The 144,179-nt window shown below is 33.5% G+C and overlaps 1 protein-coding gene across 4 annotated transcripts; it reads left to right on the top strand.

The window, feature by feature from the left end:
- Nucleotides 1–50,746: 50,746 nt before the first annotated feature.
- ZMYM2 (zinc finger MYM-type containing 2) lies at nucleotides 50,747–133,523 on the top strand. 4 transcript variants are annotated; one of them, XM_031960834.1, is made up of 26 exons: nucleotides 50,747–50,865; nucleotides 51,906–51,973; nucleotides 77,687–78,186; nucleotides 78,448–78,541; nucleotides 84,448–84,733; nucleotides 87,662–87,827; nucleotides 88,672–88,884; nucleotides 93,034–93,105; nucleotides 103,544–103,694; nucleotides 104,820–104,935; nucleotides 106,042–106,158; nucleotides 108,205–108,355; nucleotides 109,606–109,778; nucleotides 116,391–116,556; nucleotides 118,117–118,151; nucleotides 119,226–119,355; nucleotides 120,146–120,261; nucleotides 121,981–122,155; nucleotides 124,575–124,703; nucleotides 125,530–125,624; nucleotides 127,083–127,251; nucleotides 127,456–127,607; nucleotides 128,217–128,331; nucleotides 129,339–129,590; nucleotides 129,932–130,052; nucleotides 131,179–133,523. In XM_031960834.1, exons 3-26 carry the CDS (start codon nucleotides 77,698–77,700, stop codon nucleotides 131,369–131,371), a joined length of 3,876 nt encoding a protein of 1,291 aa, XP_031816694.1. In that variant the 5' UTR covers nucleotides 50,747–50,865; nucleotides 51,906–51,973; nucleotides 77,687–77,697; the 3' UTR covers nucleotides 131,372–133,523. The 4 variants fall into 4 exon arrangements, with proteins under 4 accessions (XP_031816694.1, XP_031816691.1, XP_031816695.1 ...); XM_031960835.1 differs by lacking the exon at nucleotides 50,747–50,865 and adding an exon at nucleotides 50,872–51,221; XM_031960831.1 differs by having other exon boundaries at nucleotides 77,687–78,541.
- The last annotated feature ends 10,656 nt before the right edge of the window (nucleotides 133,524–144,179 follow it).

Raw genomic sequence — 144,179 nt, 5'->3', positions numbered from 1 at the left:
AAATCTTTGAGATTCTTCACTTGGCTATTCTAAAATCATCAAAACAGGATTGGAGGAAACAAAAAAGTCATTTAGTCCTGTTCCCTCTTTTAGAGATTAGGTAACTTGAATCCCAGAAGGATTAAATGATTTGTTCAAGGTTTCATAAACTCTGAGTAGCAGAGCCAAGATTTAGCTGACTCCTAAATGAGTTCTCCTGTCTCTCAGAATATCAGTTATACAGTTTTTTTTATTTTGAGATAAATGTTAAAAGATACATTTTTTCTTTCTCTTTGTCCTACTCTTAGTTAAGTAGAATAGCTTGCATTAAATCCTAAAATACACTATCCTTAAACTTATTTAAATAGAGACTAGATGACCACTTTTTTAGATTGTTCAAAAGTAGATTTACATTACTGGGCTTTGTAGAGGACATTCCAGATCTGGGATTTTGTAGGAGGCAACTTTTAATATTATATGGCTTCTAGAGAAAAAAGAAATGCTTCATATTTTAAAAAAGGAAAAAATTCAAATTTCTTGGGAAATGACAGTAATTAAGATAGTTTTTTGAATTCCTTCCATAGATGCATGATCTTATCAATTGTGAGTACACAAGCCAATGTTGCAGGTTGCAATTCAGGCTGCCTTCTCATCTGATGATATCCTTGCCTCTGACACTCTAAATATCTTCCAAACAAGATCTAGCCAGTACCTCATAACACACAGCAGAGGTGTGCAGGTAAATGTTTAACTACCAGTTGTTGGATTCTAGTTCCATGGAGAAAAATGTATACTGATAAAGAGGTAAAACAGGCACCAGAGTAGTAAATATGAAATAGATTTGGGAGAATAATGGGTTGTAAAAAATTTTATATAAAAATAAAAAATAGATCAGAGAAATGCAGATTAACACAACTCTGAGGTACCGTTTCACAACTCTCAGACTGGCTAAAATGACAGGAAAAGATAATGATGAATGTTGGACTGATGTGGGAAAACTGGGAAAGTAAGAGAGAATGCTTTCTCATTCTAGAGAGCAATATGGAATTGATGTGATCTATGATGTGGGGTTTGGCACCAAATGATGACAGGCACCAAAAATTGGGGTTTGGTCATGTGAAGAATTCACAATGGCCATTCTTTCTGGCAAAAGAATTGGGGAATAGGTTACAGACAAAATGAAGGAATATATACAATAGACACCGAGCATGGTAAATATGAAATAGAGGAGGAGAGCATATGAAAGACAAGGTCCTCAGTGGAACTCATAATTACCCAGTAGAAAGGGAGCACCCCATGAGGTTGGGGCATGCCCTCAGCTTACAGGTTAAATCCCAAAAGGGATTTAGTACCCTAAAAGTTAGTTACCTGTAAGGAAGAGAGGTGGGGTTGTGAAGCAGAGTGGAGAAACATATGGCGTGAAGGAAGAGAAGTAAGGAGAAAGACACTATGAGGCAGAGTATTGTGGCAGATTGATCCGAAGGAGGGTAGCAGCCATGATCAACAATTCCATGATTCAAGGCAATTTCAATAGACTTGTGATGGAGAGAGCCAACTGCATCCAGAGAGAGGACTATGGGGACTGAATATGAATCACAACGTAATATTTTCACTTTTGTTGTTGTTTGATTGCTTTTTGTTTTCTCATTTTTTTCCCTTTTTGACTTGATTTTTCTTGTGCACTTTTATAAATGTGAAAATATATAGAGAATAATTGAACATGTTTAACATATATTGGATTGCTTGCTTTCTAGGAAAGGAAGTGGGGGAAAGAGAGAAAAAATATGGAACAAAAAAGGTTTTAAAAAGGTGAATACTGAAAACTATCTGCATACATTTTGAAAATAGCTATTTCTTTTTTTTTTTTTTTTAATAGTATAATAGAGATTTAGTTACAGTTCAGTTGATCTGGAGAAATCAAGTTTCTATCACAGAATACAAAGGTTTTATTATAGAAAGCCAAGTTCTCTAGTAGAATTCACAATTAATCAGGAGGAAGAAGCCATTAAAGAGATGACACTGTGAAGTGGAAGGGAAAATCTCATGATGGGCTGTTCCTGAAAAGAAGTTAGCAAAGATCTACATCATAAGCAGATCTTTTATAAGGAAAATATAATCCTGGGGGTTTCACACAATAATTTCGAAAGTCTTAGAGAGGAAGGAAAATAAAGGCAGGAACAAGAATGTGTTTTGAAATGTTGGGACTATCTTAAAGATGCTAACAAGGCAACTTGGGCACATTATGTCTGCTTTAACTATGGTAATAAGTGAAGCTAAATTCCTATTTAAGGTTACATTAACTAGACGGTATTGGGTAACTGACCTAATCAAAATTGATAAAGGAGCAGGATGAGATTCACATAATTTCCAGTTCTTTATTTCCTAAAAAAAATTATAGAAACATGCTTTAACATGTAAATTCAGCTATCAAGAAAACTTATTTTAAAAAGGATCTAAAGGATTCTAGAGTTATTGGCCAGAAGACTCTGCCCCTCTTCAGGAAAAGGGAACACTGTGAGGACAAAAGTGAGAGAAGCTTTGTACTTGTTAACTTGGTGCAGTCCCCTCCCTTCAGAGAAGGGATTGGTCTTTTTCCTTCCCTGTTACAATCTTTCTGCCTACTATATGTTTTCCCCTAAATACATATAAGCATATCCCCCCTCCTTTATTACACATCCCATGTTCAAAAATGGTAGAAAACACCCCCTATGGTGTGTGTTGTTTACTATTCAGTTATCTTTTAAGCAAGTGCACTAGTGATTCAGTTGAATAAAGTCATTGACCCTGACCCATTTGAGCTGGATAGGCCATTATCGTGAGTTTGTAGTTTTCTCTAAACCATAATCATTTAGGCAACTAGAGAAGGTCAATAGACTTAAAGAAAGGCCTGCAAGTGGAGGCAGATAGCAGACTGGATCAAAAGCCAGAATCCTACAATATGTTGTTTACAGGAAACACATTTAAAGCAGGGTGAAACATATAGAGTAAAGGTGAAAGGCTGGAACAGAATCTACTATGCTTCAGGTGAAGTAAAAAAAAAGCAGGAGTAGCCATCCTGAGCTCAGATCAAGCAAAAACAAAAATTGATCTAATTAAAAGAGACAAGAAAGGAAACTACATCCTGCTAAAGGGTAGCATAGACAATGAAACGATATCAATACTAAACAAAAATGCACCAAGTGGTACAGCATCTAAATTCCTAAAGAATTGCAAGAAGAAATAGACAGCAAAACTATAATAGTGGGAGATCTCAACCTTGCACTCTCAGAATTAGATAAATCAAACCACAAAATAAATAAGAAAAAAGTTAAAGAGGTAAATAGAATACTAGAAAAGTTATGTATGATAGATCTTTGGAGAAAACTGAATGGAGACAGAAAGAAGTACACTTTCTTCTCAGAAGTTCATGGAACCTAAACAAAAATTGACCATATATTAGGACATAAAGACCTCAAAATTAAATGCAGAAAGGCAGAAATAGTAAATGCATTCTTTACAGATCATGATGCAATAAAAAGTATATTCAACAAAAAGCTAGGGGTAAATAGACCAAAAAGTAATTGGAAACTAAATAATCTCATCCTAAAGAATGACTGGGTGAAACAGCAAATCATAGACATAATTAATAATTTCACCCAAGAGGATGACAACAATGAGGCAACATACCAAAATTTTATATCTTTAGAGACTTACTTGAATAAAATAGAGAAAGAGAAGATCAATGAATTGGGCTTGCAACATAAAAAGCAAGAAAAAGAACAAATTAAAAACCCCCAATCAAATACTAAACTTGAAATTCTAAAATTAAAAGGAGAAATTAATGAAATTGAAAACCCCCAATCAAATACTAAACTTAAAACTGTTGAATTAATAAATAAAACTAAGAGTTGGTTTTATGAAAAAACCAACAAAATAGATAAACCTTTGGTAAATTTGATTATAAAAAGGAAAGAAGAAAATCAAATTGTTAGCCTTAAAAATGAAAAGGAAGAACTTTCCACCCATGAAAAGGAAATTAGAGCAATAATTAGGAGTTACTTTGCCCAACTTTATGCCAAAAAATTTGATAACCTAAGTGAAATGTATGACTACCTTCAAAAATATAGGCTTCCCAGATTAACAGAGGAGTAAGTAAATTGCTTAAATAGTCCCATTTTAGAAAAAGAAATAGAACAAGCTATTAATCAACTCCCTAAGAAAAAATCCCCAGGACCAGATGGATCTACATGTGAATTCTACCAATGTTGTATAAACTGTTTGAAAAAATAGGGAATGAAGGACTCTTATCAAATTCCTTTTATGACACAGACATGGTACTGATACCTAAATCAGGTAGGACAAAAACAGAGAAAGAAAATTATAGATCAATCTCCCTAATGGGCATTGATGCAAAAATCTTAAATAAAATACGAGCAAAAAGATTACAGAAAATCATCTCTAGGATAATATATCATGACCAAGTAGGGACTTATACCAAAAATGCAGGACTGGTTCAATATTAGGAAAACCATGAACATAATTGACTATATCAGTAACTAAATTAACAAAAATCATATGATCATCTCAATAGATGCAGAAAAAGCATATGATAAAATCCAACACCTATTCCTATTAAAAACATTAGAGAGTATAGGAATAAATGGACTTTTCCTTAAAATAGTCAGTAGCATCTATTTAAAACCATCAGTAAGCATCATATGTAATGGTGATAAATTACATTTAATTCATGTAATTCACATTACATAGTGAAACAAGGTTGCCCACTATCACCATTACTATTCAATATTGTATTAGAAATGCTAGCTTTGGTAATAAGAGTTGAGAAAGAGATTAAAGGAATTAGAGTAGATAATGAGGAAACCAAATTATCAGCTTTGCGGATGATGTGATGGTTAGAAAACTCCAGAGATTCTACTACAAAACTATTAGAAATAACCCACAACTTTAGCAAAGTTGCAGGATACAAAATAAACCTACAAAAATCATCAGCATTCTTATATACCACTAACAAAATCCAACAGAAAGAGATACAAAGAAAAATTCCATTTAAAGTAACTGCTGATAATATAAAATATTTAGGAATCTATCTGCCAAGGGAAATGTCAGGAACTATATGAGCAAAACTATAAAACACTCTCCATAAAAATAAAGTCAGATCTAACCAATTGAAAAAATATTAAGTACTCTTGGATCGATTGAGTGAGTATAATAAAGATGACAATACTACCTAAATTAATCTAATTATTTAGTAATTTACCACTCAGACTCCCAAAAAACTACTTTAATGACCTAGAAAAAAATAACAACAAAATTCATCTGGAAGAACAAAAGGTCAAGATTTTCAAGGGTACTGATGAAAAAAAAAATCAAATGAAGGTGGCCTAGCTGTAGCAGATCTGAAACTATATTATAAAGCAGCGGTCACCAAAACCATTTGGTATTGGCTAAAAAATAGACTAGTTGATCAGTGGAATAAGTTAGGTTCACAGGACATAATAGTCGATAACTACAGCAATTTAGTGTTTGACAAACCCAAAGACCCCAGCTTTTGGGACAAGAATTCATTATTTGACAAAAACTGCTGGGAAAATTGGAAATTAGTATGGCAGAAACTACTAGAATGTTCTCCAGAATATTTGGATCATTTCACAACTATACCCACACTTAACACCGTATATCAACATAAGATCAAAATGGGTTCATGATCTAGCCATAAAGAATGAGATTATAAATAAATTAGAAGAATATAGGATAGTTTATCTCTCAGACTTGTGAAGGAGGAAAGGATTTGTGACCAAAGAAGATCTTGTTGATCACAAAGTAGAAAATTTTGATTATATCAAGTTAAAAAGCTTCTGTACAAACAAAATTAATGCAAACAAGATTACAAGGGAAGCAATAAACTGGGAAAACATTTTTACAGTCAAAGGTTCTGATAAAGGCCTCATTTCCAAAATATATAGAGAATTGGCTCTAATTTGTAAGGAATCAAGCCATTCTCCCACTGATAAATGGTCAAAGGATATGATGCAGCCCCTCCCTGACTCCCTATCCCAGTTTCCTCTTCTGAGTTCCCTGTGTTTCTGTCTGGACTTGGTAGCCTCTCCCCCTGCTGGATAGAAACAGACATTTTCTGAAGTATCTTCTTCCAGTATCTGTTGAAAATTTGTTGTACTCCAAATATTTGTGATTTCTGTCACAACAAAACCAGTCTAGAGGCTTAATCAGAAGGAAGCGAAGCTCAGATGAGGTCACATAGACACTGTTCTCCACTGTCTTGACTTCACTCCTCAATAATATTTGTTAAGAAGGAAACAAAGCATTTAAATGCTTTGAATGTGTTAGGTGCTCTGCTAAGTGCTTTACAAATGCCTCATTTCTTTTTAGCACTACCTGATAAATTAGGTGTTTTTATTATCCTTATTTTATAGTTAAATATATTGAGGTGGACAGTTAAATATCTAGTTACAAAATATCTAAAGCTATGTTTTAGCTCTTGACTTCTTTCAGGATACTTCTTTATTTAGAGGGGCACCTCATTTCATCTTGAGATTGTGGGTATTTTACTTTACCCCTCTAAGATTGGCAAAGATGACAGGAAAAGATAATGATAAATGTTATTGAGGATGTGTCAAAACTGGGACATGAATGCATTGCTGGTATAGTTGTGAAATGATCCAAATATTCTGGAGAACATCATAGAACTATGCCCAAAGGGATATCAAACTATGCATACCCTTACATCCAGCAAAGTCTCTTCTGAACCTGTATCCCAAAAAGATCATAAAGGAGGGGAAGGAACCCACACATTCAAAAATGTTTATAACAGCCCTTTTTGTAGTGGCAAGAAACTAGAAACTGAGTGGATGCCCATCAGTTGGAGAATGACTAAATAAATTATGGCATATGAATATTATATAATATTATTGTTTTATAAGAAATAATCAGCAGTGATTTCAGAAAGACCTGGAGAGATTTACATGAACTGATGCTGAGTGAATAGAACCAAAAGAACATGGTATACAGCAACAAGATTATGTGATGATCAATTGTAATGGACTTGACTCTTTTCAGCACTGTGGTGATTCAAGATAATTCTAATAGATTGGATATGGAAAATGCCATCCATATCCAGAGAGATAACTATGGAGATTGAATGTGGATTGGAGCATAATATTTTTACCTTTTTTTGTTCATTTGTTTGCTTTTTCTTTTTCATATTTTAAAATAAAACATGACAAATATGGAAATATGTTTAAAGGTACCTTATATAAAAGGTATATATATATGTTTACCTGTATCAGATGGCTTGCTGTCTTCAGAAGAAGGGTGATAATGGAGGAAGAAGAAAATTTGAAACATAAAATCTTACAAAAATGAATGTTGAAAAGTATATGTGCATTTGAAAAAATAAAATATTATTGGAAGATAAAAAAAGAAAAGAAAGAATTGTTATAACTAGATGTCTTAATCTTAAAAAAAATTTTTTTTTTGTTGAGCTCTAAAAAAAGACAGATTGCTTGTTAATTGATTGTAAGTACCTGATGGATTTTTTAAATTTTCTTTTCGTTGCTAGAAAATTATATCATTCACTTTGAGCTTAGGAATAAACATTTCTATCTTTAAACTTATATGGTCTCTGGACTTTAATTTTCTCTGGCTTCTATAATTGTTACCAATCCTATCACTGGATCAAAGGTGTGGACTATGACCTGTATCAAAGAGTATGAACTTTTAAGTGACTTATGGGGCTGCGATAAGTTTGTTTTTGTATTATCTTGTTAGATCAATCTTCTTGTGGCTTCCATGCCATTTGCTGACCTGTCTTTAGGTCAATGCCTCTCTTTGTCCTGACTTTGGTACCATACCTCACCCCCCCTCTTCCATTATCTCTTAATTTGTTGTCTTCTCCACTAGAATTTAAGATTCTTGAGAGCAGGAACTGTCTTCTTTACTTGTATTTGTCTCACAAAGAACTGGGAAAAGATAAAATTGTAATTTATGATGAGGTAAAATAGGCACCAGGAGCAGTAAATGTGAAATGGTTTCAGGACAGCAATTGATTGTAGAAAGAATATTATATAAAAATGACATAATAGAAATTCAGTTCATAACATGGAACAACTATGACAAGACATCTGTTACAGGTACAAAGAAGTGCAATTTATTAACACAGAGCAATTAACAAGGAAATAGCTTTTAACAGTTAACAAAGAGAATAATGTTATGAGATGATTGGGTAAGAGAGGGAGGCAGGGAGGGGGTGAGAGGAGAAGACAATTTGGAGCTGGGAGCTATGTATGGCAAGCTAATCCTAAAAAAGATCTAATGAGGAGCTAGAGCATGAGCTGATCTTTTATAGAGGAAATTAGCCACTGGGGTTTGAAGTGGCTTTCTAATTGAATGCAATAAGACAGGGTTTCTAGAGATCTCCACCTGGGGTGGGACTGTATAGAAAGTCTACTTAAACAAAAAACCTACTTAAGAACAAAAGGCTCATTGAATGATCCCATCTCCTGCTTGCCCCAGAGAATATTGTAATCCTAACAGTGTCCCTAGATTTTTCTGCATAAACCCAGGACCTATCTAAGCTAGCCAGGAACATATCACTGGTATATCTTTTCTGTGTGTGTGTGTGTGTGTTTCTCTTTTCTTTCTCTCTTCCTTTCTCATGATAACAAATACTTCTATGCTTTATTTTTCAAAATAGAACAGAAAAAGTGGATTATCCATCAATTAATTGTTCTTAGGATGTTCAGTAGGATTCATTTATGTGTTTTGGACCTGGGTTTTTTTTTTCTTTATGTGAGAAATTATTCCATTGGACTTTGGAGGGGTAGAGTCAAAATTCTTATACAAGTGCAGAGGTAGGTATCCTATCAAATAGGAACCTTTGAAGTCATTATTTGTCCCTTTTTGTACCTGAAATGCAAGAATCCTCCTTTGATTCTCAATTGGTTCAGTACCAGAAGTCATAACCTATCAGGAGTGTATAACACTCCCCTTCCCCCATCTCTATTCCTCATTACTCCTCCTGTGGCATTCACTTTATTTGGAAGTAGTCCTTCCCCTGATTCCCTATTGGCTGACTACTATTCTCTGTGAAGAGTCTAATTCCCTCACAATGAGTCTGTCTCCTACTCATCTTCTTTACAATCTGCTCCCACCACCTGCAAGTCATTCTCCACCTCTAATTACATTACAACAGTGTTTCTTATTCTAAATCTTCACCTATGATTACATTCTCCTTTCCTTTTCAGCCCTTGATTACATTCTCCTTTGATTTTTTTTTTTTATTTTCTTGTTTCATGTTCTAGCTTCCATTTTTTAGGTTTCAATTTTATCTTTAGTTAAATTTCTCTATATTTCTATAATTCAATTTTCATAATTCTGTGGAAAGTAAAATCCCACCCACTTCTTACATTTATGTATTCATTTATGCCATGTTCAATTTTTTTTTCTGATTTTGAATTTAAATAACACATTACTTGTTCTGCTAATGTATTTTATATTTTTGAAAATATTCATATATTCCATTTAAGTCTTTAGTATTATTGGCATCTAATCAGAAAATAGTTTCTGATAGTTTTCTTTATTTAATCTTCAATTGTCATTAATTATCCTTTTTTGATTGGGTTTTTTCTTTAAATCAAACTAGAAGTTTTTCTTTTATTAGTTTTTCTTAAAAAAATCAAAGTTTACTTTTGTTTAAATTTTAAAAAATTTTAATCTCCTTAATAGTTATTTGTTTTAGTATTATTAGAAATTATTTTAATAAATAATTAAGTAATTATAAACGTAATCTCTTTGATTTTATCTTTTGATTTTTAGTTTCTTATTTAATTGGGCTTTTTGATTTGTTACTTAAATTTTTTTTTTAAGGTTTCATGCCTAATTCATTAATCTATTTTCTTTTCTTTTTTTGCTGAGGCAGTTGGGGTTAAGTGACTTGCCCAAGGTCACACAGCTAGGACCCTTAAGTGTCTGAAGCCAGATTTGAACTGAGGACCTCCTGATTTCAAGGCTGGTACTCTATCCACTTTGCCACCTAGATGCCCATCATTAATCTATTTTCTATCTTTTCTTGAAACAAGAGTTGACAGAGAAATTTTTTATGACATCTTTTGTTTTATATATTTAGATTTACCAAAATATTACTTCTTTCCCTTCCAGAAAACTATTATTTAAAATAATGATTTTTTTAAAAAGAAAAAAGGGAGGGGGAATTGCACAGCACTAACAAATTTAAAAAATAGACTAAAATAATATTTCTCATTCATGGTTCCTCACTTTTGCAATAAAATGGAGGAAGCTATCTTTTTATATTTCTACTGTGAAACCAGGTTTGTTTAATATAATTTCATCAAGCTAAGGGAAGTGAATAGACTAGATCATTGTACATGGCAATAGCAAGATTACATGATGATCAATTCTGAAGGACATGGCTTTTTTCAAGATAATTCAGACCAGTGCCAGTGGTTTTGTGTTGGAGAGAGCCATCTGCACCCAGAGAGAGGACTGTGGGGACTGAGTGTAGATCATAACAGTATTTTCACTCTTTTTTGTTGTTGTTTGCTTGTATTTTGTTTTCTTTCTCATTTTTTCCCATTTTGATCTGATTTTTCTTGTGCAGCATGACAATTGTAGAGATATGTATAGAAGAATTGCAGATGTTTAACATATTGGATTACTTGTTGTTTAGGGGAGGAGGTTGTACAAAGGAGGAGAAAAAATCTAGAACACAAGATTTTGCAAGGGTGAATGTTGAAAATTATCTATGCATATGTTTTGAAAATAAAAAGCTTTAATAATAAAAAAGTCAAATCCAAAAAAAAAAAAAGAGAAAAAATATATAATTTAATCAATTCAGTTTTGATTGTTTTAGTGTTCTTTGTATTTATATTGTTATACTCATTGTCTGTGTTCTATTCTGTTTTTGTTTATTCTGTTTTTCATCAATTGTTATATAAACATTCCCATGCTTCTCGTTATTCCTTAATATTAATTATTTCTTGCAGCAGAGCAATATTCTGTTACATTTATGTGTCAAAGATTGTTATCTGTTTTCATCATTTACAATTTTATTATAGTACAAAAAATGATATAAATATTTTGTTTTATATGAAACTTTTCTTTTTGTTGTTTATATATCTAGCTGTACAGTTTTGGTGTCAAAGAGAGTCAACATTTTAATCGCTCTCTTCACATCATTTAGAATTGATTTCTAGAATGCTTGGACCAATTCACAGTTCTACCAGTAATGCATCAGCATGCCTAAATTTCCATAATCCCACTAACATTGACTATTTTCATCTTTTGTCATTTCTGTCAATTTAGTAATTGTGAGTTCAATCTTGTGTTGTTTTCATTTTAATTTTTCTTATTCTTAGTGACTTAGAACATTCTTTCATATGATTGTTAATAGTTTGAAATTGAAAGAAATAATTATTAAATAACCAAATATTGAGGAGCTCCAGGATTTTTTCCATTCGTCATTTGGATATTAGGTCAAAGCTTAGTTCTTTAAAGGCCAGGGTAAGAATGAGAGGAATCTTGGAACTGTTACTCAACTGAACTAGAGAACCTTAAAAAGAATTTAAAGTGAGTTCCTGTCCATTGTGTTCCACTTATTCAGGTCTAAGCAAAAGGGAACCCCCTTTTGTCTAGATTACCTGGGTTGGTGTTAGAATCCTTACAAAGTGTTAAGTCATTGGAGTTGATAGAAACAATGCTTAAGTTAACACCTTTGAGAGTTCACACATTAGTTCACACGTTTGGGAGATTTCAGGGTTCAGTATGAGATATCCAAATTCACATTTCCCATAATCCCACTCTCAGAGGAGAAGTCAACCTTTGAGTTTACACCTCTAAAAGAGCATAAAAACAGCTGAGCTCAGTCAGGAGAGTTCAGTTGAAAAGATTGAGAAGGGAGTGTCAGTTGGAGATTGAGAAGCCACGAGTTGGAGCTGAGCTAGAGGCAGAAGCTGGAAGAACTAAAAGACAAGCTGCAAGAGCTCTTGGAACCAAGCAGGGAGAGAGGCTTCTAAGAAAGCTAACCAGGCCCAAGGAAAGAGACAAGACGTGGAAGGAGAAAATAAACGTTTGGATTTTACCAGCTGGCTGCATTTGGGGTAACTATTATGTTGAACTGAAACTAAGGCTGCCTCCAGAAAACCTCCCCAAAAAACCTGCTCCCAGAGAGAACGAGCATATATTATAAAAAAGAAGAGAACACCACAAGTGAGGGTAGTCTGGATAAGAGATAAGTCTCTTTGTCCAAGTTTTCCAAGATGATTATTATACCAAGGAGGCAACACCATCACCTGCAAGTGAATTGGAAGTGAAGGTAGGCTATGCAAAGTTATTAGCTTTACTTTCTTCTCCAATGCAGTCTTGAGTCCAGTGGCAAGATGTAGGTCAAGAATACAGGACATAGCCCTGGATGAAATGGGACACCTTTGCCTTTTTAAACTAAAATTTTTAACAGATTTGACTGAGATAGTGTCCAATCAGTGATTAAGGTTAGGTAAGAAATCGAGGCAGAGATATCTCTTTTACCTAGTAAAAAGATTTTATTTGTGTGTGTGTGTGTGTATACACACATCCATATATATATACATACACACACACACATATGTATCTCCCAATCTGAGAGGGGAAGACTCACAATTTCTGGCCAAAATAGAAACAATTGCTATTTATCTTCACAGTGACTCAATGAGGGCCTAAACTATGATCAAGTGGGGCTTGGTATGGGACCTATGGTTGGTCAGTCAATGACAGCAGAGTGATTTGGGTTTGAGGCATCATCCTGATTGGTAAACTGCAAGATTTCTTGTGAAGTTTTTATGATCAAAATTTGCATTCTTTTGGGCAGAGCACCTACAGATATGGGTATGATAGCTTATGTGGACATAGGGAAGAGAAGGGAAGGAAGAAAGAAAAGAAAAGAAAAGAAGGAGTTTGGGCCAATTCTAGTTGAGTCCCCATTGGAGCAGCTCTTATTCTGACTCACAGAGGTGGTTGGCTGTTGTTTTCAAATAGTACCATGACGTCGGGAAGGTGATGTCATGACATGGAGGTGAATTGGATTTAAGTGAGGGAGGGCTGTACAGTCACTAGTCTCACTTTCTCCTCAAGAGCCATCTGGGTCCAGTAGCTAATATACATTAGAATGACTGGAGGTAGCCCTGTTTGCAATGCACGATCTTGGCCTTTTTAAACTAAGTAAGGTCTTTAACAGATTTCAGTTTGACTGAGACAATGCCTCTCATTAGCATATACTCACCTTTCATTATAATATTCATCCTCTCATTAAATGTCAACCAATCAGCTTTGATTGCCACCCTCAGAAATACCTACTCTTTCAAGGACATATAAGCATTAAGTGGGTTCCATGAGGGGTCTTTGGCATTTGAGAGTTTCATTGACCCTTTTTATTAATTATCTGCTAACATGATTAATAATAGGATTAATTAACCAGAAATTATATCTCTTGGACTTTTTATGTCACAAAATTCTTTTGAGAATTATTTGTTCATATTCTTTGGCTAGTTCTCTATTGGGAAATGGCTTTTGTTCTAAATAAAATATATATATCTGGAATTTCATACCCTTTTCAGAAATAATAGATTTTTTTTTCCTAGTTAACATCTTACCTTTTTATCGTGGTTGCATTAGTTTTGTTCATGTTAAAGCTTTTTAATTTCATGTATCAAAATTATCTTTTTAAAAAATATTTTGTGATTTATTTGGCTAATACTTCCCCTATTTCTCCCCTCTCCCTCAAACCATGCCTGTAAAGTTATATGACCTGCTTCTTCTGTACTTTTATAATGATATGATCTTTGATAAATGGGTCACATATCCATTTTTACTATTTTGTGGTAAATGGTATAAAATTTTGTTTTAAACCTTATTTCTGCTGGACTGTTTTCTAGTTTAATTAATAATTCTGGTCAAATTGGGATTTCTTTCCTAGCTGATTTATATTTTCAGGTTTGGATTGTTTAAATTATTCCTGAGTTTTCCTTTTTGAGTCTTTTTTTAAAAAATCTACTTACGTTATTTTTTTAAACTACCAAATGGTTTGATTAATATATTCACGGTTTATAGTGTAAGAAAACACCCCTGTAAGCAATCACTAAATATAAGAGTAAAAAGCAAATATATTCCTTCTCCTCACAAGTATTTTGACAGCTAAAAAAAAAAGTTAATAATGGTGATTATCAAAGAGAAAAAAATTAAAGGCACAATGAAAGGAAAATATAAGACAAAGGCCTCCCTATTTGTTGTTATGCATCATTTATTTATTTAAAATAATATTTTATTTTTTCCTTAGTTATATGTAAAGACAAGTTTTAACATTTATTTAAAATTAATAAATTAAAATCTACTTTTTCACTCTCCTTTCTTCCCCTCTACCCTTCTAGTCAGACATGTTAAATCATGCAAAACAATTCCTTACTAGTCATGTTAGGACAAAAGACACAGGCCCAGAAGTCATGAAAATATATGGAAAGTGAAAAATAGTATGCGTTGATCTGCATTCAAATACTATAATTCTTTCTCTGGCAGGGGATAGCATTTTTTCCATCATAAGTCCTTTGGAGTTGTCTTGGATCATTATACTGCTGAGATTAACCAAGTCATTCACAGTTGATTATCATACACTTGCTGTTACTGTGTACAATATCTTCTGGTTCTGCTCACTTCATTTTGCATCAGTTCATACAGGTCTTTTCAAATTTTTCTGAAATCAGCCTGCTCTCTATTTCTTATAGCATGGTAATAGTCTTTCACAATCACATACCATAGCTTACTCAGCCATTTCCCAATTGATGGGCATCCCCTTAGTTTCTAGTTCTTTGCTACTACAAAAAGATACTACAAATATTTTCATACAAATACATTTGTCTTCCTCCCTCCCCTCCTTCCTCCTTGCCTTCCTTTCTGCTTCCCTCCCTTGTTTCTTTCCTTCCTTCCTTCTTCTCCCTTCCTCCCTTCCATTCTTCCTTCCTCCCTTCTTTCCTCCCTTCTTCTTTTCTTTCTTCCTACTTCCTCCCTCCCGCTTTGGGATATGGACTTAGTAATAGTTATTGTTGTTTGTCTTTTGTTCTCAAAGAGTACCATGATATGAGGGAGGTGATGCCATGATATGCAAGTAAACTGGATTTAAGTGAGAGAGCAAAGGGCATGCATAGGCTTTATAGCCTTTTAGATATAGGTTGGATAAGTTCACATCTCCTCCATCAGTGTCCTAATTTTCTCACAATCCTTCCAGCATTTATTAATTTCCTTTTCTGACATATAACCAATCTGATAGGTTTGAGGTGGTACTTCAGAAATATTTCATCTTACATCTCATCAGTAGTGATTCAGTCTTTTAATATAGTCTTTTTTTTTTTTAATAACCTTTTATTTACAGGTCATATGCATGGGTAACTTTACAGCATTAACAATTGCCAAACCTCTTGTTCCAATTTTTCACCTCTTACCCCCAACCCCCTCTCCCAGATGGCAGGATGACCAGTAGATGTTAAATATATTAAAATATAAATTAGATACACATATATTTAGTCTTTAATTTCTTTTTTACCAGTTTATCAATTGGCAAATGATTTGATTTCTTATTAATTTGAATCAGTTATCTTCAGATTTGAGAAATGATGCCTTTTTTTTTCAGGGACACTTGTTATAAAAATTGTCATTTTTTAAACTATCCTTCTAGGTTGCATTGGTTTTATTTGTGCAACCCTTTTTTAATTTAATATAATCAAAATCGTCCATTTTATATCTAGTAATACCCTATCTTTTGTTTGGTCTATAATAACTTATTTTATAAACTCTTAGGGAATCAGCAAAGAAACTACTTTATAGCTTTAGGAAAGTTGTAGGCCATAAAGTTAACCCACAAAAATCAACAGTATTTTCTATGTAGTAACAATAAAACCCAAGAAACAATAATAGAAATGAAATCCTATTAAAAATAATTATGAAATGAATACAATATCTGGAAATCAACCTACTAAAACATAATTGCAATTGCAAAATGAAGAACATCATATAAGTGGAGGAATATCAATTCTCATGACTATGCTCTACTAATATAATAAAAATAAAAATACTACCAAAGTTAATTTACAGATTTAGTACTATATCAGATTACCAAAGGGATACTTTATAGAAACATTTGCAACGATAAATTTTATTTAGAGAAACAAAAGATGTAGAATTTGAAGGAAATTACGAAAAGAGAAACAACAATCCAGACAGTTTATATAAAGCATCAATTTTGAAAACCATTTGGTTGGTACTACTTTAAAAATTAGTCACGTTTTAAAAAGTATTGTCTCTGGAATGTTTAAACAATTCACATCTTCACTCAGAGTGCATCACAGTTTGATAATTTTTAAGTTAAAAAATTCTTATAGAGTTATATCTTGTGAATTCAGCTTTAGTAACTTTATCTCTAGGATAGAAAGAAGGCATAAACAGTAAACTTCCTTTGGTGTTTTCTTTATCAGGATAGGTTTGGGGTTGATTTATTTATTTTCAACTAACATACACATGTAGATTGTACTCTACAGATGGAGAACAGATGCTCTCTGTACTCCAAAAAAAAAAAAACGAAAAAAAAAAAAAAAACAACATTCTCAGAAGAATAAAATTTACTGATTAAAATTATTTTAATTCCGTAAGGAAAAGGTTTACATAACTTTGTTTTTTAAAACTTTCTTTTTTAGTATGTACATAGAATGGACAGCAAACACAAACATTTTGAGATAAGAAGAATAAAAAAGAGATTTACATCCAAATCTGTGAACTTCTGTTGCATACTACTTTTAAAAGTGTATATTATATTTAACAGGATAGTAATAAAATGATCCAGTTTGGTCTTCCATGTAAATTTTTTTTTTGTTTGCTTCACTGTTTTTTTAATTTATTGATTTTTTTCTTTCATTTTATTGAATGTCATGAATACCCACTAATTTTGTTCCTCCATCCCCTTGAAATAAGTTAAGTATAATTAAGCAAAACAAGTCAACATGTTGGTCATGACTGCAAATATATCATTCTTCACTTCTATATGTTACCTGTCTCTCCAAAGGGCCTCATGTAATTCTAGGTGTTCTAGTTCATCAGTGTTCTAGGGTCATGACTGGTCACTGTATTTATCAGAGTTTTGAAGTCTTTCAAAAGTGTTTTCCTTTATTTTAATGTAGTTTTTTTTTTTTACCATTAGTTTATCTCCAAGTTGTATCCAAATCTTCTTCAAAGTGTACCAATATTGAAAGATAATTGTGTAATGATAACAAAGACCATGTTTTTAAAATTAATCCATGTGTATACACATGTTATGGAGGAGGCAAATATATCTATCTCTATGGGGAATATCCTGTTCTTTGAGAAGTACTGGACTAGAATGATATTTATCAACTTCCTTAAATATTGCTATAACAGAAGCATGATTTTTAAGTTCAAAAGCAACAATATTGCTAATATCCCTTGTTGCCATCTCTTAAAGGGGAAAGATACCTTGCATTTATACTTATAGGTTTTTTGCCTTCCTACTAAATGTTGGTGAATGACTAGTGATTAAACTCATTTATCCAAGTAGATGGCAAACAGAAAAGTTCTGCACATTAGAATATACACAAAAATGTACAAAAGCGATCAAGCTTTTTAGATGATAGTGAGCTATCATCTCAGCTAAGAAAGATGTCCTAATCTCACCAAAAGGGAAATTTCCTGAAGTCTCTCAGGAAACAAACTAAAAATCAGGAATTTGTTGAAGCATTGACTCTTCTACGTGAGTGTAGAAGTCTTTCTATTGCTTTTTTTTTAGAATTGGTCTAGAGGAGAGATGGAATGATGTATAGTTCCTTTCAACAGAAAGTTGAAATTATATATATATATATATATATATATATATATATATATATATATAGTTCAATTCAACAGAATTGAAGAATCTTTCTCTTCTTCAAAGCTTTCAAGCCCATATTTTTGAATCTTTATTTGAGATGTCTTATTTAAACTGCTTCAGGCTTGCTGATCACCTGGTTACAGAGATACAATAATTCAGTAGCCATTAACATTCTTCACCCAAAATGCACATAAATAGCATAGGTCTGACCATGTCACTTCCCTCTGGAGTAATGGTTCTTTATTTTTGTGTCATGGATCCCTTTGGCCATCAGGTGAAGACCACGGACTCTTTCTTAGAATAATGTTTCTAAATGCATAAAATAAAATACAAAGGTTGCAAAGAAAACAAATCATATTGAAATGGAGTTATCCAAATGTGTCTGTGTGGCAGTTTGTGTTAAATCACTTGCCCAGGATCACACAGATAACAATGTTATCTCACACAGTCAACAAATATTAACCGTCTGAAATCACATTTGAGCTTGGCTCCTCCTGACTTCAGGGCCAATGCTCTATGCAGTGTCCCATCTAGCTGCCTTTCTCCAAACTGAGAAGAAAAATGATCACTACTCAAACGACCAAGGTAATGGACTTCAGCTTAAGGACCCTAAACTAGAGGAACTCAGGGCTTCTGGTGCTCCGGCTATGATGCAATTATAAACCCCTCTGCCAGCAACTGAAGCTCCTTGCAGTTTAGTTCTATCTTTCTTTCCTGACTAATTTCTTTTTTTTTTTTATTTTTATTTTATTTTATTTTATTTTTTAAATTTTTTTTATTTAATAGCCTTTTATTTACAGGATATATACATAGGTAACTTTACAGCATTAACAATTGCCAAACCTCTTGTTCCAATTTTTCACCTCTTACCCCCCCACCCCCTCCCCTAAATGTCAGGATGACCAGTAGATGTTAAAATATATTAAAATATAACTTAGATACACAATAAGTATACATGACCAAAACATTATTTTGCTGTACAAAAAGAATCAGACTCTGAATTATTGTACAATTAGCTTGTGAAGGAAATCAAAAATGCAGGTGTGCATAACTATAGGGATTGGGAATTCAATGTAATGGTTTTTAGTCATCTCCCAGAGTTCTTTTTCTGGGTATAGCTAGTTCAGTTCATTACTGCTCCATTAAAAATGATTTGGTTGATCTCGTTGCTGAGGATGGCCTGGTCCATCAGAACTGGTCATCATATAGTATTGTTGTTGAAGTATATAATGATCTCCTGGTCCTGCTCATTTCACTCAGCATCAGTTCGTGTAAGTCTCTCCAGGCCTTTCTGAAATCATCCTGTTGGTCATTTCTTACAGAACAGTAATATTCCATAATTTTCATATACCACAATTTATTCAGCCATTCTCCAACTGATGGACATCCATTCAGTTTCCAGTTTCTAGCCACTACAAAAAGGGCTGCCACAAACATTCGTGCACATACAGGTCCCTTTCCCTTCTTTATAATCTCTTTGGGATATAATCCCAGTAGTAACACTGCTGGATCAAAGGGTATGCACAGTTTGATAACTTTTTGAGCATAGATCCAAACTACTCTCCAAAATGGTTGGATTCGTTCACAACTCCACCAACAATGAATCAATGTCCCAGTTTTCCCACATCCCCTCCATCATCATTATTTTTTCCTGTCATCTTAGCCAATCTGACAGGTGTGTAGTGGTATCTTAGAGTTGTCTTAATTTGCATTTCTCTGATTAATAATGACTTGGAGCATCTTTTCATATGACTAGAAATAGTTTCAATTTCTTCATCTGAGAATTGTCTGTTCATATCCTTTGACCATTTTTCAATTGGAGAATGGCTTGATTTTTTATAAATTAGAGTTAATTCTCTATATATTTTGGAAATGAGGCCTTTATCAGAACCTTTGACTGTAAAAATATTTTCCCAGTTTATTGCTTCCCTTCTAATCTTGTCTGCATTAGTTTTGTTTGTACAAAAACTTTTCAGTTTGGTATAATGACTAATTTCTTAATGCCCTGTCTCATACTGTCTAACTTCAATAAAGCTGGCTTTTCTGCTGTGCCCCATACAGATAGATCATAACTTTGCAGTGGCTGTCCCTAGTGTCTGGAATTGGACCTCACCTCTGCCTCTTGAAATCCCAAACTAGAGTCTCTGATCAGTTCATTATTCCCCTACATGAGGCCTTTCCTGTATTTTCCTAATTTCTAGCCTGTTCCTTTCTTCACTTACCTTGTATAAATATTTATTTGGGTCCATATTCTTTTCTTAAGTAAAATGTAATTATCTTGAGGACAGGAACTGTTTCCTTTATCTTTGTATCCCCAGTACCTCATAATGAGGCACTTAAATGCTTATCACATTGAATTGAAAATAAGATGACAATCACATGGAATATTTTTGAGGTAAAAGAAAAGACATGACTATGAGAGGTTATAATTAATCTCTCAACATGTGTAAATTTTATTAAGAGATTGTCTGTGTTAGAGTTAAAAATTCACCCTGGAGAATTTCTCCCTCAGAATATTAAGTATTGAGAATATAAGCAAGTTCTTCTAGATGGGGCTTATGTAGATAGTAATGAAGAAATTTTCAGGGATCATCTTCTGACCCAAATGGTCAGTCAATAATCTATCCTACATAGCAGATTTAATGAAGAAAGTACTTCTAGTTTTTGGTCTTTGGGGCAGCAACTGCTAGGACTTGAATATAACAGGAACTCTGAATTGTACCTTGTTTGGTAGGAAAAAATGAAATTATTTGGAATTATTTTGCCTTTGACTGGCTGACTTGCTCTTAACACAAGAGCAGAAAAGCAAAACAAAATATTTTAAAACTCTATTAATGTAAGCCTGGAGTTACCATAAGTAAGTTGCATTATCTATTTAGGTGTCTGTTTCCTCACATAAAATTAGAATATTAGACTAATATTAGATTTCTAAAGACCCTTTCTAAACATTCACATGTTATCTTTCTTAAAATAATCCTTTCACTATTTGAAAACTTAAGCACATCTTTTAAAGGTTATACATCCCAATTTCTTTTATGTAGGTTTTCTTTTCTGATACTTTTTAATATCTTAATATCACTCGCATGGATACTTTCCAACTTCTCCACACCCTTAGGATTTCAAAGCTCAACAACAGCTGTTCTAGAAGATATTTATCATAAAGGCACTGCTAGTTGAATCAGTCTGTTTTTTGTGATTTCCATTATGTTATTCAAATAGAGATGAACTAGAAAGTTATCTCAAGAGTCTTTGCCTCAATTATTAATTTTATCAATTTTTTACCAGTACTTCAGATGTAATTCTAATCATAGCCATGGTAAAGTCTACCCTCTAGGAGATTCCATTTTAAAATAAAGTGAAATTGTACAAACAAAACTAATGCAGACAAGATTAGAAGGGAAGCAATAAACTGGGAAAATATTTTTACAGTCAAAGGTTCTGATAAAGGCCTCATTTCCAAAATATATAGAGAATTAACTCTAATTTATAAAAAATCAAGCCATTCTCCAATTGAAAAATGGTCAAAGGATATGAACAGACAATTCTCAGATGAAGAAATTGAAACTATTTCTAGTCATATGAAAAGATGCTCCAAGTCATTATTAATCAGAGAAATGCAAATTAAGACAACTCTAAGATACCACTACACACCTGTCAGATTGGCTAAGATGACAGGGAAAAATAATGAAGATTGTTGGAGGGGATGCGGGAAAACTGGGACATTGATGCATTGTTGGTGGAGTTGTGAATGAATCCAACCATTTTGGAGAGTAGTTTGGAACTATGCTCAAAAAGTTATCAAACTGTGCATACCCTTTGATCCAGCAGTGTTACTACTGGGATTATATCCCAAAGAGATTATAAAGAAGGGAAAGGGACCTGTATGTGCACGAATGTTTGTGGCAGCCCTTTTTGTAGTGGCTAGAAACTGGAAACTGAATGGATGTCCATCAGTTGGAGAATGGCTGAATAAATTGTGGTATATGAAAATTATGGAATATTACTGTGTGTTCTGTAAGAAATGACCAACAGGATGATTTCAGAAAGGCCTGGAGAGACTTACACGAACTGATGCTGAGTGAAATGAGCAGGACCAGGAGATCATTATATACTTCAACAACAATACTAGATGATGACCAGTTCTGATGGATCAGGCCATCCTCAGCAACGAGATCAACCAAATCATTTCTAATGGAGCAGTAATGAACTGAACTAGCTATGCCCAGAAAAATAACTCTGGGAGATGACTAAAAACCATTACATTAAATTCCCAATCCCTATATTTATGCACACCTGCATTTTTGATTTCCTTCACAAGCTAATTGTACAATAATTCAGAGTCGGATTCTTTTTGTACAGCAAAATAATGTTTTGGTCATGTATACTTATTGTGTATCTAAGTTATATTTTAATATATTTAACATCTACTGGTCATCCTGCCATCTAGGGGAGGGGGTGGGGGGTGGTAAGAGGTGAAAAATTGGAACAAGAGGTTTGGCAATTGTTAATGCTGTAAAGTTACCCATGTATAAATCCTGTAAATAAAAGGCTATTAAATTAAAAAAAAATAAAGTGAAATTAATATTGTACATTCTACAAATTCATTTGAGACACAACTGTACTGTAAACATATGACAATACTCCTTTACCATTCATTTGAGAGATTTTTTATTTATGACAGAATATAGTCCCAGGAACACCTCAAAGAAGGCTGTCCCTATATGATTTGATACTGTTGGGGGAATTTTCCTTTGTTTCTACTTGAAGGATTTAAGGAAATTTTTTTTTAAAGGTTAGAGGAATCCAGGGATCATAACTTTTCCATTTTACTCTTATGTATTACCCTACTCCACATTATTTTTCCTAGTATAACACTTTCAGCTTATTTAATCTTTTATTTCATTATGGAAGAACCTGAGAGCACATAGTAGAGAGGTGGAGAGAAGGGAATTGATCAAAATACTCCTGAGCAATTTATAGCTCAACCTAATTGACCTAATTTTTTAAAAAGGCCAAGTAAAAATTGCATTGGGGGAGGGGACTTCTAACCATGGATTCCAAAGGATTGGCCCTATTGAAACTTTAAAAAAATATCAAAATAAGGGTCAGCAGCTTTGAGTAGAGTGACATTTGTTAATCAGTCTAGAAGACTAATCACCTATGGAGGAAGAACAGCTCTTGGGAAGGGTTTGCTTTTTGCTTTTTCCCTTGGATCTTTAGGTGAAGCTAAAAAAGCAAACTTTTTCTTTTCTCCTTGATCTTCTTTCAGTCATTACACTTGACATTTGAGCTACTTATCCATTAGGAGACAGACCCAGGAGAAAGATGAATCAGATGACAGTTTTGAGTAAGATTCTGGCAGTAGAGAAGAGAGAAAGCTATGGACTCAGGAAAACTTAACCCTGTCAATTGGGGCTCAAGCTGAAGAGAAAAGTAGGCCCAGAGAACCCAACACAAACACCATACCCAGCCAGGCCATAGAGTATGAAGATGCCAGAAAAAGAAACATAAAAGACTTTGAAATACTGTAGTATGAGATGTGAATTGCCTTGTATACATGTTCTCTGTAGTGTATCAATATACTCAAATTCAACTCATTTGTATGGGATGATATTATTTTTTTTAACATAAACTTTGTGCTACCTCTTCTCTATCACAGTGGCAAACACCTTCATGGAACATACATCTGCCTGTTTTATGATTCATCTGGTGCTTATTACAGGTAGTTTCATTTCTATTCAATATTTCAAGGAATCTTGAATGGAAGACATTTTATTGAAAAAGAGTTTCTAATAAATGGGCATTGTTCCCTGGATCAAGTATTTTTTTATGATCAACAAAACAACAATCTCAATGGGATTTTTTATATAATTCTCAATTTTGAAGTGGTTAAGATGTGGTCCATTGTTGAATACCATTTTTTAAAGCTGCTTCTTTCCTCCTAATATTTTAAGTGAGTATGCTTTGATTTGTATATGTGTCTCTTACAGGTTTTTTATAGGTGGAATGGGCTTATGGATTGGTAACTTTTGATTTCCTTTTGGTCACTTAAAAAAGAACCAATCTATGTCTTTTTTTTTTTTTTTTTTTTTGCTCCATTGTGCTTGAGTTCCTGCCCAGTTTCCCAGTTCTTCTGGAATGTAAAAGACTTGCCTATGTCATCCTAAGGACTAGAATCCTTTCCTGAATGCCAAGTCCTGGAACTTGATCCCAGCTACCTAGTTTTGAAATTTTCTGATGTTGACTGTTTCTCCCCAACTTTGCTCTTATTCCATTACTATTCTTTTTGACTGTTTCTGACCAAGCCCTATTCATCACAGGCTCTGACCTGTTTTTATTCCCAATTTATTTTTTGGTGAGGGAAAGTTTTGTTGCAACATTGCAGGTTTTTAATAATTTTTTGATTGAGTTGACTCATTGAATTTTAGAGTTGCGAGGTACTTTTAAGTAAAGTCCAGCACTTAATTTTAGTCATGATGGAGGATAAGCCCAAGTAGGGTAAAAACTTGTCTAGTGCCTCGTAGGTGATAAAAGATAGAACTGAGATTAGAACCCTGGCATCCCAGATGGTTCAGTATTTCATTAGTTTTTCTCATCAGGAGTAGGTATAGATTAGAAGGAGGAAGAATATATAAATTTGAGAGTGATTTAAATAGGAACATGTAAGAGGTAGTTTCTCTTTTAGAGCTTCCTATTCTGCATGAACTCTTTTATTACTGTCATTATTCAGTAGTCTCTAGGGGATAGTCTCTTCTAAGATATTGTCATTGGGAGCACACTTCTCTTCTTTCTTCCACCCCTGCTTTCCTATCAGTGCATATCAATTAGTTTCACAGTTAAATTACATTTTTTTTGTTATTTTTATTTTAAAATTTTCAACAATATTTTATTTTTTCAAATATGTAAAGATAGTGTTCAACATTCATTTTTGTAAGAATTTGTATTCCAAATTTTTCTCCTCTCACCCCAAGACAACAAATAATATCATATAGCTTAAATATGTACTAAAGTTATAGTATATATTGTTGAGGGGTTTCAGATATAAGAATTTAAAATTAACATCAATTCCCCTTCTTAGATTTTCAAACACCATACATGATGTCTGATTGTAATTCAAGGTAAATTGATAATGTTTTGAAGTTCAAGTGAGAAAGATAAGATTGGTGCTATCTGGAGTGACCAAAAATATTTCTTTTAGGATGTAGACTTTGAATTATACCCTAAAGTATAGATAGCATCTTTTAATAAAGAAAAGACATTAAAAATACAAGAATTGAAGATACAATTATTTGTCTTTTGGGAATATCTGAGAAGCTTTTATGGGCAGCTAGGTGATATAGTGGATAAAGCTCCATCCAAGCCTGAATCAAGGAAGAACTGATTTTAAATATGGCCTCAGACACTTACTAGATATGTGATCTTAGTACTTAGTACTGTTTGTCTCAGTTTCCTCATTTATAAAATGAGTTGGAGAAGGAGATGGCAAACCATTTCATTATCTTCACCAAGAAAACTAAATATAGTTCCGAAGAGTCTGCCATTATTGAGTAGTGACAAAGAGAAACTTTTATAGGGTTCCACTCTTGTTTCCTGGGACCATTGTGTTTTAGGCCACTATTTTAGAGAAGCAGTATAGTATAGTAATGGAAAGAACTTTTAGATTTGGATTCAGGAAAAATGTAGGTTTAATTCCCACCTCCAAGGATGATTAGCTTTATGACTAGGGAATAAGTTCCAACCTCTGACTGACCCTTCATTTCCTCAATTCTAAAATAAAGATAATAACATAATACCATCCTTAGAGAATTGTTGAAAGAATCCATTGAGATAATGTATTTAAGGTGTCATAAGCTTTTTAAAATCTGTCTGCTATTATTATTCTCTTACTTGCTGGGCCTTGCTGCCTTCTGCCCCCGAGGTTTTGCTTCCCTTCTGGAGAACCATTCTGCTCCTTAGAGCTTTCTTTGCCCTACATTTGTTTCTCTTTCAATTGACAAAGTCCTCTGGAGGTTTATTACACCTGGGATCTTAGAGAAACATCATACCTTTTTTCTCAACATGCAATTTTTCATCCTCTCAGGTGCAATTCATCTTCACCCTTTGTTGCCCATTAGCTTCTGCAACTTAAAGCAATTCTTGTTATATTTAGAAGCATAGAATCACAGAATCTTAGAGCTTGAAGGGTTCTTATATCACCCCCTATTGGAAGCCAAAATTCCTGCAATCATATCCCAAGCAAGCTATTATATTGTTGCAGTGTAAAGATTTCTAGTGATAGACTTGTCTTCCCATTATGTTTTGTGGCAATTCTAATTAAGAAGTTTTTCTTTTTTTTATTAAGCCTATCTCATTGTAACTTCCATTTATTGTTCTAAGATCTTAGATATGTGGACTACATTTTGTCCTTGCCTCCTAGTCCTGCCTTTGGCTGTTGGACTAGAGATGTGGAGATGCCAGGAATCTTGTAATATACTAGAAAGAGTTCTTGGCATTATGTTGTCTTGTAATCCATAAGGGATAGTAAGGGAACTTGTCATGGCAATAAGATTGAATTTCTAGAGATGTTTAGCATGGAGAAGAAGAGATTTGGAGACAACTGTTAAACACTTAAAGAATTGCCTATCTCCTGTAAGGACTTAACTCCTTACTTTTTCTCCAAGAATGCATGATCTGGTCTCTAGATAAGGAAGGGGGACATTTTTTGATGCCATCTTACTTTGCTTAAATTTTTTTTTTTTTTGCAATAAAAAACAACATAAAATGACTACTGAATACCAAGTAGAATAGAAAGAGGATTGTACACAAATTGTACAAAATCTTGCAATTAAGTATGTATTAAATACAACATGTTATTTTCTTTTTTTTATTATAGCTTTTTAATTACAAGATATATGCATGGGTAATTTTTCAGCATTGATCCTTGCAAAACCTTCTATTCCAACTTTTCCCCTCCTTCCCCTTACCTGCTTCCCCCATTTGGCAGGTAGACCAATACATGTTAAATATTCAACATGTTATTTTCAAAGTCTTCTTGAATGCTAGTTTGTTATTGACTTTCTTTCTGTTCTATTTTCCACATTAAGAAATGTGTCAATAATCTTTTTTCCTTTTTTTTGTCTTCTATTTTTGGTAACCATGTTCTTGACCTTCTTCCCTTTTTAATCCCTTTAAAATGGAAAGAAAAACAAAACACTTAAATCAAATATACTTATTCAAGTAAAATAAATCTGTACATTAGCCATGTCCAAAAATGTATATTTCATTCTGAGTGTAGAATTCATCACCAATCTGTGGAGAGGAAAGGAGCTTGTATAATTCATCATTGACACTCCAAAGCATAGCTGGTCATTGTATGGATCAGAGTTCTAAAGTCTTAGTTAATTTGTTTTTACCAATGTTGTTGTCATTGTATATATTTCCTTCCATTTCTATTCATTTTACTTTGCATCAGTTAATATAAACATTCCCAAATTTGTCTAAAGCCATTCAAAATTTCACTAGAAATTTCTACTTTCACTAGAATGTATACTCTTTGAGTCAAGTAATATTTCTTCTCTTTCTTTCCATTCCTTCCTTCCTTCCTCCCTTCCTCCCTTCCTCCCTTTCTCTTTCATATATCAAAATTCACTAATATCATGAAGTCAAAGTTATCTTTGATCCAAAAGGAATTTTTTTTTTTAATGATAGCTCTTGGTTTAGAAATATGTAGCACAGCATAATAGATAGAGGGCCTGACTTAGAGCCCCCAAATCCTGTCTCTGACACATGGTTGCTGTTCTTCATTCTCGAAGTTGAGTTACATTATGTCCAGCTGTGGCTGATCGGACCAATACAGGCTTGGAATGCCCTGTCACAGGTTATACACAAATAGTCCATATGAACATTTGGGATGGCTTCTTTAACTCTACAAATCTCATGTTTCTTCTGAGCTAATTCAATTCTGCTTTGCTTATAGAGTACAGCATCTTCTCTGATGAGGGTATGTCATATTGAGGGTCCTGTGCTAGTGTCTTCCATGTCATACAATTAATTCTCAAGTTCTTAAGAAAGACCTTGAGGGTGTCCTTGTCTCACTTTTTCCTGACTACCTTGTGAGTGCTTGCCCTGCGTGAGTTCTCCATAAAATAGTCTTTTTGGCAAGCGTATATTTGGCATTTGAACAATGTGGCCAGCCCAATGGAGTTGTACATTCTGCAATAGAATTGGAGTACTTAATAGTTTAACGCAAAAAATGACCTCAGTGTTGTATCTTATTCTTCCGGGTGGTCTTCAGAATCTTCCTAAGACAAACTAAATGGAAGCAATTCAGTTTTATGCCATGGGACTGGTATACTGTCTAGGTTTCACATTCATACAACAATGAGATTAGCACAATAGTTCTGTAAACCTTCAGTTTGATAGTCCGTCTAATACCTCTTCACTCCCACACTTTCCTTTGGAGCCTCCCAATCACTGAGCTACCTCTCACAATGCATGTAGCAGTCTCATTATCCATGTGTACATCCCTGGAAAGTATGCTCCCAAGGTAAGAGAACTTAATCCACAGCTTTCAGAACTTCACCATTTATTGTAACTGCTGGTTCCACTTACGGATGTTGTGATATTGGCTGATGGAGGACCTGTTTTCTTGATGTTAATTGGTAGGCCAAAATTAGCATGAGCAGCAGAGAATTGATCCATACTTTGTTGCATCTCAGTCATGGAAGTTGCATTGAGTTTACAATCATTTACAAACAAAAAAAAACATGCACCAACACTCCCTCCACTTTAGTTTTGGCTTATAGCCTTTTCAAGTTGAAGATTTTATTATTGATGTGATAGTTTGACTTTGATGTCATGTTTGTTCTCATTGAAGGTATTTAACATCATGGCTGAAAATATCATGCTTAAAAGCATAGGAGCAAGCACATAACCTTGTTTTACTCCATCGGTGATTGGGAAAGCTTGAGAGTATTGTCCATTGTCCAGAACCAAGCAAGCATGCCATCATGAAATTGACGTACTATAGATGAACTTGTCTGGGTAACCGAATTTTAACATAATTTTCCCTAAGCATCTCATGGCTGACAGTATCAAAGGCCATGGTCAGATTTACAAATGTTGTTATATAGACCTCTGTTCTGCTCTTGGTATTTTTCCTAGAGTTGTTGGGCAATAAGCACCCATACTGACTGTTCCTCAGTCCATTTTGACTTCACGTTGGCTTTCACATAGATGACTGTTTTTCCCAAGGGTACAGTCAGCTGATCAAGGAGGATTCCAGCAAGAATCTTACCAGCAGAGACTAAGAGAGAACTCCCCCCCACCCCCTCCAGCCAAGTGATTGTTAAAGGACAATCTATTCCCTTTACCTTTATAAAGATGGACATTGCATTCCTGGATATGCCTCTTGCCATATAATCGAAATTTTCAGTCTGCTTTTGTATGAGCAAGGGACCCCTCTCCCTTGTAGTCCTCACTGGTATAGAATTAGTACCCGGTGCTTTACTACATGAAAGTAGTCTAATGACATACAAAATCTCTTCTTCAGTTGGAATTTCAGCTCTATAGATTTCATCTTGAGGTAAGTGGTCAGTAACTTCAGCTCTGATTGATGGTGATCTGTTGAGAATACTATGGAAGCCCATCTTTCTAAAATCATGTCCTTATCTCTAATCAGTGTGGCACTATCAGCACTAAATACTTGAAATGCACTATAAGTCTTTGGGCCATAAATAGCCTTCAGTGCATCATAAAATACTTTGGATTGTTACTATCAGCATAAAATTGAATTTCCTCTGCCTTCTTACTGAGCCAAGAATATCTCATCTCTCTGTTTCTATTGTACTTTACTTTTCATGGAATTGAATGTTACCTTTTTAGAGATGGATGAATTATCCTGCTAGTATACCCGTGGAGTTCTTGTTTTTTATTTAATAGCTTCTGAATTTCCCCATCATTTTCATTAAACCAGTGTTGATATTTGCAAGTATTCTGACCCAGATAGGTAAATGCAGTGCTGAATATCAAGTCTCTGAAAGCTGTCCACTCCTTTTCTGTTCCATTGTTGCCAACTGTGTTGGCTCAATTTACCCTCCAAGACAGCAATAAATTGTTGCCTCTTAGAGAAGCACTCTAATCTGTTGACATTAATTCTTCTAATTGTCTTTTTGCCCTGAGGCCACTACTTTTGTTGAATATGAATATTCAGCTTAGAGAGGATAAGGCTAAAATCAGTCCAGCACTCTGCCATTGTCACTCTCACATTTGTTTTTTTTCCTTTCACTTAGTCTGTTAAATGCCAATATTTGCTGCAAGGGTACCTCCATGAAATTTTATTGCATTTAGGTAAACTGAATATAGAGTTAGTGATGAGAAGGTCATGAGATGCACAACTCTTCAATAGTAAATGATCATTGCTATTGCTGTTTGCAACTCCATTCCTCCCAAGGGCTCACTGCCATGTTTCATAGTCTGAATCTCCTCTAGTATTACAGTTACCCAGAATTTGTTTTCTTTTGGCCCGCTGATGATCAGGCTCTCCAGGTCTTCATAAAATTTTTCTTTGACCTCATCAGGGTTTGTCATGGTGAGAACATAGGCACTGATGATGGTGGCATGGCATTTCCCACAAGTGGCAAACACATGGCCATGAACCTGTTATTCATTCCATTTGGAAGGTATTTGAACTTGTTTACTAGATTAGCTTTGATTGCAAAATCTACACCAGTTTCACAGCCTTCCCTTTCACTGTGTATCCAGAAAAACACGTATCCAACTCCTACCTCAGTAAGCTGGCCTTTATTTGCCAGCCTTCTTTCACTCAGAGCTGCTATTTGAATGTAATACCTGTGGAGTTTTCTCACAACAAGAGCTGTTCTTCTTTCAGGACTTTGTGTTGTCTGTAAGTGTGTGTATATTTCATGTATTGATGGTGAGCAGAATCAACTTTTTCAGAAGTTGTTGCACATTATTATTTAGTATCTCAATCGCAGAGAGGGATCCCTGCCTGCCACGGTAATCAGGGCAGGGTTGGGTAAGTAGATAATTTTTAGGACATTTTTCTTAGACTCTTTCTTATACTTGGAGGTGAGCAGTATGATCATTAACAGGCTGCTGAGATACCTGGGGGCTGCTGAATCCCACTGCTGCTTCCTGTGAGAAGATGTGGCCCCCACCATCTGTGGACAGGGTTGTGACCACAGCTCCCAGTGTATCTGCACCTACTGCTTAGTTACTTGCCCTTCCCCACAGGGTTTTGGGGATAGAAATGGTAAAATGGTGTGGTGATGGCTTTTGATTAGTGCCTAAATTGGATTTAACTGAGGCAAAGCTGCTCAAAATTGATGGCTTTATTCTCTCTTCCAGAGCCACCATTGCCCTGTCAACACAACTGGTGAAAACCTGAGATGCAGTGGATGAGCTTGGTGTCTTCCAGGTCTGACCAAGCTCCAAGCGCTCCACACACCTGCTTCACATGCCTTCAGGACCCTTGGAACAAATTGTTCTCATCCACTCATTCCACCGGGGAAGTCTTTACATGCTTGAGGTGGACAACCTACCCCACTCCCCAACTCACCATACGGTTTGAGACCCTTGGAAAAGTAAATTTTTTCACTGTCCAAAATCAGCAAGAGATGTGTCCAAGGCTGAAGGTGAGAAGGTGAGACCTCTCTTTCCCACTGCTCCCTCCCATAATGACTCTTTCTTAGGGATCTGTTAGAAAGCAACATTTGTTTCTAAAGTGATTCCCTTCTCAATTAATTTAATAATTTTTAGATAATCCCAAGGGAATTTTATAGAATCTCTTTTATAGGTAATACCAAGTTTCTTTGATCAGTTAGAACTGACTTCTAAATGATTTCATCAAATGGTTTTCAGAGACTCATCACATTTAGTCTAAAGCCTGTGATTGATTGACTGAGATATGTAGAAAAAGAACAATTCAGAAGACTTGATTTCCATCTCAGGGTTTGGTACTTAATGGCTGTATTACCATGGTCAAGTTACATGATTTCTGTGAACTTCCATTTCTTTATTTGTAAAGTGTTCTGCTGTCTCCTTTACTTCTGTACTTTATGAACCATCAGTCCTTTCCATATGACTTGCAGCTTAAACCTTCATGTTTAAGGCATGGCCTTAGAACATGAACTCCTTGAGAACCTGTTTTGCTTACCATTTGCGTCCCCAGTACTTTGCAGCAAAAAAATAAACTAGATTCGTTCCTTCCCTCCCTTTTTCCTTTCCTTCCTCTCTTCCTCCCTTCCTTCCTCTCTCCCTTTCCTTGCTTCTTTCCTTTTCTTATTTATTTCCTTCCTACCCATCTACCTTATATGGTTATGGGAAAGAAGTGCTTTATTAACTCTACATTTCTATAGAAGGTGATGTGCTATAAGGAGAATGAAATTACAAAGTATTTTGCTGTATGAGATAAAATAGGACAACAAGATTTTTTGAATAAGCCTACAAAGAAACCCATTGTATTAATACATTTTGCTTCCACAAAATAAGAAATGCAGAAAAACTCATTTAAAAAACATTTCTTTCTAGAATAAACAGAATTTTCTTCTATTTTAAGATAAGTTATCATTGATCTTTTCATTGTATTAGCCTCAACATGAGCCAGTTGCATTAATCCAATAAATTTGACTGATTGTTTAAAACAAATAGGAAACTGATATTTTCCTGATGTTTCATATGCTTTTACTGACTATGAGATTTGGAGACAATGTATCTGTATTGAATCTTAGTTCTGTTATTTGATGTGGCTGTGAGCAGCTATGTGAACTGTTGGCTCATCTATTAAATGGACATAGCAATTGTAGGATCTCACCTTCAGCAAATTGTCCCATCCAGCTCATTTTAAAAATGAGGAAACTGAAGCAGATAGGATTAAATAAACTACCCAGGGTCACACATCTCTAATATGTATCTGAGATAAGATTTGAACTGAGGAAGATGACAGATTCATTACTTTATCTATTGAGCCACCTACCTGCCACTTAATTGACCCTTAATTATAATGCTTTTCTTTTGAATAGAATTTATTATGCTCAGAGTCTCTTCCACTCTACGTATAAAACCAAAAGACCTTATGGTAAGCTAATTTTTACCTTCAGGATGGCCTCATGGCAGGAGTCTCCAGAATAGCACAAAATGAAAAATCCTATCTTTTGTTATTTACTTTGCTATGAAATTTATGCTCTTCAAAAAAGCTTTCAAAAAAATTTATAAACTTTGATTTTTATAGAGGTGAAATTTCTTTTTGATGAAATAGATAACTACTCAGCCTTTTAGAAAGAAGATAAAAATAATGAAAAAGATGAGACAGAAAGAAAAGATATTTTCCTTCAGATCTTTTTCTTGTTTCCAACAATTCCTACCATTTTTGTTAGCTTCCTAAAATATTTTTTTTTTCTATTAGTAAGTCTTAAAGGTTTTCTTACCTCATAAATGAAGATCCTAGATTTTATCTTTTGAAGAATAACGGGTAATAAAGATAGTGACTTAAAGTTTGATCTTCACCCAGAGGTTAGCATGAAAAATGTTTATTGTTCATATTGTTTGATAAGATTTTTTAATTGAATTCATTTTCATCTCAGTCTATAAATTTAATTTAGTATATATTTTAAACAGTATGTAGGCTTTCTGATTCATAACATATATTTCCAGATATGTTAATATCTTAGAAAATTGATTAATTTATAGAACTGAATTCATTATATACTTTTTTCAAACAAATTTTATTTTCCAGTGCTCAGTTTTCTCTTTTTCCTCTACCCCCTCCTCCACTCATTTATACATATGAAATCATACAAATTAATTTTCCATATTAGACATGTTGCAAAAGGAAAAAAAGGAAGAAAAATGAAATGAAAGAAAAGTATGCAGTTGGATATGAGTTATACATATGCAATCAGGAAAAACAGATTTCTATATTAGTCATGTTGTGAAAGGAGGCAGAGATCAAAAATTAAAAAAAAAAAACAAAGAAAGGGAAAAATAGTGTGATTTGATCTGCATTCATACTCCCATCAAATTTTTTTTTCTGAAGGTCAGTAGCATTTTTCATTACAAGTACTTTGGAATTGTTTTGGATCATTGTATTGCTAAAAAGAGCTAAACCTTTCCTAATAGAGCATCACGCTATATTGCCATTATTGTGCATATTATTTTCTTGTTTCTGCTCACCTCATTTTATATCAGTTCATCTACATCTATGTTTTGTTGAAATCATTTTGCTTGTCATTGATTTTCTGAAATCAGTCTGCTCATTATTTCTTATAGAACAATAGTATTCCATTACATTCCTATACCACAACCTATCCAGCTATTCCCCAATTGATGGGCATCCACTCCACTTTCTTACCACTATAAAAAAAAAGCTGCTACAAACATATTTGCACATAAGTCCTTTTCCCTTTTTTGTGATCTCTTTGGGATATAGACCTAGTAGTAGCACTGCTGGATCAAAGGATATGTACAGTTTTAGAGTCCTTTGAGGATAGTTTCAACTTGATCTCTGGATTGATTGAATCAATTCACAACTTTACCAACATTTTATTAGTACCTCAGTTTTCCCAATCCCCTACGACATTTATTATTTTCTTTTCCTGTCACCTTAGTCAATCTCATAGGTATGAAATAGCACCTCAGTTGTTTTAATTAGCATTTCTTTAATCAAAAGTGATTTAGTGAATTTTTTTCCCCACAGGGACCATATAGATGGCTTTAATTTCCTCTTCTGAAAACTGCCTGTTCCTTTACTTTGACCACTTATCAATTGAAGAATGACTTGTATTCTTATAATTTGACTCAGTTCTCTTTGTATGTTAGAAATGGGGCTTTTTTCAGAAACATTGACTATAAAATTTGTTTCTGCTTCTCTTCTAATCTTGGCTGCATTGATTTTGTTTGCGCAACACCTTTTTAAGTTAATGTATTAAAAATTATCCATTTTTAAATTTCATAATGTTCTCTTGTTCTTCTTTGGCCACAAAAAATTTTTAAATGTTAAATGTTCTTTTAAAAACAAATAAAATAGTTTTTTTGTTAGTTTCTTGGTATGCACTGAATAAATAGGTTAATTTAGGTAGAATTTTCATTTTTATTATATTAGTTCAACCTATCCATGTTGCTTATCATTTCTTACAGAAGAATAGAATTCCATCACAGTCATATACCAGGACTTGTTCAGTCACTCCCAATTGTTGGCCTTCTCCACATTTTCCAATTATTGGCCATCACAAAAAAGAACTGCTATAAATATTTTTGTAGAAATAGGTCCTCTCCTTTTTTAAAAAATCTTTTTGGGATATAGACCTAGTAGCAGTAGTGCTGGATCAAAGGGGATGCATAGTTTTTTATAGCCCTTTGGATATAGCTTTGAATTGTTCTCCAAAATGTTTGGATCCATTGACAACTGTATTACTTAGTGTCCCAGTTTTTCCACATCTCTAAAATTTATTGTTTTTCCTTTCTGTCATGTTACCCAATCTGATAAGTGTAAAGTGGTACCCTCAAGCTTATTTAAATTTATATTTCTCTCTTAGTGATTTTAGGGCATTTTTTTCATATGACTATAGGTAGATTTGACTTCTTCATCTCAAAATTGTATATTCATATCCTTTGAACATTTATCAATTGAAATATAATTTATATTCTTACAAATTTGACTTAGAAATGTTCTAAAATTTCTTGCTTAGCCTTAATCAGACTAAGACCTGTTAAAGACCTTAACCTAAAAAGGCCAAGTTCTCCCATTGCATCTGGGACCATCTCTGCTTATCCTCATGTATATCTGGCCACTGGATTTAGATGAGTCTGGAGGACAAAGTGAGGCAGGTTACCTTGTAGAGCCCTCCTTCAGTAAATCCAACCCACTTGCATGTCATGACATCCCCTCCCTGAAATCTTAGTCCTCTGAGAATGAAGGACAAACAACAACCTCTATGAATAGTAGTAAGTAGGAGCTACACCATCGAGGATTCAACTGAGACTGAACAATTGGGCAACATAGCTTCTTCCTTTTCTCCCTTTCCTCCCTTCCCCTTCCTTCCTTTCCCCTTTCCCTCTCTTCTTCTTCCTTTTCCTCTCCTTCTGTCCCTTCCTCTCCCTTTCCTTCCCCTCCCTTTTCTTTTCTTTTCGTTCTTTCTCTTCCCTCTATTCATATAGGCTACCATGCCCTTACCTATGGGTGCTTTGCCCAAAGGAATATCAATTTTGTGGGTAGCACATAAAGAGCAAGAAGAGTGGGAGGCACTAAAAATCTGAAGATAGTAGAAAATGGATGTCTTGATGACGTAGTGGTTAGGGTGCTGGGTCTGGTGTCAAGAAGACTCATTTTCTAAGTTCAAATCTGGTCTGACACTTATTAGCTGTGTGACCCTTGGCAAATCACTAAACCCTCATTGTCTCAGTTTCTACATTTCTAAAATGATCTGGGAAAAGAAATGGCGAACTACTATAGTATCTTTGCCAAGAAAACTTAAAAAAATGAGATTATGGGAAAGACTTACATGAACTGATGCTGAGTGAAATGAGCAGAACCAGGAAATCATTATACATTTCAACAACAATACTGTATGAGGATGTATTCTGATGGAAGTGGATTTCTTTGACAAAGAGAAGATCTAATTCGGTTCCAATTGCTCAATGATGGACAGAATCAGCTACACCCAGAAAAGGAACACTGGGAAATGAGTATGAACTGTTTGCATTTTTGTTTTTCTTCCCAGATTATTTTTACCTTTTGAATCCAATTCTTCCTGTGCAACAAGAGAACTGTTCGGTTCTGCACACATATATTGTATCTAAGATATACTATAACATATTTAACATGTATAATAAGATTGCCTGCCATCTAGGGGAGGGGATGGAAGGAGAGAAAGGAAAAGTCAGAACAGAAGTAAGTGCAAGGGATAATGTTGTAAAAAAAATTACCCATGCATATGTACTGTCAATAGAAAAGTTATAATAAAAAAAAGAAGGAAAAAAAAGAAAGAAGGAAGCGGCTATAGAATTGGGGAGGAAAATGCCTTATGTAAAATAAAACATAATTAATAAAAAATTAGATTATGAAGGATTGGACATGATGGAAATGATTGAACAAAAACAATGAAAAGTATAAATAATTGATGAAATAAAGGAGATTTAATCATAGAAATTAGGAATTTTAAGTATATTCTGGCTCACTATCTTGAGCCAGACCATTATATCTACTCTTTAGGTAAAGAGATATTTATTTCAAATATATAGCAAGAACAAAGTATAAACATTTTCCCCAATACCCAGGGACATACTCTTCCCTTGGAATGGGCTCTAGTAGGGCCTCTGTAGTTAAGGTCAGGGGCCAGAAAAACAAGTTGTTGCCCACCAGGACAGGTACAGAGGGCTTGGGTCCTGATAAACAGGATGTGGGGAAGTGTGTATCCTGCTACATATTTTTATTTTTTGTTTTTCACAAAATCTGACCAAGAAGATCTAACCAATGGGCAAAGATTAACATCCTCCCCAGCCCTGCCTTTTCTTATAAATATCCATCTTGAATTTCCCTCTCAGAACAACCAATCCCCTGATGCTGTCCAGTCTTATACAACAATAAAGGTTTTTTCTTTGAGAAATCAGTCAGATCTCCAGGTAATTTTTAGCTATTGAAACTGCTCTCCCACTTCATAGCTCAGTTTAGCTCCCTTGGTATATAGAGTGATCTCAAAAGGTTCATATCCAAATCAGTCTTCCCTGCATGATGAGACCTTGTTTTGGGATAGGGTCATCAGTCTGTTGGATGCTGGACTGATTGTAACCCTGAATCCTTGAAGGCCAGGATGCTGAGGGAGGCGCCATTCCTTTCATGTCTTGGCAGCCTTGGTTGTACCGTCTGCAGATCCAGGCCAGAATGTTGGAATGCTGGGAAGCCTTCAGAGCTTTTGAATTCATGGGGTGATAAGGTCAGCTCCCTTCACTGCTTACTGTGAGCTCTTCAAGAACTTTGAGGAAAAGAACAGAAATTCAGAAAGGCAGGGCTGAGGCTGGGAGGCTATTTTGAATGCTTTCCCTGCCGATCAGAGAGCCCCATCTTCAGGAATGGTCAGTCTGGCAGAACTAGTTACAGAATGTCTGCATGCTCTCTGAGCCAGCAGGGGTCCTCAAACTTTTTAAATAGGGGGCCAGTTCACTGTCCCTCAGACTGTTGGAGGGCGGGACTATAGTAAAAACAAAAACTTTGTTTTGTCGGCCTTTAAATAAAGAAACTTCAAAGCCCTAGGTGAGGGGATTAAATATCCTCAACTGCCGCATCTGGCCCGCGGGCTGTAGTTTGAGGGCCCCTGCAATTTCCATTTAATCTCATCCTGATTTTCAGAGAAGCTAAATCTCCAGCTTTCTCCATATTGAAAGACAGTATCTGAGGTTCTCTGCTCATATGCTGTATCCTCGTTGTAACATAAATATGGTATTTAGTCTTGGCAGATCATCTTCTGAGACTAGAGCTAAGGACTAGAGAGAGAGAAGGTTTGGAGGAGTGGAGAAAGGAGCTCTTGGTTTTTATAGCCTCAGTCTGAGCACTGTCATCATTACAGCGAAAAGATGATTGGCTGTGGAGTCAAGAGGACCTGGGTTTAAATTCTGATGTATGGCATTAGGCATCCCTTATTCTTTCCAGGCCTTAAAGTCTTTATTTGCAAAACTGGGGACTGTGCTGGATGACATTTGAAGTTTCTTCTAGGTTTGTCTGTGATCCTTCTGATTCTTTTTGTTTTGTTTTGTTTTTTTGATCCTTCTCATTCTTGAAGTTTGCTATTTTGTACCTTCTCTCTTCCATGCTAAACCTTCCCAGTTCTAATCCTCTGATGTGATTTCAAATCTTTAAGCCAGTTAGTGTGACATTGGGCAAGTCTTCTTACTTCTCTGTGCCTCTCTGTGGCTTAGTTACCTCATCTGAAAAATAGAAGATCTAAAGTCAAGGGTCTTTAAGGTTCTTTTTACTTTTGAATCTGTTATTTTAGGATTATCAACAAAATATGAGTTAAAGTCACTTACTGAGTATTGTGGTGATTGTTGTGTAACTGAGGACTTGAGCAGAAAGGAGGTTGGAGGGGCAGCTAGGCAATGTAGTGGATATGGCAGGGGCCCTGGAGTCAGGAGTTCAAATTCAGCGTCAAATACTTGATACTTACTAGTTATGTGATCTAGACAAGCCACTTAACCCCCGTTGTTGTTACACACACACACACACACACACACACACACACACACACACACACACACACAAAGAAAAGAGAAGAAAAGAAAAGAAAAAAAGAAAGAAAGAAAAAAAACAAGAATTGAGCTTAGAATAACTGCTTGGGGAGTCAATCACAGATAACTGTTGTAGAATTATAAGTCCAAATCACACTCATACTGTTGGTATAAGTCATGATCCCAGAGTGAACTGGTTTTTGTGTCTCCCTTTGGGGTCGGAGAGATTTGACATTGGTAATGTATTTTCTAGTACATACATCAACTGAGTCCCTACTGGTGTACTTCTTGCCATGATTCTAGATTATCAATTAACCAGATCTAATTATCTTTTAGAAAGGGGTATTTTACTATGGTAGTATATTTGATACAACACATCCTCCCCCCCTCCTTCCCCCTGCCAAGAGTCTGTGATATAGTGTTACACGAGTACATATTAGAGTCAGAAGAAAATGGGCTTAAATTTAGCACATCTGGCAAGGGGTAACAGTTCCTGGAAATCTTTTTGCTGTAGTCTTCAAGAGGCTTCCTTTAAATATGGGGCAACCTCTTTCTCAGACTCTTGATAGAACCTTAAATCTATATCTAGTCTGTCTTTATTTTACAATTCAAAAATTGTTGGAAATTGATCCAAAAACTCAGAAGATGTGGAAATTCATGAGGTCCCCTTCTTATCAAGGTAGAGTAAGACTTAGAAAATGAGCCCGAAGCCTGCGACTCTATCCTTCCTTCTCCCCACAATAGTTTTTCTCTAGAGTTCTGCCAGAATGCTCCCCTCAGTTTGTTCCCGTTTTTCCTGGACTCTGAATTAGTTCTTGATTTTAGTCAGGTCCCATACAGCATTATTGAGTTTCCTCATCAATTAGAAACATTTTACACTTAATCTAGAGCTAATAGTTGATGCTCACCTGGCAAAGATAGGCCAGCACAGCATTTTATCGTTTTCTTTGGCTGGGCTGTGAGTAATTTAAATTTTTTATTTATTTGACCCACAGTCTTATATTAAGATTTGGAAAGCACTTTAAAGCTGACTAGTCCCATTTTCCCATTGTGCCTCAGCTTCTGTCTTGTCCTGAAACATCTCCTGTCAAGCCCCAATGGGGCTTCTTCTCCCAGTGGGGAATTTCTCCTGAAGTTTCAATTTGGGGGTGGGCCCAAGCCAGACAATCTTAATTCTCCTTCTCTCTGTTTCTGATTTTCTAGAACTTTAACACTGTGCTTCATTGGCCCTTTCATGCTTTCCCTCCTCCTCCCCTCCCATTCTGCCTTTCTGCACTGCCTTTCCCCATAAGAATGTAAGTTCTCTGAGGGAGACTTGTGTTTTTGCATTCCTATTTAGCATTTTGTTCTGTTTGACATAGTAAGCACTTCATAAATTTAAGTGCTTTCAACTAATATCTGACCAACAATTCAGTACACATCGTTGCTGGAAAGTAAGTAGCAATTCATTGTTTGTTTTCAGATCTCCTGTAAGGAGAAACTACTACCCCTAGAGCAGAAATTCTCAACTTTTTATCAATTCGTGGATAGATTTCAGAGAAATCCGGGAATTTTGATGAAGGAAAATTTTATCTTTATTTTAATTGTCCACTGAAATCTAGCATTTCTTTCAATAATTTTAATAACATTTTTCTGATAATGGGTTCATAGGTTTCTTCATACTACCCAAAGGGTGGATGATTACATGTTAAGAACTTCTGCTGTAGAGGATTCCTGTTCACTTTTGGGTAATCTCTTAGGAAATTTTTCTTCACCTCACCTCCCTTTCTCCCCCTGCAACTTCTACCCATTTCTTCTAGTCATTTTGTTTTGAGTCAGGGAGGATATTTATTTACATATTATTTAAGAATATTTAAAGCCCCCTATTATGTATCTTCTGTACTTTTCTGTAACTCCATATTACATCTTCCATGTTTTTCTATTAATTCTCATATATGATTTTTAGTCCTGTCCTCATTCTGTTTCCTCTTTTCCTGTAATTCCCAGAACCCAAAACAATATTCCAGATGTGATCTGACAATTTCTTAGCCTAGTATTCTCCCTCCTTTTCATTTAGAAATCTATAATAAAATACCCTGGTTTTCCATTTGTCTATTCTGTCCAAGATGTTTCTGCTTAGTGGATCCCTGGACAGTGTTCTCTTCACTGTAGCATCTGCTATTATAATTTTTATATCTTTAATGTATGGAATATGTGGAAAACACTCTAAGGAAAACTTTTGTTCTGTTGTATCAGTTAATGAAAATAGTTACAGATGGATCTTCTATAAAGTCTTTCAAAACTTTTAGTGTTAGTTTAAGTGTTAAAGCTTGGGCACAGTTTGTATTCTATCTGAAAATACCTATCTATGAAGATATCCTTGGCTGTAGAAAATTGTTCACAAAAGCCTTCTTGCTTTAATGTTTTTGTCAAGAATACTTTTAGTATACATAGACCTCATAATATCTTTATTAAGATGAGAAAGAAGATAAATGGATTGTTAGAGTTTTTTCTGTACTGTTTTTCATATATGAAAATAAAACATCAAGTAGAATTTGAAGAATTGGAAGAGATCTTAATTTGATTTCATCCCATTTGTCTCTCTATATTTCTATAGGCACTCCATAGACACATATGTCTTGGGCCTTTTGTTTTTCTATAGTAATAATGAATGAAAGTGTGGTGGAGAGAGGGCAAAACTCAAGCCATAGAAGTCCTGGTGTTTAGGACCCTGTGGATATATACTGCTTGTATTACCTAGGGCAAATCACTTGTTCTCTGAATTCTGTAGGGCTTTTAAGTTTTGTAATTGGTCCACATCTGCATGGTTTAGATGGGAGTTTGAATGAGTTTTTCAAAATGACGATACTTTTTGATTACTATTTCCTAAAGCGTTGTCATTGTAAATTCATTCAATTTGACTATTCTGGTCAGACCTTTATTTAATTCCTTAAACCCTAACCCTAACCCTCCAAAATATGTGAAAGCTAGGTTCTAGGATACTATAGTGAGAAAGGGAGAAAATAAATTTGTGCTTTCTCTCTTTTGACTCCCCTTTAACTTACAAATATAATTAAGCAAAATAAATCCACACATAGTCCAAACCTGAAAAGGAGTGCTTTATTTATCTATCTAGCCCCTCCCCCCAATCCTCTTTGAGAGATAGTGATGCTTCATCATCATTTTGCTGAAGTCATTATTGATTGGATTTCTGAAGTTTAAAAAAAACATTTTTTTCATTTCAATTAAGCATTTATTTTCTCTCCCACCTTTGTATCCTCTCCTTTCTTTTCCCTTCCCCCAAGTCTTTTGATACTTGTTTTTCCTTGCATTGTCGCCATCATGAAAATTGTTTTCTTGGTTTTATATATTTCTTTCTTAATTGGGTCATACAAATTCTTCTCATTTCTTTGAATTGTTCATATTTGTCATTTTTTTTACTATGTAAGGGATTTCACATGCAATAATTTATGCATTCATTTTGCAAATTGATGAGCATTTGCTTTATTTCTAGTTATTTGTTATATCAACATACTGCTATTAATAATTCTACATATATAATAACATTTGTCTTTGACCTCTTTGGGTACATGTATTGCTGTCTCTGGGTCAAGAGCTATGTACAATTTAGTGATATTTTTTGGTATAATTCAGTTTCTGAAATAGGTCAATTCACAGTTCAATCAACAGAACATTAATGTGCCTATCTTTTGACAGCTTTTTAAACATTTACTATTTTTGTCTTTTGTCATCATTACTAATCTAAAGAGAATGAAGTAAAATTTCAGATTTGTTTTATTTCGCATTTTTTTATATTAGTGACCTGAAACATTCTTACACATATTTGGTACCTTGGTCATAATACAAAATTTTAAAAATGAATGTTAAATTTTTTTACATATGTTTGGAACATATTTAACAAAATATAAATCTTTAAAAAAAAACTATTCATATGCTTTGACCTCTTATAAATTGAGAATGACTTAGTCATACATATTATTTCAATTCCCCATATGCCTTAGATATTGAACCTTTATTAAATGTATATGTTGTAAAGTTTTTTTCCTCAACTAATTGTTTCTCTTTTAATTTTAGCTTTTCAATTTCATGTAATGAGTACTGCCCATTTTGATTTCTGTGATCACTTCTCTCCATTTAGTTAACTTCCTATAGTCTTAATGGAACCAAAGTACTTTACTTCCAGTTTTCTCTAAATTTTTTGTAATGTATCTTTTCTTACTTAGATCATCTATTCATTTGAAGTTAATTGTGGAATGTAGATTAAGATGTTGGTGTACCATCAGTTGGAGAATGGCTGAATAAATTGTGGTATATGAAAATTATGGAATATTACTGTTCTGTAAGAAATGACCAACAGGATGATTTCAGAAAGGCCTGGAGAGACTTACACGAACTGATGCTGAGTGAAATGAGCAGGACCAGGGGATCATTATATACGTCAACAACAATACTAGATGATGACCAGTTCTGATGGATCAGGCCATCCTCAGCAACGAGATCAACCAAATCATTTCTAATGGAGCAGTAATGAACTGAGCTAGCTATGCCCAGAAAAATAACTCTGGGAGATGACTAAAAACCATTACATTAAATCCCCAGTCCCTATATTTATGCACACATGCATTTTTGATTTCCTTCACAAGCTAATTGTACAATAATTCAGAGTCTGATTCTTTTTGTACAGCAAAATAATGTTTTGGTCATGTATACTTATTGTGTATCTAAGTTATATTTTAATATATTTAACATCTACTGGTCATCCTGCCATAGGGGAGGGGGTGGGGGGGTGGGGTAAGAGGTGAAAAATTGGAACAAGAGGTTTGGCAATTGTTAATGCTGTAAAGTTACCCATGTATAAATCCTGTAAATAAAAGGCTATTAAATTAAAAAAAAAAAAAAAAAAAAAAAAAAAAAAAGATGTTGGTCTAAACCTAATTGCTGCAACGGTGCTTTTTCTAGTAGTTTTTGAGAAGGTTTGTTTAAAATGAAATGTGCCAGAGAAATAATTAAGATTTTCTACCTATTTTGTGGTAGTTGTGTCTTTTTTTTTTAACCAGATATATGGAAATATGGCTCTATCTCTATTCCCCTTTAATTAATCTTTCATCTGCCAGGAATTCTTTATGCATGGATCTAATCATGTTTGTCTGGGAGGAAATAAGGATACATTGGAAAGCTTTTTAGCAATGGCCACATTGTTCCAATGCCAATTTTACGCTTGCCAAAAAGATTATTTTATGGAGAACTTACACAGTGCAAGCATTCACAGGGTGGTCAGAAAAAGTGATAGAAGGACACTCTCAATGTCTCAAGAACTTTAAAATTCAATTGTAGGACATGGGAGACACTGGTACAGGCCCTTCCATCACAGCATGTCCTCGTCAGAGAAGATGCCATGCTCTATGAGCAAAACAGAATTAAATTAGCTAAGAAGAAAGTCAAGATGTGCAAAGTTAGAGAATCCACCCCAAATGTTCATAGGGACTATTTGTGTCCGACCTGTGGCAGAGCATTCTGAGCTTGTATTGGTTGGAGCACAGTTGGACACACTGTAACTGACTTTAACATAGTGATGATATTTTGGTCTTTGAAAACAATAGACACAATCAGCAATTTTAAGATCAGACCAGGCTGTACAATTTGATGCATGGAGTTCTCTAGATTGACTCGATACTTAAAGTTTTTCACATCTGTTGTTTTTCATTTCAAGAAGTTTTACATTTAGTATTGCTAATGTCAACTCTCATTTCCACTTTACCTGTAGTGTCTGCAAAGTTCATGATCACAAGTGCAGGCTATGATTCATGCACCTAGGAGGTACTTAATAAATAAATGTTTGTTGATTCAGTCTTTTATGTTTGAGGCCTTGATGCTCTCTGAAACTGTTTCCCCCTTTTCCTCTTCACTTTTGGATAGTTAGAACTTTTATATTGTCCAGGATATCTTTTCTCCTCTCTTTGGATGGTCCAGGAACTCTCACCATTCCATTGCTGCTTTTGGGTACTTCTATCTCTCAGGCCACATGGCTCCTCATAGGTCCAGGGACTCCTTGGCTATTTTTTCCAGTGTTCTCCATGAACACTCTCTTTGGAGTAGAGGAGTTCTCTGGGGAGCTTCAAAGTTTAGGAACAGCACACACTATGTGGATGTTACTGTATACGTTCCTCCTTTCTTTGGTTCCTTGATCTCTGGCAAACTTGTTGGCTTCCTTTCATAGATCCAAGTCCAAGGGTTCCCTTCACGTCTTCTGTATCTGAAATTCAATCATGTATCATAACTCAGTCAATGACAGAAGAAATTAGGGGATTTCTTCAAAGGCAGAAGAATAAAAACACTACCCTTCATCTTTGTCAAATGGATCAAATTTCTTCATCAAGATGCCCTCAGTCACATTGCCTCTCTATACCTCATATTGTGAATTATGAGATGTCTTAGGACTTATTCCTAATTATACTACACACACACACATATATATCATAGTTATTAGTATATATGCTTTTCTCCTATTAGATTGCATATTGTTTCATAGTAGAGTGTTAGTCAATCAATAAATCTTTATTAAATATCTACTATGTACCAGGTATTGTGCTAAATACTGTGTATACAAGTTCAAAAAATGAAATCACTCTTTAGAGCTATCTAGAACTAGATGCAATAGATAGAGTGAGAGATCTAGAGTCAGGAAGATCTGAATTCAAATCCTGCTTTGGATGGTTATTGTATGAATTTGATCAAGTTAGCTTCTATCTTATTTAGTTTCCTCATCTCTAAATTGGGAATCATAACAGAGTTGTTGTGAGGATAAAATGAGATAATATTTGTAAAGTGCTTTGCACGCATTAACATGCTATGTAAATGCTAGTAGCTATCAGGTATTACTTTAATAAGTTTACATTCTAATGGAGGAGATAAGTACATATTTTACATACATATGTATATGCTTGGATGGATGTATCAGATAAAATTTATAAATATATATACACACAAAGTCAAAACAAAATATAGTGGGAGAAAAGACACTAGTCATTGGGAGTGATTTGGGCACTTCATGCATAAAAAAGGGCCTGAATTGCAAATTAAAAGAAGTGAGAGACTCTGGGGATAAAATAAACGGAGAGTACACTCCAGTTATAGAAGACAACCAGGGTAGAGATGGAGAGATAGGAGAAAGGGTGTTGTGAAAGAGGAACAGAGGAAAAAAAACAACAACCCAATTTTACTACATTTTAGAGCAGGGGAAAGAGAAGCAATCATTACTGAGGTTAGAAAGATATAATAAGATAGGTAGGATTTTAAATGCTAAACAGAAAAGTTTACATATTTGATCCTAGAGAAATAGGAAGCCAATTGAACTTGTTTGAAGAGCACATGGTTAAATCTGGATTTAAGGAAAATTACTTTTTGTATCTATTTTTACATTCCTAATCCATAACCCAGTGCTTTGCTTACTGTTTGGTAAATGCTTAATGTTTTTTGGCAGAATGTGATTAATTTTAATGCTTGAAAAATTTTATGTGGTTTCTTCTTTTCATCCTAGATATGGTGAATTTTCTAGTTTCTTTTTTATTGGGTCCAGATCTCTATATTGGTTTTCTAGTGATACATTCTAAGGGAATTAGGAGGAATATTATTTTCAATTATGAATCACAGTATATTCACTTATGAATTAAAAGTGTGATGTATGCTGCTGCAGAGCCCACTTCTACCTTTTCAAAGTTTTAATTTTGACTTTGAAAGTTAAATATGGTTTAGGTTTTATCTGTAACATTTTAGAAACTGTTTCTTTCAAACATACCATCAAAGAAATTATGAAAAGCAAGTGAGCTCTTGGTTTCCAAAAAATTAAGTGTTTGAATATTATTAGTATAGTTGGAAGACAGTTCCTTTAATCACATGTTTTAAGGATATACCTTTGGTGCATGATGCAAAATTTCCTTGTGGTATTGAGTATTTCATTTTTCTTTTCATGTAAATAGTATTTTATTTTTTCCAATTACAAGTAAAAAAAATTTTCAACATTTATTTTCATAAGAATTTGAATTCTAAATTGTTTTCCTTCCCCCTTTCCAAGATGGGAAGCAATAGATTATACATGTGCAATCACGTTAAATATACTCCCACATTACTTATGTTGTGAAGGAAACAGAATAAAAGGAGAAAAAAAATCTAAGAAAGTGAAAATAGTATATTTCTATCTGCATTCAGACAACATCAGTTCTTTCTTGATGTGTATAGCATTTCCTGTCATAAGTCTTTTGGAATTCTTTTATCATTTTATTGCTGAGAATAATTAGGTCATTTATAGGTGATCATCATCTAATATTACTGTACAATCTTTTTGTTCTGCTCACTTCACTTAGAATCAGTTCATGTAAGTCCATTTTTTTCCCTGAAATCTGCAGCATTTCATTTTCAGATGATATATATTATACATATGAACATATGTACATGTAAGGTATACACAGGTTTATTTTAATTTTAATGGGAAAATATGGAATAAAGATTTTTGAAAATACATAAGCATTACTAACTTCATGTTTTCTATATTATAGGTATAGTACTATAGTACTTAGTATGTTTTTGTAAATATTCCTTCAGTGACAGGCTCATAAAAAATTAAAGTAATTAAATTACATTATGCATTATATGAAAATATTCCTCTTTCATATATTTTTTAGGCTTCCTGATGTCATGTCTCTTTTTAGAATGATAATAAAAGGTATTCATAAACAAATAGAACTGGACCTTAAGTTCTTTATCCTTTTTAGGTTAAATACTACATTATTTCCTTTTACTATTCCTGTCTTAGATTGTAGTAAGGAAGCCTTTGAGGGAAAGAAGTAGAAGAGAACTTTAAATTACATGCTCAAAACCCAGTAATATGTAGTAGCTGACTCTAAGATAACCTATTCAGATCTTTGAAAAATTCAATTCCACTCTAGCTATTACCAACTGAGGATGGTGTCATTTTCTTACACATCATGATCTTAGTTCAACTTTTGCTTATTTTATTTATTTACTTCAACTAAGTAAGCTTGGGAATGGGAAAGGAAACTTTGGTTACTTGGTGATACCAGACTTAAAACAGAAGTATAGCAATATGTATCAGTTTCAATATCAAGATGCTGAAGGAATTTTGGGCTTGAATGCTACTATGGAATAAAAACAACTTTAAAAAGAATCCTACTGAGAATATTGCCATGAACTATTAGTAAGGTCTATTTTGACCATTCAGTTAAATTCAACGAACATTTCTTAAGCGCTTACTATATGCCAGGTGCGCTGGGGATGAACAAAGAGGCAAAAGACATCCTTGCCTTCAGTTTACAATCTAAAGGTAGGTAGGTGGTGATGGAGAAACAGGCTAACCAATATATGCAAAGCAAGCTGTTTACGAGATAAATAAAAAAATGATTAAACCAGGACTGGAGAAGACTTTACCGTGGGGAAAGGCATTTTAGTTGGCTCTTAAAGGAAGCTAAGGTGGTCAGTAGTTAAAGCAGAGGAGGAAAAGCATTCCAGACTTGGGGGGAGGGGTAAGAGGGAGTAGGGACAGCCAGAGAGATGCCCATAGCCAAGAGATGGAATCTTGTTGGTGGAACAGCCAGGAGGTCAGCGTCCCTGGATGGAAGAGGGAAGTAAGGTGTAATAAGACTGGAAAGGGAGGAGGAGACTAGGTTATGAAGGTCTCAGATAATAACTAATAATATTTGCTAAAATTTATATAGACCTTGGTTTTGCAAAGTTCTTTTACAGGTAGCTCATTCGATCCTTGTAAGGTGGGTGCAGGCATTATGCACCTAATTTTACCGGTGGGGAAATGGAGCTTGGGAGAAATGACTTTCCCAGGATCACACACCTGCTGTGTATTTTATATATAAAAAAAATTCACACCCAAGACCTTAAATCCCAGGTAAAAGGACACGCCCAGTTGTTTCTGTTTTCTCCCCAAACATGACTAACCAATGCAATACAATTTGATTCAAATCTTCAACTTCTACCAAACTACTCTTTTCTAAATTGGATCTACTGGGAAGGCTTGTGCATCATTCTTGCAGCGCCCTTCATGGATGATTAACTTCATTAAAAACTTCGTGCTCGCCCGGCCTCGAGTCCGGGCGTGCAGCTGCTGGGGAGCTCCGGCACCCGGAATTAGACAGACAATGCGGAGCTTGCCGGCGGACTGGCGGGAGGCCCTTTCTTTGCCCGCCCAGCTCACTTCCAGCCCCCGGACTTCTGCTCTAGTGTGGCTGCAGCGCCCTCGCGGGCGCTCCTCCCTCCGGGCACGCTGGAGCTTCGGAAATGGAGCGCCACCTTTCCGCCGGCCTCAGACGGATACGGAGATCAGAGATACCGGGCCTCCGACTCTCAGAGGCCCGCGGGCAGGGTGGGAGGGACTGAGAGGACCCCCAGCTTCGGGAAGCGCTCCGGTGGCCTGGTGGCCGCCCCGCCCCCCGGCCATGGAGGAGGCTGGAGGCTGGAGCTTAGCCAACCTTGGACGACCAGACATGGTGCAAGGCTGTTGAGATGGCCGCCTAAGGATGGGGGAGGAGGCGAAGGCGAGGAGAGGCAGGGACGGAGGGATGGCACCGTCTTGTGACGGAGCGAGGGAAAAACTCCAGTCCCTCCAACAAGCGGGAGTCCAGGCTCCAGGGGAGTCCGCAGTTTCCTCCATTTTGGTTGATGGAGGCGGGGAGGAGCGCCTTGATCTCTCACCTCTCTCTCCAGCTCCTATTGCCTCTCTTTGCCCCTCACCTCTACATGCACGAGGCAGCGGATGTTCCCACTGCCAAACGACAGATCCAGGCTGGGGCTTAGCAGGGGGAAAGGGGCTTTAGCCCCACTGGGTTTGGTTTTGAATTGGTCCCAAGTTCCCACAGCAGCTTCCGACAAAATGGAGGACGGCGTCTCCTCCTCCTGCAGCCATGACATGGGGGGAGGGAGGGGAGTATTTCCCCTTGGAGGAGGGGAAGACAGTTAGAAAGGCTGAAGCTCCCCTTCCCTCAAGAGGCTTTAAGAGTTTTTCCCCATCCTTGGCCCTTAGCCTGGTACCTCGCTGTCAGCTCCTGTCCACTTCTTGTCCCTTCTTCGGGGGGCTGTGAGGGACACTGGAATGGGGGAGGGGAAGGTTTGGGGGCATCTGGGCTATTGGTGTCTTTCCCCAGTTATTCCTGCAGGGAGAGTTCTTTAGCTGCAGCAGTTGCTGTACAAGACTGAGTGCCCAGGCCTGGGTGAAGAGGGAATGGCCCCTTATCCTCATTCCCATTTGCTATAGCTTCTGTTTTCACCCGCCTGTTCTCCCAGGTAGCAACCATTGGCTGGTGGTAGTGGGCTACCAAATTCACATTTGCCAAAACCAGAAAGATCCAGCGAGGGTTGAGGTGGGGAGGGAAAGAGGAAGGGGGAGGGAACTTGGGGGAGGGGGGGGAAAGTGGTAGGGGGGAGATTGTGGGTGTGGCCAAGATTTGACGGACAACATTTTAGACTACCCTGCGAAGGCGGGACAGTGAAAGATAATCCTGCTAGCCAATCGACGCGTTCTAAACACCCCCGCCCGTGTCTCCCGGCAGCCAGTCCGCATCCGGGTAGGCGGAGCCTCGTGGGGCTCGGTTGGGCCGCCTCCTCCTCCTCCTCGCCTGCGCTTAGCCCGGGACTGGACCGAGTGGAGTTGTGCGTGTTACCGAAGGGGGGGTGGGGCGGGGGAGGGGAGGTTCGTTCTGTGGAGCCGCAGCCAGAACCGGGTGAGGATTATCCCCCGTCTTTCCCCAGTTCGGTCCGCTGATGCTGGGGGTGGCTGGGGGCAGCACTGCCTCCGGAGGAGGCGACTGGGGAGGCGGAGACGGGTGAACCACCGAAGGAGCCTCCCACCTCCTCGGGCTTGTTACCCCGTAGTGCGGCGCAGCGGCCGCGCAGGGCCTCGGGGGTTGCCCCGGGCTCTCTCCCTCCCCTCGGGTCCGAGGCCCTTTTCGGCGCATTACCGCCCGGCTCGGCGGGCCGTGAAACGCAGCGAGGGACCGGGCCGGGGCACCGGCGAAGAGACGAGGCCGCGAAGGGGGCAGCCCCGCGGGCTTGGCAGTCGGGGCGTTCGGAGGCCGGGGTATTTTTCCTTTCCGTCTCTGTTTCTGAGAGGGGAGTAGCCGCTGAGGGAGCTGGAGGGGGGCGGCGGCGGCGAGGACCGGAGCACCCCCCCCCCTCCCGCCTCGGATAGGCTACCGCCACCGCTGTTTTTTTCCGAGTTGTTGGGGAACTGCCCTCTCTCCCCGGAGAGCTCGCTCGTCGGCCCCCCGTCGTCCCAGGAGCTGCCCTGCGACGCTCCTGCGTCTCCCGTATTGTTTGCCTGGGTCTCTAATGGCGGACGGGGAGGCAGTGCTGCCGGCCGCCGACTGCAGGGGGGGCCAACCCCGGGCCTGGGGCAACTGCTGGGGGCAGATGGAGAGATCGCGGCCCGGCGGTGACGTGATCTGTACGGGAGTGTGGTGCGGACGTCGGGATTTGTGGTAGAGGAGGCGGGCTGGACCTCTTCTGGCGTCGAGGCTCTCGCCTTCCCCTCCCAGAGGAGAGGGCGCGGATGCGTGCTGGCCGATGTCGCCTCTCGCCCTTTTCTGCTTTGGTTCTAGACTCAGTTCGACTCGGTTCGAGTGCAGGGATGGAGGGCGGCCCTCGGGGCTGTGTGGGGAGGAAATAAGGCCCGACCTCCTCCACTCCCTCTCCTGGGGTTGGGGGGACGCGGCCTTCTTGGGTCCCCTAGATTATGGTTCAAATCTCTTCTCTATTTTCTTAGGACCAAGAATTGTTTCCAGCCCCATCTGGTGCAGCTTTGGCCGAAACTACGGTGTAGAGCCCCCCATTGTAAGTCCTTTTCTCTTTATTTGTCTCCTTTTGCGGGCCTAGCCCCGGGGTGAGGGGGATGTTAAACCTCTGGGATTCGCCGCGGGCCTCTGTTGTGTTGAGGAGGAGGAGCCATTGCTCGGGTGCAGCTGCCCCCGGGGCGAAGACCCAGGACTGGCTGAGAAGCGACGGGGGTGGGCGCTGTGCTGCTCCCGCGGCCGCGATCCCAGCTCGAGCTCCCCGACGACGGGCTGCAGCTGCAGCTGCTCACGTTCCCGGGGCGGGGGCACCGGGAGGGCATTTTTCTAGTGCCCCCTAGAGTCTGCGGGCGGGAGCCCGCCGACCAAAGATACGGTGCTGGTCGGTCCGGAGGCATCTCTCCCATCCTCTCCTGATGGAGAATACACAGAAGGGATTGGAAAAATGCAAATTAATCTTTTCTTCGGTGTTTATTTTAGAAAGGATGTCTTTTCGTGGGATGGGTACTGAGATGCTTCTGAAAGCATTCTTAAAGCATGGGTACCTCGAGTTTGTGGTGTTTCAGTCCTATTGAATTTAATTGCTGAGCAGACCAATGACCCTTGTTTGCCTTGATTTCCAAAGTTTGAGGAATTTGATGTTAGACATATTTTTATATATTGATTACTAGTTAAATGAAAATTGGAACTTAATGATTGTAATTTGTTGCATCTGAAACTTTTTTGTCTTTAATATTTTTGGATTATAAGGTAATTTAGTGACACATGTTAGCGCTGTACCTCTTGACAATGTATTTTTGGGAACCCGTGGAATTTGGTTTAATCTGGATTTTTAGGACTTTCGCTAGGGGCGCTGCATCAAATTTCACAGGTTATTGTACAAATGTGCAGTAAACACCAAATGCTCAAGAAAAGTTAATCACATCCAATCCAAAGCCACAGAATTTTACATATTAGAGAGTAGTGTTTCTGAGAATGGAGGGGTGTATGATTGCATTTAAAAAGGAAAAATGTTATGCCTGTGAAAAACAGCTTCCAAATTGATCTAGCAATTTTTAAAGGTAAGGCTAGCCTTATTTTTTTTGGAATTTAAAAGGCATATTGATACCTTTTAAAATTATTAGATTAAAAATTAAACTCTTAATAGGTGAATCTTTTAACATAAAAATTATAGGTACAAAACTACTTCACACCTTGTTCCATTTCAGCACCTTGTTTTTGATGTGACATTGGATCATAATTACTTCAAGATGGTTAGTGTTCAGATATTTCTTATGTGTTTTTTCATCTTTTTGTTACTTAAAGACATATAGGGGAAAGAAAGTACATATGTACATTATTTCATTATAATAATGAACAAATGAAAAGCTCTGTAATCTAGTATAGAGAGATGACAATTTATTTTTCTTTTAGTGCCTTTACATATTAGATTTATCTTGTTAATAGTGGTGGTGGCATAGATTTATAAAAATATTAATTATAATAACTGAAATTTAAGGATTATGAAGTGCTTTATATATGGTGTACCATTTGATTTTTCACAAGAATCCTGTGAGCTATGTAAGTGCTGTTGATATTCCTGTTTTAAAAGAAATTGCGCTTCAGAGGTTGTGATTTATTTACCTAGTAAGGCACAGCTATTTTCTGAAGTGAGATTTAAAAACCAGGTCTTTTTTGACTCCCAAGTCATGTATGTTTTCCACTATACCACCTAATGCTTATTATTTCATTATCATTCATTGTTAATGAATAATTTTTTTTGGTAGTAGATTTTATTTAAAACTATGAAAAATTTCTTAACCATTTCAAAATTTCAGGTTAACTGCTTTGAATAATCAAAGTAATTAATTGGCTTTCTTATAAAATTGGAATAATCTAATAAATGGTTCCTCCCCCCCCCCCTTTTTTTTTTTTTTTTTTTTTGCTGAGGCAATTGGGGCTAAATGACTTGCCCAGGGTTACTTAGCAAGGAAGTGTTGAGTCTCTCGAGGGCAGATTTGAACTCAGATCCCCCCGGAGTTCTATCCACTGTACCAACTAGCTGCCCCCAAGAGATGACTAACTTAACCTTTTTTGTTTGTTTGTTTGTTTCCCTTTTTTGTATTCTTTTGAGATAGGTAGGAAACATTCTGGTTTACATAGAGAGGTTGGTATGCCTGTAAACATGAAGTTAGTCAGGGTAAGCACAGTGATCAAGCAGCAACCATGTTGACAATGTCTAATTAGACATGGGTTTAGCTTTCTTTTCATTGGATTGTCTTGCTTATTCATCTTTACAGGCTGCATTAGATTGTCCTTCCTGCCCCTTCTTAAAGAAATTTTCCCTGATAGACTTACATGGCAGTCATTTCTACCTCATTTGATAGTCTAGCTTTTTGTACTTTTATTAATTAAATACTTTTAAACATCCAAATTGGTGTTCATTTTTCTCAAGAGCCCCTACTAGTCATCACCTTAATGTCAGAATGTCTTTTTGTAGTTGCCTCAAATTATAATTAGACATTGTACTATTAGTAATGTTGAATGTAGATAATAGAAAATCAGATGATTCAAACTAATGTTCAAATGTAAAACATTTCAGTTTAGATGAGGATTACTTTCTGTGTAATTATTTTCTTTAATTTTTGCGTTTTCTTATTCAGGCTGTATTTTCTTATAGTTCTTTGAGGACATGGAATCCTAGGAGTTTAGAGCTGAAAGAGACTTTAAGACTTAGGGTAACCCTCTTTATTTTCAGAGAAGGAAACAGACTCAGGTCAGTGAAATAGTATTCATGGGCAATGGATGGCAGAGTTGAGACTAACTTAGATAATGCTGATGGTTAAGCAGCACCTATTGTACTATATACTATGCTGTTTCCTATAATATAAATGTCCTATTAAAAACCAAAACAAAAACAAACCAGAACTTTTAGTTGTGGCCATGAAATGACCAATCACTGAGAATTGAAAGTATACCTTATAAGATCATAGATTTGAATTTAAATTTCAGTTAATGAAAGGTACAAAAAAAGAAATTTTACTGGATTAATTCTTGAGATGGGATTGGCTTTTCCAAGACTGGATTAATTACTAACAAAGGTGGAAATTGAGATTGTTGGGGAACTGTTTATATTTTGTATTGAGTGTTTCTGAAAGCAATTTTAAATTGTTTAAGCTCTTGGGATGATGTGGTATATGTTAACTTTACCAATCTTACTGGTGGTAAGTTTGCTGAGGTTTTTTTTCCCCCCTGAAGATTTGTTAAGATTTACCATAATTTTAAGGAATTTAGTTCTTTTCCATTTCAGATATTAAGTGGAATGACTTTCTTTAGAGCAAAGGATTTTTGGGTCATTGACATCTTTGGAAGACTAGTGAAGCCTACAAATAGTGTTTTGAATGCATAAAATAAATAAAATATATAGGGCTACAAAGGAAACAAATTATATTGAAATGTAGTTATCAAAATATTTTTTAAAAAGCTAGTGGCCCACAGATTAAAAATTACCCCTTTTAAAGAAGGTTTATTTTGACCTTGTTTTTCTTAATTGATTCCAGGTATGAGTTAGTGAAATTTAAATTTTGTGCTAATTAAAAAAAATTTATGCTTGAAGTTTTTGTATTCCATAAAAATAAGAAATTTTAAAACTTTTTCAAGTAAGTTCTTCAAAAGTGACTAAATTTAAATGAATGCCAATCATCTAACAAGTCTTACTGGATAACTTAGTTCTTTTGTTAGCAGATAGAAGAAATATTAGTGTGTACGTAAATCCCAGTGGTTGATTATTCTCTTATCATATTTGGTTTAAGAAAAAATATTTTTAAAGTATCTGGGTCAGGTACCAGGTATTTTGATTAGCGATCATAGAACTATTAATCTAAGATAGGTTTTTTTCTCCCCTTTGTGTGGGCTAGTTAACTTAAAAGAGAAACGTTTTGAGATTGAGAAAATTCTTCTCATTATTTAATATCCTCATGTTGACTGTAGTCTGTCAGGACTCCTGTTGTCCTGGTCCATGACCTATCTTCCTTGAAAGATATTTTACAAATTGTAGTTTTTCTGTTTTATTTCTCTCCATTGATAAAATACATACATTTGTGATATTCCTGGGCAGAGTGGTATAGTAGGATATCTTCTGTTAAAAGTAAATCAGACTGTGTATCTAAGTTATATTTTAATATATTTAACATCTACTGGTCATCCTGCCATCTAGGGGAGGGGGTGGGGGGGGGGTAAGAGGTGAAAAATTGGAACAAGAGGTTTGGCAATTGTTAATGCTGTAAAGTTACCCATGTATATATCCTGTAAATAAAAGGCTATTTAAAAAAAAAAAAAAAAAAAAGTAAATCAGACTTTCAGAGATGGAAGAGGCAGTTAATCTAACCTGACCATCCATTAGCTAATGTATGAACCCCCTTCAGCATCCATAAGTGGTTGTTTTATTTCTAGCCTCAATATATTTAGAAATAAGGAACTCTCTTCCTTAAAGGCTACTTGTATTTTCAGATACTTACTTTTATTTGTTAGGAAGGTAGGAAATTGAGCCCACATATGCTGGTCCTAACCCTTCTTAGGCAATTTGAATTCTTTGTTAACTATATCAGGAATGTTGTGCTTAATTTGGGACTTAAATTTTTTTAAGAGAGACTAATAAAGTACCTGCAGAGAAGGATACCTTTAGAATAATTAGGAAAGAAGTTAACACATTTGGACCTTATAGTGTGGCATTGGAGGTGTTAAAGCAAAGACTGTGTACCTAACCACTTGGTGGTGATAAAAGAAGGGGCATGGGCATATGTATTTCAGAGTGGGCCAGATGGCCTGCAAGGTCACTTTAACTCTAGGAGTTTGAGTTTTGTAAGGGCTGATCAGTTTTTAATTATTTTTCTGAACTTAAGTCCTTAGCCAGCCATTTCATACCTCATTGGGGTTTGGGCAAGTGTCTTTAGCTTGGTTCAACTAGACACTTGTATGCAAAACAACTTATTGTAGTTTTTGCTTTTATAAATTGTCATCTACTCCAAAATAGCATTTGTATATTGACTCCATCTCTAGTTTTCTAACATTTATTGTCCTTTTAGCATTTTTAATAAACTTTTTAACTTAGTGGTACAGGGTTAGGATATGAGATTTAAAAAATTAAGTTTCTTTAAAAATAATATTTTATTTCTATCTTTTTTACATTGCTCAAATTTCTCCCAATATACATCCCTTCCCCCTCCTAGAGAGCTAACATCTCATATGACAAATCACTTTTTTTAAAATAAAAGGAGGAGAAATAAATGAGCAAACCTAATATTGACATTGAAAAAAAAATCTGAAAACATGTAATATAACACAGCTATGAACTTTTTACTTCTTCAGAGGAATAGGGTAGGGATATTTATTTTCTCATATCTTTTCTTTGGGGTCATACTTTGTAATTTTGAAATATTTATCACTTTAAAAATTTTTATTATTGTTTTTTAGCATTCATTTAAAAGAAAGATTTGAATTTGGAATTTTTTCCCCTCCTACCCTTCTCCCACCCATTGTAAAGATAAGAAATGTGATATCAATTGTATCTGTAGTGTTCATTTTTGATTTTGTGATAGTTTTTCCTGTTTACATTTAGTCATTGTGTATTACTTTCTTGATTCTGCTTATTTCAGTTTGTATCAGTTCTTTCCATTTCATGCTTCTCTGTATTCTTTGTTTTCCTTACTTCATATAGGAATCATTACTTTCATGTGGTATAAATTATTTAGCTACTCCTCAGTCAGTTGGTATCTGCTTTGCTTTCAATTCTTTGCTAACGTAAAGTACTGCTTTAAAAAATTTTTTTTTTGGTAGGCTGACTTTGTTACCAATGATCCCTCTTGGTGTTTAAACTAAATAGTGGAATCTCAATCTGTCAGTTAGCATATATTTAGCTCTTACTATATACCCTGTCTCTTGTGCTAAATTCTGGGAATATAAAGACAAACAAAAGACAAACCTATTATCCTGAAGTTCAAACAATGTGATGAGGGAGGCAACAATCATACAAATATGTAAAAACAAGCTATATATAGGATAAATTGGAAATAACCAATTAAGGAAAGGCATTAGAATTAAAGATGTATTGAAAATGGTATTGTGTAGGAAATGGGATTTTTATTTATTCATTCATTAACTCATTTATTTACTTATTTGTCAAGATGAACTTTTGCATAATTCCAAATTGCTATCTAACAGCTGATTCCTAGTTCCAGCAACAGTGGAGTAATATATTTTCCTACAGTCCTACCAAAACTGATGATTCTAGTATTTTGACATCTTGACTGGTTTGCTGGGGTTGAGATAAAACCTTCAACAAATGTTGCTTTGTATTTCTTCATTGATTGATTTGGAGCCTGGTCATTCATTTGAAAAATGTTCATATTCTTGGTTTTTGTTACTAGATATATCTGTTGTCTATAATAATGCCCCCCAAACTTTATTTAAAACTTTAAGGTTTATTTGTATGACTCTTTGGACACATATCTTACCAAACCACTGCTTGAGAAATTTGATGCAAGGAATTTTTTCATATTCTACTTACAGAGTTGACATTAATTTTCCTACATGTTCTAAAAAATTATTTTAATTATATTTAGGTGGGTAGGAGTTAGTTGAAACTAAAGCCTAAAATTAAGATTTAATTTAAAATTTTGATTCTGATATCTATTAATAACAAAGAATTGGATATACTCATTTTTTGATTCTCAAAATGTGTATTGTCTTAGTATATTAAGTTCAGACCAGACCTATCTATAAGAAACTTTTTACTACTTTATCATCAATTGATCCCATCTCCTACTGTGGTGGAAGAGATCGAAGTCATCAGATCTGAATTCCTTCATTTCTTTCTTTTTTTTTTTTTTTTTTGCTGAGACAATTGAGGTTAAGTGAGTTGCCTGTAGTCACACAGCCAGGAAGTGTTAAGTGTCTGAAGCCAAATTTGAACTCAGGTCTTCCTGACTTCCACTATACCAACTAGGTGCCCCTCCTTCATTTCTTAAATTTTTGAACGTATTCAACCAATCTTTTTCCTTCAGACTTAAAATAAAATGGGAGATTTTTGCCCCATTGGGGACCTAATTCCATTAGTCATCTGTATTCTTGAATTCACTTTCATACCTCATTTTCCCCAATTCCTTGGAAACTTGAGTCTGCTTTATTTTAAAAAAATAAGATGATTTCCTTTGATACTTATAATCCACAATTATCATCTCATATCCCCTGTTCCTTTTATCGATAAACTGATAGATAAGAGTAATAATTTTTCTTACTGGTCATCAAATTAGTGATCAGGTCATCAACTCCATGTATTCTGGCATTTGACTTTTAGAAAGTGCTTTTATTAAGTCACTAATAATCTAACAACCAAACCCCATGTCTTCTTGTCCTTGTCTTTGAGCTTTTCCCACCACTTTAATGTGCTTTCCATCCTGAATGGTACTACTTCTCCAGTTTCCTTACCTTTCTGACTGTTCCCTTTTTGGTTTCTTAGCGAATGTGCTTTCCCTATGTGACTTGGTTTTAACTTTGGCTTTTATCCATAGGTAATATCCTATTTATCACTTACTATTTAGCCTCATTTATCATCTTTGCTAATGTAGTAAGTATCTTTGATGAGGTTAGTGGCAGTGAAGAGGTGTGAGAATTGGCGCGGGGAATTTCCTCTGCTTGGCACAGGTCCAATGGGAAAGAATTCCTGAACCTGAAATCTGTGGCAAAAAAGGATATTTTATTGTTCACTAAGAAGAGGCTCTCTTAGTGGGCAAAACTCCTCTTTAGAAATTTGACAAAGGTGTGTTAACAGCAGACTCCTGGTTATTTAGGCAAATGTTGGCCTGGGGCTGGGAGCTGTCTGGGCTAATCAATAAAGGACCATCAGACAGAGATTGAATAAAATTGAATTGAATAAAATCGCTTAATTGGGAGTTTAAAGGATTTTTCCCAGAGTCTGGGAACTCCATGAAGGGGAGTCCTGGCCACCCCCAAAAGATCTCAGTTTCAATGGAAAGTGATTTTGACTAAGATATAAGATTGAAATGAAGCCACTTAACTTGGGAAGGGCTTGTCTGGGAAAGGTATGTTTTTCCCAGGGTTTGGGAGTATCCGGCTCCTTTCCCTCCAAAGGTTACATCATTATTCCCCAAAAGAGCTCAGTTACATCATTTTTATCCCCAACTTCACCTCCTGAATAGTTGTTTCCCTGAGTGTTCCAAATTTAGAAGACTCAAGTTCAAATCTGGGCTTTATCCACTGCCTTTTTGACCCTGGACAAGTTTTGTAAGTTAAAGTCTGTGAACCTCAATTTCCTTGTTTCTGAAATGAGGTTTGGCATTGGATATACTTTAAATTCTCTTCTAGCTTTAAATTTATGCTCTTGTAATCTATGAATATGAAATAACTAGAATATACAGATATCATCATTCTTAAAAATTAGGTAATGGCTGCTAGGGGGGGTGTACAGTAAATGAGAATGCTTTGCTTGAAATCAGGAAGACCTTAATTAAAATTCAGCCTCAGATACTTTCTAGCTTTGAGGCCTGCTTTATATTTCCTTCCTTGTAAAATGGTAATAATAATAAAACTCTATAAGCTTAGCATATTATCTGACATAATCCCTTATGTTTAAAAATGATAATTTCCTTTGTATTCTTATTTTTCTGGTACCCAAAATTTAAATCCTCTAGAGTTGTCTTTGATTCTCTTTTCATCCTCTAAGCCAGGGGTCCTCAAACTTTTTAAATAGGGGGCAGTTCACTGTCCCTCAGATTGTTGGGAGGGCCGGACTATAGTAAAAACAAAAACTTTGTTTTGTGGGCCTTTAAAGAAACTTCATAGCCCTGCGTGAGGGGGATAAACCCTCAGCTGCTGCATCTGGCCCGCGGGCCATATTTTGAGGATCCCTGAGTCTAAGCAGTCTTACCATCCTATTAGTCAATTTCTCAAACATTAAATGTTTAATTCTGCCCAAAAGGCAGAAGAGCAATAAATAGTTGGAAGTTGAAAATAGGTAGCAAATTTAGGCTTGATTTAAGCAAGAGCTTTCTACAAACTAAAGCCAACAGAAAGGTGGATGATGGGTTGCTTGGTGTAGTAGTGGGTTCTCTCTCACTTGGAGATCTTAAAGAAAATTTGGATAGTAGGAGGCTTTGTGTGGTGAGTGTTACTTTTTAGAGGATTCTAGATTTATGATCCTCTAGGCTGGTAGGTAGCTTCATATATAAATTATTGGACCTGTAGTCAGGCAGATGCAGGTTTAGATCTGCTCTCAACCATGGTGGGGGCCACAGGAGAATCAGTAGAAAAATTCTGACTGAATTTCCTCTTCTGGAAAATGGAGTAATGATAGTACCACCCCTCAAGGTTGTTATGAGGATTAACTGACAGAATTTGTAAACTGCTTTGAAAACTTTTTAAGTACTTATGTAAATGCTAACTATTAAAGTTATTTTTATTATTTAGACAGGGAATGCACTCAGAGATCCAGGAAGTAAAGTGATAGATATTCTAGAGTAAATTAGTGCTTTGCCCTAACTAATGTCTTATAGTAATTTTGAGGTTAGTCATGAGAATCAAGGACATATCAGGATGGGGTAGAGGTAACAATTTAAAGGAATATACAGTGGTAATTGATGGTAAATGGCAGTGATAGAAGCATTTTAAAAGTTTAAAAGTTTAACAACTTTTTTTGCCTTATTTGAAATGATAAAGGAGTAGATTATTGCTGTTACCGATTTGTGTGTGATTTGGAATGGCTGTAGTGGAAGCCTGACAAATGTTGCTGTAATATAAATGTTGCTGTAATATAAAATTGAGTCTTGTAGAAGTGTGATGAAATGAGAGGTTAAGTAAAGTGAGGATTTTAGGTTGGTGCAAAATTGTTTGGGTGATAATTCTACCTAAAGTTAAAAATTACTTAGATAAATTCTGTTTAAAAGTATGTTTATACTGATTGTAGTATTTGAACTATTTATTACTAAACTTTATATTTGTGCATTAGAGATTTTCTTGATATGTTTGTGAGGATAGAATTTTCATTAGTTTGATGTTGAAAAAATTCAGAAAGATAGTTACCGCTTTGCAAAGCGGTCTAGTCTCCTAGCTTGTCCATTTTAAATATTCCTAGATTTTCATTTCCATTTAAGTTTTTCAGGGACAAAAAGACAGATAATACTGTATCTGTATCATTAAGCATATGTTAAATCTTCAAATCAATATAATTCACCTTTTTGAATCTTTAGGATTCCTTAATTAGTAAAAGTTTATTATTAATACTGATCAAATGTGTATGAAACTGAACTAATGTAGTTTATTATTTTAGATTAAATTAAACATTGTAGAAACAACTTATCCTTTTCTGTATTACCTTCTGAAGTTTGTCTGTAAAGGCATATATTTTTAAATGTTTTATTGACAACTTCAACCTCCCTTTTCCATCAAAAGAAGTCCTCCTTTGTACAGACAAGTGTAGTTAAACAAAGCAATATTTTGGATGAGTCTGAAAATGATTAGTCTGTTATCCCTTTAATATATGGACAGTATGCTTCACTATTAGTCTTCTGAGATGATAATTAGTCAATTCCTTTGATAAGTTTGTAATCTTTCAAAGTTGCATTTCTTTTATCTCATTTGTGAACATATATTCTTCTATATTTGAACATTTCTCTCTGCATCAGTTCATATAAATCTTCCCAAATTCCCCCAAATCTTATCATGTTCAGCATTCCCCAATTGATGGCAAGTTCCTTCATTCTTTGTTTATTGCTGTGACAAACAGTGCAACTGTCTACATTTTTGTGAACTTTAAAGTTGTTATAATTTGCAATTCAATTATTATTAGTGTTTTGTAGCATTTTTCTCCTGTAGTTAAACCTTTGTTCATTTATCTACTCAGGTATGGCTCTTTTTCTTATATACTTGTCAATTCCAAATATTTAGGTATCATCTCTTATAAAGAGATATAAAGATATAAAGAAACTTGCTGTAAAAGTTTTTTTTTCCAATTATTTGTATGCTTGATCTGTTCTATGAGATTCACTTTTCTATTTTTTTTAGCCAATTATGATGATAATGATTTTTGTAGTACAGTATGAGATCCTACAACTTGAAATTTTAAGTGTAAATCTGATCATATGACTATTCCTTAACCAACACAAGCAGTTTCTTAATTCCTTTAGAATAAAATATAAACTCTTTTAAGCTTCCCATCCTTTCAAGGTTCACAGGTCATTACTTCCCCTCCTGACCTTTTCAGTCCATTCCAGTTGGCTTCTTTTCTGCCTGACTTCCATGCCTGGGAACTTATATTATCTTTAAAATTTATTTTAAAGGTACCATCTTCTTTATGAATCCTTTCCTAATCTTTCCACCTGTTGGTTTCAGTTCCTATCTTGACAACTTAATATTTAATTTTTGTGTATATAAGAACTTAGTATTTTTGAGAGAGAGATATATCTCAAAAATACTAAGTTTTATATATATATATTTATATATATAAACGCATATATATGTATTCAAAAGCATATATGTATATGCTTTTGAACAAGAGCTTATTTTAAGAAGAATTTACTTACTCTTTTATTTGTACATTAGTGTCTGGTCCTGTCCCTGAAAAAGAAGTAGCTTATGTACTTTGCATTGATTGTTTGAAAATAGAACATCCTTGCATTATTTTAAAAAAATTATCTTTATTTTATTTTTATATATGTTATTTTTGGAGATAAATGTGGTGATAAATCAGACACTAAGAAAAATGGCAATGATAGTGTATGCATGTTCGAAACTATTAAAAAGCACTTTAAAAAAAAAAAAAAAGAATTCGGGATAGGGTAATATCTACCTATATTAGTCTTTTCCTGGCAGGCCAAGGCCTCCTATTCATCATCAGAGAACATTTATTTGAACCTGTAGAGTGCTCCATGGATATACCAATGGCAAACTCCATACCAGGTTAAATGATTACGAAATACCAATGCACATAGTAGGTGCTCAATAAATATTTGTTGATTGAAAAGTAAAAAAAAAAAAAAAAAAAAGCACTTTTTAAAACTTACATTGTATCAGGGGATTGCATATAGTATGCATTTGGGCATTTGTGGACACACAGCAACAATAATTTAAATGAAGAAAAAAATAGCTTGGAAGTAGATTGCTGAATAATAATGATGACCAATTTTGGAGACAAATGCTGCTTTCATATTTCATGTAGAAAAATAGGTGGGGAAAGAGAGGGGGCCTAAAGGTGGACAAACCTGCATCAGATATTGTCAGATTTTGTCAATGTATCTGTTAATTTTTCAGGGAACCAGCATAGTAAAATAGAAAGAATATTTGATTATTTAATTTTCTTTCTGGAATTACTTTTAGTGTTTCAGTATGATACTTTTTAATGGTTGCTTCTATTTTCAATACTTCAATTTTTTTGAGTAGGAAATCTTGGATTGGTCAAGTTTTGCTTGTATTTTAGGTGATCAGTTAACAATGAATAAATGAATTTTAAGGTGTTAACTTTTATATTAGGGTAAAACACATTTGTCCTAGATACTTCTTACGTTTAGTTAATGGAATATGTCTTGTTTATCAAAGTATCAAATAATTTGTCCAAATAAAACGTTATGTTTTAATATAGTTTTTTTTAGCCAATTTAATCTAAGGGAATTCTGTTCTCTCTACCTTTTATACTTTGTGATTCAAGTTTTTTTGTATTCCTTTTTCTCACTCTAAAACAAAGATGTTTCACATTTTTGTATATATGAAATTAGAGGTTTAGTTTTTTGTTTCTATTCAAAAAATGCTTTATATAATGTATTATTATGAACTAATTTGAGGGAATGAACTAGTATTTGGTTAGAATAAACAAACTTTACTTTTAGATATTATTTGAAACTTAAAGTTTCTCCTAAACATTGTTTTCCTGCTTGAATTTTATTTTATAGAATTGATAGCCTATACAAGTTTTGGCCAATTTATACTTCTTGACCAGTGAAAAAGACACAGAACAGTAAACTGTTCTGATGATGCTAAAACAGATATGTAGTTTCCTTGCTTTGGGATTGCAGTGGAGATTGGACCCTTAATATCCAGCATGTTTTTATAATAAAATTTTTCCGGGGTGGGGTGGGGTGGATATTAGATGTTGTATAGGGAAGGGGAAATGTAATTAAGGTAGTAGTTTGTAGGGAATTTTAAGATCTAATTAATACTTACCTAGTTTGGCTTTGGGCCATGTAAAATTGTGATTCTTCAGACATCATGATGTTATATGATTTGTTGATTTAAAAACTTAACTGGTAGAATATTTGTTAAGGAAGAGCTTTAGTAATTTGAGCAGCATTTTTCCAAATATGAAGGGGCCTCACCTATACTGCTTTTTTTGTTCTTTTCTTACCCTAGGCTATCCATTTAGAATGACTATCCAAGATAGATGAAGTAATATATAAAGTGCTTTGCACATTTTAAAGCACTATATAAAATGCTTTCTATTATTGTTGTAATGATTGGCAGCAGGATGCAATTCTAGCAGTATGCTTTTCAAAAATGTCTCAACTTTGCATGACTTAGAATAGTGTCTTTCAAATAACTGCATAATTAATTGAAGCTTTTTAGTGTGCTCGATTTTGATGATCAATTAATATTTTGTAAATGTGGGGGCATTTGGAGCATCTTTGTATCCTTAGGGAATCTTGTTTTTTGAATTCTTGAATATCTAAACCATTATATCATTGTTGATAGACACTTTGTGATGAATCTTGAAGGCCACATTTAAAAAAATCACTGCCTAATGAATACAACCAGATTTTTTTTTTTAATTTAAATTTTGGATAGTAATATAACCATGAACATGTAAGTCATGCTAGAAGATTGCAAAAATTGATTTCTTTCTCTTATGTCCTAATGTATGTAAAGGTCACTTAAAAAATACTAGTCATGAAAGAACATAATTTTTCAAGTTTCTCATCAAGTCCAAGTTTAGTCATTTTCATTCTTTTGTAACTTTTGTAATTTCTTTATCTTCAGCTTAGATTCCATATGAATATATGTGGTCAGGTCTTCTAAACTTCATCTTAAGATTCATTCTTATTAGAAGTGCATTGTACTCCGATTTTCTTGACTATTTCTTATAAGAATATACATCTACAGAGAAGTGCCCTATTTTACGTTTGCTTGTTTTTTCCAGTTGCACTTGGCTTTTGCCTCCATTTGACTCAGCAAGGTCTCCAACCAATCTTACCTGCAGATAATAATTTTTCCTATTTTCCCTCCCTGTTAAGAAGTAGCATTGCTTCTAAGTCTCTTCTGATCTATCCTTTCATGATTTAAAAAAAAAAATGAAATTCCTCTTGGAGAAAACATTATTACTCCCTGACTTCTTTCAGAGGTAGTTGTTTTTGGTCTCATCAACTTAATTTGCATCGTTCAAACTGCAATGTAACTTTTAAACTCTGATCTAAAAAGGTTGAGTTATATTTCTTCAGACTTATAATGTTAATTTTGATCTACAGTTAATTTGACTATAGAGGTAGCTGATTCTGAAGTAGCTATTATCTTAGTAATTAGTTTTCTGTTATTAAGTCTTGGCCATTTTCAGTGTATATTGAGGCTTTTCTCTAAAGAACAGGCTGAAGTTTTTGAGATGTCTAAGGCTTTGGTCTCTTCTCATTTTTTGATCATAAATGAAATATCTGTAATTGTTTATTGTGAACAGATTGTAAAGTGAGATACCAAAGTATGTAATGATATAATATAATATTACTATCTATCATTGTATGATAAAATCAATTCTGTGATCTATACTATTCATCCTCCTTTAAAAGTAAAGTAAGAACTGGTATGTCTTTTAACTAAAATTCCTATTTTGCTTTTGATCTCTTGAGGGTTACTTTAGATCTTCTACTAGTTATCAGTTTTGAAGGTTAGACAAAGACGATACATTGTGTTTTCTAACAGAGTGTGCTTATTTTGAATGTTTTGTTTTGTTTTATTTTTGCTTATTGTAACTGAAGAAACTGAAGGTAGACATTGGAACGATAGCTATTTCATATTTTTATCAATTTAATGAAATGCTTTGACAAAAAATTGCACTTAATGGCCAACCTTTGCTGGTGAATCTTAGGTAATCTAAAAAGTCTGTCAGGCTGTCTTTAAAATTCAAACTCAAAATATTTGTTGTTCTGCTTATGTAGCTTTTGAAAGATCCAGGGTCATTTTCATGTCATCTAGAGGCAGCAGAATAAGACTATTGTCGAAAATCATTATTATAATTATTGTTGTAGTTGACAAATATGCAGCAGTTAAATCAGCAGGCTGCTAGGTTAGTACCACTGTGTCTGTAGGAGATGTGATTAAATCTTTTGATGGACACTGGAAAGAGAACACTTTTTTAGATTCAAAAAGTATTTGAGTTCTGCCTTTAATATTTGTTAACCTAGTGATCTTGGAAATTTTATTCTTAGAAAATTCTCTGAGACTCATTTTTCTTAATTATTTCCGAAGTGGGGAACTTGTCCTATTTACTTCACATAAAGAGTTATATAAATTTTATTGTGCGAGAATATACAAAACATAAAAAATTTTAAAATTCAGTGCAGTGTGACTGAAGAGTCAGTAGGTGGCAAACTTGTATTCTTGATATTGTCTGAGCATATGATAGTGGGGAACTAAAATATATAATTTGTGAAAACCTAAATTAATTTGCAATGGAGTAATTTTTGTTTTCATGAACAGGTTAATGTCTTGTTCTATCATTTTCATTTATTGAATAATTTGCATCAGTGCCATCAAATAATCTAGAACTAATGTCAAATGATAGCTATTTATTTCTAATAGTAAAACCTGAGTATAGTAATTGATTCACAGTAGGTTGATCGTGACTTTAAGTAATTATTGTAGTTTTATAAAAACCAATGAGGAAAATGCAAGGTGTTTGTACACCTTTGTACACCTTGTACACAGCTAAACAACATTGCCCAAGATGATCAGATGAAGCATGTTGGAAATTTGGATTTTAGTTTTGTAAATTTTAGTTTGAATTTCTGCTTTTATAGAACTTAAAGTAAAGCTGGTTTCTCAAATCTTTTGCAAAAAATTAATATAAGTAGTGAGTAGTGAGTATGGAATCAAACAATCTAAGACACTACATTATTTTTATTCTAAATTTGAACACCAAGTAGAATGGACATTTGCATTACATAGTAGGATAGAAAGAAATCAGAATTCTAGATGAAACTGCCAGTCTCTCTACAATATTTAAGTATTTAAGATCTATCAGTTATTTTCAAAGCTGTTGTGTGTGGCATTCCCATTAAAAAATTCTTAGTGAATTGTTTTCCCTCCCCCACTCTTCCTTTTCTCCTTTCCTTTCCCTTTTCCTATCCTATCTGCTGCATTCTTCTCCTTTCTCATTTCCTTTTCTCTTTCCCTTTGCTTTCCTGTTCTTTTGGGGGGGGGGGGGAGAGGAAAACAAAGCCCTTGTAACAAACATAATTAAGCAAAAAAACTAGAATTAATAGAATGTTAGAGTTACAAGCAGGAACTTAGATGATCAATACATAGAAAACAGATCATTTTTATGCTATATTTGGTTTTTATCATTTTTATTTTTTTATCTCTCATGCTCATCCATGCCTTTTAATAAAGAATGCAAAGGGGAAAACATTTTTTTAGCAAAATTAAACATGTCATTATCTGTAGGGTTTTCACATATATTATTCTCTTCAATGAAGGGAAAGAGACACCTCATTTTTCTTGTTTTTTTTCTTGTGATGGATGGGTAGTTTCGATATAATTTCGACAGCATTCAATTTATGTCCATTTATATTATTATTGTGTATTCACAATGGTTTTTCTTATTTAACTTTCCATTAATGTTACAATTCTTTCTATGCTACTTTGTACTAATGATTTTCAGCATAGTAATTCTCTTAACTATATAAGATTAATATATTTTTTTTAAGTTTTTCAATTTCATGTAATTGAAATGATCTTACTTTATCTTTTGTAATCAATTCTCTTCCATGCTTTGTTAGAAATGGACAGCAGTCCTCCCCATCATTCCCTCTTCCCCAGTAGCTGTAAAAGATATACCTTAACTATTTTTTCCCATCTTAAAAAAGATAAACAAGAAAATAAACTAACTGTATGGGGGTATTTAGTGCCTCATGGCTGGGCGATGCCAAAATAATGAAAATGAGAATGCTGTGGAAATTAATTTCTACATTTTAGTGCTAAGTCAAATTTTTTATATATTTAGACAAAATTTTGCCAAACTTTGGAGAAACAAAAGATTTAGAATATTAGGGAAATTATTGAAAATATTTGAGAATGAAGAGTGCTCTAGACTCTGGTAAGCATCAAAACTGTTTGCAATTTATTTAAAATAGAAAAGTAGATCAATTAGACAAAACCAGGCAAGGAAGCCTTAGGGATGGCTTAACTCAATCCAAGTCAGTAAATGAAAAAATACTTTAGGTAGGAAAAAAGTTTACTTGAAAAGAATTACTAGAAAAATCTTTAAGCAGTCTGACAAAATTAAGTTCTGACCAATGTTGTTATATGCTGTATAGTACAATTAGTATGCATTTGCTCAGCTAATTTTAAAAGCTAAAAAGTGAAGTTTATTGAATTTTAATGATCAGAAGGATTGAAGTGTATTAGTCCTATTAGGGGACTTACTTGTTGAATCATTTTTAACTGCATTACAGGTTTTGCGACCTCATTTGGAATTTTTTTTTTTTTTTTTTTTTTTTGGCAGACACTAGAGGGGGTCTTCAATTTATTTTACACTTGAGGAAACTGAGACCAGCAGGAATAAGTGACTTGCTCAGGGTCACACAGCTAATAAGTATTTGAAATCATATAGGAACTTGGGGAAGTAAGTCTTCCTGAGTCCAGGCCTACCAACAAATTCACTGTGCTATCCAGTTGCTTCTAGACTACTTTCTGTAATGTCCAGACTAGCTCTCTGGAGAATCTCTGGATGAGGTTTGGTCTTAAATGGGGAAGTGATGAAGGCAGGAGAGCCACTAGGAGGATCTCTGTTTCTGTCTCTTCTCTGTGTCTGTCTCCTCATCTGTGTCTCTTCTGTATCTGAGTTTGAGTCTCTCATTTCCAGTCCTCTCAGACCTTAAATACTTCAGTATGATTACATCATTACATCACACAGTATGTGCTAACTAGAGTGATCACATCATTATATCATACTGAGTATGTGTGAACTAGAGAACCATTATCATCAATCACACTGAGTAAGTGCTAACTATAAGCACCCTGCTCTGCAAGTATCCTTGCTTCAAATAGAACACAGGTGGTAGGTAACACGGTCTCTGACTTCTCAGGAAGGGAGGTGAAAAATTCCAAAGGGAAAAATGGGGAGCCAAACCAGATATTTTTAGCAGGTTTCCTCTGGGTTAAAGGATCTTATACGTCACTCAGAGTTCCCCCACTATCTGCAGCCCTCTACAACTTTCCTAATAGAAAATTATTTATCTGTTTGAAAGAAGTGATATTTTTAAAAGCAGGAAAATAGTCTTTTTCTTTTTAAAAAATTAATTCTCTGAATTTGACAAGTAAAATAAAATGTGTTTCTATAAATGTTAGAAGAAAAAAAAAGTTTCAAACCTGAAAGTGTTTAAATACAGGATAAATAAAACATAAAATTCTCAGAATAACCCTCTCTGTTTGTCAGTCTTTCTGGGCTTCTGTTTTTTCTTTGCATTTTCAAAACATGATTTTCATTGTCTTTTCTTCATTTTTGGCTACACAGTTGTTGTGAAGATTAAAACAATGAATGTATAAGTATTATGTATGTGCCTGTGTGTATAAGTGTACATATGTATGTGTATACACATATCTGATGGAGTTTGATGAGTTTGTTAAGAGAATACATATGGAGAGAAGAGAAGGGCACAGAACTTTGTACTCTCAAAGTATACCATATACAGGGCAGGATGTAATGTGAATAATGAGAAAGGAAAGGAGAGTGAAAAGGATTAATTTGACAGAACTAGGATATGTCACAAAAATCCGGAGAAGAAGGTAATCTATAGTACAGTAGATAAATTTGTTTAGGTTAGGACTGAGAAAAGACATTAGATTTGGAAACTAAGATCATTCATAACTTGAATTACTTGATAAAGTAGAAGGCTTAGATTGTAAAGGATTTTGGTAATGAGTGAGAGAAGGAAGTGGAGGCAGTAAGTTATAGATGGCTTTTTCAAAATATCCGACTGAATTGGAAAGTGAATTCCAGAGGTCTTCAAGAGGTGCAATGACAGATGAAGGAAGGAAAAGTAGAATATGGCCATCAGTGGAATGATAGAAAGTTATGTTTAGGTAGAAGAATATCAGTTTGTCATTAGAGAAGAGTTACACTTCTGAGTAATGATCAGATGTAATGAGGTAGAGTGAAGGGAATAGGTCATGAAACTTAAAAGAGGTTAAAGAACTAGGAAAATAGAGTTTAGTCAGATAACTGGATAATAAAGGGTCCCATTTGTAAGGGTAGGAGTTGGGGACCAGAAAATAATGGAGAGCTTAGTGCTGAATTCTTTGAGAAAAGAGAAAATGAACTGAGGAGTTCAATATAATCCTAACAAGCAAAATTTTAATTAGATGAACTTCAAAGGATTAAAGGTTACAGAATGAAGGAAGGTAAAGGCAAAGTCTAGAAGTGAGAGCAAGGCTGAGTTTTGAGATGGTAACTTCCTGATAGCCTACACAAATTCTAACAAAAATACAGCTAATTTACATTATTGTAGACTGATTTATTTGGCCATCTTCAGTAATGAACTAAGAAACATTTTGAATCTGTGGAAACTCCATCCTGCCTCTGTGAAATTTAAATATCTCCTTTTATTTCTCTCCCCTTCTAACTCTTCATACCTTTAGTAGTTCTATATGCTCTACATCATCCCCCGTTGGAGTTAGATCCCTATCCCCTTACTTAAGTCTGAGGAAGGAGATGGCAGTTTTATAGCTTTTTGGGCACAATTCTAAATTGCTTTCCAGAATGATATCCTGATGTTAAATATTATTAAATTAAGGAGCAAAATGCATAATTCTTCAGATCTGTAATCCTTTCCCCAAAGTTATTGGGCAACTTTGTAACAAATGAAGGGCATTTGGCTTCGGAAAACTCGGTTTGTTCTCAGGTATTTTGTCAAGATAGTCTGATACTATTCTTCCTTCTCACCTGGGAGCTGTGCAGCTGTTCTCAGCAGGTCCTGTGAGCTTATGGATTTTCATTGATCGTAAGCCTATTCACTTTCTATCGGAAAAAATACACTTAAAACTTATTTAAAACCTAAAAAGAAAATAGAAAAAGAAAACATCAAAAGAAAAAAAATGATTACTGTGTGCACATCATAACAGAAGAGAGTATTCAAAATGAGAGAAATATCCATTTCAGGAAAGCATATATGACTAGTACTGTTCACATTGTGTTCAAAGCTCTCCATCTTTGCTTCCATGTAGGCTCTCTTTTGTTCACTGCTGTGTACTTTTTATTTAATTTATTTTTCCCCCTTTCCTTATCATCCACTTGCCCCAAGAAAGCTGCAATTTAGCATGGATATATGTATATACACACATACTTAGATATCTATAATCATACACATAAATTTCCATATACATTCATATGCCTCTATGTAAGGCTGTCCTGTGCTTCTTTGTCTCCTTTTTCTCTGAAGTTGGATAACATCTTTCAATAAGGATCCACCAACTCCTCATTTCCTACACCATAGCAACATTTCAATCATATACCATCTACTTATTTTAAATAGTTTAAAGCAATATTAATATGGCTGACATAGTATATATAGTTTCCCTATTTTCTCTTTTGATTAAATCTATTTTATTTTATTAATTTTATTTTTTAATTTATTAATTTTATTTGAGATAAATGATTACTGCCTACACCTAATTTTTCTTCTAATAAATTCTACTTTTCATCATTATCATTGTTTTGTATCATTTCCTATCCCTGCTGTGATTCTTGCTTTACTTCTTTCCTCTGTCTTGCCATCACTTAACCAAATCCCCTTCAAAGTTTCTGTCTCCCCTTACTTTTTCCCTGTCTTTATACCATTCTTATTAATTCCATATTTTATTCCATTCCTGTTAATCTCTACCCCTTTGTACACACCTTATCCCTCTTACTTATGAATTTAGAAGATTTTTATACCCTTGTAGTCAAACTCTCTCTCCCTCCATTTCCCATGTGATTAGGGGGAGGAAATGTAGTTGTGGAATCTGTCTCATTTCTGTCAGTTCTTGTTCTCACACCTCATTTGTATAATAACATAATTATTATTCTTACTTTTTCCTACATGGGTTTGCTTTTTAGAATCACATCATACTCGGCTCTGAACTACCAAATTACTAACGACAATCTTAGACATATGGTTTACATTTCCATATATAAAACACAGTTTGTCCTTATTGAATCCCTTGTAATTAGTTTTTGATGTTTCCTTATATTTTTCTTGTGTGAAATATAAAATGTGGAATTTTATATTTAAGTTCAGGTCTTTTTGCAATACAATCTGGCAATTCATTGAATATCCTTTTTTTTTTTCCCCTTTCCTCATTCAGGATTTTGTTTACCTTTGTTTGCTTCGATATTTTTGGCCACGACTTCATTTCCTTTTCCTCTTCCATATATAGTGTTTGGTTTTTTAGTGTTGCTACTACTGCTTGTGTGATTTGTGGCTGTGCCATATTGATCTTGTTTTTTTTTTTTTGTTTTTCATTTTTATTTTTTCCTCAGTCTCATTTGGTTTTTAAATTCTTTTTTGAGTTCTGTAAATTCTCTTTGGGCAGGTGGCCATTTAATGTTAATGTTTTTTAGATAGGTTTTTTTTTTTTTATACTTTCGTATCCTCTGAAGATGAATCCTGGTCTTCCCTAATCTTTCAGTAGCTTTCTTCGGGTGGGTTCTTTCTCCTTTGCTGTCCTTTCCCCCTTTTTTAAATTTGCATAAAATTGTTGGCATAATCACCTTTAATCCTGGAGTTTGGGGGTGTTGCCTCTAGCCTCAGACTCCTTTTCACTTCTCCCTTTTGACCTGTAATCAGAAACCAAGAACTCTGCCTTCCTCTAGGTGCCTACAAGCCAACAGCATCACTGCTCGCTTTTGCACTTAACCACGAATGTGCTGGTTCCTTCTCACCCAGGGCCTCGTTTTAGCAATACTGCTGGACCTGGTGTCCCTTTTTAACATAGATTCCTCCAATCTGCTCTGACTAAAAACACCTGACTCCTCACTCTATATAAGGGGTAAAAATTCCTGTGAGGAGGCTGAGGATACCTTCAAACCCAGCTTTCCCCAGGGCTTAACTGCTCTAGCCTGGAGGCGTTTACACTTAATAGGACCAAATTTCCATTCCGGTATTTTTTCTTAGGATCATCTTTGATTGTCAGTGGAGGACCTCTGTTCTGAGATCGCTGTTATATTTATAGCTCTAAATTTGCCCTGTGGTGAAATTTTGTCGTGTGTGTGTGTGTGTGTGTGTGTGTGTGTGTGTGTGTGTGTGAGAGAGAGAGAGAGAAATCTAGAGAGTTTAGAATTTTCTGACTCTATTCCACCATCTTCCCAGAATCCTCCCCACAAAAATAATTCTTAAAAAACCACAAACAAAAACCCAAACATTTATCTATTTAATTTTTAGTTTTCAACATTTACTTTTGATTTCCATTTTTTTCTCTTTCCTCTCCTTTCCCCAAGCTGGCAAGCAATCTGAGATAGGTTATGCATGTATAAAACATATTAAACACTTTCACATTAGTCTGTTGTGAAAGAATAATCAAAAAGAGAGAAAAAGTTATGGGGGAAAAAGGTGAAAATTGTATTCTTTGTTCTGCATTCAGACTCCATAGTTTTTTCTCTGGATATGGATAACATTTACTGTTATGAGTCAAATACACTTTTGCCAAATTAATTTCATTTAAAACTTTGCATCATGGCATCAGAAAATAAGTATTATGATTTAGTAAATTTAGCCAGCTATGCATTTCTTTGGTTTGTGTTTATGTAACTTTGAGAATTCTCTTATTCAGCACCACCAACCATTAACATCCAGCTTTGAGTTTTTATTTTAAAAATTTTCCCATTGGAGTATATGATCAAAAATGTTTATAGATTATTTGTGTATAGTACAGATTCTGATTCAAGGTATTTGGACTTTTATTTTAATGGATTTTTATTTTAATGGATTTTATTTTTTTAATTTTATTTTAATGGATTTTATTTTTTGGATTTTTATTTTAATGGTATTTAAGGAATTAATTTTGAGTTAGTATTTGTCCAATTATGTTTCAGATGTTTTTCCTTTGTGATGGTAAAGTTTTGTGCATGTTTGAAGTTTTATTCAGCAAAATTTAATCTGGACCTTTTGAAGGCAAAAATTATTGTGTATGCATTATAAGTACTTAATAAATCTAAAAGAATATTAGGAGTAGCATGTTAAATTGGGGGGAGGGGATTGTGGGTGAAGGTGGAGAGTTGTCAAAACATATTGTTGTCGATGTTGAAAGTGGTCTATGGAGCAAAAAATGTTGGCTTACTTCCTGCTCCTGACTTGCATAGACTTTGGAACCCTGGGTAAGTTATAGTCCCTTAGTTCCAAGACATTTTCTAAGTTTCCAGAATAGTTGCTTATTTACATTCATAGATTATTCACTCTTTCCTGTACCAACAAAATCACAGGCCCAAGATTTTCATTGTTTTAGGAAGCCTGATATTTTGTTATATCAAATAATTTTTAGTAATAACTGTTTATGTTGAGCACAAGAAGTCACCTAATTTATTATGTACATTGTTGAAAAAAGGCTTATTTTGTTAAGTGCAATTTTGATTTTATTTTCACAAATGTAATATATTAGACTGCTACTAGAATGACTTCACTTACAAAAAATACCCTTTTGTTATGTTTTATGATTTCCCTAAAATTAATTTATCTTGATACATTTTTGTCAAATCTTATATTGTAGAAAGTTATTAACAGTCATTAGCAGTGAATTGGTTGAATTCATAATAAATTTCTATCTTTTAGAATCATTGTTTTTTAAGAATACAGGCATTATTTTAATTAATTTTAATTGATGAAATAATTGTTTTAATTATTAATTAGCCTATAAATTAAAAGTTCAGATAAATGTGGGGGAAAGCAGAAAATTAAGTTAAAAAGTGTTTTGATTAAGTACCACAAAAGTTGGGTGGTTAGGAAGAAGATGGACTAATTTTCTAATCCCTTGATTCTGTATCCTTTTTTAGATTATTTCTTAGCTATTTTTCTATTTCTAAGATTTAAAAAACAACAAACCTCTATTTTCCTTTTATTCCATTTTTTGACAAATGCTGTGTTTTATGTTTCTACAAATCCATTCTTGATTCTTAGTGCAATCAATCACCAATATATTTCAACATGATGGGTGCCTGTATATTATTCAGTTTTGTAGTATATCAAGAAGTGAAACAGGTGGATTTTTAAAATAATTTCTTTTATATATTTTTCTTTTTTATATTATAGTTTTTTATTAACAAAACATATGCATGGGTTATTTTTCAACATTGCCCCTTGCAAAACCTTCCATTCCAAATTTTCCTCTCATTTTCCCATCCCCTCCGCTAGATGGCAGGTAGACTAATAAATGTTAAATATGTTACAATATATGTTAAATTCAATATATGTTATACATATTTATACAGTTAACTTGCTGCACAAGAAAAATTGGATCTAGAAAGGAAAAAAAACCTGAGAAGGAAAACAAATATGCAAGCAAACAGTAACAGAGTGAAAATGCTATGTTGTGGTCCACACTCAGTTCCCATAGTCCTTTCTTTGGGGGTAGATGATTCTCAGATTATTGAACAATTCGAACTGGTTTGAATCATCTTATTGTTGGAGAGCCATGTCCATCAGAATTGATCATCGTATAGTCTTGTTGCCATGTATAATGAACTCCTGGTCCTCCTTATTTCACTTAGCATCAATACATGTAAGTCTCTCCAGGCCTCTCTGAAATCATCCTGTTGGTCATTTCTTACAGAACGATAATATTCCATAACATTCATATACCATAATTTATTCAGGCATTCTCTGATAGGCATCCCCTCATTTTCCAGTTTCTTGCCACTACAAAAAGGGCTGCCATAAACATTTTTTTGCACATACAGGTCCCTTTCCCTCCTTTAATATCTCTTTGGGATATAAAACCCAGCAACAATACTGCTGAGTCAAAGGGTATGCACATTTTGACAACTTTTTGAGCATAGTTCCAAATTGCTCTCCAGAATGGTTGGATTTGTTCACAGTTCCACCAATAATGTATCAGTGTCCCACATCCTGTCCAACATTCTTCATTATCTTTTCCTGTCATCTTTGAAAATCTGAGAGTTGTATAGTGGTATCCCAAAGTTGTCTTAATTTGTATTTCTCTGATAGTGATTTGGAGTAGTTTTTCTATGACTAGAAATAGTTTCAATTTCTGCGTCTGAAAATTGTCTATTCATATCCTTTCACCATTTATCAATTGGAGAATGGCTTGAGAAACAAGTGGATTTTACAAAGAAGAACCCAAAAGAATATTATATACAGGATTTATGCATAATATGAATGTAATTTTTTCCTTTGGGTCAACATAATTTAGAAAAAACTCGGTTTAATTCTTGGTGTTTTGTAATGTTTGTTGAAAAAGAAAACCATTGTTTTATTGAACTGAAGTGTATTAACTTTTTCTCCTTCCTCACTCTTCCCGATAGGGTCATCTGGAATGGACTCAAGTTCAGTGGGAGGATTAGAATTGACGGAACAGACTCCTGTTTTATTAGGGACTACAGCCATGGCAACTAGTCTCACAAATGTAGGAAATTCATTTGGAGGTCCAACTAATTCTTTAGTCTCTAGATCTAATAAGTTTCAGAACACATCAATAGAAGATGATGATGATGTTGTTTTTATTGAACCAATACAACCCCCAACAACTGCTGCCCCAGCGGTATCTGATCAAAGAAACATCACATTTCCGTCATCAAAAAATGAAGAGCAACAAGGAAGTGATTCTAAACTTTCTTCTTCAAAAGATTTGACTTCTCAAAAAGGAAGTATAAGTGAGACAATTATCATTGATGATGAAGAGGACATTGAAACAAATCAAGGGCAAGAGAAAAATGCTTCCAGTTTTATTGAACGGAGACTTCCTGAGACTAAAAACAGAACCAATGATTTGGATTTCTCAGCTTCCAGTTTTTCAAGAAGTAAGGTAAATGCAGGAATGGGTAATAGTGGTATCACCACAGAACCAGACTCTGAAATTCAGATTGCTAATGTTACTACATTAGAAACAGGTGTAAGCTCAGTGAATGATGGCCAATTAGAAAATACTGATGGGCGTGATATGAACTTAATGATTACACATGTAACATCACTGCAGAATACCAACTTGGGAGATGTCTCTAACGGACTGCAGTCAAGTAATTTTGGTGTTAATATACAAACATACACCCCATCTTTAACTTCACAGACCAAGACTGGAGTAGGACCTTTTAATCCTGGTAGAATGAATGTGGCAGGAGACGTTTTTCAGAATGGGGAATCTGCAACTCATCATAATCCTGGTAAGCGTGAATTTTGATGGCATGCATTTGTAGTTTCTCATCTATAATTATTTGATTTGGATTTCTTCTTTTTTGTAGGTTCTTTACTTTTAAATTAATGTTGATTTTACATTTACCAAAATTAGTGCTTTTTCTTTCTTTTCAAAGTATGAAAGAGATTTGACCTTTTCAGTAATTTATTTAAAATTCAACTTTAGTCAATGAGAATAAATACAATACCGCCTATCTCCAAGAACTTTAGCAGTTGTGTATATCAGAAAACATTTATGTCTAAAATGTTTCACTTTAGAAATCATATCTTCAACTCAATATAATAGTTTGTCAATATTTTTGTTTTCATGTCCAAATAAAGTGATCTTTGGATAGAAATCTTGAAGGAAAAAGTGCTTATTTTGGCTGTTGTATTTATATTTGCTTTCTTGTTTTTTACTCTTAGACTGAAATTTTCTCCTTAATGTTATATTGTTACTACATTTCGAAAGAAGGCAAATAATTTTTTGAAAGTTTGCTTCCAAATCCAGCAGCTTCAAGTTTACATCAGTGGAAAATAGGAAAAGAAAAAAGGAGAGTCTTTCTCCTTTGGACAGTCTTTGTATCTATTTTCCTTAATGATCATCTCTTTAGATTTTAAGAATAAGAAAATAAAAGGCATAACTAAGTCAGTGTTGATGTTTTATGAATGGTTATATAATGATGATTATCATCAGGGATAACAATATTCTATTTAGAATGGTTGATTAGTTTTTTGTTTGTTTTGTTTTCCTTTGCTTGAATCTAAATTGGAGGAAAGGAATTTAATTATTTTTACCTAGGAAGAGTTTAAAGAAATGCTTGCTTAAATTGGAACTTTGTTTGTCACCTGAGAGATGGAGTGGCTTCCTTTGGCCATTGAATATAAATTATCCAAATAAAATGAAGGTGAAATAAGAAATAAATAAAGATTGTGTGTTTGAAGTCTGGGTGAAAAATTTTAATTCCCTCTCTTTATGAATTGTTAAACTATGTAAATAATTCATGTTAACATTAGGACAAAAAACAGTCCTTACATTAAATATAAGTCACATAACTGTCCTCTCATTAATATGATGATTGAGGGGGGAGAAAGTGACAGCTCAATTTACACACACACACACACACACACACACAAAATTTTTTTTTTTTTTGCTGAGCAATTGGGGTTAAGTGACTTGCTCAGGGTCATGCAGCTAGGAAGTGTGTTTGAGACCAAATTTGTCCTGACTTCAGGGCTGGTGATCTATCCACAGTGCCACCTAGCTGCCGCAGTTCAATTATATTTATGAATTCTTTTTGTAGCTCCTTATTTGGGGTATGTGAGTCTCTTACTGTTTTATAGTCACGCCCAATAATTACTGTTATGCATAAAATTGATTTTCCCTCCTATTTGGTCAATTTTTTTTTATGTAGTGTAATACCTAACTAACTTGCCCTCCACTTTTTGATGAAATAGAAAGTGCAGACTTAATTTTTTCTCTTTTTTGTGTTGCCTATATTTCCTATTATTTCCTTTCCTTCTCCCTTCCTGAAGCTCTGAACATATATAGGAGAATTTAAAAAGAAGAAAAAAAGTTGCTTAAAAATTGCCAACTCATCAGTCAAGTCTCATATGTAATATTCCTCTCCCATATTTTCTCTTCAAGAAACAGGGAGCTGGATTCTGATGTTTGATTTTCTAAGTCACACTTGGTCAAACTATATTCACAGTATTCAGATTTGACTTGGTTGTTCTTTCCATTTGTATTGTATTTTTTTCCTGGCTCTCTTTTGTATCATTTAATAAAATAAATGATGAATATGTTGAATAATTAAAAAGTATGAATTTTTTAAAAATGTTCATTAAAATGATATCCTCTTTATGGTAGAATTGTAGAGAACTCTTACCTCAATTTTCAAGTAAAGCAAAAATTTTCCAGTAAAGTGTAGTATGAAGCTGAATTTGTTTGTTTTTCAGACATATATAGAATCAACTTCCTAAAAAGGAAGACACAAGGGTTCAAGTACTTCCTCTGTCACAAATTGTATGTGTGACCCTGGGCTTTCTAATTTTCAGTACTCTAAGCAACCCTCAAGAACAGATATTACAGAGAGGTGCTAATCTTTGTTGGTAGAGGAATCTTATTAGGAAATTTAATGACTTGGATAGAATTGCAGGAAGACAACCATCCTCAAGAAAAGAATAAGCTTTTTGTGTTTAAGGAGCAGCAAAATTTTTATATATTTTAGCATTTAACCAGAAAAGTTTTGTCTTTATGGGTTGTTAATATTATATGTTAGTAACATTTTTTAATATATTCACTTCGCAAATAAAATAATATTGGTGGTACCTTCAGGTAATCCTGATCCTAAAAGTTTTTCCTGATCCTAAAAGTTTTAAGAAGTTCATTTTAGATGTCAAGGTATGTTAACACAGGTAGCACTCAAGTAATATATTGAAATTTTTTGTCTTGAATTGTCCTGCGGTGTACAAAAAAAAGAATCTATTACGTCTTATTACTTTATGCACAGAGGATAATATATGGAATCCTAAGTTTTAGAATAAGACCATGAGTTTCTCTTTAGTCTTTTCCTTGACCTTAGAGGTGGTATTACAACTAATTCACACAGCTACTCCTTTCTCCAGAAAATATAACTAAAGGACCCATCTCTTAAAAAGTCATTGTATTGTAGAAAATTCTGATTTTTCTGAGTTAGTAACAATGCTACATAGTAGAATGAGTAACTGGACTCAGCCAGGAGACGTGAGTGTAGTCTTAATTTAGTAACTTTATACTTAGTTTTCTGGCTCAGTTTCCTCAGCTAAAAGTTTAAGGACCTGTTCTGAATGATTTCCAAGTATTCTTCCAGCACTAATCCATCCTGAGTTTATAAATATAAAGATTTGTTTAATCATTTAGTTTTTTAGAGAATAAGATTTTCTTTTGGTCATTCAGACTTTAAACTCAGTTACTCAAAATGGGATATGTACAGAGAATGAACTGCTGAATTTAATTGAAAACAGTGAGAATACTTTTGTTCATTTTCTTGTATCGTAATTATTTCTATGAATTTCTACAAAATAACACCATAAAGTAAAATAGATTCTTTACAACTTTTAAATCTTTGTAAAATATTACATTAATAACAAATTTTTCTGAAAGGCTCATCCTCCCTCCCCTCCACCCCTCAATAAAACTATTATAGCACATTCATTCACTTATTTATTCATTCATACTTTTTTTATTTTTCAAAATACAGGCAAAAGTAGTTTTCAACGTTGACTGTTGCAAAACCTTGTGTTCCGAATTCCCCCCTCCCTTAGCAAATAATCCAATATCAGTTAAACACTTGCTATTCTTCTAAACTTATTTCCACATTTATCATGCTATATAAGAAAAATCAGATCAAAAGGAGAAAAAAATGAGAAAGAAAAAAACTAGCAAGCAAATGATGACAAAAAAGATGAAAAGGATGGAAATGGCTCTTTCCATCATATTAGAATTGGTTTGAGTCACCTCATTGCTGAAAAGAGCCAAGTCTGTCAAAGTTGATCTTATGATAGTACTTTTTTTTTTTTTTTAGGTAAAATATAAAAGCTATCTTTATTTGAAAAGCCTTATATAGAAGAGGGATTAGTCAATCAACAATGACTTTTTAAAACATCTATTATATTTCAGAGAGATACAATCATAACTTAAGATACAAAAACCAAAGGGAAATCCATTGAAAATTATGAAGTTTTAACTCAAATATTCAATGCAACAAACATTGTTAGCCTTTACTTACCTTAGTTTCCTCATTTTATAGATGAAGATGATACTTGTTATACTTAACTCTCAGGGTTATTATAGGGATCTTTATAAGATAAAAATTCACACAAAAAGAAAAGATTGTATGTGTGTATGTATGAAACACACACACAGCATATTTTATAAACCTGAGTGCACAATATAACTATTAGCAGTTATTATTAGTAGTATAAAATATCTACTGAGTTCAAGAGACTTAATTGAACACAGGAAGAAACAAAATATTGCAAAATGACAGAATCTTTGTTTTCAAGTAACATCTAATTGGTGGATATGTGTGTTCAAATTAGTATAATGTTAGGGGAAAATGAGAAGCATCATGATAAATTCATTTTGCTTCTGACATTTCTATTTAAACCCTAGTTCTGTGCATCAAAGCACCTGGTTCCTCTAAGACCAAGTTGCTTGGTTTATTTTTTTGGGGGGATCTATTATTAAATCTTTTTTTTAGATTATGCTTTTTATTTTGAAAGTATATACATGGATACTTTTTTATATTTACCCCTACAAAATCCTGTGTTCTAATTTTTTTCCCTCTCCTTCCCTCTTCCCCCAGTTGGCAAGTAATCCAATATATGTTGAACATGTGCAATTCCTCTCTATCTTTGCACAAATTTATGGTAGCACTTTTAATAGCTTTTTTGTTGTTAAATAAAAAAAAATTTGATAAATAAAAAATTGGGAATATGAGAAGAATTTAATATAATCCTAGATTGTAAACTGTTTTTACCTTATAAATAGTCTTTATAATTTGTTATCAAAATGCCAGTAAAAATTTGCCAGTCATTGATGAGTCAGCTATCTAGAGTTCTTGGACCTTCAGTATGTCCCAGAACTCAGAATTTATTTACCTTTTCTCTTTTCTATCCTATTTGGAATCTTCCCTTACTCCTCAATCCCTCAAGCACAGGCATGCATGCATGTGTGTGTGTGTGTAAAACAAAGAAGCAACATTTGAGCACCCATCAATGATACAACCAAGAAGATGAGAAGATTGCACCTAAGAAGCTGTGGTCAGTTTTTCTGTTAGAAAGGAGTCTTTTTGTTGAGTGGTGATATCTGTAAAAAGATAAGCCATTTAAAAAAAAAAAAAGCCCTCAGGTAGATGTGCTGGAGAAGCTATAAGAGAAAGAAGTGTTAACAGAGAAGTATGAAGAAGAGGAAGAACATAAACTGCAGAAGTGTTGATTGGCAGACAGCTCTTGGATGTGTTGGCAGTAACAGTGGCCAGTAGACTTAAAGAGGGATGAAAGAAGTAAGCTGCCAGAAAATTTTACCATTGGTGTGAGTTAATGAATGAGGCAAAATAACAATTTTACACTTTGTGAATAGTCAAGGGAGGGAGAACACCCATTGATAACCAAATTCCATAATCAGTGTTCCAAGTTGAAAATACTTTGGTACAGTTAAAATGTTTTTTGGTTGGGAAGTAGTAGAGGGAGTATTTATTGACATTCTAGTATGTAATAAACGAAGTCATTTAATACCATGTTTCATGTTATGTACTTTGTTGGTAGCACAGAATAACTTTAGAAATCAGGAAAGTGTATTTTCTAAAGATTTTCATGGGGGGAAAAACCAAAAGTTCTTTCTAGGTCTTCATTTTCTAAATTATAAAATGAGGAATTTGGATTAGAAGATTCCTGAGATCCTTGTCAAATTTACTTTCCGTGATTATTATCTGGTTGTAGTGTAAATTCTCAGTTAAACAACCTAAATCTTGTTTTTTGCTTTTTTTCTTGCAAGGTACTTGGGGTTAAGTGACTTGCCCAGGGTCACATAGCTAGTAAGTGTTAAGTATCTGAGACCAAATTTGAACCCAGGTCCTCCTGACTTCAGGGCTGATGCTTTATCCATTACCTCATCTAGCTGTCCCTCTAAATCTTGATTATTCATGGAAAGCATTGTTTTAGAATTGCAGATATATCTTTTTTAAATTAACATGCATAATTAATTTGTCATTCAGAATAAAAATGATTTTATGAAGTAGAATTTTAACTTAAATATTGCAGTTTTTGGTGAGCACTTACAAATGTTATTATGGTATTCAAATTTGATTGAAAATTATTTTAGTTATTCTTGTATATGTATTATGTCTTTAAGATTCCTGGATCTCCCAGTCAGCTTCATTTCCTCGAAATCATAAGCAACCTGGAGTGGATTCTTTGTCACCAGTGGCCTCGCTTCCTAAGCAGATTTTCCAGCCTCCTTCACAACAGCAACCTACTAAACCAGTTAAAGTTACTTGTGCAAACTGCAAAAAACCTTTGCAAAAGGGACAAACTGCCTATCAACGAAAAGGATCTGCTCATCTGTTTTGTTCTACTTCTTGTCTTTCCTCATTCTCACACAAGCCTGCTCCAAAGAAACTCTGCGTCATGTGCAAAAAGTAAGAGATATCTTTTAACTTTATTGTTTTACTGAACATATAGGTGAGTAGGACATTTTGGGGGGGGGGAGGACAACAGAGTTGACTATTGTACTTGTGGATTTATTGCTTACCAATTTCTGCTTGCTCATGTCCTTTTTAAAATTAATTTTTTTTTTTTTTTTGGTTACATTTTAAGTTTCAAAGTATCTTCCTCCTGCCCCACTGTGTGTTAGAGAAGGCTGTCATTTGACATAAGATAGGTAGAAAGATGGATATACTATGCATACTTAAATTTATCTGTTCTTTTTTCACAGATCTTTTCTTTCACAGATCTTTGTAGTTGACTTGAATATTTATAATGCTCATAATATCTTACTTCATTTCTTTGAATAATACTGTTACTGTATTTGATGTTCTCTTGATTCTGTTCATTTCACTCTTCATTATTTCATGCAAGTCTTTCCATGTCTTTCTAAAGTCAATTTGTTATTCTAAAGGCAATCATTTCTTCTAGTACAGTATTCCATCACAATCATCACAGCTTGTTTAAGCATTTCCTAATTGATGGACATCCCCTTGATTTCCAATGTTTTGCTATTACAAAAAGAACTTCTGTGTGAATGTTAGAACCTAGAGGTTATTTTTCTTTTCTTTTGATCAACTTAATTTTTTTGTAATACCTCTTTATTTTTCAAAATACATTTAAAGATAGTTTTCAACATTTCACCCTTGCAAAACCTTGTGTTCCATATTTTTCTCCTTCCTTCTCTCCCTCGCCCCTCCCCTAGACAGCAAGAAATCCAATATAGGTTAAACATATGCAATTCTTCTACATATATTTCCACATTTATCATGCTGCACAAGAAAAATCAGATCAAAAAGGAAAAAAAGAGGAAAAAAAAACAAGCAAGTAAACAGCAACAAAAAAAGGTGAAAATACTATGTTGTGATCCACATTCAGTCTCCATAGTTCTGGATGCAGATGGTTCTCTCCATCACAAATCTGTTCGAAAGTGGCCTGAATCACCTCATTGTTGAAAATAGCCAAGTCCATTACAGTTGCTGATCACCTTTAGAAATAGATCTAATAGTGGTATTGGTGGGTCTACACATTTTGCTCTCTAAAATGGTTGGATCAGTTCACAGTTTCACCAACAATATATTCTTAGTGTCCCATTTTTTTCTGACATCCCTTCCAGTAATTGTCAGTTTAGCCAACCAGACTGATTAATGTACGTTTATACCTCAAGTTATTTTAATTTTAATTTTTCTTTTCAGTCATGATTTAGAGCATTTTTTCCCATGGTACATCTAGTTTTGACTTCATCGTAAATCTGTTCATATGACCATTCATCAATTGGGGAATGATTCATTATTATAAATTTGACAAGTTCTCAATGAAATATGAGATCTTTATCTGGAAAAATATCTATGAAAATTTTTCCCTAAATATTTGCTTTCTTTCTAATCTGGCTACATTATTTGTACTAAACCTTTTTCACTTAATGTAATTGTAATTATCCATTTTTATGTCTTCCATTGCTCTGTTGTTGTTTCCTAAAGTTTAACACAGGATGATATTTGGAGAGTTCCACAGTCAGAAGGGCTTCTGGGGAGTTTAGTCTTTTAGACAGAAGGCTTTAGAATTTGGTAGGATGGTAGTCTGGGTAGTTCTTTTCTAATAGTTGGCAGTATTTGTGTTCTTAGTTGAGTGAAGTGAATTCTTGATGGCAAATGAAATTTTATAGCTATTTAGGATTACATTTTAATTAATCAAAAAATTTTTTAGTATATTTCAAAAAGCATATTGGAGCAATGTACTTGGATTTTTATTTTAAAACATTGAACAAACCATAAAAAGAATGATTTTGTTTTGAGAAATTTGCTTGAAGTGATTTTAACTTTATATTTCTATATATTTTGTTTCTGAATCGGGATCTATCTTATCTTGCCTTGCCACTTATTAGCTTTGGTAAAAAGATGATATAATAATCATTCAGGTAAGGGGGAGGATCTTCCTGTCCATTTCTAGGTGAATAAAGTTATTTTTTAATCCTGTGTAGTTTAGAAGAGTTTAGAAGACATTTAGTTGCTGATTTCTCTAAGCATCTTTGACTAGCAAGTTGTATTTGAAAAAAAGAATCTGTTGGGAAATCTGTTATCTTTGTGGCCTTAGGCAAATCATCTAACCTGGAGGTTCAATTCCCCACCTTAAAATGAGAGAATTTGGGTTCAAAGTTGATCTCAAATTTCTCTTCTGGCTATAAATCTTATCACTTTTTGTTTTTATCACAACATGAAGTCACTGCCTAGTACAGTAGATAGAATTCCCAGACCTCCAACACTTATTATCTATATATTCCTGGACATGATAATCTCTGCATGCTTCAGTTTCTTCACCTGTAAAATGGGAATAAAACTAGCACCTACTTCCGAAGGTTTTGGATCAAATGGGATAATAGTTTAGCATTGGTACCTGACAACATACAAATGTTTGTTATTTTTTCCAACTTGAATGCTATAATATACTATATCATACCTACAATTGAGGTAAAACCTTAAAATGAATTTATTTTTGGATCTATTCTTATATAATTTTCTGATTCTAGTCTGAAGTTTATTGATTTGTTGTTTTCTTAGTGGAATTTTTATAGACTGGAATGTATTCTCTCTTACCTTGAATCATAGTCTTATGAGACTAGATCGTAGCTTTGCACATGTTCACATATATTTGTAATTGACCCTAATATCTTTTCTTAGTACCATAAACACCTTAAAGTTGTCTTTTTACTGCATCCTTCCATATAGCCTCCTACTGGGACTTCCATTCTTTAGAATTTGGTTGAGTCTGTATAAATATACATTTGAGAATAGTAAGGATTTAATAATTAAAAAAAAAAGTGCTCTGTTAAAATATGATTTTCCCACCTTTTTTTTTTCTTTTAGAGACATAACAACAATGAAAGGTACCATTGTTGCCCAAGTGGATTCAAGTGAATCCTTCCAGGAATTCTGTAGTACTTCATGCTTGTCACTCTATGAAGACAAACAGAATCCTTCAAAAGGAGTCTTAAATAAATCAAGATGCACAATTTGTGGCAAATTAACGGAGGTTTGTATTCTGTATATTTATTAATGATAATTGTTTAAGCTTTATTTTTTTATATTGGTGTATACTATTTTTTTTTTTTTTTTAATTTGGTTGGCAAGATACTCTGGCATTTGAAGAAAGAATTGAAGATAGATTTCAGCTGTACTATATACTTATCTACTTGGTTGAAATGGGTTTTACTTTTTTCTAGTTAAAATATATAAATTTTACATTTTTTATTTGGGTAATTTTTGAGTAGAAGTGAGTTTATTAAAGTCTGTAGTCTTCTTCCTCATGTCTCTACACATTTCTTTCCTCTTCTCCCTTTCTCATTTGAAAGAGTAAATTGAGAATAGGTTGGCAACAAAGTAATGGGAGGGAAATTAAGTAATAATATTATTCAGAATTTAGGTGGGGGGGGTATGAGCAAGCATTTTAATATATATTTTATTGCTTTAAAGTGTATGTAAAAATCTTTGTACATGGCAGTTCACTTTGTTAGTTTAGTGTTTGTTTTTAAATCTTTGAATTTTCTTTCTTTTTTTTTTTTTAAGAATTCTTGATCCATTGTTGTTCTTGGGCAAAAGTATTACCCTTCAAAGCTGCCAGTTTAATATTTTTTGAAAATGAAAGTCAACTAGTCTTGCCAGTATAGCCATATTAGCTTTATTTTGAGGAGGGCTCACTTTTTTATCTTTAAAATGGGATTGAATTAAATTTTTAAAAATTACTTCAAAAAATCTAGATCAAATCTACTTTTACTTTCCCTTCTTCAGGGGAATTAAATCTTTTGTTTTTACATAGTGATAACTAGTTTTTTTTATTCTAGTGTCACCTTTAATCCTGTATTTCATTTTTCTTTTAGATTCGCCACGAAGTAAGCTTTAAAAACATGACTCATAAGCTCTGTAGTGACCACTGCTTTAATAGATATAGAATGGCAAATGGCTTAATAATGAATTGCTGTGAACAGTGTGGAGAGTACTTGCCTAGCAAAGGTGCTGGCAACAACGTCCTTATTATCGATGGCCAGCAGAAAAGATTTTGTTGTCAAAGCTGTGTCAGTGAATACAAACAGGTAATTGTTTTAATAAAAATAGTTTTAATTTTAAAAATGTGTATGAAATGAAGTGACATCTTTTATCTCTATTCATAAGGCTTATTTTGGAAACTGATTGAGATCCTGTTTTCAATTTAGTATTATTTTCATTATACTCTTTAGTACAAATATCAGGTAACTATCCAAAGTGAGTCCTTAACAAAGTTTTGAAAAATTTTTTTCTTTTAAAAAAGTTAGGCTTAACAAAACTAAAAGATCACAAATTTCAGTGTCAAGAGGAATCTCAATGACTGTTCCTTAACTAGAATTCTCTACATAATAGGCTTAATTATAATACATTAAAGTGGATATCTAGCTTTTGATTAAAGACCTCTAATGACCTTGGAGGCCCTTATAAGATCTGGATGAAGACAAAGACCATGTATTATTTAAAAAGTAAAAAAATCTGAATTCAGTTTACTAGTGTTTTAAATTGCCAATGGTTTAGACAGTTATCTGTGGAAGAAGATAGTTCTATTATTTACATTTTTATTTGGTTGGAAGTCACTTGGATCATGAAGGATTTAGCTACTTTAGGAGTAGCCTTAAGAAGCCTTATAGCCTAATGATGAAAAATTAAGGGACTATCTAATTGGGAATAGTAGGGAAAATGACTAGTAAAGAGTTTTTGGTTATTTTGGAGAGATGAGTTTTTAAGCATAATATTTGAGTTGTGTTAGTGAGATAGTTTTTATTGAAGGAAAAGTAATTATCTCCTTTATTATGTCCTTTGCCTTTCCTGTAGTTTTCCATTATATAGATCATCAAATAATCTGTTCTATCAGATAGTTAACCTGTGGTGTAATAGGGTAAGTAAATTGGGGTTTATAAAGCTAAATTATAATTATATAAAGCTGAATTAAATTGCCATTTTTTTCAAGAGCAAAGACTTCTATATAATGCTGTAATTTTATCAAATGAAAGTACAAAAATAGGAAAGTTGAAGTGACTTAGAGATTAAAGTTGTGATTACAAATAATAAGCAAAAATCAATATGTTTTTTCCCAGCGCTATGCTTTTTGCCTCATAGATAAGCCTCATAGATAAATTCATATCCTTTATGGCAGATAATTGAGACACATGTAGCATAGTTGAAATTTAAAAAAAGAGCTTTAACACTAAGCCTTATCCTTTTTGACTTTGCTTATCCAGGTTAGCTTTCTACTTTTTTCTCATCTTCCCTTTCCCTCAACACTCTTGTTTTTTAGTTGCTAGTGAATTCTATCTGCACAAATGTATGTAGGGATCTCTCTTTTTGTCACTTGCTTTGTTACAGTATGTTCATAGTTTTTGAATCTTTGGACCAAAGCATATGGGCCTGTTGATATCATAGCATATTTTTTTTTTCAGATTTTCCACATTTATTTTTGGAAGACTTTGTGTTCCATATTTTTCTCCTTCACCTTCCCCCTCCTCCAAGAAAGCAAGCAATCTGATAATAGGGTAAATAAGTACAATTCCCCTAAACATAATTGCCAATATATAAGAAAAATAATACCAAAAAGGGAAAAATGACTAAAAAGGTGAAAATGCTGTTTAAATCTACATTTAGTCTCCATGATTCTTTCTGGATGTTTTTTGGCATTTTCCATTCCAAATTTATCAAAATTGCTTTGAATCACTGCATTGTTGAAAAGAGCCAAATCCATCACAGTTGATTTTGAGTTCCTTGTCATTACAAAAAGGAGTGCTACAAATATTTTTTCACATATGGGTTCTTTTAACTTTTTTATGATCAGACCCAGCAGAGAAATGATGGATCAAAGGGTATGCCTTTGGTGTCCCTTGGGCAGAGTTCCAAATGTTCTTCAGAATAATTGGATATTTTCGTAACTTTACCTGTCATAGTTTCCTGTCATCTTGGCCAATCTCAAGAGATGTGAAGTGGTACCCCAGAGCTGTCTCTTGGCTCTGTTAAAATTCATATAACATCCATTCATGTATATCTTTTCGGGCCTTTTCTGAAACCAGCCTGCTCATCATTCTTATAAAATAGTACCATTCCATTATATTCATATACCATAATTTACTCAACTATTCCCTAACTGATGGGAATCCACTTAATTTCTTTGCCAGTACAAAAAAGGCTGGTATAAATATTTTTGCATATATTGGTCTTTTCCCCTTTCTCATAATCTTTTTGGAATACAGACCTAGTAGAGACAATGCTGAATCAAAGGATATGCACAGTTTGATAGACTTTGAACATGGTTTCACATTGCTCTTCAGAGTGGTTGGATCATTTCACAACTCCTCCAATAATACATTAGTGCCCCAGTTTGTAACATTGTCTTTTCCTTTCTTCTTGGCCAATTTAAAGAGATATTAAGTGGTACCTCATTTTTTCTTCAGGTTAATAATTAAGTTGGAATTTTCCAAATATAAACTAACTGGGTAATGACTGAGAGTGAGAGACATATTAAAGGAAATTTAGAGTATAATTGAGAGTTACCTATCTTTTGTCTCCGTTTCTTTCCGACTTAATTTCTTTCATTCCGGATTTATTTCTTCATCTGGTAAGGGAGAATTATTCAAATTTTTGCCAAATGTAATATCTTCATCTAAAAGTATTCTTTTCCAATTCCATGTAAAGTTAGATGTCAATATTCACTTTTGTGAGATTTTGGGTTCAAAATGTTTTTTTTTCCTTCTTCCTTCTTCTTCTTTCTTTCCCCAAGACCTCAAGTAATCTGATGTTATACATGAACAGTTACTTTAACATGTTTTCATATTAGTTTTGTTATGAAAGAAAAATTAGAACAAAAAGAAAGATCACAAAAAAGAAAAATTAAAACCAGTAAGATTTATGTGTATTCACTCTACATAGTTCTTTTCTCTGGTTGTGGATGGCATTTTCCATTCCAAGTCTATTGGATAACTGTATTACTACGAAGGGCTAAGAATGTCACAGTTCATCATCGTACGATCTTGGTATTATTATATGTAGTGTTCTCATAGCATTTAAGTTCACCTCACTCAACATCAGTTCTTGTAAGTCCAGGCTTTTCTGAAATTATCCTGCTCAAAATTTTTTTTTTTTAATAGTCAATAATATTTATTAAGCACCTAGTGTATACTTAGCATCTTCTAAGGGAGTCAAATAGGGAGTTAGATATAGATAATCCTTCCCTCTTCCCATCCTCCGAATTTTTTAAACTTTATTTTTTTATTTTTTATTTTATTTTTTTATTTTATTTAATAGCCTTTTATTTACAGGTTATATGTATGGGTAACTTTACAGCATTAATAATTGCCAAACCTCTTGTTCCAATTTTTCACCTCTTACCCCCCCCCCCCCTCCCCCAGATGGCAGGATGACCAGTAGATGTTAAATATATTAAAATATAAATTAGATACACAATAAGTATACATGACCAAACCATTATTTTGCTGTACAAAAAGAATCAGACTCTGAAATATTGTACAATTAGCTTATGAAGGAAATCAAAAATGCAGGTGGGCATAATAAATATAGGGATTGGGAATTCAATGTAATGGTTTTTAGTCACCCAGAGTTCTTTCTCTGAGCGTAGCTAGTTCAGTTCATATTACTGCTCCATTGGAAATGATTTGGTTGATGTCATTGCTGAGGATGGCCAGGTCCATCAGAACTGGTCATCATATAGTATTGTTGTTGAAGTATAGAATGATCTCCTGGTCCTGCTCATTTTACTCTTGCTCATCATTTTTTATAAAACAGTAGTAATCCATTATATTCATATACTACGACTTATTCATCCTTGCCTCAATTGTTGGGCAGTCACTCAATTTCCAGTTTCTTTGACCATTAAAAGAGCTGCTACAAACATATTTGCATATATGGTCCTTTTCCCCTCTTTTTAATGATCTCTTTGGGATACAGACCAAGTAGTAGTATGACACTGCTGAATCAAAGGATATGAATAGTTTTATAGCTCTTTGGGCATAATTCCTAATTGCTCTTAGATTAATGCATTGCTGGTGGAGTTGTTGAATAATGTCCCAATTTTCCCACATCCCTTCCAACATTTATCATTATCTTTTCTGCTTATTTTAGCCAATCTAAGAGGTGTGAGGTGATTCCCCCAGTGTTTTAATTTGCATTTCTCTAATCAATAGTGCAAATATAATTTTTTAATCTTTTTCCAGGTAGGCAGTCATCCCAGCTTCCTGAAGGAGGTTAGAGACCACATGCAGGACTCCTTCCTTATGCAGTCAGAGGTAAGAATTCTTCTGCTACTGCCATCTTATCAGAATCTGTTTAAAATGGTTTTATTTTTACTTTTATTCTTACTTCTTGGTTTTATACAATTTCTTTTTGGTGAAATCGTTCCTGTTTCTTCCAGTAAGCCATGCTTTTTTTTTTTTTTTTTTTAATTATACCTTTTTATATACAAAACATATGCATGGGTAATTTTTCAACATTGACTCTTGCAAAACTTTCTGTTCCAACTTTTCCCCTCCTTTTCTCCATCCCTTCCCCTACATTGAGCCATCCATTTTATTTTTATTTTTTCTTTTTTTTTTTTAATTATATTTTATTTTTTTAATTTAATTTTTTTTTATTGTAATAACTTTTTATTGACAGAACCTATGCCAGGGTAATTTTTTACAACATTATCCCTTGCACTCACTTCTGTTCCGATTTTTTTTCCCCTCTCTCCCTCCACCCTCTCCCCTAGATGGCAAGCAGTCCTATATATGTTAAATATATCACAGCATATCCTAGATACAATATATGTGTGCAAAACCAAACAGTTCTCTTGTTGCACAGGGAGAATTGGATTCAGAAGGTAGAAATAACCTGGGAAGCGAAGACAAACAAAAATGCAAACAGTTTACATTCATTTCCCATTTCCCAGTGTTTTTTTTTTTTCTTTGGGTGTAGCTGCTTCTGTCCATCATTGATCAATTGAAACTGAGTTAGGTCTCTTTGTCAAAGAAATCCACTTCCCTCAGAATACATTTTCATACAGTATCGTTGTTGACGTATATAATGTTCTCCTGGTTCTGCTCATTTCACTTGGCATCAGTTATGTAAGTCTCTCCAAGCCTCTCTGTATTCATCCTGCTGGTCATTTCTTACAGAACAATAATATTCCATAACATTCATATACCACAATTTACCCAGCCATTCTCCAATTGATGGGCATCCATTCATTTCCAGTTTCTAGTCACCACAAACAGGGGTGCCACAAACATTTTGGCACATACTGGTCCCTTTCCCTTCTTTAGTATCTCCTTGGGGTATGATCGCAGTAGAAACACTTGCTGGGGTCAAAGGGTATGCACAGTTTGATAACTTTTTGGGCATAATTCCAGATTGTTCTTCAGAATGGTTGGATTCATTCAGAACTCCACCAGCAATGCATCAATGTCCCAGTTGTCCCCCATCCCCTCCAACATTCATCATTATTTTTTCCTGTCATCTTAGCCAATCTGACAGGTGTGTAGTGGTTATCTCAGAGTTGTCTTAATTTGCATTTCTCTGATCAATAGTGATTTGGAACACTTTCATATGATTGGTAATAGTTTCAATTTCATCATCTGAAAATTGTCTGTTCATATCCTTTGACCATTTATCAATTGGATAATGACTTGATTTCTTATATATTAGAATCAATCCTCTATATATTTTGGAAATGAGGCCTTTATCAGAACCTTTAACTGTGAAGATGTTTTCCCAGTTTGTTGCTTCCCTTCTGATTTTGTTTGCATTAGTTTTGTTTGTACAAAGGCTTTTTAATTTGATGTAATCAAAATTTTTTATTTTGTGATCAGTAATGGTCTCTAGTTCATCTTTGGTCACAAATTTCTTCCTCCTCTACAACGCTGAGAGATAAACTATCCTATGTTCCTCTGATTTATTTATAATCTAGTTCTTTATGCCTAGATCATGGACCCATTTACATTTTATCTTGGTATATGATGTTAAGTGTGGGTCCATGCCTAATTTCTGTCATACTAATTTCCAGTTATCCCCGCAGTTTTTGTCAAATAATGAATTCTTATCCCAAAAGTTAGGATCTTTGGGTTTGTCAAACACTAGATTGCTATAGTTGACTATTCTGTCTTGTGAACCTAACCCATTCCACTGATCAACTAATCTGTTTCTTAGCCAATACCAAATGGTTTTAGTGACACCTGCTTTATAATATAGTTTTAGATCAGGTACAGCTAGATCACCTTCATTTGATTTTTTTTTTTTTCAATAATTCCCTTGAGATTCTCGACCTTTTATTATTCCATATGAATTTTGATGTTATTTTTTCTAGATCATTAAAATATTTTCTTGGAAGTCTGATTGGTATAGCACTAAATAAATAGATTAGTTTAGGGAGTATTGTCAACTTTATTATATTCGCTCAGCAATATAAGAGAACTTAATATTTTTCCAATTATTTAAGTCTGACTTTATTTGTGTGGAAAGTTTTTTGTAATTTTGCTCATATAATTCCTGACTTTCCTTTGGAAGATAGATTCCCATATGTTTTATGCTGTAGACAGTTATTTTGAATGGAATTTCTCTTCGTATCTCTTGCTGTTGGATTTTTTTGGTGATGTATAAAAATGCTGAGGATTTATGGGGATTTATTTTGTACTGCAACTTTGCTAAAGTTATGAATTATTTCTAATAGCTTTTTAGTAGAATCTCTGGGGTTCTTTAAGTATACCATCATATCATCTGCAAAGAGTGATAATTTCGTTTCCTCATTGCCTATTCTAATTCCTTTAATCTCTTTCTCTTATTGCCGAAGGCCATCCATTTTAACAAAAGATTTTAAAAAGGGTGAAATAAAGCAGCTTAACAAAAATAAGGAACACTGTCTTGTAGTATTTGCAGTGTCCCATCTTTGTTATGCCTTACCTCTTCAGTGAATGAAGGGAAGTATAGTTTCTCAACTATTTTAACCTCAAACTTTAATCAGTATGAATAAGACTTCAATTTTTTGGTTGAAATTGCTTTACATTGCATATTAACTAAATATAAACTTTAAGTGTCTGTGCTGTACAGAACTTCCTCTTTTTCTTTCTTTTCTTTTTTTATTTTCTGTTTTAAGTAACTTGCCATGGGTCACACAACTAGTAAGTGTTAAGTGTCAGAGGTTGTATTTGAACTCAGATCTATCTATCCACTGTGCCATCAAGCCTGACTTTTTGTCAGCCCTAGGCAGCAGTTAAAAACTTTAAATAGTTCCATATTTTTGGTGCTTACACATGTTAAATCAGAAAAACCTGCATTTATATTTTTAAAGAAATTAACTGGATAAGAATGGAAAGGAGTACATTGTGGGCTGACTGATTAAAAAAAATCTTATTTATAAAAAATTCTGTAGACCGCTTATCTTAGAGATAATAAGGGCATAATAGCTAGATTTTTAAAAGACCTTGACTAAAAAACAAAGGCATTTCAATGCGTGTGCCTTATGGAGTCATTGAAGAAACCCTTGCAGAATGATGTTATCTTTATATAAAAAATATTATTTTGTTAACATTATAAGGCATTGGTAGGGAGCAGTAGAACATGTTAGACTCTAGGTAGGCTTTATAAATGTAATAAGAAATAATATGAAAAATAGTACTACAAAGGTTTTTACCTTTATATATTCTACATGGCATTCTTTTTTAAAATAGTATTCTATATTTCAGTAATTTATGATTTATGTGATGTTTTACCTTCACATCGTTTACTACATATGATTCATCTGTGTATAGGAAATCCTTTCAACTTAGTTTGCTAATATGTGTGTTTTTCAGCTTTGCTTTCAGTTTTTCAAGCATTGCAATCACATGATTCCATTTCAGTTTTCATATACAAGATTTTTGTTACATATGCAGTGGGAGAAAAAATAATTAACAGGTTTTTTTCTCTTAAATATGGCATCCTACTTTTTTTTTTTTGTTTTTTTGGTAATAATACCTTATTTTCAAAACATATGCAAAGACTTTTCAATATTCATCCTTGCTAAACCTTGTATTCCAAATTCCTCTCCCTCTCCTACCTCTAACTTTTCCTCTACACAGCAAGCAAACCAATATGTGTAAAATATGTTCTTTTATACACATTTTTACATTCATCATACTGTGAAAGAAAAATCAGATCATAAAAGGAGAAAAAAATGAGAAAGAAAACAAAATAAAAGCAAACAAGAAAAAAAGATGAAAACATTATGTTGTGATCCACATTTATTTAGTCCTGACAATCCTTTCCCTGGATGTAGACGGCTCTCCCCATCACAAGTCCACTTGAATTGGCCTGTTGATTTCTGTTAATGTTATTGTGAATGGCTACACATTTGTTCTGCTGTACACATGTTGCCCAGCATTGAACATTATATATTATTATTGTAATAATTAAAAGATTAGAGGAAATAGGATGTGGGGGGGGGGTGGTTTCCATAGAGGTTTATTATGAGTTTAACATTCATCATCTTTCTGAATTTTTTATTTTGCTAGCAAAATGACTAAACTTTTAAATTTTTAAAATTCTTTTATTTAATCGAATAAAAATTTCCTGACCATTTAAAAGGGTCTGTTGATTTCCTTTGTACTTCTTATGTACTTAAGTATATTTTTAAATTTTAAAATAAAAAATATACTTAAGTTTTTTATTAAATTATAAAAATATTGCATGTTTGTCAATAATTCATTTAAATTTCATATGAAATCAATTAACTTTTAATTAATTAATTAATTGGGTTTCACTCACTGGAAATCTTCCTTTCTCCCCAACCTTGATAAAGAAAGGGAGAGGATCCTTAAGTCTGCTATAAATATGTATAATGAACAAAAATTTCCACATTGTCACCCCTCTAAAATATATATTAAGCTGTAGTCTTGTGTTCATTACCTCTTTTTCAGGAATTGGGTAGCATGCTTCATTACATTAATGAGAATTCTACATGTTTCAAAGTTGTTTGTTTTTACAACATTATTTTACAACATTATTGTTAATTGTATAATTTTTTTCTTCTGATTTTGCTCATTCATGCATCTCTTCCTATTTTTCTTTAATTGGAATTTCATGATTTCTTAGAGCATAGTAGTATTATATCACATTTGTTAGAGGTAGCTAAGGCATAAGATCATGAAGATTTGATTTTTCTCTTACACAGTGTTTATCCTGGGCAAGTCATTTAACCATTATGTGCCTTAATTTCATGAATCACAAAGTGGGGATAATAGTAGAGTCTAACTCGTATTGTGGATTTTTTTTTGAGGGTCATATAAAATGGTATTTGTAAAGCAGTTAGAATAATGCTTGGCACATAATAGACACTGAATAAATGCTTATTCCCTTCACTTGTCAAAACTTATTTAGCTATTCTCCATTTCATCAGCAATTCTGTCAGTCCAGTAGAAAGGATGGGATATAAAAATTAATTTCATTTAAAATCATTTATAGAAAGCATAAAACATTTGGGAATCAATGTGCCAAATTCCCCACAAGAACTCTCTATATAGATAGATCCATAAAAGTCTCTTTATACAGATAAATGCAGATCTAAGTCATGAATCAGTATGAAAACAATAATCATATTACTGCCATTAACTTATTCATTGCTATGTCACTATTACAGTATTACTCTAAAGAACTGGAAGAAATAGTAACAAAACTCATCTGAAAGAATAAAGGTCCAACATTTAAAGGAAATTGTGTGTGTGTGTGTGTGTGTGTAAGTGTGAAGCAAAGGGGCTACCATCATTAACCAATTTTCAATTCAATTTTCAATTTCAAATTTCAATTTTCAAATTGTTAAAAAGTAGTAATCATCAAGATAATTTAGTACTGATTAAGAATTAGTTCTGTGGAACAGATTGGGTGCTCAATATAGAAAAGCAAATGAATATAGGAGCAGTGTTTGGGTATATCCAGTTATTTTTGTTAAGATTCCACTATTCAACAAAACTATTGGGAACTTATTTAGCAGTCTTAGGTATAGCCTTGTATTTTGCATTCTATAAGAACACAAACTTCAATTGAATACATGCATTAGATATAAAAGGAGACATTACAAACAAAGTAGAACAAGGAAGAAGTTACTTTTCAGTTTGATAGGATTTATAAGTTTATAATTAAATATGGGATTGAAAATTTCATAGGTGAAATGGACAGTTCCTTATGTATTAGGTAGGTATTGTAGAAATAGTTAAAAGCACTTATTTTTTCAGGAAATTGTACCTGGCTTTTAAATTACTTTATTAATTGTATCCATATAGAGTATTCTCATCAGTTAAGTAATCATAATAATCATATTTTAGTTCTTCATAGGATATGTATTGTGAGAATCATATGAGATAAAGGGTATAAAAGAAATGGCCAATTGTAAAGTACTATATAAACTCAGTTCTTGATAATCAGTGATTCTGATAAATATCACACATAGCATTTGCTTTATTTTTTGCCTTGGAAGGGAGGCAAGTAGTTTATATTATTTTAAAGTTTTCATTTTATTTGGTAAATCATTTACAAACATAGAATTTTGTCAAATTATGTACAGATAGGTTGTACCCAGTAACATATATACAAAGGAATAACTGTGAAGGTATCTTTTGTTTAAAAGATGGGATATGGTGTTTGCATATAAGTCCCTATTAAACCATAGAGATGGATTTTACCCTCTGTTGATTATATTATTCCCTAATAAAAATTCAATTAATTCCCATAAAGGGGACAGGAGACAATTTTTTGTGTTTATATTAGTGTGTTTCTCTGTCACTAGGTTATCTAGAATCACCTTTCTTTGAGGTGTCATACAAGTATACTTTGTAGAATGGATGGCTTTCCTCTAGTTTTAAATGTATTTAAATATATTTTTCCACTTGTACTTAATACCATGCTATGACTCCTTATGTTATTAAAGTATGCAAGTTATTGTTCCAAGAGAAGAAATACTGGAGTTAGACTACCTCAGTAATCCGTAGGAGAGTTAGTTGATTAGACCAGAATGAAAAAAGAAGCGAAAAAGTGTGAGAGATGGGGATGTAGATATCTCCAACTAGATGACTTGCCAAAATCAAAAAACTAATGTGTCAAAAATTATATCTTATTTCTCCAAACATCTAGGTGGAAATATCTACTAAGTTAGAGGTGAGGAATAAGAGTTAGGATTGATGTGTATTATTCATAAATGTGAGAAATGAACTTGGCTGAGAGCACAAATAGGATAGGGAGACTTTGAGTTGAGAGTGGGGTGGCAGGCAAGTAATCTAGTGGTGAAGAAATGAAGGTGACATTCTGGCCTGAGAACTGCAAGAGATAATTAGTCAAAAAAAATTTAAGGTAAAGGACAGAAGAGTTATGTCTTGAAAGATATGTAATCTTCTAATTTTCTTCTAAAATTGAGGTTCAGTTTAAGTGGGTTGTGTGGGCAGTCATGGAATTTATCAGGGAAAGGAATGTCCAAAATAGGACAGTAGTTTGGGTCATGTTATTGATTTAGTTTTTGTTTCATTTGATAGGCAATGAAAAAAGGAATCATTTGCTAAGGAAAGATAAAAGTGAGTGTGATAATAAGTATTCTAGTTTTAAACTCTTGGACGTAGGTTACATCTCATAATGTACTGAACTTTTATGAATTTTTAAGATGATGTGCTCACTTACTTTCACTTCCTTTTATCTTTGCAATCATCTAGTTTGGTTCATTTCAGGACCATTTGGTCCTATCTTCACCGATGGAACAATCAATGCAGTCAACAAGTATCAAGTACTTAGTATGGGCAGGCTGTGGGGATAGAAAAACAATTTCTGACTCTCCCTTTTCACAAATACTTCATGTGCTATTGGAGGGGAGACAAGTGTCTATAAAAGCATATAGCATAAATATAAAGTCAATAAATACACCTCAGTAGTTTTGAATAGATGGTATTTTCGGGAAGGTATGTTATCTCCCCTTATGGAGAAATTAGAGAAGGTTTGTGCTAAAGATGATACCTGAATTATACCATCTTACCTGCCTAAGCTGAGAAAGCATGTGAAAAGGTTGGAGGAGAGTGTATACTAGAGAAGGAGCTTGGCTATCGAAAAGGCATTGAAAGATGGTATAGAATTTTGTACATGATAAACAGATTGGTTGGTTGGGTTGACTGGATCATATGTACAGTGTAAGAGAGCTGGTGATACTCAATGAAGCCAGAAAGATACATTGAGGACATGCTGTGTATTCTCACACCATTTTTAGGGTTTTGCATTATTGGCATGGGAGATAGTTCAAAGACTAGTTTGGTTCACTCAAAGTTTGAGAGGGAGAATATCATATAGTGAGGTTGAAAATGAAAGTTGCAGCTAGGTTATATAGGGATTTTTAAAATTAAGCAGAGAAATTTATAATTAACTCAGAGAGCCAGTGAAAATCCTTATCAATCTTATATTTGGAAGTCAGGTTTTCTATTCAACTCTTATCTTTTTTCTTCATTCCAGAAGAATGAAGCATTCCAGCTTCATAGTACTTAAAATTCATTAAATGCTCATTTTCCCTCTGAGGGATTATATTCAGTTTTGCTGGGTAGTGCTTTTTGACTGTAATGTTAGCTCCTTTATTTTCTGGAATATCATTCTAAGCCCTCTTGATTCTTAATGTTGAAGGTGCTAACTCTTGTACTATATTTGAATTGTTTCTTTCTGTTTGTAATATTTTCTCCTTTACCCTGAGACCACCTCTGGCATTTGGTATAATATTCTTGCGAATTTTCATTGGTGATTGGAAGCTTCTTTCAGTGTCTATTTTACCTTTTGGTTCTAGGATATCGGGCCAATTTTTCTTGATAATTTCTTAAAATATGATATCTGAGCTCTTTTTTTTCTTCAGTTTTCTTCAGGTTTTTCATGCTGTTGTTTTCAGAGATAGTTCTGGCAATTTATAAGTTTTCACTTCTTTAAAGATGGTATGTCTTGTTACTTTTCTCCTGGCCTGTACTCTAGTCTCTGAGTGACCATCAGCTTTAATGTCCTTTTCATTTTGTTCTTTTAAATTTTGGAATTGTTTCTGGTAAGAGAAATCTCTGTCCCCGTCCCCTCCCTGACTTTGCATTTTAGTACTTCTCCTCACCCTGGGACTTCAACCTACAATGCAACTAAGTCCTGACCCTAGTGTACAGCTAGTATGTATGAGGCCCAGGTGTATCTTAGATCTTCCTGATAGTGTTCTATCATTCTACTTTCCTGCCACTTTAGAACAATAAGATCATTAGATAATTAGCTCCTGGTTTGGGTCTTGTTTTCATTAACATGTCTGTTTTCTCCCAATTTCTCCCTCATTGACACTAAAGGACATTAAAGCAAACTTAGATTTTGTTTAATTCGCATTTTTCTATGACTGATTTTCAGCATTTTTTTTCCACATCATGTGGTTATTGATAAGTTGGATTTTTAAAAATTGAGAACCACTTTTCATTGTACTTTGAACATATTAGTTTGAATTCCTTTTGTTCTTGTAAAATGGAATTAATTCCTTCTACATCTTGGAAACATTTTAGCTCTTTTATTGTTTCAGTCATCATAGATTGCATTGCAATCTTTTCAGTATGCCCAAAAGTGACAAAAATCTTTCTTCAAAAATTATTTGGAGTTCAGTCTAGGGATTTATTTTTTAAAATTACATTTATTTTCTGGGAATTGATCTTCATTGCAATTATGTTTCATATTTTCAGAATTCAAAGCTTTGCAAACTTGTTGTTAGCCATAAAGAAATATGTGTGCCCTTCTTCCTAAATAAGCACATAATTGAGTGCTTTGAATTCTTGTTTAGTTTATCTGTAATCCAAAGTTGCATATGATGTGTATTTGGTAGAGAAGAAAACTATTTAAAAGAAAGGTAATTTATTTGGAAGTTAGTATCTTTGTTTAAAATAACTGTAAACTGTTGAGGTTTTGGTAATCTGTATCCATAATTATGAAGAAGCTATTTTTAAAAAAGTTTCATGCCCAAATGTTTCCATAATTATCGACTAGTGTTTTCTTGTAAACTGAATTCTTTACAGTCTTGACTTTTTTTTTTTTAAGTAATAGTTTTTTATTTTTCCAAAATACATACAAAACTTTGTGCTCTAAATTTTTCTTCCCCCCTCCTCTCTCTTCCCCTGGACAGCAAGTATTCCAGTCTAGATTAAACATGTGCATTTCTTCTAAATGTTTTTCCATATTTATCATTCCACTCAAGAAAAATCAGTTTCAAAGGGGGGAAAAATAAGCAAACAACAAAAAAGGTGAAAATATTGTCCTGTGATCCTCATTTATTCTCCATGATGGTCTCTTTGCATGCACATGGCTCTTTCCATCACAAGTCTATTGGAATTGCCTTGAATTACCTCATAGTTGAAAAGAGCCGAATCTATCACAGTTGGTCATCACATAATCTTGTTGCTGTGTACAATGTTCTCTTGGTTCTTCTTCACTTGTCACTTCTGTTTAGTATATGTTATATTTAATCTCTTATTAAAAAGCCAGTTTAAAAAAGTAAGTCAGATTAATTTGATTGAATTTATTAGCTTTTTGTTAAACATGGTTTTTTGATTTGTCAAAGTGTCTAAGTAATATTTGCTTACTGTTACAAATGTTTCCAATCAAAATACTATAATATAAATACAGATTAATTTTTTAAAATAAATTTTCTTTAAATTTATTTTAATGTTTTAAATAATATATATTGTTTTGTTTTAGAAATATGGCAAATTGACAGCTTGTACTGGTTGTAGAACTCAGTGCCGGTTTTTTGATATGACTCAGTGCATAGGTCCTAATGGGTATATGGAGCCATACTGTTCAACAGCTTGCATGAACACACACAAGACAAAATATGCAAAATCACCAAGTAAGTTTTAAGTTTTTAAAAAAATTACTTCTATATATCTTCCTACCTCTACTTCTGCTTCCTTTGGATATCTTTTCTTTAGCTTTTGATATTTTAAAAACTAGTTTATTGTTATTATTATTATTGTTAATTAATTTAGTAATAAAATACTAATTTCATACCCTTTCCCCCCAAAATTTTAAATGTTCTTCTTGAAATCTCCATGAACAAGGAGAACTAATATTCAGAGCCCAACCAGCTTAGTGTAATACCCATCAGAGCTTTTACTCTGGACTTAATCTTTGAGAATTCCCCAGAAATAAATAAGGTTCTTCATTGTGTTTAGCTGTGTCTGATCAAAGCAAATTATCTCCTAAATATAGGGAGCTCTCAGTCTGTTTGAGTGTTGGAGGATTCAGAGTAACCATACCAATGTAATTGTAAAACCTTAATATCAATTATATTTTTCCTGGGTTCAACTAATTCCAGCTTATTAAAATAGTGGTAAAATTTTATTCCCTTTTTGTCTTTACGGTTAAAAATTTTATTCCGTATATATAGGAGAGTCTGAAGTATTTATATATTCCCTTGTGCTTTCTTAAATGAAATATAGGACAGTAGCCTTAAAATTAATTGACAGTGTGGTACTGTACTAAGCAATGAGTACAGAAAGTTGCATTCAAATTCTAACTTAATAGCTTCATGACCCAGAGAAAATCATCCTTTTTCTCATTTTCTTCATCCATATAAAATGAGGGACTTGAAATAGGTAGATTCTCTTAAGTATCCCTCTAGCTTTATAATTTTTTGTAATCCTGTAGAGAGTATGCCATACAATAGTAACCATTTTCTTATTATTAAATCATTTCCAGACTAAATAGTCTCCAAAATTGTTGATGCTTTAGATTTTATTTTCTGAGAACTGTGTGGAAACATGCTTAGGAAGAGTGGAATCCCGAGACCTAGCTTTCCACTCCCAGACACTTGATAGCTACGCACCCCTTAAGGTGTTTCAGTTTCTTCATTTTTAAATGAATAATGCTGTTGTTGTAGCACGGACCCCTAAACAGATGAGTTAATAAAACTTCCAAAAAATTTTCATCACTTAGTTTGAAGGAAATCATATGTGGATCTTTTCTTTCTCAGGTGTGGGAATCATTTGTCACTTTTGTAAGCGAAATTCTTTACCTCAGTACCAAGCCACAATGCCTGATGGAAAATTGTACAACTTTTGCAATTCCAGTTGTGTGGCTAAATTTCAGGTTTGACATTTGATTTATATATAATTTTTATATATTTACGTGGTACAGGTTGCTTTTGTATTTGTGCCATCAACTCTTAGGTTCTCCAATTCAGCTTTCCTTAAAAAGGCAATCCATTAATTATGTGACAACTCCAATACTATTTTTATTGAGCTTTAGAACACTAACCTGAAAGTTCAATTTAAAACTGTGTCCAATTTTTGAGGGGACATATATACCAGACAGTTTTGTTTATTTTATACTTTTTAATCACATTCCCTTGATTAGAGTAGGTAATAAACATTTTACTTTTTTTTCACCAGTGTATTGATGTTCAGCACAGAAACATTTAATATAGTGAATAAAATCTAAGCTAGAGAATGCATAATGCATTTATATTATTTTTTCAATGCTTTGATATTTAAAGATGAAATATAACAACTACTTGCATACAAATGATGAATAAATGAATTGATAAATTATATTCTGTCAAAAAGAATTAATTTCATCTGGCAATGACAATCATATTTTAATCCACCCTAGACTTCTGACGTTATGGCATGATTTACCCTAAGTCTTTGGCTTTAATCTAGTATTTGTTCCCTAACTTAATTGGCATTCCATTCACATATGCATCTTGGGATGACATTTATTTGTTGCTTTTAAGTTCTTGAGATAGTTCTACCTGGTGTAGTAATTCAAGAAAGTTATGTAATTGTTCTATATTTTAGTTTCTGAATTTCTATCATGGGGGAATTATAGAAGTTTGTTAAGTTACCCTAGCAGTGAATTACTATGGTTTCTGAATTTAAATATGGAAAAATTCTTTTCAGTGTATGTGTGTTTTTTTGTTTTTTCTCTCTGATCAATTGGAGTTCAGTTGACTTGCCCAGGATTACACAACCAGGATGTGTTAAGTGTCTGAGGCCAGATTTGAACTCAGATCCTCCTGAATTTAGAGCTGGTGTTCTAACTACTGCACCACTTAACTGCCCCTCATATCAGTGGGTTTTTAAAAATAAAATAAATTTCAAGTTTATATTTTTTAAAATATAAAATTCACATAATTTTATTAATCCTTATTAATTTAATTAAAACATAAAATTATTTTTATATTTGTTTTTCAGGCTCTAAGCATGCAGTCATCCCCAAATGGTCAGTTTGCAGCGCCAAGTGATATTCAATTGAAATGCAGTTATTGTAAAAATTCCTTTTGTTCCAAACCTGAGATACTGGAATGGGAGGCAAGTTGTTGTTGTTGTTTTAAAGTAGCCTTATTTAGAATGAATAATTTTGTAGATGGTGGAATTAATTTTCTTTGTCAAAATTACCTGCATGTTTGACTCAGTAATTAAATATAGATATGCTGTCTTCCTTTTAGTTTTCTCAGGTCTTACTCCAATACTTAAAACATAATATAACAACAACTAGTAGTTAGCATTGATGTAGCATTTCCAGTGCAATAATAATTTGTGGAAATGCTAAATTTTTTCCCTATTGTCAACAGTTCATTCAGTGAAGCATGATTTGCCTTGGGGATCAAGAGTCTGGTCTAGTAGAAGATTTAATATTATTTTAGTCATGGTACCCTACTGATGATTTTAGTAGAGGGAAGGGAAATGTGAATTTCTCAAGTGAGTTAAGTGCTTAAAATTTTCTTAGGTGGGTGCTTTGTTACAGCCATGAAGGCCTAATACATTTAAAGCTCTGCAAATTTAATTATCAGATTACCATTGTATACTACTACCCTCTTGCTTTTGCATCATACATTTACGTGCGTTTGGCACATAACTCATTTCAGTTTTTGGCAATCTATCTATTTCATTCACTACTTTAATTGTCAAATTCAAGTGCTTTTGTCTTTTAAAAACAATTTTATCTTCCCATTACGGAAGCAAAATTTTTATTCTACAAATTCTCATTTTCATGAAGCTGTCAAGGCTATAATCTCAACTAGTTGTTATACTTAATTCTTGCACAGTATCATTTTAGGATACTAGTACTAGTCATCGCCTAGTTTTTTGCAGGACTAATTCAGCATATCCTTTTGTCTTTATTATAGTTTTTAGCTAATTTCATTATTAGAGTTTCAGTGCTAGGTGCTCTGCTTTCATTGATTAGACTTAATTTTGGATTGGAAAGAGTATGACTGTCTTTATTTTGATTTTAATATATAGTTATTGGGAACCTGAGAGGCTTAACATTCTGATTCAGTCTGGTCAGGAAGGCCAGAGTTTATTATATCCTGCTTCTGTTATGTACTGGCTTTAAAGACATGGGCTAAGTAACTTTCATCTCTGTGTCCTAGGCAACTGTACATATGAGATTCTGACATATAATCAGTAGACTTACTTGACACACTGGGAGTTTCTTGCATCAATGAAATTAAATAATGTGATCTCTTAAAATTCCAAAAGGCCTGTTTTGTAAATACAAAAATGAAAAACTCATGATTGATGCTCTTAAGTAACTTGGGTTTCACTGGGGTAGAGATAGGTAAATTAGAGAGTTATTTAATGTCAACAACTGGGTGGACATGAGTTTTTATATGGCAATTGGTGCCTCAAGTGACTTAAATTGAAAGCAGAAAGTAAATATATCCCTTCTTATGAATTCTGCTCTTCTCAAAGAAGAAATTAAAGTTTTTGCCATAGATGGCAAAAATAAAATGGTCATCAGGAACACTGGAATTATTACATCTCTGTTTCATTCCTGTTTTCATCCCTTAACTAGCTTTGTGATATTGACCTAATTGTGTATTCATTCTGAAGATTGAAGTGATGGTTTGAATACTTGTATTACCTATTTCTCAGAATTGTGACTTACTTATAAATCTTACTACATAATTGTAAATTTTTGTTTTGTTCTTACTACATGTTATTATTAGCAAAGCCAGAGTTCTAGCTTGTTTTTCTACTTTTTAATTCAAAGGCAACAGGAGTGAGCATTTTGGAGAACACTACCTGATGTGCCAGTAGAGAGAACCAAATTAGATGCTTGGATTTTACGGGTCCATATATATGTCCTCTTTGAGTCAGAACTTTTTTCTTTTTTCCTTTTTTCCCTGAGGCAATTGGAGTTAAGTGATTTGGCCAGGGTCACATAGCTAGGAAGTGTCTGAGGTCTGAGTGAACTCAGGTCCTCCTGACTTCAGGGCTAGCCCTCTATCCATTGTACCATCTAGCTGCCTCAGAACATTTTTTAAAAGGTTCTAGATCCCAATTTTTAGCTAAATTAATATTTTAGCTATAACTTGGCCTTTAAATTTGTTTTTGCTTTATTGTGTTTAGAACAAAGTATATCAGTTCTGCAGCAAAACATGTTCCGATGATTATAAAAAGTTGCATTGCATTGTTACATATTGTGAATACTGCCAAGAGGAGAAGACTCTGCATGAAACAGTAAATTTCTCTGGAGTTAAGAGGCCATTCTGTAGTGAAGGTAGGCATTTTAATAAACTTTCATATTAATAGTTTGAGTAATTTTTATGCCAAACATTTTTTAAGCAGAGGAGTTAAAAAGTAATTTTTGTGCTATGCACTGATTGCTTAGGCAGTTGGATAGATTTGGATCAGAGGTTTCTTGTCGGCAATATGGGACTTGCTACTTGATCTTTATCTTTTTAGGAAAATTACAAAAATTAAAATCAATTATAAATGCTGAAAAGGAGCTTTGGAAAGATAAATATAAAATGATTATTCCTTTTTTCACTTGGGAAGAAAGAATTAAAATATCTTTCAGATGACAAAATTTGATCAGTAGCTAGCATAGTCCTTTGGATAAATATAGTCGATTCTGATTAATATTTCTATCTGTCATTAAATATTGTCTACTATTGTTCAAGGCAGTGTGAACAATATACAGATAAATATAATTTGTGATCTTTGCCCTTAAAATATCAACTAAAGTCACAGTTAAAAAGGAGTTGAAACAAACTTAATTAGAAAAATATTTCTATTAGTAGAAGAAATTGGTAACTAAAAGAAAAATCTTTCTATATCTGTACTTCCTAACCATTTTTGTGTCACAGACCCTTTTAGTAGTCTGATGATGCCTAGGAATCCTTTCTCTGAATAATATCTTAAATGCCTAATATATCTCATACATAAGATTACAAAGTAAACCAACTATTTTGAAATAAGTTGAAAATTTTAAAAAAGAACTTCATGGGACACCCTGTTTTATGAACTCTAATTATTTGGGAGTTTACGAGGAGAGAAATCATTTCACATTGGCTTCATAACATAGGCTCTGGCAGAATAGTCCAAACAAAATCTCAGAGGTAGGAAATGGAAAGGCTTCTTTAGGAGATGGTGAAGGAGTTCTTTTGCAGTACATCATTCATGATCTAGTAAAATAGAGGAAAGATTGTAATGGGCAGCCAAATATGATTCTATGTTACCCTAACATCTTGTTAGACACAACGTAATTCACGGGCAATTTAATTAGTTTATGGAGTCATCATAACATTCCTTTCATTTTTGAGTCTTATTGTCACATTAGACTGCAAGTTTCTTAAATCCAACAGTTAATAGAAATATTCGTATCCATTTGTAGCTAACGTATTATCTTGTGTTTTTGTGGGAATACTATAGATGACTCTTCATCCTTTTTTTTTTTTTTTTTCTTCTCTCTTTTAAAGGAAAATACTTATAATGATTATTTCAATGTTAAATATTGTTCTTTTTCAGGCTGCAAGCTACTTTATAAACAAGATTTTGCAAGACGTTTAGGATTGAGATGTGTTACTTGCAACTATTGTTCCCAGCTTTGTAAAAAGGGAGCAACTAAAGAACTTGATGGCGTGGTGAGAGATTTCTGCAGTGAAGAATGCTGTAAAAAATTTCAGGATTGGTATTATAAGGCAAGTAACTCAGAATTTTAGATGGCTTCTACAGCTACTTTAACTGATCATTAACAAAGAGCTGCATTTGAGTACCACATTATAAATGTTAAAATTCATAGTTTTTAAAAATATCCATAAAGTGAGTTTAGAATAGTTTCTGCCGTGAAGTCAGTAAAAATATGGTTTTGTCATTTCAGTTGTTATTTGTAACTTGAAGTAGTATTTTTCTTGTGAAATACTTGTTGTATAGTCCTAAATAATAGAATACATATTTGTTCACCAATTTAGTTTTATAAATCAAGTTATTTTTATAATATTGTTTTAACCAATAAAAACTTTAATGCCATTTACAAATATTCAATATTATTAGCAGACAATTATTTCTTTGAACAGTTGAAATGTATTTTAGATGGGTGTGTGTGTGTGGGGGGGGGGGGATGGTGGTGATGATGGTGTTTTGCCACCTCAGTCTACTCCTAAATTTAATTGTGAATTTTGGAGACTGTTTTTTTCAGTGTTTTCAAGGTAAAAGGACTCTCAATGGATAAACAAAACGAAAGGCAATTCTTTTGAAGGTTTAATACAGTTATTTTACTTTTTAATTCTCAGGAAGGTTTAATAATTTTGGTCCATTTTGCACAGCATTGGTTATCTTGTAAGTGGGAGAGAGTGTAAAATTGGACTGAGGTAGTCAAATATTACCCTGGAAAAAGTATTTACTAGTTCCTGTGCCAGCAACATGGAAAACCATCTCAATAACTAAAGCTACATTATGGATCAGTTCTAAAGCATAAGAAGACAGAATTCATCACCACCTTAACAAAATTATGAGCTACTACCTCTGAGGAAATAAACAATAAGAGTTGAAATGTTGGCGAATATTATGCATTTCATTTGTGAAATTGATTGGCCATTGAAATGGAACTAACTTTTGACGACTTGAACGATATCTTGGAATGACTCCAGAAGATCTACAGTTAATTATATAGTTACTTACTAATTTTTCTAGGCTTAAAAGCATCAATTAAAATTTTGAATATATGCTATTCTAGAACATTTTTAATAAGCAAGAGTTAATTTCTGAATTGTCAGGTGTGCAAAATTGAGGTTAAAAGTTTCATTTTGTTTAAAAGTTATTTTAAAAATTACTGCCTTTTTTGATGATATTGATCTAAACCTTTGAAACTCAGGTCTAAATTGAAAAGCCAGGCAAGGGTAGAAAGAAAATATCCTCTAATTTACAGGTTGATGCATGCCTTTTATAGTATGCCAAAGGTTTTGAGTTTTGTTTTTGTTTTTTTAATCTGTTCTTTGTATTGTATTCAATTTTAAGCTTTTGCTTCTTTTGAGAATTTGCTTTTATTAGTTTCAAGTAAACACAAAGAATTTAGTTCTGATTTAAAATTTTGTTATTTTTGCATTCAGGACTTTTTTTTTTTTTTTTTTTTTGGGGGGTGGGACAGGAGAAATTAACATTGGCTCAGCTTAGTACTGAAAAAATCATAACTTCAAGAAAATTGATCCTACCAGTAATTCAGTTTTTCTTACATTTTAAGACCAGAGACAGAAATTGTTAACCTGTGATGATTTATAGTTATTGTGCAATTTGATGCCTTTTGGCATGTTGTGAACTTAAGCCTTCTATATTTTAAGATGGTAAAGATTATTTTGCTGAACTTTGTAATGTGTTCACAACTTTACGAATGTGCCTGTCTCTAATTTATTGCTTTCTTTGAGGGTCTTACCTTGTGTTTATTTTCATACCATAGCCTAAATAGAGAAATCTGTTAATTTTTTTCTTGAGAAGCAAATATTAATGATCTGTCATTAAATATGCAGACTAATTCCACAAGTTGTAATGTGTTCATTTTACCACTTGTTTTAAAGGATAATTGTATTTAATGTTCATTTTCATGCAATGTCCAATGTTTGAAATTCAATAAAACAATTTATTTCAAAATATTAAACAATTAGTGAAATAGCCAGTTAATTATCTAGTCATGTTTAATGCCAGTATTCTATCCATTATTAAACAAATTTGTATTATGTATTCTTTGTCTTATTTTAAACCTAGAATATTTTTGTATATTTGAAAGCATTTTTCTTTCAAGATTTTTCTTTGCCTAAAATAAGAATATTAGGCAAAAACATTTGTATTTATTAATCACTGAGGTATGAGACTAAAGTAGCAAGTCATCTGACAAGGGTCAGCAAAATCAACCAAAAAATGATTTATCTTAGCCTTCTCAGATGAGATTGTCAATAGGCAGTGTAGAAAGAAGGTTTTTTGTTGTTGCTCTGTGTGCTTTTTGGTTTTTGTTTTTTGTTGAGCCATTATTTTTGAGTGAAAAAATGCTTTTATTTCAGTCTCTTTAATGCTGTTTTCTTTCAAGGATCTTTTTTTTTTTTAATTGACAAAATATTATTGTTATTTTACTCTAGCTTCTTAAGGTTTCCACAAAAATTTTTTAATGAACTCTAAGTAACCATACCCATAGTGTTATCTTAATTTATTTGGGAGTTAACCTTAATCATATAAATCAATCCAAGCTACATCAGCAATAAACTATACTAGCTTGTACCCCAATTTTAAGAATAGATATGGTATAGCCTTATCTTGTACTGTATGTCTCAAATGGCAAGACTTAATGGGTAGTCTTTTAAAATTTTCACATGCGTGGTCTCTATGCCCTTGATCATATTGTATTTTTTAAAGGATCAGGTTTCTCTCTGGCTTATTAGAACTTAACAGTTAAAACTGAGGCAACTTGCCTTCAGTTTTTTTCACAGTGTACTTGTGAAAAGTACATTGTGATTAGAATCAAAACTGACATTCAGTTAGCCAGATATTGAAACAGATTTAATGACCTTTTGCTTATATGTATGCTTGGACAGACAATATCCTCCAACTCTTTTTCAAAATAAATATTTCTTGATATCTTGGTGCACAATTACTTGTGGATGATCATTTTGCCTTTATCTAGAATATTTTTCCAATTGTCATATTCCAATTTCTCTCTCTTCCTTTCCCCTACATCTCCTTCTCTAAATCTAGCAGTTCAAACAATTGGTATAGATTGCTTTATAGGTTTCCATTCTTAAGAAGTCTACTGTTTCTATGAGTTGTCCCTAATCTTTTTTTTTTTTTTTTTTTTTTTTTTAAGACTAGTCTGAAAAGTTTTTATGGAAACCAGACATAATTTTACTCTTGGCACTGGAGCTTTCTCAGTTTTAAAAAGCATTAAATATTTGTTTAATACAGGGCCCTTTAAAAAAAAAATTAAGCTGCCTTCTTAGAAAATCTAAAATGGCAAGTGTTTTTTGGCATGTATTTGATCATCTCTCCAAACCTGTTATGTGTAAGATTTTATATATTCTTTAGTTTTGAAAGCCATCTAATCTATTTTATTATCAGTACTTGGCAGTGTGCAAAGTTAGACACTCATCTGGTAGTCTCATTTTTCAATCAAAAGAATAATTAGAAATTAATAAAAGCTTTCTAGCAAAAGATTTGTGAAAATCTCTTTCCATTTAAAATTTTTAACACACATTCCTCCTCTTTCATTCCCTGTGATAATTTTAAGTTGAGATTTGATTACTGCTATAGAATTCAGAGCGGGAACCAGTTTAGAATTCAACATCTTGACATAAGGAAAAAGTTAATAAGAATTTAGTTAGTATTGTTCAAGTTTGGAATGAACTACCTCCTGGAGTGGGATGTTTCCTGTTATTGGCCATGTTCAAGCAGAGACTGGATCAACATCAATCCAGAAATGTACCCGAAAGGATTCCTGCAATGAATGGGGGACCGGTCTTTAAAAGTTATTTTTAAAATTATATTTTGTATATCATTTCTATTCTGTCCATGCCTAATAACTAGGCAGGCAAGGTTTATCTAACAACTGAGGACAAATACATTTTTTACTACAGAAAATAACAAATTGTTATTCCGCTAGAATGGTTAAAGTCAGGCCCGGGAATCAAGGCAAGTAGTCAGAATTTAAAAATAATTATATTGTCCAATTAATATTCAGTTGTATTGTGGTTGAATTTAAGTAGTGATTTTCAAACTCCGTTCTTTGGAATGTTAGGAATCCCTTAGTTTTTTTTTTTTTTCTCCTGAGGCATGGGGGTTAAGTGACTTGCCCAAGGTCACACAGCTAGAAAGTGTTAAGTGGCTGAAGCCAGATCTGAACTCAGTTTTGACTCCAGGGTCGGTGCACTATGTGGACTGTGCTATCTAGCTGCCTCAGGGATCCCCTAAATCTTACCTTGAAAAATGGAATTATATAGGAGGTAATTTATGTTTAATTCTTGAAAAAAAATTGGTTACTATTATTCTAAACAGATTTTGGGGTATATGGGACACTGAGGTTTTTTTGTTTTATTTTGTTTTGTTTTTTTGTTTTTTTTTTAAGTATCTGCTAATTCAGGAAACACTTTGGAATACAACTGAACTTTAAGTTCTGAACTTTGTTTTTTGTTATATACATTCATCATTGAGTAAATTATCCCTACCCAATAGTGTGGGGTAGGGATAGGGGAATGTTTGAAAAGAAATTGCTCTTTGGAGTGCTCTGAAAATACATGTCTCTGTGATTGGGTATTTGGGGAGGGGGGGTTATATATTTGTTCTTTAATGATTATTCAATTCTCAGTGCAAATTATGGAAATCAGTAATTATAAAATGAAGGATTATGATTTTTCAGTGTTCACATATAATTAAAACTAGTCGGGCCCTCCCCAGTACCCCTCCCTTTAATACTCCTTTTCTAGATTACTAATTTAAATTATATACTCAGAGCCAGATAGTCACATACTGTCTTAATAATTTTTAGTATGTGTGCAGTCTATTGAATGATTTAAGGCTTGCAGAGAATAAAACATGTAGAAATGAGCCTTTAAAGAGAAATCATTCATTGAAATAATCAGATCATTAATAATAATGTAGAAAAGAATTTCCTCTTTTTATGATGTTCTGACCCATTGTAGATTAGATGAAGTTATTTTTCTGTATTTAGGTGTTAATTCTTTAGTGTAAGATAGAGTAGTTGAAATTAGTTTTTGCCAGTTTAATTTCTAGTTAAATATTCAGAAAACATTATCTAATCTATGGTTAGTATTAAAATATCTGCGTTAATATGTCTAAATATTAATGTTATTCTTTGAATTTTAAATATGGTTAATGACTTCTAGGTAGCAATATAATTTTGGTCTCAGAAATTTGCTGATGAGAAGTGACATTACCATCACTGGTATTCATAATTAATACTGAGAACCATTTATTCAACCTTTATTTAGCAGGGGAAAAACCTGTCCTGGAGAAAAAAAAGATCCTGTGTTCTAATCTTTGGGTATGTCTGTTACATAAGACTTTAAGAACATAACAGTCAACATTCTTGAACAGAAATTTAAAGTTGCAGCTTCTCTAAGATCTTTCTAGCCATAAATTAAGCAAATAAAAACTTATTCTTTGTTGTTTGGGGTCATGAGGGAAAATCAGCCAGATATACCTTTGGCTATAGAAAGCACAGATGTCTTGCAGTTATTCAATCTTTCCTGCAGTTAGGTGGATGATTTTTTAAAATTACATAGCATTTTATATTTGCAAAAAGTTACTTTAGAACCATTTAATAGGAACTGAATTTGAAATTCAACCTTTCTCTCTTCTATGTCTGCCCTCTTGTAGAGACCTTAAGGGATAGTGAAAATGGACAAAGGATGGAGAAAACAGGCATGAATAGGCTAAAAACTAAAAAAGGAAAAATCCTTGAATAGTTTTCACAATAATGAAGTACTGTTTGTATATTTTTCTAATAGCACAATAATTTCCTTGTTTTCATTGTGAATTACCTTTTTTTCTTTCTGGAAATGTTTAGAATAGTACCTAGCTACATCTTGATTTAAGGGATATTGGTTGACCTTTTACCAAACAGTTTGATACTTAAAATTTTTTAACCTCAAAGCATTAATTGATGCTATTCTGTTTAAGACAAATAGTTTTCTTAGCACTGGTGTGTTTTAAGTTAAAGTCTTTTGCAGTGGACTTTATTTTTTTTAATGATTGTTAAAATCCTTACATACACTCTATTTTTACTCAACATATGTTGAATTTTACAAAGGAAATCTTTTATCATGCAATCAAATATCGTTTTGTTTGACTTTTAATGGTTTTTGACTGGTATACTTACATGTGACTTTTCAGTTTTGCACTTGGCTGCAAATTAAGCATATCCACCTGGGCCTAAAACTTTATCCACAAAACTTGATATTGACGTTATAATTTGGGTTAATAAAACACATTAAAATTTGATCAAAATTTATGTTTTTTTCTTTCTGACCATTGGTAAGTAATAAAAGGTGATTGAAAATTTAATGAACCAGTCTTTTTTTGCTTAAGGAAGAAAAATTTTTAGACTGTTAAGTTGCATATATGCACAGAATAATTTGGGGCATAATTTTTTTTATTAGCAAAGATTTTATTTGTAAAAATATCATTTGGATTTGAATTCCATTGTTGATGAGAAAAGTTAATTTAAGAAATCTTTTAATTTGCCTATATGTACGATTGGATTTTGTCTTTGAGAGACCTTTTATTTAAAATATCTGAAACTTTCCTTTTATATTAAGGCTGCAAGGTGTGACTGTTGTAAATCCCAAGGAACTCTTAAAGAACGGGTGCAGTGGCGTGGGGAAATGAAGCATTTCTGTGATCAGCACTGCTTACTGCGTTTTTACTGTCAGCAGAATGAACCTAACATGGCAACCCAAAAAGGACCTGAAAACTTACATTATGGTATGTAGTGCTTCAGGTAGTAACTTGGAAAATCTGTGCCAAGTTTTCAAGTTTCTCCATTTTAAAACCAAACAGTATTTCATTTCTTGGAATTTTGAGGACAAAGTTAAATATAGCTTAGAATCGGTGAATTTGAGGTTAGAAGAATCTTTGTCTACAGGCTATTTCTTTTTCTACTTCAAATACACTGGGTTCAAGATGCTTTACATTTTAAAAAAGCTTTGTTATCTGAAATTAGGTATATCATTGAATGGCACTGGTATTTCTTGAAAATAGTATAAAATATCTTAACACTTAAAACTATTTCCAGCTGTTATTGACTATGCATATTTTTATTTCCAGCTTTAAATGAGAATGTTGTTTTGCTGAACTTTTAATATGTCTTGTAGTATTTCTGAATTTGTGTGTGGTTAGGTGGTACTTAGTTTATAGATTCTGAAGAATTGATCTCCAAAGCCATGTTAATATCCAGTTATAAACACCAGTTTAGTTTAAATTGATTATTTGTTAATAAAATAATTAACATTTATGTGGTGGCTTAAGTCTTTACAAAGCATTTTATAAATATGTCATTTGATCCTCAGAGGTCTGGGAGGTAGGTGAACTTTTCCTGATTTTACAGATGAAAAAACTGAGGCAAATATTAAATGACCAGTCCAGGATAACGCAATTAATAAATGTCTATGACTAGATTGGAACTCAGATTTTCCTGACTCCAGGTCTAGAAAACAAATCACTTTGTGATTTGACTAGTTGCTTCATTATCTTTTATCATCCCATGTTTTCAAAATCTCAGGGCATGTGGAATTAGGGAATTACTACCTAAGAAAGAATCTGAGGTAAAATCTGTTTTGAAATTTTAACTTTATGAAAGAAGCTAATTTTTTATATTTGTTTTAAAGTACATTTAGAAGCACGTTGGAACCATGTCTTGTGTTCAGAAGACTCATAATTGCAGAAAGGGAAATCCATTTTTGATGAGACAAGCTAAATTTTCCTTTTATAATTTATTCAACAAACCTATTTCATTACCTATTTGCAGAGATATTATGCCAGAGAAGCTCTATTTTTATCATAAAACTTTAGCTATTGGTATCATTTACATTTTAAGTATACCAGAACTTTAGGACTTTATCTTGAAATGACTTTTAAAATCCACTAAAACTTCATAAAAATAATTCAGAGGGATGTTGGGTTAAATTTGGGAGTAAGATCTGGGCTCCAATCACCCTTTGGATACTTAATGTTTTGTGTAAGAATGTAAAACTACTTGAGTGTAGTGATTTTTGTGTTTTCATTTTTATCTCAGTACTGAGCTTTTTGCCTGCTCCATTATGAGTTTAATAATTTGATTGATAAATGGTGTTATGATAGTAAAAGTCACTTTATCTCTGATTCTCTGGCAACTTTGGATCCTATAAATTTCAGAAGAGTTGAGTTTAATGTTCTGGGAGGCAGTTATCATACCAACAGCATTACAGGTCTTATTGATGTAACATTAATTTGAAAGATTTATGGAATGAAATGAAGTTGTCTTATTTTCATTCTGTTTATATTTAGACCAGGGTTGTCAGACTCCTCGGACAAAAGTGACGGTAAGTTTGTTAACTGTATGTTATTTTTCACTTTATTTTAATTTATTTTTCTTCTTGTTCTAAATATAACATACACCAAATAAAATGGGAAATTGCATGTGTGAGATACACACAAGATCAACCTGCCAATTTTAAATTTATTCCATTTATCCCAATTATCCCTATTTTCTCACTCTTTCTCTCTCTCTCTCTCTCTCTCTCTCTCTCTTTCTCTTTCTTTTTTCTTTTCTTTTTTTTTTTTTTTTTGGCTGAGGCAGTTGGGGTTAAGTGACTTGCCCAGGATCACACAGTTTGGAAGTGTTAAGTGTCTGAGGTTAGATTTAAACTTAGGTCCACCTGACTTCAGGGCTGGTGCTTTATCCACTGCACAATCTAGCTGCCCCCACATTGCATTTCTTTATTTCAGAGATTTATCATAATGCTACAAGGGAATTTAGAATTGTTGCTTTATGTGAGGCAGACAGGGCAGAAAAAGGGTAGTTTTGTAAGCGGCAGTAAGTCTTTCAAGCCTACTTTCGTTGTTCTGTTGGTTGTGAAATGTTTCTAGTCTCTTAGCTTCCCTTATCCCTTGCAGTATGCCGTGATGTAGTTTCATTTACCCTATTTCTTGAAACTATACTCATAACATTGAAGTAATTTTTTTATTTAAAATTTTTATTTTTGTAAATTAATGCTTTGCACAGTTAATCCAGTGGAAGGAGCCTAGTATATCATATTCACATTTTAGCTGTTCAGAAAGGATTTTTCTTCTAAAAGCATTTTTTGAATTCAAAGATTTTTGTACTCTTAAGATATAAACATTTGCTCAATTCTTGGCATTATCAATAACTAGTATTCTTGTATTCACATGTTCTGACAAATTCCAGGGCATGTTTTATTTGTTTTTCCAAAATATACTGATGTACATATTCATAAAATTTGCATGTAGTATTATTTGGTTGTATTTGTTACATGCTAGACAAAACAAACATTAATAATATCATAACTTCAAAATATAAATTGACTTAAAACTTTGAAAATATGCAAAGTCAGTCCATAGCTTAGGAAATCAACTCTTCTCTGTTTTTATCTTAGAGTTCAGCACCACCTCCTTCCCCAACACCTAACAAAGAAATGAAGAACAAAGCAGTGCTTTGTAAACCTTTGACAATGACAAAAGCCACATATTGTAAACCTCACATGCAAACAAAATCTTGTCAGACAGGTAAGTTTTTGAAAGTATTTAACTGTACATTTCATTAATGATAGATTTTAAGTGGAAGAGATCTATTTCTAAAACTGCTAGTTGAGTTTGTGTTGTCAATTCTTGGGAAGTACTATTATGCTTCAGTGTAACAAACATTTTAAATAATGGAAATGAAAAATTGGAATTTTCTGAAAAAATATACATGGTCATGAGTTGTAGAAATGGAAAAAATATTAGTAACTGCTTTCTTGTTAGAATTGTACAAGAGTGATCATTTCCTTTTGTTATTTTAGAAATAAAGTTTGTGACTATATATTTTATTTTTTAAGTCTATTAAAATTTCTATTTTCTCATTCCTTAAAATGAATTCAATAAACAGAAGAAAAATTTTTTATTAATATAATTGTAATATTGTCAGTAAATATTCTTTATAAAACCCTTACTTTCATTCACTTTTAATCTGTTGATCATTGTACTGTTTTATTCAATCAAACATTTTGTTTTGTATTTTTAATATTTTAATAAGTGCTTTTCTTTGTATTTCTGTTTCGGGGAAGAGAGTGTTATGAAAGCCTAAATTTTAATTTTGTATATATTAGAAGCATAACTTTTTCTACATTAGGATTACCAAAGCTTCAAGATGATATAATTCTGAGTTATTTTTGTAAGCCTTGTTTTTCCCATAGTAAATTTCTAATTGGTGTTTACTCGTATTTGAACGTCATTGTTATCTGAATTCATTTGGCTCCTACCAGTTAACATAAGTAATATTTAATATCATTCCCTATTTATTTATTTTGGCTTTTAGAAGACAATTGGAAGACAGAATATGTTCCGGTTCCTGTACCTGTACCTGTGTATATTCCAGTACCCATGCATATGTATAGTCAGAACATTCCTGTTCCTACTGCTGTTCCTGTTCCAGTAAGTTAAGTCTTTGAAATCCATCAGATTTTTGTATATGACACTGATTTGATTAAGCACAGTTAGGTTGTTAAAGTAGGCAGAAGAATGTTCCATTTTAAAAATCTGACGTATATATGTCTTTCATAATTTGATATAAATGATAATTTCTTTTCCTTTTAGAAGTGTTCATAATATGTTTTGAACATTAATTATTAATGAAAGTAGTCTTAATTTCATAAATCATAAATATTAGTTCTCTGATTTTATTTCCAGAAAGACATAGAGTAGAATTTTTTGTGTGTGCTTAACTTTTAATTTATTACTTTGAGGCATATTATACCTCTAGTTTGACCTATGTTTTTATTGTAGCTTTGTATTCTCTACCTTAGTCAATGTATCCCTCCACCTTCTAGAGAACTTCTCTCTCTCTCTCTCTCTCTTTTTTTTTTTTTTTTTTTTAACTGAGGCAATTGGGGTTAAGTAATTTGCCCAGGGTCACACAGCTAGGCAGTGTTAAGTGTCTGGGGTCAAATTTGAACTCAGATCCTCCTGACTTTAAGGACTGGTGCTCCATCCACTGCGTCACCTAGCTGCCCCAAGAACCATCTCTTATAAGAGGAAAAACATTCATCAAAAATTACTTAGGTAGTGCAATTATATAGCGTTTTCATACTTGTTGTCCTCTCAATATACAAAGAAGGAGTATGGCCTGGTGCCACTTCATGTTTTACTTTAATCCAAGGTTTTTCATTATAGTTTGGCAACAGTTTTTAAAATTATATTTATTGTTAATGTGATTAGTTATCTGATTCCACTTCACTTTGCAGTTAGTTGAAAGAAGTAAACAAAGCTGATGCTTTATCTATAGACTTCTACATAAGTTGAATGTTAATACTGTAGAATTTTCAGAATTTTCCAGTGTTTTTTATCAGTGTTGCTAAAATTTTTTAATCCCTTTTTTTGGTTCCTTTTTTAAAAAAATAATTTTTATTATTTGGGAAGACTTTGGGAAAGGGGGAGAAGCATTTTGGGGACAATGTTGACAAATTTTAAAAAGACATCAATAAATTAAAAAAAGAAAGATCCAATATAATGAATACAGAAAAGCATGGGAAAACATCTCAGTATTTTAAACTCTTGCTTTTTTCTTGATATTTATTGAATAAGTCATTTCTAATTTCAAACCATGCCATTCCATTTTTTTTTTTTCAAATTTTAAACAAATATTTTAGTGTTTGGAATTTTGATTGTGTTATGTGATATGGATCTAAGCTCTTTGGGGTTTGTCTTTCCTCTTTACCCATATTGTTTTTTAGTTTTCCCAACAGTTTTTAAATTTAATTCACTTCCCCTAATGTTCTAATATTTAGATTTTTATCTTATTATCTGCCATTGGTTTTAATTCTGTGAATGATTTAAACATATTTTATTTCTTTGTAAATCACTTTTAATTGTTGCTCATTATATTGTTGTCAGTGTTCTGCTGACATCCCTGAGCATCTGAATAATTCAGTTTCCCCAAATCCTCTTTTTTCCTAATTTTTTCTAGATGCTTGAAAAGCATTTTTATAGTTACCTGGAAAAGACTAGCAAATAAAAAACGGTTGTTCTTTTCAAAGTTATGTACATTATAATGTGCATAACATAATAAAAGTGAATTAGGTATCAAAATCATTTGTAATAAATGGCATCTATTAGCATTTGTTTTTGGTAACAGTAGATACTTTGGTTTATTAGGTGCCAGTACCTATATTTTTGCCTACTCCACCGGAGAGTAATGAAAAAATTCCTGTAGTATCTGAAGAATTAAAGAATAAAGTATGTTCTGATCCCCTTGGTGGTGAGCTTCTTACAATGACAACAGATATAATAGCTGAAGAAGAAGAAAAAACAGAAGCTGCTGATATCAACAGTGAGTACAATAGTAAAAAGTATGTGTATTGTACAAGTCATTTTATCCAAACTTGTTTTTTAGTTGCATTTACAATTTGTAATCCCATTTAGGATTTTCTTGGCAGAGGTAATAGAGTGGTTTCCATATCCTTCTCCTGCTTATTTTACAGATAAGAAAACCCGGGCAAACAGGGTTAAGTGACTTGCCCAAGGTCATACAACTAGTATATGTTTCCTAACTTCAGGTTCATTGCTTCACCTAATTGCCCTTACTGAAACAAAGATGCTCCAAAATAATCCTCATAATTTAAATGTTGTTGTTCTCTCCATTCCCTATCCTCCCACCCCTTCACACAAACATTTTTTCTTCATCACAGATTTTTATTTTTCTTCATATATTTACTAGCATTCTCTGTTGGTAATAGCTTTCCTTTTCCAAATAATGTTCATGATAATGAAATTGTGTTACAAGATTTAGCATTTTTATTTTAACAGAATTTGTTCTGTGGAGGTGTACATCTGCATTATTAATGATAGTAGAAGGAAAGCAGTGACATCCACAATTCAGTAGGTGATTGCCAGCATAATATTATATATAATTAAATATTAAGTTAATGGTAAAGGTAGCACAAATTAATTTGAGACATTTCCCTTAAATCTTTTATGAATTCCTCATTGTCGTTTCTTAAAAGTCTATTACTTAGGCAGGTTTGGCATGCCAGCTCAGCATTTGTTGTCTTAAATTACATTCTAACTGAATTAGGAGATGCTCATGATCAAAAAACGGGCCACCAGATGCTAATACTTTGGCCATGGCAACCCATAAATGCTATCCATCAAGGTTCAGAAAGACTGTTCTGTGTTAATAATCAAGGATCTTTGGAAGTTGCTAATACTTAAAGCGGGGAAATGAGATGATGACTGCAGCAATAGAGTGTTTTTTTTTAGGCTAAACAGTGTATGGACATTAATTTTGTACATGAAGCATTCATTCTACTTCACTATACTGTCTCTTAATCATAACTGATTAAGACTTAAAATCCTCATTAAAACTTTCTGAGCCTTCAGATTTTTGTGTTAGTTTTGTAATAAATAATTTTGGTGCCATAATTCAAGAAGAATGTAATGATTTCATGTAGTCCATAGATATATTTGAATTTGTGGATTTCAAGCCTTTAAGAGAGCTTTTGAATTTATTTGTATATAAAAGATGATTGTACATATAGTTTATGCTGTCTTCATGAAATGATTAAGTAGCATATACCAATACACAAAGAACATTCCATTTTCCTCAAACTTAGCAGAGATTCACAAGCTTGTTAGTTTTTTGTCCTCTTTAATAGTATTTTGTTTTTCCATTTACATTTAAAGATAGTTTAAAATTCATTAGAGTTTTTTCTTCCAGTGTGTTCTGGTAGTGTTTTTTTTTTTTTTTTTTTTTGATGTTGAATAACTTATTTGTGTGTTATATACAAATGCTTTCTAAGGACTCTTGATCATATTGTTAGGGATGCATATCTAGGTGGATAAGAAATAAATTTAGGTAATCTATAAAACACTACATGTGTTATTAAGAAACCTTGAAAGTAGTGGGAAATATATATATCCTATGGTCATCCTGTACCTCAGAATTTACTGCATGGAGAGTGTAGCAGAGGATTCAAAATTTGTTTATTGTTATGGTTGGTTTACAGAAGGATTATGGTAGACAGGCCTCAGATAGTGTTATTACCCATAGTTGTTCACATAATGAGTAGAAGCTTGAAGTTTGTGTGGAATGAAGAATGTACTAAATTCTTATTCCATGTAAAAATGAGGGACACTAAAGAAGAAAAGAAATATAAAGCTGTATCGGAGATAGTTTTAAGTACATTGGGCTGATTACATGCCCATGGTGGTAGACAAAAGGTGGCCCGGCCCCTATATTGTTGATTTGTAGCCTCTGGATTTAATGATTTAATTTGGCTATTTAAATAATATTAATAATGAATATAAGATAATTGATTCTGCTGTTCATTGAGGATATTTATACTAATACTAACTGGAATGTGAATTAATATGTTTTAATTTAGCATGTTTTTGAATAAATACTAATCAGTATTTTTAGAATTCTCTAAACATTAAGGCTGTATTATTTCATCATTAATTGTTAGAAATTGGGTAGATTGAAGTTAAAGACTTTAGATTTAACTGTTAGTAAGATTTTTGTTTATGAAAATGTAAGTTTTATATTTTTAGATAATTGACTGTTTTCATTCTTTCTGGAATTTTCCATGAGAATTTGGCAGATTTATTCTTTTTCTTTAAATGTATGGTGTGGTTTGTTAAATGCCTTCCCTCAATTTTTTGTTTTCCAAAATTGAATAGAATTGGGGTTTCATAATGATGTGTTTTGTGTCAGTATTTTTCCATGTATAATATTTCTAAACTTATTTCAGGTGTAATTATTGAAACAGATGTAATAGTAGATACAGATGCCATGAAGAATTCTGACACAGAAACACAAGCAAATATGCCTGACGTTCCATATGAACCAGACCTCGACATTGAAATTGATTTTCCTAGAGGTACTGAACTATCATTATATATTTTCATTAAGGATTTTATTTTTGTTTTTATAATTTTTCATTGACATAAAACTGTAGCCTTGTTCCTTTACTTACCTGGGATGGCACAGAAGTTAAAAAAGGCCACATAGAATATTAGTTTGCTAACAGTAACAATTGGTTAACCTGAGTAATCATGAATATCCAGAAACACATAAGCAGGTTTTCACCACAATCATAGCATAGTAGTTGTAAATTAGTGGCAATTGAACAGGTATTTCTTTAGTGCTTTTTGGCAAGTCAAGATGCTATATTTATATTCAAGAAGAAAAGATTAGTACCTAAGAGGTTGTCCTAGAATGTATGGAAGTAATCAATTCATAGGTATTATCCAGTTAAAATAAAAAATGAAATGAGATAATCAAAATATTCATATTGTTGCTAATTCTTTGCCAGAAGTTTTGTCTTTTTGACTTTAAAGCATAGGGGGAATTTTGTAGTTTTGAGCAGTATTTTTATTTTGAGCTGTGTTGTGAATATCTTCTTATCTTTCAGAACTCATGACAGTTTTCCTTACTTTATTCATTTTAAATAATTGTCTAAAATTTCTATATTTTCTATGTATTTCATGCTGGAATTTTCTCTAATTCTTGTTTTTTCATTTGGCTAATAAAGAGCAGATCATAGTGCTTTTTTTGGACCTCTCTCCTAGACAGTGTAAAATGAAAATACATTCTTAACTGTCATTGGATTTTCGGTCTTCCTTAATCCCATTCTTCTTGTAGTTCTGGAATTTTTTAAGACGCTTTGAGTATTTATACCAAAATAACTCAGTCTGCTTTTTTAGCTGCAGAAGAGCTTGACATGGAAAATGAATTTCTATTACCACCTGTCTTTGGAGAAGAATATGAAGAGCAGCCACGACCTCGGTCTAAAAAGAAGGTATAAAATCCCCCCTTTCTGCTTCATTGTCCTTTTTTGGCCCTTGAGAATCACTATTAAGAATGGTCTTAACATATTCTTCAGATAAGGAGAAAAAACAATCTTTTTATATTTTCTTCCTTTAAGCTTTTGAAAATCTTCTCTTCCTCCCCCTCGCCCCCAGCAATTTGGGGTTAAGTGACTTGCTCAGCGTCACACAACTAGGAGTCTGAGGCAGGATTTGAATTCAGGTGCTCCTGATTTTTAAGGCTGATGCTCTGTCCACTGCACCATCTAGTTGCCCCTTGAAAATCTTTTAAAAGAGGTGTTATATCTAGGTTATTTTGAAATTGCAAAGAACCTAGTTCTGTGACTTTTTGAAAAGTACATTATTTTACTTATTGTCATAATATACTTAAATTAAGTATCATTTCTTTGAATAACTAAATTAATAATAATAAATAAAAATAAATAAAATCATTTCTTTGAACAAGGTGGTTTGTGAATGTAATGTCTTATCTTTTTGTCCCATTTCCCCACCAGGAATTGTGGTTATATAGATTTAAGTTGGGCAGTTCAGGGGTGTCATTGAAAAATGTTATTGTCAATTTTCTAGATTTATATTTTTCGAGATTTATCACATCCATTATGGGTCATTGAAACTGTAATTTTCGTAATTTCAAAAATATTAATTGTTATTTAGAGGGAGCCTAGTTATACATACTTATGATCTAAAAGGTAGCTTTTTCAATTTCCTTTCTTTTTTGGTGCACAATTATTTGCATGGGTTCAATTAAAGATGCTTGTAAAAAAAAATTCCATCCTACATGAACTTCCTTATTGGAGGCAGACCTACCTAAATTCATGTTATATTTTCTCAAAGAAGTTTTAGAAAGGTGGTATTGTTGATGTAAAATATTGGTGATATTTTAATGTATCTCTCTTCTTATGAGATAATTCCATATGAGAAAGAAAAAAGAAGGGAAAATAGTTCCCAAAACTAATGAAAATGTCATTTCTTATTTTTCTATAGCATTTCATAGTGTAATTACATACTTTAGTGCAGGGGTCCTGAAACTTTTTAAATAGGGGCCAATTCACTGTCTCTCAGACTGTTGGAGGGCTGGAGTATAGTAAAAACAAAAACTTTTGTTTTGTGGGCCTTTAAATAAAGAAACTTTATAGCCCTGGGTGAGGGGGATGTTTACATCCTCAGCTGCTGCATCTGGCCTGCAGGGCCGTAGTTTGAGGACCCCTGCTTTAGTGGATGGGTGGGGAGTGTGTCTTCTAATAAATATATCTTGTTTGGAACAAAACCTGATCATAATTTCACTGCATTCAGCAAAATGTGAAAGCTTTACTTAACAATTTGAAGATTCTTTCTAAGCATGGTGATTTACTTATGTTACATGCAAAAGAATTCAGATTTTTAAAAAAAGTTGAAAAAAAAAAGATTTTACAATGATGGATTATTAACAGGGAGCAAAAAGAAAAGCTGTATCAGGATACCAGTCTCATGATGATAGTTCTGATAATTCGGAATGCAGCTTTCCTTTCAAATATACATATGGTGTGAATGCATGGAAACACTGGGTCAAAACTCGACAACTTGATGAAGATCTACTGGTATCGGATGAACTAAAATCCAGTAAGTATTTTGATTGTTTCCTTCGAATCTTGTCTTTTGAGCTGAACTTTTAATAGCTATTTGTATACTTTGGGGTGGAGAGGGAAGACACCCAATCAAAAAGAAGTCTTTATGAATTAGATTGAATCTTAATGGATTTGATTATGGTCTTCAAGAGTACTCATAAATTATTATTATTATTATTATTTATTTATTTTTTTTTAGCTAAGTCAGTAAAGTTAAAAGAGGATCTACTATCTCACACTACAGCTGAACTTAATTATGGGTTGGCCCATTTTGTCAATGAAATTCGAAGGCCAAATGGAGAGAATTATGCACCTGACAGCATCTATTATCTTTGCCTTGGCATTCAAGAGGTTAGTAATTTGGTAGCCTCAACATAGAATACCTGAAAGCTAACTTTGATGTTAAGTTCTATGAATATTACTATGTAGTTTTGTTAACTAAGCTATGAAAACATCTTTTCTTCCTCTCTCCCTTCCTTGCATCCTTCCTCCCTTCCTTCCTTCCTCCCTTCCCTCCTTCTTTTTCCTTCCTTCCCCTCCCTCCCTCTCTCTCCCTCTCTCTCTCTTCCTCTCCCTCCCTCCCTCCCTCCCTCCCTCTCTCTCTCTCTCTCTCTCTCTCTCATTTCACTTCATTGGTAATTCATGATTTATTTGGAGTCATTAAGTACTTGTCATTTTCTGCCAAAGTCATTTAAAGATTTTCTTTTTTTATATAGGGTAGGGGGAGAGTGGAGGAACAAGTACTTATTAAATACTTACTGTATTCCAGAATAGTACATCACAGATATGTCATTTGGTTTACATGTCAGGTAGTGAATAAAAAAAAATTTTTTTTTTTTTTTTGGCTTATTTTGTTAGAGAAGTAAAAGCTCTGTTAATAATTTCTTGATGCTCCTAATAAGCTGTTCTGATTCCAGTAAAATTAATTCTTTTTTTTTTTTCTTTTTTTAAAATTTGTAGTACTTGTGTGGTAGTAATCGAAAAGACAACATATTTATTGATCCAGGTTACCAGACATTTGAACAAGAATTAAGTAAAATTCTTAGAAGTTGGCAACCAAGTATACTTCCAGATGGTAATATTCTTTATGTTATGAATATTTTCTCTAATATCTTGTGTGCTTATTTAAAATAATAGGTATTAAGTGTTTAATTGTATCTAGTTTAAAGGTATTATAAATAAAGAATACTATGATAGATGAAGGTGATATTAATTTTTCTTAAGAGAAAATTCATAAATTATTTCTAATCATACAGCAGAAATGTTTTTCATATTTTAAAAAGTGATTATTCTGCTGATCCTTTTCCTAAATTGGATATGGATATTATCTTTATATGGTTCAAGGAATGAAGCCCATATTTTGATTTCTGCTTGCTTGCTTTTTTTTTTTTTAAATGATGCTATCATTTCCCCATAACTCGTTCTTTTTGCATATAGATCAGATTCCTTTGGTGTAATAAAAACAATTAAGATTACCAAACAACACATAGTCTAGGGCTTACTTGTATGCCATATTCCTTTGCCCGTACTACTAGCTCTCTGCTGAGAGAGAGAGCAAGCATTATTTCATATCACTGTTCAGGGCATGAGATTGAGATTGTTCATTGTCTTCTACTGTCTTTTGTCTTAGTTTTGCTTTTCTCTGCATTAGTTTTTACGCTTCATCCCAGGTTTTTCTTTCTATCTATATTCATCATTTTATGTTTCATTAATTATGTCACAAATATGCCCTAGTTTGTTTATCCATTTTTTTAATTGATGGAAAATGTCCATTTCATATTTCATGTCCCCCACCACTTTCATTCTCTTTTAATGAAGTAGGGAGTGCAGTAAGAGGGTATTGGACAGAGCATAAAAATGGCCATCTTTTATCTATTTGTGCAATTTTAAGTTAACCTGACATTTCAGGTAGGAATTATTTTGGTCAGTTTAATTTAAGAACATCCCTGGAACCTCTTGGTAATGACATCATGATTAATACATCTTAGAAACAGGATATGGGGTTGGGAAAAGATAGAAGATCTTTTCTATGTAGTCTCTATCTCTATTGTCTACTGCCTTTAATACTTATTCTTTTTTAAGGATCAATTTTTTCTCGAGTTGAAGAAGATTATCTCTGGAGGATTAAACAGCTAGGATCACACTCTCCAGTAGCTCTTCTGAACACACTGTTCTACTTTAACACTAAATATTTTGGCCTTAAAACAGTGGAGCAACATTTAAGGCTGTCCTTTGGCACCGTATTTAGGCAGTGGAAAAAAAATTCTGTTACAATGGAAAACAAAGCATGTCTTCGATATCAAGTGTCTTCCTTGTGTGGAGCTGATAGTGAAGGTAGAGTAGCCAATTTTCATTTTGGAACTGTTTTGAGCAGGGTTGTCCCTACTTTGTCTAACTGATAGACCCCATTCATAATATGCCAAGAATTCAAGGGTTATGTTTATTTTTTAACAAAACTTTAAGCAAGTCATAGCCCTCTTTTCTTTAAAAATAATGTTTCTAGCATGGTGGCTACCAGTTTTAGCTACATGATGGTTTTTATTTTGAATACCCATGAGTTTCCATAGACTATAATTTTAGTTATTTCTAATCTTTGTTGTAGTTTAGAATGACAAAATAACCATTACTTTATGTTAATGAGCTTAAGTTTTTTTCTACTTTTTTTTTTTTTTAAGATAAAATTACTACTGGAAAAAGAAAACATGAAGATGATGAGCCAGTATTTGAACAAATTGAAAACACAGCCAATCCTTCTAGATGTCCTGTAAAAATGTTTGAATGCTACCTATCCAAAAGGTAAATAGTTGTGCATAATAATATATATTTGGTTTATATGTAGTGAATTGTCTTAATAGTGAAATTTAGTTTTTACAATTTCAGTAGCTTCCATATTTTTCTTATTTTTAATTAGTTTTGCTACATTTTACTCTTTTCTCCTTAGGTTCTTAATTCATTCATATTTTTTTAGACCCTTTAATTAGATCACAGTCAAGTGATAATTTTGGAATCCAAATAAAAACCTCAAGAAAATTCTACAAATTATTAGAATATTTATTAATATCTATCATCCTTTCCACATTTGAACTTCTATGATACCATTTTTCCAAAAATATTTTGAAAAGACCAAAGTGGGAATCAAGCAGTAATAAGATTTTAAGTAGTATAACTTGGAAAAAAGAGTGATGCATATAGTGGTTTATTATACCTACTTTTCTTTAATGACCTGGATTTTCTCTATTATTAGGCCAAAGAAAAACTGTCTTTTATTCCCTTTTGCTTTTATTTTTAAAATTGGAGCCCATAGGCACCTTTTTGTATAGTGGGCAATTCCGTTTTACAAATATTTTATCCTAGAAGTTCTCTTTATAGTTTGAAAGTAAGCTTCTATTTTTATTTTTTTGTAGAAATAATACTGCAGATGGTGATTAGGTAACTAGGCCACCCCCTAAATGTACAGTTGAAAATGTAGTCAAATCATATTAATAATTCATAGTTTTATGATAAGTATAGTGGCAGGAAGAGTTCCTGGCAACCAGAGCAATAACAGTTGTCTTCCAGTAGCTGTTTATATATATGGGACTTCTCATTTAAAAATATTTCTATTGTTTCATGGTTTTAATGTAAACTATATGCTTGTCTCATGTAGTTTTCAAAACAATGCTAGAATAATAATTTCTTCATCACAGAACTTTAAAAAGCTATTGCAAATGTTCTGGGATTAATGAGTCTTATGGTCTCTAATGGGAAAAGAGAATATTGTAGGGAAATAAATGTTAATTACATGAGAATGATCTCTCTCTCTCTCTCTCTCTCTCTCTCTCTCTCTCCCTCCCTCCCTCCCTCCCTCCCTCCCTCCCTCCCCCCCTCGTCTGTCCATCTGTCCGTCCATCCGTCCATGTCTCCCCTCCTCCCTCCTTAATAGTCCACAGAATCTTAATCAAAGAACGGATGTTTTTTATTTGCAACCAGAGTGTTCAAGTTCAACAGATAGTCCTGTCTGGTATTCTTCTACTTCACTGGACCGAAATACATTGGAAAATATGCTTGTACGGGTTCTTTTAGTAAAAGATATTTATGATAAAGACAATTATGAACTGGATGAAGACACGGATTAAAATAAACTTTTCAGAAGCAGTTGGGATAAAAACAGCATTAGATAGTTGTGCTGCTAGATCTTTATTATGGAAAACATTTCAAGTTTACTCCTTCTGTTTTGAGTTTTGTAGCAGTGTACCCACACTGGGTATTACCATGTAAATAATATGTGAGTGAAAGTTGCCATTATTCTATGTAGTGGTTTTAGAATACTTAACAAACACATTCAAATTCATTTTTTTTTATTATTTATTTGATTAGGTATGTTTGTAACTTTTTACATTACAAAATATGAATGAGAATGTGCCATGTGTAATTTCTTTTCTTGTAGTAAGAAATATCCATATTGCACAACTCCACTGTCACCAAGCTTCCTTTGAAGGGGGGCTCTTTTACTGGGTTCTTAACCCAATGGCTGTGTATGGGTTAGCACTACTAAAGTTTAGAACTTGCAGTGTCTTTCAGAATTTTTAAATAAACTGTAAACTAATAGGTTTTTTTTTTTTTTTTTTTTACTTTTTAGTTTTTGAAGCCTTACAAGGTTATGTAGAGAGATTCCATCTTATGTACCAAAAATAGACAAAAGAATGCTGTCAATATTGGTGTACTGTAATGTGAATCTATACTGGTGAAAACAACTCTTGTTCCCCTCATTAAAACCTTAGTGTCCTTTCCTCATTTGTGACTTTCTGCATCGCCCCAATAAATAAAATAATTATAAAGAATGACTATAAGTTTAAAGCACATACTCATCAAGACATTTACTTTGTAAAAATGTCTGATGAAATTGCTATAATTGTCTTCTGTTTTCACTAGCTAACCATAAGTACCCGAATATCCTTAGCATTCTATTGTAGGGTTATCTTTTTTGCCCATAGTAAATGGACCACACAATGCAGTATTACCTGAAACAGTCTGAAACTTGATCCATTTTTCTCTTGAGTTCATTTGTCTGCACCCCAAAATAACTGATGAAATATTATAATGGATAGAATTAATTTTAGCAATATAACTCCAGAAACAGTAGTTATTGAAAGTTGAATTCATGTAAATAAGATGGTCTCACATTTTTACTGCAAAAATTTCCAGTGTGGTAATTCTGATACTTTGGTTTCTTGTTAGTATTACTCATTAATGTCTAGTGTTCAAATATTATTAGAAAACAAGGAAAGAAAGGAATAAGGTTTATCTCAGTGGGAATCATATCTGCTGTTAGATTGTCTTTTAAAATTCAAATTACTTCTTATAGAAGATTGCATTAAAAGGCTTTGTACTTCTGCTTAGCAATTTATACTTTTAAGACTCTTTCTTTGAAAAGAAAGAAGTTCATTTTAAATTGTACTTTTCCAGGATACAAAGAAAAATGCTAGCCACAGATCATCAGGAAGAACATAATGGCTAACTTTGTAGCATGTGTGTAGTAATCTTTTCTTTATAATTATTGAAACATCATGATAACTATTATGGTGATTGCTGGGAAAATCAAGCTTATTCTCCTCAGTGCCCAAGAAATTGCTACATATTCTTAGGATATTCTGTCCTTTTTTGTCAAAAAAAATATTTAGTACACCTTAAAAAAAATATTCATCATTTAGGAAAAGTTCATAATGATAATATCCTCAGGCAATAATTATTTGAATTGTTTTGGGTATATGGTTTATAATATTCCATGTCCTTGAAATTTTTAGTAAGTCTCAATAACTTTTCTATTCCTTAATATATTTTATATTTGTTAATTAAAAAAAAAATCAGGTTGCTAGTAGCAACTTTTGATACTGCTTATCTAAAATAAAATCGATTGCTACTTTTCCATTTACCTGAGTAAGCAGTTATAATGTAAAAAAAATTATTGTTTCAATCTTTTCCCATTTTTTCCGAACACTAATCATAATCAGGCTCTTTCTAAAACTTATGCTTTAGCTACATATTGATGACATTAGAAAATGGTTGATATAAATACTCTTATTCCACATAATGGTGCTAATAATCTATCAAGGGCAATAATGTTTTTTCCAAATGTCATCTAACATGTAGTTACTAAAATATAAATAATTGGCATAAAAGTGAATAAGAAGGCTCATCCTTATTGCTATTTACATTAATCTTTTTTGTTACATAATTTTAATAATGATCCAAAATATCTGTTTTCTGAAAGGAACTGGCAATAGTAATTCAAACCTTGACACAATTCAATTTAAAATCTAAACTTTATTTTAGCTCAGCAATTCTATTTTCTAAAATTAGTTAATTTTAATGTGTAATTTTTATAATCTGAAGTTCTTCCCAATCACATTTCCATTCCTTCCTGGATTGTTGTTTATGTAATTACAGATGCCAGTGAGGACATGGAAGTTCTCTATTGTTCCTTGGTGATTTCTGAATCTATTATCTGGTAAACATGATTTTGCATTATCTTAACTATGCTGGACTGTGAGAGCTGCTGGGTTTTCTTTTGAGGTGGGTGGGATGCTTAGCTTGTTCACAGAGTATATTTTGCCATCATTGAACACAAGTTATTTCCACATTAAGTAAAATGGTTTCCATAGATAATTGAGTCTCCATAACTCATTCCTTTAGGGCTTTTTTTTTTCTTTTAAAAAAAAAAAACTTTTTAGAAAGCAGGTAAAGATACTAAAAGGATTTGGTTAGGTAAAAAGTTTATCTTACTAATAATACTCAATATTTAAAGTTTTTTTCTGTAAGTTGCAAGAACCCATTTATGGTTTTCTTTTTATTAAAGTCGTTGCTAATTTATATGGTGTTTTACATGTTGAAATTCTGGAATGGGAAGAAGGTGCATATTGTACTATACATTTGGATGTTGTCAGTATTTTCCTGGCAGTTACTGGGATTTGATTTTTTAAAGTTTATTTATAACATTTAAAAAATAAATAGAAGAGTTATCCCCAAAATGAGAAATTTTAGGGTATTTTATTGTACTGGGCCTAATTTATTTCAATTTTTTTTAATTGTTTAAAACTATTGCAGGCATTTATTAACAGTTTTTTTTAATCTATTGTACAAATATGTCAGGTACTCTTGGTTCCAGTAAGTCGGCATTGCCCATAAGGCTTTCCTATTGTCCTTCAAATACATACAAACATTTTGAAAACTTAAACGATTTTTTTTCAGTACTTAAGTATTAATTTCCCTCCCTTATTGACAATTTCTTCTCCTATTTTCCTAGATTACCGTTTCTATTTTCCCTCTAATGCTTTGACTGTATTCTCTTGCTTTCATTGAAAACCTATCTGTAGGAAGGGAGAAATGAAATTTTACTAGTATTAAACTTATCATTTTTTTTTTCTTTAGCTTCTCTTAATGACTCTTTTTTCCCCTTAAGCTCTGTTTGTTCTTCCCATCTTTATAAATCACCAGTAAACAGAGAAATTCAATGTTTTCTAGATTTCCTCAGCTTCTTGTTAAATATGTCCCTTCATACACATAAATATTCTAATGTTGACCACAGCTTAAACATATTAAAATCTACCTCGCAAATTCAGAAACACACTTATATTGGCTGATTGTAATATCTTAAAATTGGGGGGGGGGTAGGAATATATATTGGAAAAGACCTACCTTCTGTTTCCTTTACCTGGACAATTGAGTAGCCCAACTCTTCACTCCTTACATTTAGTTAACAGTCATAAACGTCCAGGAAACAAATCGTTCTGCCATATAAATTGTGTCCTGAAGATCTCAGTATAAGAACATTAATAGTCTTAACTTAAATTCTAAAGTGATTTATGAAATCAGTCTGTGAGGGTAAACTGACCAAAGAAAATGTTTAAAATGCAGATGATAAGATAAAGGTAGGCCCAAGGGAAGCATCACTGTTATAATAATATTTAATAGCTTTTTGCCCTGAGAAAATATCCTTGGACTTATAGACGATGGAAAGTGTTTAAATGTGTTAAATCTTAGACATAGAGCCGATTGACTTTTTTTTTTTTGGTTGGGTTAAATCAAGTTGATTCATGACATTTTTATTTATGGTCACTTCCACTGGAAGGTATCCAATATTTGATTTAATGCTTTTGATGTGATTTGTGAACCTGTACTTATGATTTTGTTCCTTCATAACAAATAACTTTAATCCTTAAGGTTTCTACATAAATTTAGTTTTCTTGGAAGACTAGAAGTATGTTTTTTTAATAGCACAAACATTTTAATTCTCTTAAATATATGTATAGGATCTAATTCTGAAGGACCTATACAGGTATCCTTAAAATACAAATAAATTTAATACATGAAAACTCATTAGCAGTTATTATGTCAATAAGTGTTTATTAAATCTAATCTGTCCCCAGCATCTTGCTGTTTTGTGTATTAAAAGAAGCGAAAGATGTAGCTCTTTTATGTTATCATGTATTAATCTTGTCTGTCAGAGAAGAGTGATAGAGAAAGAGAAGTGAAATGTTACTGTGGAGTAGATAAGGGGAAAAAATGGAACCTGGCAACTATTTTGCACATTAGAATTTAGCGAGTTTAAACCCACATCACCCTCATAGCTGTTGCTAAAAATGCTATTATGTTCTTAATTACAGTCTCACAACAGATAGTCTGGTTCTAATAGTGGTGCTAATTAGATTTGGTCCAATAGGTCATGAAAGGGGACACAAAGCATTTCTGATTCCAAAAGTCTATAGGTGGTGGTTCTTGAGGTCATTAAGGATGCTGTTTTGTTGAAATGTCCCAAAGTGATTATGGTAGAACAATTTCTTAGTACTCTGTTGGTAAAATGCAAGCCTAGTGTTAGGCTCTTAGTTTAAACATTATGCCGCTGGACCGCCATCTTTTTTTCTAAGGCACCCAGAACAATGTAACTAATTCCATAAAGGAAATTATTTCTGTTGGAAATTTTCATTTTGCAAATGGGAAATTGTAGGGGTGGATGGGGGGATATTTTCAGTGCAAAAGCTTTGGATAACTTTTCAGGGACCCTTTGTAAATAAAGGAATAGCTAGCTGATACTATAAGTATGAGTGTTCAGTTCTCATCAGTGGATTGTATCTCTATATTTGTAGTTCTACATGGAAGCCACCAGGTGGCAATGGAATCCAACATGCGATATAGTTTGAAAATTGTGGTATCACAGGATAATGTATTTGAATTTGGAATGATTTCAAATGCCTTGTATTTCCGTTCCATCCTTTCACAGGAAATGAGTGTTGTAGGGGGGGTGATTTGCCTAATTTTATGCAAATGTAAAGAAGCAGAATTTGAACCTAGGTTTTTGGAACCAGTGCCTTTTCAACCACACTCTCAATGCTTTCATTTCCATTATGTTAAAATCAGCAAACATTATATGCTTTCCATTCTAGTTACTGATATCTAGGAGTCTTAATAAATTGGGATTGCTGATGTTTGCCTTCCAAAAAAATGAGACTTATTCACAATTTGTGTTTAAAAACTGCACTAGGTTACTGAGGGCCCTTGAATAATGTACGGACTAGTAAAGCTGTGAAGGCCAATTGTATTACCGTAATAAGAAAAAAAATGCTTTTTCTTTGATTTTTTTTTTTTTTTTGTCTAATTGTTAAGGAATCTTTTGTCTGGAAATTACCACAAATAGAAAATGATTAATGAAAGTTTGTGCACTATTTCAGTGGTACCCCCAAATATACCCCCCCCCCAAAAAAAAAAAACTTTCGAAATTTAAAGTCTTAAAAAAAATTTTTTTACAAGCATGGTAATTGTTGCTTGTAACATGCTTGTTACATGATGCTTGGATGTCTCCGGTCCCTTTCTGGGTATGTGAGGAAATGTTTGTTAGTTTTTTATTGCAAGAATATGACCAATACATTTCATTTTCCTATCTGTTGAGCATCTCTCTCTCTCCTTCCAGACTTCCCTTTGTGAAGTGTTGGAAGATTGTGGACTTAAGATTCAATGCTCATGGATTGGGAATTCACTGATGCAGGACTGTATTCTATAGAACCTTTAGAATAGAACCTTTGTCCGAACAAAATAACCTGGTACAGATGTGTACATGCATCTATTTTTGGATTTTTTATTTTTTAAATATGCTATACTTTGAAGTTTATTATATCACAGATGGAGAACAGTTCTCTATGGCACAGCTTCCCTTCACATTTTTCAGTTCTATTTTCGCTAAGGGGGAGAGGGAGAAGGAGAAAATCTTGTTGATCCTGAATTAAAGATGCTGTAATTTTATTTATTCTTCTCTACTCCTAACTCTCCATGTGGCTGTTCAAACAACTGCAAAGTTGTGTGATAGAAATTGTATGGCAGAATGGCTGCAAAACTGAGGTAGGTATGGCACTATCCCTTGGTTATGTGTGATTCAGTTCCTAGTTTATGACAGTTGCAAACATAATAGGGAGAAAAGTTTAGTAAAGTACTTAAAAACTACTTAATTTGAAAGTCTTGTTGAAAAAAAAGGCAGTCTGATATTTTCCTGGGACAGCATGCCAACAATTAAAACTAATTCTAAAGGGTCCACAATAACATTAAAATAGCTAGCATTTGTCTTGAAGTTCTTATATAATTCTTATTGTATAAAATCATGAAAATATGAAACATTACTTTGAAAATTGAATAATTTTTGTAATTTAAGGTTAGTCAATGCCCATATAATAATTAAAGATAGCATTTTAAATCTCTGCTAGGAATTCCCCTAGTTGATTGATGAATGTGATCATATGCGAGTTGATTATTATGGAGGAAGAGTTCTCCGTTTGTTAAATAGTTAATCACTTTGTTCCAGACTGACCCATCTAATTCATCTCTGGCCTTGAATCCTATAGCCAAATGTTTTTTCCCTTTACATAGCAAAGCAGATTTCACCTCGACTTCCTTGTCTAGCCAGTGGTGCCATTTCCCCAATAATGTAGGTTTTAAGCTAAAACAGTATTTTGCAAGCAAAATAGTATGTGAGATCCGAATGGCAAAGGTAAAAATAGATCAGGTTGAGGCTTTTTGGGGTAATGAGTACTTGTGTTAGGGTTTTTAAGGGTAGCCAAGAATGTTGCAGTGAGAGTTTTCCTGCCACAGAGCAATTTGAACAAAAGTATTGGCCTGAGTATAAAGTTGGATTGCAAAGCTGATGCCCAAAGCCACCACTTCTTTTGATTCCAGACTCCAGCAGATGCTAGTCATTGTACAAACTATTGCTAACTTAGATTCAAAGAAAACACTGCTTTTATTATATTAACGTCTTAAGTTCTTGAGAACCATAGCTCCTTTATTGAGGCTATGACTTTAATCTAAACTCACTCTGACTTTGAAAGCTCAGTGTTGTGTCCCACTACTCATGTACACATCCTGTAGTTTAGCCAAGACCATCTCCTTCAGGTTCTTAGAAATTTAGAATCTCTTCTTAAAATTAGAAGAGACATTTTAATTTTAGAACAAGGGTTGGGAAACTGGCTTACTGCCTATAAGCTGAAAATGGCTTTAACATTTAAAAATAAAAAAGAAAAATTGTCAGTTAAAAATTCTGAGTTTATGTCTTGGCAGACTAGATTTGTTTCTTGGGCCATAGTTTGCTAGTCATTGTTTTAGAATATCCAGTGTAGCCACTCATAAGTAAAAATGCTAATAAGGCTACATGTTACATGTCTGCTGTATGTCTGATTCATTAGTTTTGTCCCACTCAGATTTTTTCTGCTTATTGAAAAAAAGAAGTTTTTGTGGCTCAGCAAGTGACTTTTTTCACCTAATTGTTAATAAATCCATTCAGAATACAGTATTTATATCATGCTATACAACTTTATGCAATTATCTTTTACGATGGTTTCATTTATGTTTTGGTTGTTTTTAGCGGTTTTTTTAAAGACCTAGTGCCAGGAGAATGACTTATAGTTCTTTTTTTATACTTCAAACTTCTAGGTAGTTCTGAGCAGTTATGCTCTTTTTGAAAATCCTCCCATTCCCCTCAAACAACCCAAACAAACTTGAATTGAATTGAAATAATTGCCTATGTTTAACAGTTTTATCTTGGTTAGGGTTACCAAGTTCATGACATACCAAATGGTGCTACATATCCCATATCAGTGCACCAGCAGAAGTGTTTGAAGTAAATTAAATCTGATGTCATGAAAATAACCAGTGACATAGTCTATTAGTCTACTCAGGGAAAAAGGGGATAATGAAGTGGGAAAAACCCTAGACAGGAAATCTAGGCCCTGTCCAGTCACTGATGTAAACTGCAGGCTGAGGGCACCACCTAAGTGGGCCTCAATTTCATCTGTGAAGTGATCAGGGCTTGTGTATGTTTTATTTACCCCCTTGATAATCTGGAGAAGCCAATGGACATGTGTGTGTATATGTAAATGTAATGTGGAAAAACGTACTATATTACCCACATGGGTATTTGTCTGCACATGCATACATACATAAAATATACTCACAAACACACACCCCTTTCAGAATCTAAAGCTGAGATAATAGTCTCTTCTGGACCTCAATTTAGGTCTTTAAAAAAAAAAAAAGCATTGATGTGATACAAATTAGGAGAAATTTGAAAAGACTAGGCTCCATGGTGGTGCACCAAAAAAAAAAAAAAAAGAGTCCTTTATCTAAGAAATTAGAGTAATGAAATAACTTGGCAAAATGGCAAATTTGAGGAGCGTTGATATTAAAGGATTAGAACCTGCACTTTACAGAGGAAGAACCACCCAAGAGAAGGGAATCTTTTCCCTTTGTATTTTCTGAATTTAGCTGACATGCTCAGCTTAAGGTAAGTCTGCTTATTCCTTTAGATAGAAAAATAAAACCTATTTAAGTTTGAGGTTGTAAATTCAACCAAGTTCATATAACATTTTCTGCTTTGTATACATTTGTTCTACTTATTCACTTTTCTCTGAGTGAAAAAGAGCATTTATTTATTATTATGAAATGACCCTCATTTTTGTATTCTCAATTTCCTGAAAAATGGAAAAAATTTCATTCCAGTTCTTTTTATGGATGTTTGAAATACACCCTGCACTTAAATTTTACATTTTCTCTATATTTTATCATACATTTTGTGAACATAATCTCCCATAGTAGTAAGCTCCTTCAATATAAGGACTAATTTGTTTTTGTCATTCCTCAGATTTAGGACATGATTAAGAAATGCTCATTATAGCTGGAATTATGTTCTAATCTAGGCTATGGCCAGTAAATTCACCGTATTCCAAATTTCAGAAAGCTATCTGATTTATTGGTCATGAATTTCTTCCTGTCAAATCTTGAATGTACCTTTCAGCTTAAAATCTTATTCAAAATTAGAAAAATAGATTTATCATAGAGGAGAAACCAACTAAATTGTGACTTTTCTGCATAGTTAAAGGATACTTAAAAGCACTGAAAAATTTTTAATTTTTTTTTCAGTTAAGCAATGAAGATCCACTAATTAAAAGTTTTTCTGTAAAAAAGGAATCCTACAATGAGAGGTAATTGTATGCAACCTCTCCCTCCCCAAATCTGGTGATACTGACAAGAAGGCTGTTTATCCTATTATAGTAAGTCTGAGACAGTCATATGACTTAGCTTCTAGTCAATACACAACAAAGACCTATAACAGAGTGGGCACAACACAATGAAATGTTGAGGTAATCACTTTTTTGTTAACAGTGAAAAATCAGGAACATCATCTGATACAAGTTTGAAAGAATTTCATATTGGAGAAAGTAAAATGTTATTGATTCTATCAGTTTGAAATATCCAAATACTTGCTTTTTGTAAAATTCAGAGGGGAGAAAACCTTTTCATTTGTAAATGAATAATGCTATTAGAACTTTTAAATCTTATACTATGTACATTAATGTTCCATCTCCAAACTTAAAAAAAAAATTGACAATTGCATTCTAAAATCATTGGAGATAAATTGTTTCTCTATTTTCATGAAGCTTTGGTGTATGTTATGGATAGCTAAATCATTGATTTAGAGCTGGAAGGGACCTCAAAGATCATCTAATCCAACTCCTTAAATTTACATAAGGGAAAGCTAAGTTTAGAAAGTTAAGGCACTTACCTAAGTGGCTCCCTATTACCTTTTAGAAGATACCTCTAGATATAGGTTGGGGTATGTATGTGTGTATTCAGCTATGTCCAATTCTTTAAGACCTCCTGGGATTTTCTTGTCAAAGATACTGGTTTGTCATTCAAACCACTTTTCCCACTTCATTTTGCTGATTAGAAACTGAGGCAAACAGGGTTAAGTGACTTGCTCATGTTCATACAAGTGTCTGAGGCTGAATTTAAACTCAGGTCTTCCTGAGACTTTAGGTCCAAGTTTATTCATGGAGTCAGTGGGTCTTCAGAAAGAGCTGAGAGATAGTTGTTGACATTGTGTGCTACCTGACAATTCTAGGAAAAGTGCCAAGCGCAGAACTGAACTGTATGCTTTATTGATCTGACCAAGGCTTTTGATATTGTCACACATGAGGGCTTATGGAAAATTAAATCAAAATTTGGTTTCCCAGAGAAGTTCATTGATATTGTATGTCGATTTCATGACAGCATACTTGTCTGGGGTTTGGATAATGGATGATGCTTTTGTGTTCTCTCAGTCACTAATGGAATGAAACAAGGCCATGTGAATGTTCCTATGATTGTGCCGATTTTGGCCTAATACGATCTGTATATGGAACCACTTATTACTGCAAGTGGAGAAGTTTTGAATACTGAGGATAATAAGTTCTCTTTGCTAGTATGTATTCTTCATTGATGATGAGGTGGTTACATGTATGTCAGAGCTAACTTAGTGTTTGGAAGGCTCTGAAGGAAAGTGGGAGAGAAGTTTTAGACACTACCAAACTGAAGGAAATCATAATGCTGGCTCAGTGCATGTCTCTGAAACCTGGACTGAATACCATTGCCATGCCAGGAAACTGAACTGCTTTTGTTTGACGATCACTTGGCAGGATAAGATGTCATACATTGAGGTCACTAAATTGCCAAGCATTCAAATTGCTACAGAGAGCACAACTCCAGTGGGCTGGCCACATTGTTCAAATGCCAAATGTATTGCCAAAAACCCCCAAAATTTATGGAGAACTCACACAAGGGAAATATATGGTCAGAAAAAATAATTCAAGAACATGTAAGTCAACTTTGAAATTCCTTGTGTGACATGGGGGACACTAGTATAAGACCTCCCAGTATGGCATGCTGTGCTTTTAAGCGCAAAGCAGAGTTGAAGTAGCTCAAAAGAAAAGGCTAGATGTCTTTTATTATTTTGCTGAGGCAAATGGGGTTAAGTGACTTGACCAGGGTCATACAGTAGTTGCACAAATTTAGAGACTCCTTCCAGAAAGGTTGCTTGGACTATTTGTACCTAATCTGTGGTTGAACATTTCGAGGTTCTTCCTTCAAAGAAGGAGCATTTTGCAGTGATCTTCAGGGAGTAGTAATATGTAGTAGTAGTCTGGTACTGAAAGGTTCCTTTGTTTGCAAAATCTCCCTTTGGAAGAAAAGGAGTATTTAGGCTGAAGAAATACATCCCTCCAGGTGAATGAAGTATTTCTTGAAGAAATTGATAAAAAGGAAGTGAAATAAAAAGGAATCTTATTCAATGCCATGCATTAGAGATCGGGTGGTAGAATAAAACATCAAGGAAGGGAAGCAGAACTAAGTATTTATCTTTTTGTCTTTATTATTTTAGAAGAAGGAAGATCTTTGTACTCCCAGGAATGCTGATATGGACTCCTAGTTGCTTTTTGGGTTTTATTTTTTTGAGCAAAAGATGAGTAAAAAAAAAGATTCCTTCTTTAGGGTTGAAATTAGCTGCTTGCCTAGTCATCAGATTAATAGATCCAATGCCTTCCCAGGCTGAAATTCAGGGACATATAGGAGCCAGCTCTTTTCACTTAGAATATGTACAAGTGAAGAGACTGGGAATAAGAAAATAAGCCCTTTATATAACTCATAACTAAGGAAATGAAACATGGATATCTGTAGTATACCCTAGATTATGGAATAACATTTCAAATGGATTAAAAAACAGGATGGGTAAAATACTATGAAGCAAAGATATGTTAAATCTGATGCCCACTTGCAGTGATTTGTATGGAGACAATAGTGTCAGAAAGAACCTAAAAAATATTGCTAAGGATAAAGAAACCCTGAATGAAAATCTTAAAATCATTTAGGTGTACAAGTGGTATTTCCATTACTCTTCTCTGATGAAAGTAGAAAATTCAGAAGAAATAAGTATGTTTAGAAAGTGTTATTAAGAAAGTACTGTTGTGAAGTAAAAATAGAATGATGAACCCTTGATCAGGGAGAGAGGGGACTGTCAACAACCAGGGCTGATTTTTTTCCTGTAGCCTAGTAAATATCAAGAGAACCTTAAATTGAAAAAAAAAAAGGGGGTAGGGGAAGAAAATGCTTATTATCAAGCCTATTACCACAGAACTGCTTTTATGGACTTATTTTCATTATGTATCCCTATTGGACAATCATCAAGCATTTATATAAGCATTTGTCATGCGTTTAAATCACTGAGGATAAGAGAAAAATAAAATTAATTTCCTTAAGGAATATGTATACAAATGAAGTAACATGTATAAATCTGAATATACACTGTAATATTAAATAGCAACTTTCAAGAGATGACACGTTAATATAGAAAATTTAGAACATGCGCCCTTAATAGATGTATATTTGCTTAGTTATAAAACATACCTGTAGAACTATACTAATAACTATCATAAAGTAAAGTGGATATTTAAAAAGGAAGTAAGATTTGATCCCAAAGTCAACAGAGGGGTCTTGGAATAGAAAAGGGGTTATGTGATCAGATTTATGCTTGGTATAGAGACCAAGACTGGTCGGGGAGACCAGTTAGGAGGCTTTTGCAGCAATTAAGGCAAAAGG

The sequence above is a fragment of the Sarcophilus harrisii genome, chromosome 3 (genome assembly GCF_902635505.1).
Source record: "Sarcophilus harrisii chromosome 3, mSarHar1.11, whole genome shotgun sequence".
Classification (NCBI taxonomy): domain Eukaryota; kingdom Metazoa; phylum Chordata; class Mammalia; order Dasyuromorphia; family Dasyuridae; genus Sarcophilus; species Sarcophilus harrisii.
Note: the sequence above shows the minus strand (reverse complement) of the source record. Positions and strands in the feature narration are given on the sequence as shown.

Excerpts from the sequence above, each read along its gene's own strand:
- ZMYM2 (XM_031960831.1), top strand. The coding sequence starts at position 77,698 with ATGGACTCAAGTTCAGTGGGAGGATTAGAATTGACGGAACAGACTCCT. Across the intron at positions 84,734-87,661 it reads CTCTGCGTCATGTGCAAAAA|AGACATAACAACAATGAAAG; the intron begins GTAAGAGATATC and ends TTTTTCTTTTAG. Across the intron at positions 130,053-131,178 it reads GAATGCTACCTATCCAAAAG|TCCACAGAATCTTAATCAAA; the intron begins GTAAATAGTTGT and ends CCTCCTTAATAG.